The 136,776-nt window shown below is 30.4% G+C and overlaps 13 protein-coding genes and 1 long non-coding RNA gene across 15 annotated transcripts; 5 read left to right on the forward strand and 9 right to left on the reverse strand.

Annotated features, from left to right (window-relative positions):
* Nucleotides 1-413: 413 nt before the first annotated feature.
* LOC109802491 (serine carboxypeptidase 1) lies at nucleotides 414-5,312 on the reverse strand. Its single transcript, XM_020363884.3, has 14 exons — nucleotides 5,092-5,312; nucleotides 4,668-4,819; nucleotides 4,157-4,233; nucleotides 3,593-3,715; nucleotides 3,184-3,286; nucleotides 2,883-2,920; nucleotides 2,086-2,187; nucleotides 1,853-1,945; nucleotides 1,518-1,760; nucleotides 1,357-1,422; nucleotides 1,144-1,265; nucleotides 953-1,066; nucleotides 825-870; nucleotides 414-735 (listed from the first exon to the last, which is right to left on the reverse strand). The coding sequence occupies exons 1-14, from the start codon at nucleotides 5,226-5,228 to the stop codon at nucleotides 652-654; spliced, it is 1,500 nt and encodes a 499-aa protein (XP_020219473.1). The 5' UTR covers nucleotides 5,229-5,312; the 3' UTR covers nucleotides 414-651.
* A 6,228-nt stretch (nucleotides 5,313-11,540) lies between these two features.
* LOC145956955 (uncharacterized) lies at nucleotides 11,541-13,162 on the reverse strand. Its single transcript, XR_014433379.1, has 2 exons — nucleotides 12,932-13,162; nucleotides 11,541-11,841 (listed from the first exon to the last, which is right to left on the reverse strand). It is a non-coding gene; the product is annotated as an uncharacterized LOC145956955 (long non-coding RNA).
* Nucleotides 13,163-13,385: 223 nt separating this feature from the next.
* On the forward strand, nucleotides 13,386-17,201 carry LOC109801803 (transmembrane protein, putative (DUF2358)). The gene is made up of 5 exons (XM_020362926.3): nucleotides 13,386-13,595; nucleotides 14,601-14,833; nucleotides 15,328-15,408; nucleotides 15,895-16,245; nucleotides 16,938-17,201. Exons 1-5 carry the CDS (start codon nucleotides 13,448-13,450, stop codon nucleotides 17,037-17,039), a joined length of 915 nt encoding a protein of 304 aa, XP_020218515.2. The 5' UTR covers nucleotides 13,386-13,447; the 3' UTR covers nucleotides 17,040-17,201.
* A 3,323-nt stretch (nucleotides 17,202-20,524) lies between these two features.
* LOC109802261 (Eukaryotic aspartyl protease family protein) lies at nucleotides 20,525-26,486 on the reverse strand. Its single transcript, XM_020363550.3, has 10 exons — nucleotides 25,816-26,486; nucleotides 25,467-25,596; nucleotides 24,605-24,852; nucleotides 23,785-24,012; nucleotides 22,785-22,947; nucleotides 22,636-22,712; nucleotides 21,692-21,782; nucleotides 21,276-21,351; nucleotides 20,934-21,005; nucleotides 20,525-20,772 (listed from the first exon to the last, which is right to left on the reverse strand). Exons 1-10 carry the CDS (start codon nucleotides 26,034-26,036, stop codon nucleotides 20,630-20,632), a joined length of 1,449 nt encoding a protein of 482 aa, XP_020219139.1. The 5' UTR covers nucleotides 26,037-26,486; the 3' UTR covers nucleotides 20,525-20,629.
* A 9,160-nt stretch (nucleotides 26,487-35,646) lies between these two features.
* On the reverse strand, nucleotides 35,647-38,331 carry LOC109803069 (thioredoxin F-type, chloroplastic). The gene is made up of 3 exons (XM_020364535.3): nucleotides 37,956-38,331; nucleotides 36,017-36,116; nucleotides 35,647-35,903 (listed from the first exon to the last, which is right to left on the reverse strand). Exons 1-3 carry the CDS (start codon nucleotides 38,276-38,278, stop codon nucleotides 35,769-35,771), a joined length of 558 nt encoding a protein of 185 aa, XP_020220124.1. The 5' UTR covers nucleotides 38,279-38,331; the 3' UTR covers nucleotides 35,647-35,768.
* Nucleotides 38,332-46,079: 7,748 nt separating this feature from the next.
* Nucleotides 46,080-52,752, forward strand: GFAT (putative glucosamine-fructose-6-phosphate aminotransferase). The gene is made up of 11 exons (XM_020363779.3): nucleotides 46,080-46,545; nucleotides 46,629-46,801; nucleotides 46,899-47,010; nucleotides 47,930-48,072; nucleotides 48,518-48,682; nucleotides 49,010-49,370; nucleotides 49,712-49,962; nucleotides 50,459-50,573; nucleotides 51,559-51,814; nucleotides 51,891-52,059; nucleotides 52,418-52,752. The coding sequence occupies exons 1-11, from the start codon at nucleotides 46,314-46,316 to the stop codon at nucleotides 52,499-52,501; spliced, it is 2,061 nt and encodes a 686-aa protein (XP_020219368.1). The 5' UTR covers nucleotides 46,080-46,313; the 3' UTR covers nucleotides 52,502-52,752.
* A 1,253-nt stretch (nucleotides 52,753-54,005) lies between these two features.
* On the reverse strand, nucleotides 54,006-55,916 carry LOC109802350 (uncharacterized). Its single transcript, XM_020363686.3, has 2 exons — nucleotides 55,347-55,916; nucleotides 54,006-54,432 (listed from the first exon to the last, which is right to left on the reverse strand). The coding sequence occupies exons 1-2, from the start codon at nucleotides 55,782-55,784 to the stop codon at nucleotides 54,388-54,390; spliced, it is 483 nt and encodes a 160-aa protein (XP_020219275.1). The 5' UTR covers nucleotides 55,785-55,916; the 3' UTR covers nucleotides 54,006-54,387.
* Nucleotides 55,917-57,775: 1,859 nt separating this feature from the next.
* On the reverse strand, nucleotides 57,776-63,441 carry LOC109801759 (biotin carboxyl carrier protein of acetyl-CoA carboxylase, chloroplastic). Its single transcript, XM_083073001.1, has 7 exons — nucleotides 63,160-63,441; nucleotides 62,994-63,041; nucleotides 62,108-62,262; nucleotides 61,679-61,985; nucleotides 61,527-61,598; nucleotides 58,094-58,159; nucleotides 57,776-58,004 (listed from the first exon to the last, which is right to left on the reverse strand). The coding sequence occupies exons 1-7, from the start codon at nucleotides 63,424-63,426 to the stop codon at nucleotides 57,981-57,983; spliced, it is 939 nt and encodes a 312-aa protein (XP_082929127.1). The 5' UTR covers nucleotides 63,427-63,441; the 3' UTR covers nucleotides 57,776-57,980.
* A 4,003-nt stretch (nucleotides 63,442-67,444) lies between these two features.
* PTAC4 (plastid transcriptionally active 4) lies at nucleotides 67,445-74,003 on the forward strand. 2 transcript variants are annotated; one of them, XM_020363601.3, is made up of 11 exons: nucleotides 67,445-67,645; nucleotides 68,227-68,351; nucleotides 68,478-68,588; nucleotides 68,801-68,865; nucleotides 68,971-69,052; nucleotides 70,294-70,368; nucleotides 72,318-72,388; nucleotides 72,483-72,565; nucleotides 72,721-72,785; nucleotides 73,319-73,393; nucleotides 73,759-74,003. In XM_020363601.3, exons 1-11 carry the CDS (start codon nucleotides 67,558-67,560, stop codon nucleotides 73,870-73,872), a joined length of 954 nt encoding a protein of 317 aa, XP_020219190.2. In that variant the 5' UTR covers nucleotides 67,445-67,557; the 3' UTR covers nucleotides 73,873-74,003. The 2 variants fall into 2 exon arrangements, with proteins under 2 accessions (XP_020219190.2, XP_020219189.2); XM_020363600.3 differs by having other exon boundaries at nucleotides 67,448-67,645; nucleotides 73,756-74,003.
* A 5,898-nt stretch (nucleotides 74,004-79,901) lies between these two features.
* TIC20-II (chloroplast import component Tic20-II) lies at nucleotides 79,902-80,794 on the forward strand. Its single transcript, XM_020364234.3, has one exon. The coding sequence runs from the start codon at nucleotides 79,965-79,967 to the stop codon at nucleotides 80,577-80,579; it is 615 nt and encodes a 204-aa protein (XP_020219823.1). The 5' UTR covers nucleotides 79,902-79,964; the 3' UTR covers nucleotides 80,580-80,794.
* A 1,115-nt stretch (nucleotides 80,795-81,909) lies between these two features.
* On the reverse strand, nucleotides 81,910-89,419 carry LOC109802588 (U1 snRNP-associated protein usp106). The gene is made up of 13 exons (XM_020364007.3): nucleotides 89,096-89,419; nucleotides 88,960-89,012; nucleotides 88,638-88,806; nucleotides 88,481-88,544; nucleotides 87,384-87,463; nucleotides 87,082-87,235; nucleotides 85,274-85,335; nucleotides 85,027-85,089; nucleotides 84,535-84,593; nucleotides 84,148-84,229; nucleotides 83,004-83,050; nucleotides 82,669-82,908; nucleotides 81,910-82,184 (listed from the first exon to the last, which is right to left on the reverse strand). Exons 1-13 carry the CDS (start codon nucleotides 89,240-89,242, stop codon nucleotides 82,166-82,168), a joined length of 1,239 nt encoding a protein of 412 aa, XP_020219596.1. The 5' UTR covers nucleotides 89,243-89,419; the 3' UTR covers nucleotides 81,910-82,165.
* Nucleotides 89,420-92,494: 3,075 nt separating this feature from the next.
* On the forward strand, nucleotides 92,495-98,027 carry LOC109802524 (ER membrane protein complex subunit-like protein). Its single transcript, XM_020363921.3, has 9 exons — nucleotides 92,495-92,905; nucleotides 93,105-93,167; nucleotides 93,262-93,357; nucleotides 94,449-94,496; nucleotides 95,068-95,139; nucleotides 95,754-95,812; nucleotides 97,261-97,351; nucleotides 97,486-97,695; nucleotides 97,814-98,027. The coding sequence occupies exons 1-8, from the start codon at nucleotides 92,597-92,599 to the stop codon at nucleotides 97,648-97,650; spliced, it is 903 nt and encodes a 300-aa protein (XP_020219510.1). The 5' UTR covers nucleotides 92,495-92,596; the 3' UTR covers nucleotides 97,651-97,695; nucleotides 97,814-98,027.
* A 1,184-nt stretch (nucleotides 98,028-99,211) lies between these two features.
* Nucleotides 99,212-105,683, reverse strand: LOC109802523 (calreticulin-3). The gene is made up of 14 exons (XM_020363920.3): nucleotides 105,523-105,683; nucleotides 104,806-104,913; nucleotides 103,745-103,937; nucleotides 103,156-103,414; nucleotides 102,612-102,668; nucleotides 102,473-102,520; nucleotides 102,251-102,337; nucleotides 102,074-102,131; nucleotides 101,407-101,474; nucleotides 101,173-101,265; nucleotides 100,658-100,714; nucleotides 100,478-100,570; nucleotides 99,788-99,805; nucleotides 99,212-99,508 (listed from the first exon to the last, which is right to left on the reverse strand). Exons 1-14 carry the CDS (start codon nucleotides 105,629-105,631, stop codon nucleotides 99,497-99,499), a joined length of 1,260 nt encoding a protein of 419 aa, XP_020219509.1. The 5' UTR covers nucleotides 105,632-105,683; the 3' UTR covers nucleotides 99,212-99,496.
* Nucleotides 105,684-109,192: 3,509 nt separating this feature from the next.
* LOC109802690 (mitogen-activated protein kinase kinase kinase 20) lies at nucleotides 109,193-111,892 on the reverse strand. The gene is made up of 2 exons (XM_020364103.2): nucleotides 110,291-111,892; nucleotides 109,193-110,131 (listed from the first exon to the last, which is right to left on the reverse strand). Exons 1-2 carry the CDS (start codon nucleotides 111,134-111,136, stop codon nucleotides 109,967-109,969), a joined length of 1,011 nt encoding a protein of 336 aa, XP_020219692.2. The 5' UTR covers nucleotides 111,137-111,892; the 3' UTR covers nucleotides 109,193-109,966.
* Between the last annotated feature and the right edge of the window lie 24,884 nt (nucleotides 111,893-136,776).

Below are 136,776 nucleotides of genomic sequence, written 5' to 3' on the forward strand. Positions count from 1 at the left end.
AACATGTGTGTGAAATGTGAATCGGGTGCACAACAGTTAGCCCATAATTTGTGGGTATCAATTAACAGATTAAAAGTAACCTTAGCCCATCAATCTAAACAAGCACACAAAATATTAACTTTTCTTTCTTTTTATTTCCCCTCCAATTTAAGATTTATTTATTTTATTTTACCTCTTATTTTCATTCTAAACCCAAATTCAATTTTAATAAGAAATATTAAATACTTTTAACTAATATCTTAATAACATCAGTTTGCTAAAGAAACCGTATTTCTATTGTTAGTTCACTAACGTGTTATTGATACGAGTAAAACTGAATTTAAATTAAAAAAAATCGTGAATTCAAATCTTATAAATTTAGTAGATACTTTGCATGAATTGTATAAGATAACAAAAACGGAAGAAGAAAAAAATGGAGAAGCAAATGAGTTTATAAATGATTGTAAGGTGGTGGTGGAGGGTCCTGACAGTTGCAAGTTGCAAGTTGCAAAAAGAAAGGGCTTATCAGATTACAATTGCTTTTCCTTCAGACATCCTCTCTTCGAAAGGATTCGTATATCAAACAACTACATATGATTTTCCTAATGGTAAAGGATAATTAACAACGTAAAGACACAAAAAAAACACTACAATTCATGTATGTTTCTTTACTTATATCGCCTTTCCTTCCAACCAACGACTGTAAAAATCCAACGCTTCACGCGGCTTATATTCCGGTACCGTGTGCCCAGCTCCCTGCATCATATCATTTCTCTTATTAATATTAATTTCTTTTATTACACAAAAGCAATTAAAAACAATTATGTTTACTAACTCTAACTCACCTTGATTGTGAGGAAGGTGAGGTTGTTCTGGTACGCTTGTAAGTACCTACACCAAATGAAATTTCAATTTAACATGATTAATTAACTTCATATAGTATTGGTTTGAGAGAGTTTTACTTAATGCATACCCTGCAACTTGATTATCTGAGTTCCATGGCCTCCATTCATCCACAATTTTATATCCTAGAGATCGTGTCCAAGCCTCACTTCCCGTAAATGGCACGCACATATCATGATCTCCACTGCCACAAATATAATTAATTAAGTTCCAATTAATATTATTGAAATTAATTCAAGATGCAGAGTTGCTAATTAATACCTGAAAATAAGTGCCTTATAGCCCAACAAGGTTAGCTTCTTGTGGTAAGGAATCATGCTTCCAGCATTGTGACGATACTCTATTCTACTAGTACATAATTCCCACGGACCCGCCACTTTTTCCTGTACCCATCAAAATTAAATTATATTTTTAACCTCAACTCTTAATAATTAATATTAATATTAATATTAATACAATATACAAATTACCTACCGACTCAGCATGGATAGCTTTCCTGACTTCAACATTGTTTAGCCATGCACTTGCTACTTCATCACTCTGCTCTTAGCCAAATCAAAACATGTTAACACACATTTAACATAATAAGTGCAAGAGTACTGATGATGATAATGTAGAAGCATTTGGTAACTTACGACACATGCGACATGTCTTGTTTCAGCCAATTGTGGCCATAATGTAACAGGGCCAGCTTTGACTGGTGCTCGAAAAGGCCAAGCTCTTCCAAACATTCTTGTCCTCACTGGAAGAGGCCTCTCAGTAGCCCCTAATTGCTGAAAACTATGTGGTAATGAGCTTCCATTTACTGTGGCAGTGGCAGCATCAGGGAAATGGTAACATGGCTCTAGTATGTTGTACACGTTAAGCCCATCAATGGCCTGCACCAACAAACACACACTATTGTTATTTCTTATCATTCATAATAATAATAATAAGCATGCATGCTTCTCTATGAATATGTCTCACTCACCCTATCAACTTTTTCCATGTTTTTAAAACACAAATCATTTTCGTCCATTGAGTAAGCATTGTAGTAGCTTCCTTTACAAGAAGCTTGTAAATCCTGCAAATTATATAGAGTTTAATTAATTCCATAATGTTCAGCAAAACATATATGTTTTTTGATTTTCAAATTAATTTCAGTGTGGTGTGAATAAAATTAGAATTAGAAGGAGAAATTAAAAGTTAATTATTAATAAACACCTCGTAGATACTGTCGGATATGAGACCCATCCCGTGCACAAATGGGATAAGAGCGTTGCCGTCAATTATTTCGTCCGTCACACCATTTCCAACCATGTAACCCTACACAACAAACAAAAGTCAAACCTACCTTTCTAACTTTGTTACCTTTTTAATGTCTTTTATCGTTAAGGAAATTTCATATAAATCTTGTTTAAAACTTTAATCCCATTCCTTCTTTTAGAAAAAGTCAATCCTGCCCCAACAGTCCACTAGGACCACAATTAATTCCATTCTTTTTATGACTAGGACTCGCGTCAAATTTTTACATAATACTCCCTCCGTTTTTTTTCATAGTCGTTTTGTCAGAGTTTGTTGTTTTTTTTTTCATTGTCATATTACTAAATTCAATGAGTTATTAATTTTTTTCTTCCATTTTTACCCTTGATAATTAATACATGTTTCCTGAAAAATGTGTGTATTTATTTTTAATATCTACCTAATTTTTCTCTAACTACTCATATAAAGTTAATGTGTATTCAACAAAATACTATAAAAAAACAAAAAAAAAAGGGACAACTATTTAATGAAGTAGTTCAATAGTCTAAAAAATGCAAAAAAAGAAGGGTAAAATAGGAAAGTAAGTAATAAATATTTTTGAAAACTAAAATATCAATGATTTCCTTAATTCACGTGCAAAACCTTAAACGACTATGAAAAAAAAAAAAAGTAGTATCCATTAACATGTTAAAAAAAAAAAAAAAAACTTGCTTTCACCAATCACTATCATAAAATATTATAGGTAAATGAAATTATACCTTAAAATTGATCACGGGCTTTGAACCACTCCGGATTCCTGGCCAGGTATACACAAATAAGTTATGCTCGTAAACCAGCGATCATATAAATATATAGCAAGTTGGAATTAAAAACTTTGGCATCATTGTAAGCATCACATATCCTTTCTGAGTACTTAACTTTCTTTATAGGTTCGTAACATTTACATGGGAATCACAGACGGCAGTTAGAATATTTATATTAAAGTTTACAAACTTACGACAAAATTTACAAATTCATGAAAGGTACATGGATGGCAAAATTGGATTCTAATATTGATACCTTTAACAACTTCCAAAGCTAGAGTGGGCACATAAACTCCGGCATAAGACTCCCCAGCAATATAAAATGGATTAGCCAGAAATTCCGGAAATTGCTCAAACCACTGCCAAGAAAAAAAAAATGTATATCATTTTTTTGTCTTTATTATTTGGACCATGCTTCGTGTATATCATTGTGACATGCAAATTAACAATTAAGGAAGATTGACGTATAAATATTTCAAATCAATAGAATCATATATTAACAAGTTGTCAATTCAAGTAGTACTATACTATATCTAGTTCTCTTAAATAAAATTTTAGATTTGAGTTTTGTATTTGAAAAAAATTTGATTGATAAAAGAGATCTCACTAGAAGTAATTAACCAAGTTCATTCTTCAGCTGAAATTATTCATCAGCTAAGAAGTACCTTTGAGAGGAAAAGATGGGTATCAGTCGCAGTTTGTAGATCCCCAGTTGCGTATTTGCTTGTGTTCTTGGAGTAAGAGAGTCCAACACCCGCTGGAGAATCCAAGTATATCATGTTGGAAACCTGAAATTAAGATATATAGTAAATATTTATAAACTAACCGATAAATAATGTACTTCAAACTAGAAATTCATTTTTTTTAAATGGGAATGCAATACGAAATAATCCTTGGTTGTGAATTTTGACATACTGCATGATCTGTTTACCATGTCTATAAACTTGGAAAAAAAAAAAAAAAACTTAAAATACATCCTCTTGTTCTTTTCTATTTGTGATATTGGGGTTGATGGGTAAGTTGAGAAAAATCTCATGCTCAAGCATATATAATTAATAATTTTTATAAACTAAACACAGACTTCATGCAGTCTAAACATAAGATCTTGCTAATTAATAAGTAAACATCAACAGAATCATTAATTATGTTATTAACTTATATATAAATGATAGTGAAAAATGTTGATATGATTTATATAATTAGATGCATCCGGGAGTGACGTTCCTAACCTTGGACCAGCTGTAAGGATTGATATGCAAAGTGGGTAGATTCCCCTTTGATTTCGCAGCCTCAAAGTTGAATGGTCCTGCATGCACTCACATTTCACAATCACACATAATGAAAACAAAAATAATAATAATAATAATAATAATAATTATATTTATTCAAGGTGAGGAAAGGACGTCCGAGAGAACAATTTTGTTCTTACATATGTCAGTAGTGGCTTTTGAAAAATTGATGTCGGAAATTAATACAAAGCCGCGGAATTTAAAATTGGTCCCCCATTTGATAGATATAGAGACGGCAACTTCTAACCAAAACAAATTAAAGTGACCAAAGTTTTCAAAATTCAAATGTGTTACCTTGTTCCTCGATGGAACAAGGCGAATGACTAGGTTAATCAGGGGCAATAATTAATTAACATAGACCCCTGCCCAAGCCGAAACAGTTGAAGATTGAATTTGATTAAGTACCACAATTATTGTGTTTCCAATAAAAAAGGGTACATAATTAACATACCATGTTCATAAACGAAGCCATCGAAGCTGGAGCAGCCAGGTCCACCATTCAGCCATAAAACAACTGGGTCCTTTTCTGGACTTCTTTCTGAACTAACGAAGTAGTAGAACAGGTTCTTCCCACTCTCACCATTTCCATCAATACTTATGTATCTGCACTCAATAATTAATCCCAACAAATCAAAATCTCTTACAGTTTTTACAGAAATAACACCGTTTTTCATTTGTAGTGTCCACGTCACACGAGCTTATTCATCAAAATATTTATATGTAAAAGTGCTTGCACCATCAATTGAAATTGGCTTCCAGCTTACAGGAAATTCATCATTGTAAACATAAATTTATAACACACAAGATCTGTTTCTTCATCAGTTAGAGATTCCATGATGAAACAACATCTATAAGTGAGAAATGGAAAATGATACCCAGAGTAGTGTTTGGATGGAAAAGTGGAGGAAAAGCCAGGGAGTTGTGTGACGAGGGATTGTGCAGGGGCAGCTTGAACAGAGATCCAATGACTCAACAAAAGCATGCAATAAAGTAGCAAACGGTGATTTTCCATGACCACTCTCTTTTTCCTCACACAGTGACCCCTCCAAGACTTGATGACATGAAGTAAGGAGCAAGTGATGACTATATATAAATAAATATGAGGGGTGTGTCATGTGTGTGTGAATGATATATATTCAAATACAAAAGAAAAAAAAAATCATTAATTAAGCTGTATTAAGCTAGGCCAAGCATTATTAATTCGATTTAAATTAATTTATAGGATAAAGGTGACTTTGGAATTTATGCCACAAGCCATTAGAAGAAAATCCGCAGCATGGGCAAGTCCATCACTACATGCAACTTGCATTTCTTAGGGGAAACCACGTGTGATTAATTTTTAACTAATTTTTTCTGACTAATTCCAAGAATGATATTCATGTGTTAATAATTAATGATGCACTTCTTTTACGTTTCTCGTACCGTAATTCTTATCTTGTCATCATAATTGCCTTCATCTATCATTCTACTTTGCTTCATAAATTTTTTCTAAAAGCATAAAATTGTAAATATTAATAGATCTAATTAGAAGTAGCAAGTACGTCTGAGCAAAGAAATCACGGAGGAAAAAGCGGGGAGCTGAGAGAGAGACAGAGTGATGCTTCTGAGGAGACAAACAAAATATACAGCTATGCAATACAGCAAAGTAAAAGCTTTACCAATGCCTTAAAGTTAAAGTAGAAATACTTTATTGTATCCACATAAACAAATAATAATAATAATAATAAATAAAAAAACATTGAATGAAGAAGATCTATATTTTGTGGTTACTATTCGTGTCAATGGAGGATTGGAAAAATCGCGCCAATCAATGTATTATGTATAAGATTTTTTTAGTTGGCGATCGATAAGATTTAAACATTAAGGGCCCTTAGGTGGCCAAATATGTTAGAACATATGGCTGTTGATTTTTGAAAAATCCAACCCAACCAATTCATTTAATAAAATTTAATTAATTAATTAATTCATTTTTTATAAGGTAAATTAGTTCATTTTTTTAAAAAATATTAATTAAATTTTTTAAAATTGAATTAATTTGATGCAAAATATATATATATATATATATATATCCATTTTATATCTATATATGAATCTTACTTTAAAAAAATCAAATCAAAATTGAATTGATCAACTTTGTATAAATAGGTTAAACAACGAAATTAATTTTACAAAATAGACCGTTCATTTTTTTTTCTCAAAATAAATTGAATTTTTTTTAATATGATTGGATTAGTTCAGTTTTTTTTTTCACACTCCCATTAGAATAAGATATTCTGTACTTATATAATAGTTGTTTGGTACACTATCATTATATGATTTTCTTATTTAATGTCTAGTTTATTTTATTTGTACAATAAAATTTTATTTTGAGTAAGAAATTGAGTTATAAAACATAATATGATAGTTCCTTTCTCTCCTCTCCCACAATTATCTTGTCATTATTATTTTTACCACAATCACTTCTTGCAATTGTTACTTGCTGATGCCATTATTATCATTACTAGAGTTGAATATATAAACTACGTTTAAGCCCATAATTTAAATTAATGAACCATATTTTATAAGTTATATTTTTTAGATTCATGTTCACATCACATAGCCTTGGGGCTAATAGGTGTGTTAATTGTGGTATACAAGACCAAAAAGAAAAAAAGAAAAAAATTGTTGTCAATAGTTTAAATTTATGTTTTTGGTAGAACAATTTAGATCCATTTGTAATGAAATAATTAAATTGTGAAATAGTAACATTACTCCACTAATATTAATTGTTTCTAAATCATCACTCATACTTAGTCAAATCCTCTCAATGTCATCACCAAGACAATGTAATAACGTTATCACACACATACATAAATTAACATACAATACACTTAATTTTATTGTCACACATGTTGACATAAATAATTACAAAAATATTAATTTTCACTTAGTTAAGTTCTTTTTCTTTCAAAATATTTTATGTATGGTCCAAAAAGCTTGTAAGTAGGCGCATGTACTTGTTTAAAATTGTTTAAGCTATAAGCTAAATAGTTTGGTTGAAAACTTCAACCTAAATAGATTAGCATTCTTAATTAAGACCATATCTAGTACTAACTATAAATAAATTGGGTGGTTTGGGAATCTCAATCCATATATCTAATTTTAATCATTATCATTATTATCATCACCATATCAATTCACGTAACTATTGAAAGCAATAGTAATAACAGTAACAACTATGTCAATTTAGGAATATCAAAAACAATAATAGTAGTTATGATAATAATGGTGAAAGTGATAATCAATGGATTATATTTTTATAATTTTTAATATTTTGTAAAAAAAATAAATTAAAATTTATTTTTTAAAATATATATATAATTTTTTTTAATCGATACACACTAAACATCAAATAAAAAAAAAATAAAACTAAAATTTAGCTTACTCTTATTTAATGTTTCTCATCATACTCTATATTATGTCGTATTCTAACAATCAAACGGTCCTATGGAGTGAGATATTTATTTGTTAGAGGACAAAAATATTTTGATTGTCTTTAGCAATATATTGATTGGTTGAATGAAATTCCGGGAAGCTCTGAATCTAACATGGCTTTGTCTCGTCACTGTTCACCACTCCACCCATGTCATTGTCAGCATTGAACAAAGTAAGAACCCGTGAGATAATTAAGAGTGCAAACCAAAACAAAATTTGGGTCAAAAAGATAAAGCCATAGTTGGAAGATTTATCACGAAGACTAAGCCCAAGTTAACCAAGGACAAAGAATTTGGGTGGTCATATATATATATATATATATATAAATATATATCTTTGATTGATTATATGAATCATGGGGCATGAGACACGCTTGTGTGATTATACACTCAGCACCGGGACCAGACCAGAAGAATACATATACGTTGTTGTTTCCTCTCTGGAATAATGGAATAGAATTTTATCTGACACAACCTCTTTATAGTTTATATCAATCAATTATGCTGTTCAGGGTCTCAATCTTCGAGAGATACCCAAAAAAAGTTCCTACTTTTCTCTTTATGTTAGACTCACTTATCTTAACTTAATCTATATTAACAAAAATAAGATAGTTAATTTAATTGATGATTGTAAATTTATTTTATTTATGTAACATGTTTTGCAATTTTGTCTTCATTCTTGTTGAGCTTCCATCTTCAAAACAATGTGCTTGTTGCTTAAAGTTGCTATGCCCAAGACTTGTGAAACCAAAGAGCACTAATACAATGACTACAAAAATAGTGGCATGCACATAGGACGCAAATGCAGTTAGTGGGAGGAGATTAATAATGGCGTTGATTTCAACGACTTGTTGTATTTGTGCGTTGGTGGCCCCTCTATTTTCCATTAATTCTAAAAAAGACAAACGTGGGTTTCGTTTTCTCAATTATCTTTTTCCATGGGAGAGGATCGGTTGGGGTGGTTGATTTATAGTTGGTACTTGCTTATGGAAGTGCTCAACATGATGTGTGCCAAAATGCTTCACAGATAATTTTATCATTTTAAAATATATGTTCACATATGAAATTTTTTACCTTTTTCTTTTGAGAAATCCTGTTTTTTAAACCATTCATATTAATCTCTAACTTCACTCTAATTCACCCTTTAATATGTTGATAATAATTTTATTTTTGATTTTATATATAAAAATATTTATTGAAAGAATTCAAATGGTTAATTTTTAACTTTTAGCTAGAGAATACTCTAACTTAAAAAAAAAATTAAAAAAATTAAAAAAAAATCCTACACCACTCCACTTCTTGTACCACTTGTCCTTCAATATTTGTACCCACACCGCTAGTTGCTTGGTGTTTCACTATCACAAAACCTTGTCCACACATTACCATTTGTAACCAATTAGTTACAAATTTCATTTATGGGTTATGATTAGGGGTGTTCATGAATCGGTTTTTTCAAAAAACCGATCCAAACCGAACCGAACCGTTTTATAAAAGTGGATCGGTTAACCGATCCATTTTTTATAAAGTGGACCGGTTTAGTTTTCTTAAAATATAGATCGGTTTTTTTGAAATTGGATCAGTTCGGTGCGGTGCAGTTATCCACTTTTTTACTCATATATGGATTGGTTTTTTTAGAAAATCAAACTGAACCGAACCGATCCACTTTGTAAAAATGGATCGGATAACTGGACCGGTTTATAAAGTGGTTCGGTTCAGATTTTTTTTCAAAATGGATCGGATTTTTTAATATGGATCGGATCGGTTATGGATCGGTTCGGATCAATTTAGATTTTTTGCACACTGATTATGATTTTTAATTTTGTCTTCGGGTGTAAGATTAATGGACATTGGGTGTTCATGAAACGTTACTCATTGGAGTGTACCTAGTATGTTTGGAAAGTGTTACAAAAATAAGAAATTAGATTGGAAAATTTATATCCAAAATGTGAAACCTTTTATTATTAACTCTTTCCCCTTTTGGTATAAAACATAAGAAAAATTCGAAGCCTCCTCAGTGGCAGAAACTAAAGAAGTTAGGGAGGAACCTACTTTTCTAGAAGCATGGAAGGCAAAGATAAAGAGTAAGTTGGTTTCGTTGTGCTTTAATTTTGGGTCATCATTGACTGAATGGGAACTTTATTTGTGTTGAAATACACTTTATATGAGCAATTTAGATATAATTGAATTTTGAAGGGAAGATATGACGATAGACCAATAACGACTTACTGCCGAGTGGCCATGACCATTTTCCAACCCAATAAAATGTTTGATATTTTATGGTCATCATCAATGTATTCAAATCTGCACAATAAACAACTCTGATTAAGATATTGGATATTGCGTCATTACATCACTGATTCAATCAAATAAATTAATAAATAATTAAGTACACAATAAAATTATTTAAATTAATTGTATACTAGTAAAGAACGTTAACTTAATAGTTAATATTAGAATTTTGACGCACATACTAATTTTTTTAAGTAATAAAGTAAATAAACGTTTAAGTATTGGATTCACATGTATTTGTGTTATAATTAATTAATCAAATTTAATTCTAATTAAGAAATTTGTGAATTTTTTTAAATGCATAAAATAAAATAAAAAAACATATTTTTAATGTTTATAATATGACATTGAATTAAAATTACTTTTTGTAAATTTATAGTAAAAGATGTTAATAATTAATTTTATTGAACTTCATCATGATTCTCAATTATTCAATTTAAGTTAAGGTTACGAAAGTATTTTAATCATAATTTTTTATGTGAAAAATTTTAAGTTTTTTAATTAAGGTCTTAATTTTTTGATAAAACTAATTAAGCAACACACATTAAAATTAAAAATTTAAAGTGTTAACTAATAATTCTTACTCTATTCTTAACGATAAATGTTACTATTATTCATTGGATCGTAGTTTTAAAAGAATAATTAATTTTATGAAATTATGCAATATTTTAAAATTCGAATCAATGATTGACTCTGTAACATGGATGAATTAACAAGTTAGATGTTGAACTAGTAGATATTGTAAATATGCATTTGTGTGTATAAATTTCCTAAATAGTAGTTATAACCGCATAAATTGATATAAATAAAATATACTTTAATACAAGTAAGTATTTGTGTGTAATATTCTAAATATTTATTTTATATAATTAAAATTTATAATAAATTATATGTACAAATAAATATTTAAATATAAATTATATTTATAACTTGTATAAATAGACATTTTTAAATATATAAAATATATAAATTATATTTTAGATTTAAGATAAATAATTTATAGTGATATTTTAATATTCTTAATTATTGATAATTTATTTTAAAAATATTAAAATTTAATTAATAAAAAAATATGATAAATTAACAATTAAATTAAATTAAAAATTAAAAAAAAAAAATCTTTAAAACTCATTCGTCCAAGAATAACCTTGAAAAACACGCTTTGACACAAACATAGTGATTATATTTGTTGGATATATTATCGAAATCTCATGTGCCATAGTGGTTCAGTGAGTCTTATGAAAATGCTTGTTTCGTTGCTCGGTCATTTGAAAATACAATTTTATTATATTTTTGCAAGAGCCTACCAAATCAGCATCATGTGAAGAACGATGTAATGCATTTGTGAACAGACTTTAGAGTATGAGACAGCATGCATTGCAGAGTTGGAAACATGTACAAAAATTGAAGATGGACAAACCATCTATGGATTGAGCTAAAAAAATTGCATGAATTGGTAACTTGCTTAATTCCCAATAATATTTTTACCTATTGCTCCTTATGTTCTTAAACTTTGGTTCCTTTAACATTTTTTTTTTCAAAACTTTTAAAATTTCAAGATGTAATAATAATCATGATAAAGCTAGCATTAATCATCAAATATTTTCCATCATTATTCATCTTGATCTTCTTCTCTCCTGATCAAGATAAAATTTTGACTAAAGTTCCAGGCCCGGGAGGATAAAATTTTGGGTTCTTCTTCTCTCCTGATCTTCAAATGGATCCTATGCCAAAGGCCCAAAATGCTTTGAAGCCACTTTAATCTTTATGCCCTTGATCAAGTCATGACTCGTGAGGATATGCTGTCAGAGTAAGCCCATCCTCAAAGGTAAACTTGACAGATGGAAAAATCCCTTATCAACACTGCAAAATTACAATAGTCAACATGTTAAGAGCTCATCATATACATGAAAATAAAAGTGAACTCGTTGCCTTCTTGAACTGATGAAACTTAATTCACTTTGAGAATATATTTTATGTATCATAATATCATTTGAACAATTTGTTCCAGTCATTATATGCCTCCAGCTCTACTTTTGGATACTTCATATTCTTCTTATTGATCCTCCTCTATGATAGTAACGAGTTGTTTCAACAAAAATCAGATATTGTGTTAAACCAACCATGAAAATACATCATATAGGGTTCAAATATATTGAACCTAAAATGATTTTTATGACTAAATACATTAGATAGGATTCAAATAATTTAGAAGTCCATGTCTTTTGATTAACCTTATGATAAATAAATAAATAAATTTTTACATAATAAATTAAAGTTTTACCAAATACCAGTAATTAGGTCCTCTATCTTGATTTCATTCTTTGCCTACTTTTACATAATTGATTACGTCAATTTTACATAAAAAAAAATAAAAATAAAAGTAGTATCCCAATTAGAAGCATATCATTGCATTTCCAATCCAAGTTCCTTTAAATTAAAGGATAGTCTTAACACAAAAATATGGATGATTATCTACTTGCTAGTGTTAAAAGAAATGCTTATATCAATTTTATTAGTGTCATTAATATAACAGGCCATGGATCAGTTGAAATGTTTGAATTTTAAAAAGAATCTCACATTTATATATATTTATATATATATATATATATATATATATATATATATATATATATATATATATCATCATCATAAAAAGGCATGGTGTAAAGCACATTATACAAGAAAACATTACAAGATTCCTTTTACTACCACTCCCAGATGGAGAACAGAGAAATGGAGAAAAGTGAAAAACTCTGCTACAAGATTCCAGTTACAATTTTATTAACAGAAACTATATACAAAATCTTAATGTTGAGACTTGTTAAATAGTTAATCTAATCCTGATCTCATCAACTACAAGAGCCAAGAATTTATACGTCTATATCTAGGATTATAATATGATAGACTAAAAAATTTAACAAATAGATGAGAGGGGTGAAGAAGTACTTACCACTTCGAGTTCCAGGCTAATGAGAGTTTCTTAGTGTTCTTGTAGCAGAGAGAACAACTTCAGTGACTCTACTGCCTACTGACACAAAATGTAGTTTACCAAAACTATATTACTAATACATGTTAATTTGGTATGTAAAGCTAATACTAATTTCATTTATTTAAAAAAAAAATCCTACAAAAATTACTTTTATACTATAATATAATTTTAGTTTTAGAAGATTAGGAATCCAACATGGGATTTACGATTTATATCATGTATCAGTAGGTGGTAGTAGATCCAATCGAAAAAAATTTATTAAATTTCTAATGAATCAATTTATGAAATTGGACATTCTTGTTAATCAAATAGACATAAAAGCAGGAACTGCTATTGCATTGCATTTGATAAGGAAAGGGCCCACCTTATCCAGAAGTTAAGTTTGAGTGGGAAGAAAAATAGGAGATAATGAAAAGGAAGAGGCTCTTATTCTTTGTAATCTCAAACAACACACCTTCAGCCACGGAATGGGGAGACATGACTTTGACTGCAGCTCTTTCATGTTCTCTCGCCGCTGCTTCTCTTTCTTCCGCCGCCGGATTCCGCCCCAACAAATGCATCCCCTCCAAGATTTTCCATTCATTTTCCTTCCATCATCACCACTACCACTCTTTCTTATTGCGAGGTTCACTACTTCTCTTCACACTCCTATACACAAAATAGACATAAGGCTTTTACTTTTTCTTTTGTATTGGAACATATGATTTTATGTTGAATGTCCAAACATTCACTTAGTCACATGCATGCCAAGCCATGTTTTTCCTTCTAACTTGGGATGTGAAAGAAATTAAGCTTAAGTTGATCCTATTAAAAGAGTTTTGTTGATGATATTTTTTAGGTTATTAGAACATGTGTATAGTGAGAATTGCTGATACGAGAGTGAATAAAACTTAAATGTACTTCTATTTGTAATTTTCTTCATAATTAGAATTAGAGTTTTATCTCAAGGAACTTGTACTTTAAAACAGATTTCTATCACATGAATTATGTGGCTGAACTTCTAATTTTGATTAGATAACAATTTCAAAAGTGTTGTCATTTGTCAATGAAATAACATCTAAGTTTTGACTATCAAAGGTACATGGACAACAAATATTTGTTTCATTCAATTTTAACATTGACTATTCATACATAATTTTCTAATAAATGTTATTTGTTATTCCCCTGTTAATCCAATTTTATTTGAGAACATCCTCAAGAAACACCAATGAAATAACATCTAGATTTTGCCCCATAAGAATGGTTCTTATTTATTGATTATTCATGCATGATTCTATGATATATGTTATTTGATGTTCCCCTAGTAAGTGCATGAGAATATAGAATTAAGTTATGATGTTTATAACGTTTCTTTGGGCAAACTTTTCCATTAACACTTATAAGTTAATAAATAAGAAGAAAAATGAATAGATTTTTCTAAAAGTTAAAACTAATTTGTAAACATTATCTTCTATCAGTTCCTCCAAAAATATGTTTTTAAACATATGTATAAGCTAATTTTAATTAATGGAGAAACTAATATCATTTTTCCTTCTCTTTGAAATGTTTATGAAAAAAATTATCTAAACATAATCATATACAACTACTAGGCTCTAGTGCAATATGCTGATATGTATCAAGTGTTCTGCAGTTTCCAATGACGCTGATAGGAATGAAGTGTCATCTGATATCGCAACAAAGACACCATATTCAGAAGCTGATAAGATGGTTGATGGTATGGACTTTGGTGAGCTCTGCAATGAGTTTGAGTGCATCAGCAGTCCCTTGGTAGAATCCACTGCAAGACAACTTGCGCGCGATATACTTGAGCTAAGGGAGGGAAATCGAGCACTTGGAGTCTTTTCTGTTTCCGTCACATACAAGGTCTTGCCTTAATTCTCCATAAAACTACATGTTTTATGATCTGTTCGTGAAGAAAACAGCATGATTTTTTAATTATTTTTCTTATAACAGTGGTTTATCACCTTTATAATAGACCAATTAATATATAGCAGTTTGATTTTCTTCGAAAGGGGTAGCCGAAAGGTTTTGAAAACTGTGGTAATTAAAATGATGATAATGTTAACTAGTACTTTAGGCTCAGTAATTTTGCATAAATTTGTAACATTTAAATATATCAACATAAGAGTCTTTGGATAGAAACTTGGAAGAGTTTTTGAAAATTTTTCTATTGAGAATACAAAGTTTTTTTCGATAGAAATTCTAAAAAATTCTTTTAAGTTTGTACTCAGATTTCAGACAGAATCATAATATTATTATGAATTTTGATAATTTAATTATTAGTTTTTAATCAATACTCTTAGGACACTTCCTAGCAGGATTTTGTGTCATGTCTATGATTCTGTTATTGCGTTCAGGATCCTATCAGGAGTTTTACTGGTCGTGAGAAGTATAAAAGAAGACTATGGGCAACTGGTGCACTAGAGAACCCATCTGTGGTGAGTTCAATTTCTAGGATTATTCTTCTCCTAATGCAGCAATTACTCCATGAAAGGATATTCTGTTGTTCATTCTCATCTTATAGCTTCTATATTGTTACTAGTGTTACTTTAGAAAGTATAAATGCTTTCTTTTTAAGTTGGTAGGCTGAAAATACATAAGCTACATGTTACTAGTATTACTAGTGACTATCTTTTGCTGCTTCTCAATTTAAGAATTAGCTTGAATAGCTTTAGAAAGAAAATAACTATATTGGATTGAATTCTTTTGGGTTTAGTTTTCATTGTTCTTTTTAAGATAGACTCTTTTAAAGTGACAAAATGTGTAGAAGTAAGAGTTACATTCTCATGAAATTAGTTATTACTCTAATAGTCTTTTCTTTCATTTATTAGTACTAATGTTGTATTGATATAAGGAAATGAAATAAAATAGTTTTCATAATCTACAAATACAAGTGAGACTATGTAAAATCTATGTTGTGACAGACTGTGCAAGAAATGGTGATGCTGTCAACCAGTGTTTTAAGTATTAAGTGGACAGTGAGAGGGAGGCCAAAATCTGTTGTTGGTGGGGTAGGAGGAGAACTGATACTTAGAGTTACTTCCAAATTTACTCTTAACCAAATTAGTGGTCAAGTCATTGAGCATGAAGAGTTTTGGGACCTATCAGCTTCATCTGCAAGTGCTCAGGCATTTTTCTGGACATCACGGGCTTTGTTTGCTACTATTGAATCTGTCAAAGACTTGACTGACAGTGCTAAAAATTTTAGTGGTAAAATTTCAAACAAAAAAGAGAACTTGGAGATGTATCCAGATCCTTCAGGTGATCCAACCAAGGTGAGTTCTTTTGCTTTTTTCTTTTAAAGTAAATTACAATTACATCTCCTAAAATTTTGTGAAATTGCACACACGGATCCTATTTTTTCTATCCCTACTCTAGTTTTCCTAATTATTTGAAAAACATTACATTAACACCCTTTAAATATGACACTAACTCTTGGAAAATATTACACTATGTTCCCTTACATTGGAAAGTTATAGTAAATATTAAAAAAGCATGTGAGTTGTGTGTAATCTCATAAAACCTCAATAGTATCGGTGTAATTTACTTTTTTTTTTTTTTTCTTTAGATGAATCCTAAATGCCTTATGTGATAAGCACTTAAGTGAATATAAGTATTTTGATTTTATTTTAAAACTTGTTAATGAATAAGAGTTTGATTTTGATACCCCATTGGTGTAAAGATTTTTAAATTACTACAAATCAACAACTTTCAATTATTTAACAACGTGACTTTATGAAAAGCATTTTACATTGACAGTGTACTTTCATTAAATTATTAACCAAACACACCTTCATAATGAATCAATCAAGGTATTCAAACTTTTCAGTTTATTCCATTGCATTCCTAATCACAAGAACATGATGGTGTGAATACCTTGCAAGAAAGACTGCCATACACATGAAAATTAGTACATAGGTCATTTTCTTTCATTTGTTGTTGATCGTTTGTTTGTGCTTTTACTCAGTTCTTTCAAAGGGACGATGGTTTTCAACAGGATGCATACCAGATTGCATTACTCCTGGCAGTTCTCTATTTAGTGGTACAGTTTCTAAGGACAACTTTGTAAAGCTAGCCTACCTTGTTATGAACTGAACTTGTACCTTTGTTCTCCAAAATTTATCATTATAAAGTGTAATTACCAGCTTATAAGCATGATATTGTTTTGTCAAAGTTATAAGCAAATATTCTCACTGTGTGAGTGTGACTATAAACTCAGGTTTTTCCTTGAGATTTTTGGCAGGCCACAACCACAAAGGACCATTTGATTATTGTGCTATAAAACAAGCAAACAAATATTCAAGATGTGTGTGATATTTTGTTTAATAAAGATAAGTTTTGACATACAACTTCGGCTTTACAACAATATTTTTTGTCCAAGAAACGGCCCAAATCCAGATTAAACAACTGGTTCGCTTTGACTAAAGTTACAAGCCCAGGAGGATAAAATGTTGGGCTCTTCTTCTCTCCTGATCTTGAAATGGATCCTATGCCAAAGGCCCAAAATGCTTTGAGGCTACCCTATTGCCCTTGATCAAGTCATGTGTGCATTTGAAATTACTTTTAGCAAATTGAATAAATATATGTTTATCGTTTTTGTTTAAATTATGGAAACTTGCTAAGGTTTTTTTAGTCAATTGAATCTCTCTGTATTTAAAATTAATAAAATTTAGTTTTACTATTGATTTTCTTTGACTTGAAACTCAACTTATTATGATTTGCGATATAAAGTAATTTTAAAAGTTTAAACATCATAAATTTAAAAATTTTAATTAGAATATATTTATAATTAAAAAACATTTTACATCCTCACTCAATCATAATTTTTTAATATATAATGAGAGTTGATTTTATAGATTTTGAGAGTTATCTATTTTTTTTAAATAGATTCTCTGAAAGTGTCAGATATACAACTTAAATTGATTTATCAGATTTTGTCATTTAAACTAAGAAAGTCTAATATTATTGTCAGGGTAAGACAACTTGGATGTGAGCCTTCCACAGCCTTAACATACATATCTAAGCCTCGTATGAAATTAGTTTGTCGGCTACCCTCCAAATACTACGCATCTTTTTAACAATCAGTTAAGGATTTTACCTTGACTTTATACTTCACTTATTTGGTTACTTTATGCATGTATGACTTAACTTGACCTTCGTACGAATTCTACATAAAATCTAGAGAAGACAATTTAAAAACAACTACTCATTCAAAAGCCAACTTACTTACCAGAAAGTTCTCAACTAGGCTTTCAAAGTATTACAACTTATATTCATACAATGAGATATTTTAATTTTTAAAACAATTTTACTCTCCTCTAATTTTTATGTATCTCAATTAAGACATGCATCTTCACCATTTGTCTATCAACTCAACAACTTGATCAATTATAACACCATACAACTTTACAACTTTATCAACTATCAACATATAGCTTAAAACAATATACATCTTACAACTTAATCAACTTCATCAGCTCTCATTATAGATAACTTTAAACATCATCATATATCATCATTCATATAAATATTTCATCATACTTCAACTATTAAACAATCTAAAACATCATATTTCATCAATTAACCAACGCCTAACGCTATTCCCTGGCACCCGACACTATTAAGATAGAAAGTTTTCTGTCTTTTCCACACGCAACACCAATCCACCTGTAATGTGAATGAGACAAAGAGCTTCTTAGTCCCTCATGCCTGGTGTGACAAAACCTACGCCCCCTCTCACTCAAGCAAAGAGCATCTACCTTACTCACACCTGACATCACTAAAATGGCGCCAATATTGTCTAGGCAGAAAGTCTTTGTCTTGATCATGCATGACTCCTCTCAACTAGGGTTTAACTTTACCAAGTCAGAGACATTTATCTCTCCTCACACCTAGCGTGACCAAGTAGAGAGCCCCTAATTTGAGTCACGCCCAGCACCGTGAAGGCATGTCAGGCTTGATGAGAATTTTCGCACTCAACAAAATCTCATTTTAGCTTAATCCACCTGAAACTCAACAAATGACCAACATGCAAAACAAACATCCACACATATACCACATATATAACACCATTCCAACATAAAACAACACATGCATCCATCTTAATTCAAGATTCACCAATTTCACCAACAACCACTTCAACAACTACACTTCACCATTCATCATGATTTCAATCAATCTCAACATAAATGATTTTTAGGGAAAATAATAACTATAAACAAACAGTATTCAATCAACAAACTTCATTTACCTCAGAACACACCAAAATCAAGAAGAGAAGGAAAAGATGGAAGAAGAGATTGGAAACTCTGCACAACTCTCAACTCTAGATTCTTGGCTTTGAAGCTTTGAATCACCTCTCTACTGATTCAAATAAGCTATTGGAAGAATTTAGAAGAGATCAGGGGACTTGAGGGAAGGGAAGATTTCTCTTACTCCAAACACCTTCTCTCTAGCTTCTCCTTAGTTTTTCTTAAATAAGAAGTTAATGAAGTTAATGTCTTAAGAAAAACTTTATATACACTTACTCTAACTAAAACTATCTCAGAGACATCTTAACTCAAGATCTTTTGTCCCCAGAGCTATAAAATAATAGTCATAATCAATTAAAGCAACAATTAATCATATATAACATATAATTAATTAAATTAGCTAAACTCTCACAATGTTACAATAAATTTATTAAAAATAAACTTATTGAAAGGAAAAAGTTATTCTCTCTATTTATTTATTTATATATATATATATATATATATATATATATATATTATGTATAATAAGCGTGTTGATTTAATAAATTTTAAGAGTTATATATAAGATGATTTTTAATTAGATAACAGTTAAAATTTCTTTATACCACTAACATGAAAATTAAACTCTAAATTTAACGAAAATTTGAAAGATTTTACATAAAGTGAGATATTTGTAATAAAAAAAAAAAGAATGAATGTTATTTTTGATGAAATTTGATAATTTAATCAATGAATATCGAATAGAAATAATAAAAAAAAAGTTTAAAACAATTTAATCAACTTATACTACTTGATCTTTAATTTCTAAATGGTCCATAAACATTGTAATATTAATTTTCCAATGGAACCTACACAACACCCTACCACTCACTTCTTCAATGACAACTAATTACGACTACACTGTTTTAAAATGTGATTTCAAAACAGATACAAATTTCATGTTTTACTTTTGGAGGGTGATGGTGATTTACTGAGCAATAGTTAGTGGAACTTACATAATGAATATGACAATTTTATGATACAGTTTTTTTAACGATCTTCGCATGGAACAATATTCATCAGAAAACATGATATTGCATCATTAAAATATTATACCTTCCCGATTCCTCCTTTAAAAAATTATACAAGGAGGTAATTGAAAAGAACTTTGAAAACTCTCTCCTTTCTTACCTTTTTTTTCCCCCCTTGAATCGGAGTGTCTCTTTTCTTTTGTCAAAGTCTAATTTTTAAAGGTATTCTTCGAGGACTAATCTCACTTCAATTTTATTTATTTTTTAATGAAATCTCACTTATATTTTCTATCTACACGAGAAATGGTTGATTTATTGCATCAAAACTCAGCATTTATGGAATTATGTTACAACAGAATGAAATAAATGCCATCTCTCGATAAAATATTACAAGTTAATCAAGTGCTTAGCATGGCAAAAAGCAACACAAAGAACGTTAATATTCTTCCCATTAACACGGTTGAGGCTGAAGAAAGATCGTGTGCACCCACTGAATATACAGATCCAGTCTTATCATCCTTCACTTTAATGCTGGAAGAGCCTAAAGAATCAAGGAAAACAATGCTAAGGTCATTCTAGTACATGTCAGTATCAACAAATTTAACCATAAAAGAGAGTGCTGAAAGAAACAGTCCCAGCCCCAGGTGATATATGATTGGAACAACCTTTGTAAATTTAGCAAATAAATAAGAGGGCACTCACAATTGTATTCAGCCCATCCAATGGTCATGTTTTCAAGATCATATACAACTAATTTGTTTGACAGCACCAAATCTGCAATTGGAAAGAATTCAGAGTAAATAAATGATAGTCATTCAATGACACTAATTTCCAAGATGGTAGTCAACATGTTTAACCATAATGAGCAGTAAAGGTAAAAACATAACAATATGAAAGTTTTTAATTTAACAAAATTAGCTATTTAACAGAAACAGACTCTACAGCTAATTAAGAAGGACTAAATAAACAAATCAAGCCATTTACAACATTATATCAGTAAGTCAATAGACTAAATTATAAGTGAATCTTAATTACAAACTTTACCTCCAAGAAGAATTAGGTCCTTTCCATCCTTAGTTTGTGCCACACTTTTTTGCCAGCCAACACACCACATGTCAGTCTGGAGGACAATGACAGACAAAATAATATCAAGAAATAGTGCTATTGAACACCTGAAGAAAATTTATCAAATTTTCAAAGTAAAAAGTTGCATACATTTTCAAACACAAATAACATTGTAAAACTCTCACATGGCAACTTAAATTATAATTGTAATCAACAGTGAAAGGAAATACATAAACAAACTTTAATTTTCAATTCCACTACGTAAAAAACTTGATAGTATAGTTTTCATATGAAAATAAACTATTATATTGTTTGAGTGATTGAGCGTCAAGCAGCAACAAAGGTTGTCAAATCAGAAATTGTATACATATAGAATTAATCAAGTTCCCACTCACTTTAAAGAGGAACAGGTAATCGTGAGGATATGCTGTCAGAGTAAGCCCATCCTCAAAGGTAAACTTGACAGATGGAAATCCCTTATCAATACTGCAAAATTACAATAGTCAACATGTTAAGAGCTCATCATATACAAGAAAATAAAAGTGAACTCGCTGCCTTCTTGAATTGATGAAACTTAAATCACTTTGAGAATATATTTTATATATCATAATATCATTTGAACAATTTGTTCCCAATTACTATTTCTGTATTTATAAGACTATCATGTCTAGAACAAATAATTGTCTTCTGGTATAAAATTCTTTATACACGTGGAAGGAAATTTTTTCTATATACTTAATAGTTAAGTTGAACGAACAGATTATTTGTTTTCCTATCTATATACAAGATATTATTTGTTGATAATCATTCAACCAACTCAACAACTATTTTCCTAAACAATGCATTCTTGGCTGTATAAGAATAATCCATATAATACTACCAGATTCATTCACTTCATCAAGAATCTAACAAGTAATCTTAAAGTCAACAATTGATTATGTCAAAGCTATGTCACTGCTAAAGTTCAAAAAATAATACAAAGAAACAGTTGCTTTGTTTTGCCACAGTCATTTACCCCCTGCATAGTGCATACTCCAGAGTATTTGATAACTAATACTATCAAAACAGTGGTAGCTCGATATTTTTGAAGATAAATTTAAATGACAACCTGACATCACCATACCCTATGGATTAAACAACCAAGAAAAAAAATAAACCTTAGTATCTCCAATAAATTATAGAAATAAGGTGTATATGTCAATTAAACAGTGACAAATCAAACAAAAAAGAGCATCACATGTTAATATTGCAAAGTGATGCTTATTTCAAAAGAAAAGAGAAACACAAAATTTCCCATTTATATTGAAGTAAAATCAAGTAACAAAGATGAGTATCGTACTCTCTGTCGGCAAATTCGAAACATGTAAATTGCTCCTCAACAAGATATAATTTCAGATCCTTCTGCTGACCCAAAATCTATAACAAAGAATAAGGATGAGAATTCAAGTGGAAAAAACTGATTTACTTAACTATTAGAATTACTCTTACCTTATCCATTAGCTGTTCATGAATCGAGGCTGGAAGATAAGCCAAGGTTGTACCACTATCTATTATTGTTCCCCTCCCATTTGAAGAATCAAATATATCAGTTGGGAGCTGTATAGGGTCCCCACCAACCTCCATGTCCTTCAAAACCACATTGTAGTGTGCCCTAAAATAGCCAGTAGACTACAGTTATGACATAGTTCCATTACCAACACCTAAACTTTATATAAAAACATTAGAAGAATATGATATAACATCTGCAAGAGAATATGCCAAAGCTCTTATGTTGAAATTTTATTGCTTATATCACAGATTGCACAACGAATCTACCTAAAGATGAAGACCTTACAAGAATAAAAGAAAAAAAAAAAAACTTTATTCAGTTGTCTATGGGATTCATTAGCCCCTCAAGTGGACCACATAAAACAAACGGACCATATATATATATATATATATATATATATATATATATATGTATGTATGTATATAGTATACTGGCAACAGAAAGAGAGCTAAATTTTCACATGCAATTTTTTCTTACAGTAACCACAAAGAAATATTGTTTCAATTTTAAATCGTAAATAACTCCAACAAGATCTTAAACAGGGGTAAAAAGAAAAGCAAGAGCCTGAAAAGGTTGATTGCTTGATACATCTACAATAATGACATTGAGGAGAACCAACATATTATATGGCAATATACAATTAAAGACCCAATACAGATTATTTGTGTACTTATATCTCACATTTACATTATTTTCATCGTCTGATGAATTTTATACCATAATCAATAGGCCTTTGCTAAATTTGACTAGAGAATTAAGAATTCCTGAGTCAACAAGAGTCTTCAGAAAAATTAAATTTATGAAAACCTAATATATATGCTTCTCCGGAAGTTAAATAGAAGTGGTATTATCATTAAATAGATACCACACTGATCCATCAAATTCCTATTCTCAAACAACAAATCAAATCAAATACAATTACAAGAAATCTGCACATACATTTGCGGTACCAATGAAGTTGTCTTAACTTTTGGCTGCACCACTTCCCCTATGGAAAATATTCCTCCTCCATATATACTGTCAAGGCAGTGTGAAAATACCCTTTTCACCTTTCCAGCTGCAGCAAGCTGTGAAAGCACGGAAGAATTTGCTTGTCCAAAACCAATTATTCCATCAAGAGATTCATCATTAGTTGCACTCAATGTCCCAGATTGTTTAACACCACACCTATCAGCAAGTGAATACTCAGGAAAACATAAAACCCAAATACAATGGTGGCATTTTTCTTTATGTATTTACCAACCTAGCAAGCATAAACAAAAAAGATAAGCTGAAACTCCCAACTCCCAAAAATAAAAAGGGAATCCTGGTGCTATAAAACACCTGCTATGCACAGGATCCAGGGAAGAGTAACCGTGACCTTAAGGTCACATGGCGACAACTCCAACCATTACACTTGCATCCTCCAAGACTTTCCTTTAATGCAATAGATAAATAAAATTAAGACACTGCTCAAGATTCCCCAAGAAAAATCTTGTAGAAACAGTTAAATAGTTGTGGTTATTGACAGAGAAGAATTCTCCCATGAGAAGCAACAATAAGAACTTGTCAAATTCAGCAACATTGACATAAGATCCTATTGAGGCTTGCAATATTAGACTATAACTTGCCAATGAGCTTCTAGCTCGATTGCCATTGGCACCAGTTTTTAAGGTTGTGATGTGATGATGTCAAAGGTTCAATTATTCATCAAGTCATCTATCTACTTCCCCAACTCAACCATGTGTGTTTAACATGAAGAATTAAAAATTACACTCACCCAAAAATTACAGTGCCATTATCAGGTACAGTGCTGAGATCACCGTTGACTTTGTCAAATGTGAGATAATCTTCCACATAGGATCCAGTGGTTGTACTTCCATCTCCATAAGTTATGCTGTAAGGGCAGGACATGTCTTTAGTGCAGCCTGAAATTGGACCATCATATGTGGTAGTGCAAAAATCATCGTCACAAGAAACCAATTTTGAAGTTTTGGAGTCCTTGCGGTCATACAGGGTTAAGTCCATCTGCAACATAATAATAATAATAATACAGTGAAACCTACACTGGCAAGTGATCAAGCATTATAAATTTTACCATGTAAAGCATGCCTCAAATGTTATTATATATATATATACACACACACACACAAAGGGACTTCTCTAGTACTCTTCTTTCTACCCTAGGGATCTGGATTCTATGCACTATGCAGTCAAGGATTTTCCACATTCAGCCAAACAGAATCATTGGATGAAGATCACAAACTCGTATTTTATCTCAACAAATCCAACTTATGATATGTATCCAAAATGCGAATGGTTCAATGTTCATCCAATGGTTTCAGTCATTAATGCACAAATGTAGGAAATCCAATTCTCTCATCAATACCAATACCTAGGAAAAACAAAAACAAGCATGTACCATACTAGTTATACCATGGCAACTCTCTATATGCTTAGTGTGTTTGGACATACATCTAATAAGTGGATCCAATCATGAATTCACGTCCATGATGCAAAGCTACAACGGGTAGCTTCAATTTTGACATGGAAAATCACGTCCAGAATCAGGACCAAACACACTCTTATATCTCAACCAAATGACATGAATGTTTATGCAGTAAAATAAGTCTAGAACATACACCAAGACCACTTTTCTTGGGACATGATGTGCAGCCAGCACAATTCACCCAGAGAGTGTCACTTCCTGTATCAACTTGCACATAGAAATCCTTTGGAGGAGAGCCAAGCCCAACTTTGGTGTAATACAACCTGAACAAACACAACGAACAACACCAAGCCCACACATCAAAATTGGTGACCACCTTCAAATCATTCATGGGAGAAAACACACACATGCACAAAACAAACGGGTAAACAACACAGGAGGAATACATGTGATCTCGTACAACAAAAACAAAATGCAAACAAGAAATATGTGCATGTCAAAACACAAAAGGAAAAGAGAAAAAAGAGGAGAAACAAACAAACCCATTTGAATTGGCACGGCCATTACCGCCAAGAGGTATATCAACGGCGGAGAGAAATCTACCGCGGCGACCAGCATCATGAGCTTTGATTGCAGCAAGGTTCTTGATAGGGCCTTTGAATTTGCGTTCAACAGGGAACACCAAATTGGCATTGACAAGGCAACAAAGTTGGAGAAGACAGAAGCCCAGAAGAGAAAGAACGAACCTTTCTCTGAGATCCATTCCGGGTAGCTTCGAGAGAAAGCAACAATGAACAAGAAGAGGAAGAAGAAGAAGAAGAAACAAATAGACTAATTAAAAAGCATTGCCGACCCAGATAGAAACAAGGGCCGGTGAATGAAGGAACGAAGAGGGAAAGGGACGAAACAGACAAACACAAAAGCAATCGAAGCAAGCCGCTTTGTAAAACACGGAAGTATGAAAGAGAAATAGAGAGAAAAGAACGAGGGAATTTCGCGGTTTCAACGGCAAACGACACGTCTCGTACAATGTGGTGTTTTTTTAGAAAATGTTTTAAGAGGCTTCGCCATAAACAACGTTGCAATTCAAAATTCTAACTTTCTCTCTCTCTCTCTCTCTCTTATTTTTGGTCCTTTGCTTCCTTCAGTTTGTTTCGTTCCTTCCCTTTCATGTCATGACATTTTTGCTTTCTCAGTTTCCTTCTTTAGTGCTTCCCATTTTGCAATGTGCATAGCATCCTCTCATTATCCAATTTTTCATTTTTTTTTCTTCCATGTAACCAAACACGCCATTGACAACAAAAGATAAAGATGACACATGCATCTTCAACTCTGATTCCTTACCTCACCACCTTTCGCCTTACATCATTTTCATTATCATATTAATTATTAATTTTTTACCTATTTTATTATACCCATCAAAACGCGTTCATCAATTTATATTATCTTAAAAAAATTAAATATAATTTTCAGATTCATTGAAATTTATTATATAAAATGTGATAATTCTCATGTTCTATTTAATGAACCTTTTGTAATTTTATAATTTTTATTAATTTTAACAAATAAAAAAAATTTATTAAAAAATATTGCTAATATTTCTTACGGGTAAAATTAATCTAATTTAACAAATATTTTGAGTTAAATTTTGAATATATAACTAGTAAAAAAAGTTATAAAAAAAAAAACAGAAATCAAACATCATATCTAATTAATAAATTTCTCAAAAATTATAAATTTTAACTAATAAAAAAAGTGTTTCTTGGTATCACTTTTCTTAACATAAAATTAATCTAAGTTAATGTGATTTTGAGGAGAAATCTTGAATATATAATTACATAGACAACTTTCTTTTTTTGATTTATCAAAAGATAGACAACTTTCACAGGTCAACATATCATTAATTAGAAAATTTATAATTGACTTTTAATAATCTCACTTACCTATAAGGGGCAGGGTCTAAGTCAGTTCATTGAGCACATATGCAAATGTTATAAATTTTCATGGTAGTCACGTTTAATTTCTATAGATTAAAATAATAATAATCATCCCTTATCTATGAGTTCTGGTTGTGGACATGCTATTTAGGCAATATTTCATCATATTGATGTACATTAATTAACACTTTTACGTTGCTATTATACTTAAAACAGAAATTTACTAAAAACCTGGCTATTTTATAAAAATAAAAAAAAAAACAGAGGAAGTATATGATAAATATGTTTTGGGAAATTAAATTGAGAGGCAAATGCCAGTAACCTAGGGGATTAGTTGAAATTAAATATATATTCCTCAAATTTAATCGATATTTATCTATAAAGCATCTTTACATATAAAATATCAACGATTATCTTATATAAAAATATTTTTAAGGATTTTTTTAATGATAAGATTTTTAAAAAAAATTTAAGGAGTTTATGATATATAAAAAGTTTTTACTCTCTTAACAATTTGACAACAAGATTATTAGTTTTGTGTTTGATTTGTTATTTAAAAAATAACATTCTTATGAAACATTGTTCCTATGAATGGCTTCCTGGGAATCGTTTTAGCATAGGATTCTCATCTCACGGGAGAGATATGAAACTAACTTTTGAGATAAAAACAAATTTTAATATAGTTTATCATAAATCTAAAATCCATTAAGTATATTTAAAAATATATATTCAAACATACTATTTATTTATATACATAATTATTTTAAATTTTATTATTATATAATAAATATTTAACATGTGCAATATATGTGCTAAAATATTAGTTAAATTATTTAAATTATATGCCAATTTTCATTGGTCATTCGTTGAAAATTATTTAAATTAAAAGTTCTTAGTGTATAGATCAAATTTGTAAATTCTTTTAAAAAATAAGAATTATTTAATACTTCATTTTTTAATTCAAATTGACAAATAATTATAAAAATATTTTATACATTTTGTTTAAATTAATGAAACAAAGTATAAAATAATTTTAAAATTTTTTAAAATTTTGTAGACTTGACTTATATTTTAAAAACTTTTAATTTAACGGCTGAATCGTTAAATTTTGATGTAAAATATAAGTTATTAAATGAAATAACTTGCATATTGATTCTCTGAGAGGTAAGGGAAGCTTGTGTTTAATTTCTTGATGATGAATGTGAGTGTGTTGCTTTTAGTTATTTGACTTTGTGATGTTAGAGTTGAAATCATGTGATGATTGTGAGTATGGTGTGGGTTTTTTTTTTGGGGGGGGGGAGTTGTTCATAAGTTGAAAAGTATAATGATTCTTGGTTTGGATGCTTGCATGTTGGTTATGAGGGTGTAAATATGTTGTATATGATGTATAAATATTGTTTGTTGCAATGCATGTCACTAGGTTACTGATTTTCGGGTAATTTGGGCCAAAATCGTGTGTCTAAATGAGTGCAGAATTGATATCACATCGGATGTGCCTTTAGAGTGTCGAGTGTAACTCCAAAGAGAGATATTTGTCTTACTCACGCCAAGTGCAAGATTGATGGTTTTGGACATGAGGTGAGAGACTCGTCTCGTATTGGAATCACGGTGGATATGGATTGAATGACATTGAGTGTGAGATGAAAGATTGGTCTTTGTTTGGATGCATCAGGTGCTAGTGCATGGAGAAGTGTCAAGCACGAGTCAAGCAAAGAGCTTTTTACCTGATTGGTACCGAGCATGGGTGTTGTCACGTTAGGCATAAGAGTATAGGGCATTTTCTATCTCGATCACATCGGATGCTTGTGATGAGACAGGGAGTGGCGTCAAGCACAAGTTGCATAATATGAAATTGTTATTAAAGTTTTTATTTAGTTGTATGATGTAAAGTTGATTGTTTAAGTTGTTTAAATAGTTTGTTTGTGATGACATAGTTGTATGAATGATGATGTAAGATGATATGTGTGTTGATCTATAGTATGTAAAATACATTGTGAAGTTGTATGTTGTTTTAAGTTGCTTAAGCTAATTCTCGATGACGTTAAATGTTGTAAAGATGTATGTTGTTTAAGTTGTTTAAGTTAATATGTTTTGAACGTTGTATAAGTTGCATGTTGATAAAGTTGTTAAGATGTTAAGCTATAGATATGTGGATTAAATACATGTCTTAACTACAATACATAAAAATTAGAAGTGAGTAAAGTTATTTTTGAAAGTTGAATATCTCATTGTGTGGATATACGTTGCGGTGCTTCAACAGTCTGATTAACACCCTTTAGTAGGTAAGTTGGCCTTTGAATATGTAAGTTATTTTTTAATTGTCCCCTTTAGGTTTTATGTAGTATTTGTGTGTGAGTAAGGTCGAGAGACATATGTATAAACTGACCAACCAAGTACCAAGTTGGGGACTTAGTCTCTAACCTAGTATCGAAGGGTTATAATATTTGAAGGATAATCAATAGGTTAATCCCATAGGTGACTTAGTATTGTAGACTAATGTCATGATAGGCTCTTAGTCAAATTGTTTCACCTTAACATAATATCATACTTCTTAGTTTAAGTGGCAAAATCTGATAAATTAATCTAGCTTATATTAGTCGTTGTTTTCTAGCCTTATGGTAGTTGTTGTTTTTTGACCTTAGTATCAGTCGTTTTTCTAGTTTTATACCAAGGTTTAGTCGCTTAAACTGTTCACCCCATGTTGTAAGAGATATTCATAGTTGATGTGCGTGATGATGCATTAGATGCGTTATAAATGTTGATATATTAAAACATGTTGTAAGATGTTTAGTTGTTATGCTGATGATGTTACTCTTTTGTATGTTATATTTAGCTATGATAATGTTTATAAAGTTATGTTTGAATTAATTTTCACAAACTTACCATGTGTTTTCCTTGTAGTTGAATTTGTGATGATCATACTTGGTATGAGAACAAGACAAGATAAACGGGATGGTTTGTGCAGTAGGAGGACAATCATGCTAAAGGTGACTAGTTTTGTTGTTGGCTACTATGATGTATAGATGTCGTTTGACGCTTAGGTTTATTTTACTATTAGTATTATATTTTGTATATAACATGTATATATAGAATACTAGTTACTAACTTTATTATAAACTTTTATTCTGATGCATGATGTTCAGACTTTCGTTATGTATTAATCAATCAATAACAAGTATAGTAACTTGTTAGATCGTTACATATGTACACATGATTATTTTATATATGACAATTGACAACTAATATTTTCTAAAAGTATAAATTATAAAGAATTAAAATTCAGGTCATATTTTAAAAAATAGTCAACTTATGTCAAACTTTATTTTGAAAAAGTTTGAATATAATTTATTTTTATTTAAAAAAATTATATTATTATATAACATAAAATTAATTAGAATATATTGATAATGTAAATATTTTTATGTTATTATTTAATCATAAATTATTATTTACAGTTTAATTTGTTGACTTTTTTTCAAATACTATATTTAAAGTGATTTCTAATTAATCGTTGATATAAAAATCTCTACAAAATATCAATATATGAAAACTAAACTCTATTAATACTTTATTCTTTTTACAACCTCTTGTAATACTTTAAGATATTATTAAAAAGTGATAAACTTATTTCCATTTTAAAAACACATTATTTCTTTCTTTTGTTGCTGTGATTTTGTATTTTATCAAGTTGGAGTTACAATGCTAGAAAGAGATTTGAACATAGTATCTAATGTATATCATCCCAATTTCCATTACTATATTATCCTAATGGTTCAAACAAAATTACAAGACTAATCTTTAAAATAAAAATAATAATTAAATAAAGTATTCTCATAATAGTGTTTTTTTGGATTTGAATGTCTATACACAAGATTCATCACGACTAATTATTTGTAAAATAATTAAATTTATAAGTAGATATCATAGTAATTAATTTTTTTTAACACAGTTAAATAATTCATCACTACAATATGTACGTAAAAGTAATTAATTAATAATTAGTTTAGCTAACTCATAAATGAGAATCCTAAAATATGTTTAAAAAAATTCCTAAAATATAGTGACTACGATTCTGCCGAAGTTGACTACTTCCTTTCATGTCGCCATCAACTTATATTCTGTAGCCAGAATTTTTCGTTTGGATATAAGGTTCGTTTGTTTCGATATTTTATAGAATGTTTTTTCATCAATTTTAAGTGCAAACAGCTTCTAACAAGTACAAATGTACAATGCAAAGGATTAAAAAAAATAATATTGTAGTATAAGGTATATATCCAACCGAAAAATGATAGAACCTTCCGATGTAAGTTTCGAAAATCATTTTGAACATTAAAATATTAATTTAAATTAAAAAATAATAAATTAAATAATTATTTTTATAATAAATTTATTAAAAATATTAATAATTTAATCTTCGAAGGATGATTCAAACTCTTTTTTTTAAGGATGTAATATTGTTCATATCCAACCTGGTATCTTATACTTTATTTTTTTTAAAATACAAATGTGATTAATGTAAACGTCAAATCAAACATAGTATCTTAAAATTTTTAGCAAAAAAATGTAATTGAAGTTTTTTAACAAAATTTATCAATTATGAAAAAAAAAAAAAAGCTTTTTCAAAATGACAAAAATTGAATAATGTCTAACATAACATTAAAAAAGAAAAGAAAATATGCATTAATTAATTAAATTGTAAACTCTAAAAGAAAATTTTATCTATAACACTCAAATATCAAAAAATATATATATCAAAATGTAATATCTTTAATTTTTTAAGTAAAGAAATTATGAATATTAAAATATTTTCTAAATAATGATTCAAACGGCAAGTGGTAGTTATTTAAACTCTTAACAATCCTATTAATACATTTAATTATCTTAAAATGATAATTAATATTTAAAAATATTACATGTTAGATAATTTGATAGTCCATACATTAAACATATCAATATTAAATAAACTCATCAAAATTTATCAATATTTCACTCACTAAATTCTTATATATTAAACACAAATATCAAAAGTGTTTTTAGGATTTATTATTCGATAGAAAAGTTTTTAAATATTTTTTAACCTTTTATCTAATTAAATTTTATATTTATTTATGAATTAAATTTTAATTTTTAAAAAATATTTATTAATACATAAAAATAATTTTATATCATAATATAAATTATTTATCTTAAATCTAAAATATAATTTATATAATTAAATATAATATATATATAAATTTAAATCTAATATGTATATATATAATTTATTTATTATAGATTTTAGTTATATATAATAAATATTAACCACTAAAATATGCAAATAAAATACTAATTAATCTTAACGAGTAAATACTCATATTAGTTTCTAAAAGTGATAAGCGATGAGATTAATATTTGAAACTAAAAATATGTCAATTAAGTTTTAAAAATATCAAATAAATCTCAAAGTTTATTGTTTATCGTCATTTTAATTAACTCATTGATATTTATCATCATTATCATTTTAATCACATATTATTTTAGCTTTGAACTAATCCAATTATCAATTTACACTTTCATAAACTTACTTGATATCTTACTTTTTTAGATTAATATGACAAATATTATCCAAATTGAGGAACGAAGATAACCGGATTCGATCTTTAACGTGCACCACAAGAACTGATTCTCTATCAGTACCACATGACCTTTGATTTTGGCTCCCCACAAGCTTCCACATATCAGCAATCGATCTTTTTCCCATAGCCAACTACCCCTCTCAACATTCACCTTCTATCACTTGTTTATGTTTTTTTCCATGCAACCATTGTCTTTGATTCTTCCATGATTACGATGCATGATGAGTATGTTGCACGTTAGCCAAAAAAAAAAACAAAAAGGATAAATAAAATAATTAGGAAGGTATACAAGTAGGGTGAAATTCAAGACTCAACTAAATTAAATATAATTAAATTGTATCAGGTTGATATTTTTTTAAGCAGTCCAATCTAACCCAATCTTAATTGGTTGATTGATTAAATTATTAATACATTTTAAAATTTTAAAATAAAATAATTTTTTTATAAATGAAATACATTATTTTTTGAGTTATAATACATGTTCTAAAGTCTAAATAACACTGAAAAATTAAAAATGACATAATATTTTAAGAGATCCAAACAACACTAATAACAAAATTATAATAATGTCTCAAACAACCCTAATAATTATTTGAACTATTTGATAAAAATGAACAATCTAATAAATAAGAGGTTAAGTTATGGAAATTGCGTGTATAAGATAAGTTTATCTATAACATACATAAAGATGATAGTTTAATTTGGTGTACATATTTTTTAGATGATTTTATCTTTAAATTTTTAAATAATAAAAATTATATTAAAAATTAATCATTTTTACAGAGATAAGATTCAAACTCAAGATCTTAAGATTTAAAAATCAAATGCATTGTCAGTTGATCTAACAAATATTAGTAATTTTAAATATTTTATTAAATAAATATAGAATTATGAAGTGTTTCAATCTCATTGGTGAAAATAAAATTAACTAATGAGCATCATCTCTTTCTTTTATTTGTCATTATATTATTGGCATAAAATATTTATTAAATTTATTGATGATTAAGTTCTATTTAAAAATCTAATTAATCATTTTTAAGTTTTGCTTTCCAATCACATTTTTTATTCATAAAATTTGGATTTGAAATCTTAAGATATGATTCTAATTTCACTTTTGTTAATGTTCTTAATCCAATTTATAAAACCATAATTTAAATAAGAAAAAATGTAATTAAAATGTTCTTAAAATTTATGAGCTCTACAAAGAAAAATATTTAAAGTTGTCATATATTTAATGTTGAGTTAGGATTTGTTGACACTATATATACGTTTAAAAATTTACACTAAATCTTATACTACCTTCAGTTTTATTTATAGGACTCAAATTAAAATAATTATTTCATATATTAATTATTTTAGACTAAAACATCCTTAATTAAATTATTTTTTTTAGTTCGATCAAATGTATTAATTATAAAATTTTAAAATGTACTCTAATTGTTTAGAAGAAAAAGTGAATATTAATTAGGAGAGATAAATAATATAGGTATGCAATCTAATTGATTAGAAAATATATGAATATTACTTAGGAAAGAAAAATAGTATAAGGGTATCTTTAGGAAAAAAAAAAGTTAAATTATTTTTTTAGTCTCTATAATTTTACTTATTTTACATTTTAGTCCCTATAGTTTAAAATAAATCTTTTTAGTCTTGAAATTTATCTTTTTCGATTATTTTTAATTCCTATAATTTAAAATAGATTATTTTAGTCCTTATAAGGACTAAAAATATATATAAATAAGACACATTTATTATTATAAACTAAATTAACTACTTTTCTTAATTATGGTGAATTAAGTAATTGGGTCTTATATATAAAAATGGAGATAGTATATTCAATAAATTTTTGTATAATGTAAATTTAATTGATTAAACCATTAAATTAAATTATGTAATATTATATTGAAGATCATATATATTAAATTTTACATGATTACAAAATTATTTATTATTTCATCATATTGTTTTATTTTAACATATAATATGACATTTAAAATGTGTAATTGTCTATTTTAGATAACATACATAAAAAAGCTTAAATTATGAAAAATTCGATATACATGATCTTGAATATAATGTCACGTGATTCAATTGTTGATTCAGTTTAATTTGCATTATACAAAAAGATATTAAAAATGACACAAATTGTTAAACTTACATTTAGTATAAAAGGATCCTAATTCTTTAATATTTATTTTATTCCACACAATTTGTATTCATGTGAGAGGTTCTCTAAATTATTAGAGTCTATATGAAGATGAGAGGTTGGAATAGTAAACTATGCAAAGAGTTGTAAGTTAGAATTATATTATAGTCATCGTAATTTTGATAATTTTTTTGTGGATAAAGAAATGTGAGAGATTCTTCTTGAACTCTATTCATGATCCATATCCAAGCAAAACCTAACATAGAAACATGGTCGTAATCCACATCAACAAATATACGTCCTTATTATATGAACTTCTCAGATAAAATATACGAACTTCAGTCCTAAAGAGATACGAGGCTGTGACTAAGAACATTGAATTAGAGGAGGATAAAGGAAGCTATAGAGCTTTTGAAATAAAAATTAAGTTCACATCCCGATACTTTGTATTACTTTGATTGCTAGGAATATTAAGATAATAATAATAATTTGCATACCAAAATACCTCTCTGGATTAGATATACCTTGACAGCACTAATTCAATATCCATATTTATATCAACCTATTTTATTTTATTTTTTAAAATATTAGCCAGTTCAGTTTATAGACACCCCATGATCAAGTTGTCAACAAAAAGTCAAAAAATAATTAAGGACTCTTCCTTGAGCTTAGGAGTTAACCAATCACACGATGAAATATCTTCATCTTCCAAACATCATCAGATTACATTGCATAAAATACTTACAAAGGGTGTCAAGCATATTATTTTTACACAAAGCCAATAATTATATATATTCTTAGCTAGATCGAACATTGTCTATGGCAACCACCAAATCATCGTATTTAGCTCCAGTAACTTCTTTCACAACCTTGTTGTCCTTCAGAATTTTAAAAGTGGGAACCACTTTAATTCCCAACTCTTTTGCCAAGGGCTGCCAACAACCATTGACCAATCAATACCATGTTTTTCAAGGAAAGTATTGGTAATTAGCTGTAGGCTTAAGCAAAGGTGTTCATAAATAAATTAAAAACATTATATCCATACCTTGTTGTCTTGGTTGCAATCAAGCTTTAGAAACACAACATCCAAATACTTCTCAGACAATTCTTGAAACTTAGGAGCCATCACTTTGCAAGGGCCACACCTGAAAAAACCCATAAATTCATATACAAGGTTATCCAAATATCCTGTAGGATAACAATTTCATAAAGGATCAACCAATTGATCTTTATTTCAATAAATATTCCTGCAGTAACACACCAGAGAATGACAAAATCAAATTAACCTAAGATTTGAAATTAACCTTTAGTACTAGCTCAGTTTTTGTTCCTTTTCTAAACTGATTGAATAATACGCTGATTACTATTTGGGTCACATGAAATCTTCATAAAACTTGATGTCTCACATGCACATGATGGAGAAAAATAAACAAAGTATACTCTAATGCAAGCAAAATCAGGTAAAGCTAGTTGTCAACGAATGTATACAAGTGATCTGATTTGGGTCCATTTGCTTCATATACCAAAAAATAATACAGTTCATAACAGGAGTACAGCATGTATTGGCCTTTGATAAGCAAATAATTGCTAAAAAGATAGGCACATAATTATATGTCAAAAGCCAAAATGAGAAGCTTTCAACCAATGTCAGACTGGAAAGCATCGTCACCAAATATCTATTTTAACATTCAGCTTTGGCCTAAGTACTATCATCATGGCACTTTATTCTCAATTTCCCACTTTATCATTAATCAAATTCCTTGTTTGATGTTGTTGACCAGCAAAGTGCCTCCTCGTTTTTTCTTTTCCCAAATTTGGCTGATCTATAGTAAAATAAAGGGCCACTTTATTGTTCAAAAGCAAGAAGTTATAACTATTGATAGGAAGATCGACTATTAAGATTGTGATCAAATGCATACACATTTTATAATAATAAACTATAAGATTCTTTAAAACCATTCTATTGATTTTCTTGGTTACAACTTCTCACTTTTTCCTCTAAAATGAACTCCTCTGTTTAGAGGAATCAAATCCTTTTTCATTTAATGAACATTAGTATTTTTGTTCAAGGTGTGACCTTGGCAGAGTTTCATCATGAACCTTCCCCACTTAAGCATATACTACACTGTGATATTGTTCTGTGATATATTGCGAGGAAATGTAAGCCTGATCTACAATTGATTGGAAAAGGAATTGAAAACCAGTAGACAGAGGATTTATAAACCAATAATTTGCGAACAAGAATTTATAAGCCACAAAAAGCTTGTGCAAATGCAAACCATGATATTATGTAAAATTTTGTTTGCCGTATCTGTTTGTGTTACCAATTCCATGCTGCACAGGCCAACACTGATTACGAGTGAAACTAAGACCATGGTTTTAAATTACAGCCACGGTAACAATTTCATTGTGATCCTTGATATTATGGGAAATTGCAGATAAATGCAACCGATGTGGCTACAATGACCCCAATCACCTAGACATTGCGGCCATAATTGTGGGGTGGACTTTTTCAAAACCTTGACCATGACTAAGCTTAACAAGCTTGGATTTCTCACTCGGTAGAGTGGGAAAATCACTTTCAACACATTTTCATGCTAGAGGGTGACAATTATAAATGAATGGAATTCCAATCCAAATTAGGCCTCATTTTATTTGCACCAAGCATGTGTAGGCAACAAAGTGATCTTCATACCTCTTTTTCCCCTTTTCATCTAAAGCATTAGTTGATAATCGATATCAATGTTGATCTTGACTCTCGACAAAATCAGCACAAAGCTAATCATGTGTTCCAAGGAATCTCACAGCTAAGAGAGACAACATAGGTAGCTGTACTAAACAGTAAAGTGTGATTCTTTTTCTTCAATTCTGATCCAATCCATCATATAATATAACATTATAAAAAGGAAAAGACCATATATGATTATAATACACCAACATAGCATCATGTGATAATTATACATAGCATAGTAACATATATATACCATTGAGTGTACATGTCTAGGACAACGGTTTTTTCCCCGGCAGCCTTAACGATCGGCCAGAAGGTGTCCTTGTTTACCTCAGTGACCTGTCCCACTGTGACTGTGGGCCCCGCAGTCTCCAAGCTGGATCTTACACTAAAACTTCCACTCCTCCTAAAACTCAAACTTCTAGTAGTACTACTCAAACTCACACTAGCAATGTTTATGTTGCCACTCTTTGAGACAAAAGCAGACCCTCGTGATGGCATCAAAGAAGAAGCACTATCTAAGGAGGGAGAGGCAACCCATTTACACTGAGGGGATATACACAGATTCAGAGCCATTGGTCTTTGTTGAGGTTCCAATCTCCAATGCCAAAGGGAGAGAACTCAAGTGAGATATGGTGGTGTTGGTTGTGGAGGGGAGGAAGTGCAGCATGAAAAGACAGGATTGCCCTTGTGATTTGTGTATGGTATTGTTGCTATCTCAAAATCAAGGTGGTCTTGGTAAATTGCACCAAGTTGCCACGTTGAAGAGAGTGAGAATGATGTTGGAACAATTAAGGTCACCAAGTTTTTCTGTGGCATTACCAAATTGCCCTTCACTGATTTTTTTGTTGTCAAGAAAAACAAATATCCTTCCTTTGTTTGTATTTGTGACCTCTCCTTCACGATCTTTGATCCCCTGAAAAAATCTCTAATATATCTTGTCCTGTTCACAGAACATTCCAATAAAACATATGATTTTGGAGCAAATTTTTTACAAGAAAAACAAAATTGCCTTAGTGCTCTGCATTTGTGACCTCTCCTTCTTTACATTAAATTACTTATTAGATCTTTTATACCTGAAATAATATTTACTCTCTTATTTTGTTTGCAGATCATTCAAACAAAATTATTCTCACTCCCGTGAACGCAGATCATTCAAATAAACTTGTGTTCACTCCGGTGAACATAGAATTAGTCATTAATTATTACTTTAAGACATTATTTGAATTATATTCATGAAAAAAATTATTTTCACACATTGTGCAAATGTGATATTAAAATGAATTATTTGAGATTTTACATTGATGTGACTAAAATAAAATAAATTGTAGTGTTTATGACCTCTCCTCCACATAAATGCTAACAAGATCTTTGATCTTCTAAAAAAAACTTTAATATCTCTTATTTGGTTAGCAAAACATTTCAATAAAACTATTCTCAAATGTTATACTTGTTCGATTTTGGAGTAAATTGTTTGAAATTAATTAGAGAGCTGACTTATTTTTAGAAAACTACTTATGAAGAGAGGATTTTCTCAATTTTATATCTTATTTTGACTATGTTATTAGTTAATGTAAGATCTATGATATAAACTATTAATTTGATTCTTAAACTATATTTCTCTCTTTTAAATAATTCTTAAAGTAATTAAATTATATAAATGGTTCTTCAAGTATTAAAAATTCATCGATTTAGTTTCTACAACAATCTATTTTACTAATGTTGAGGAATTAATTTAAATTTTTTTCAGTATTTTAAGTAGAGTTGTCAAGTAAGTAAAGTATGAGAAATGGGTTAAGTCAATTTTTACATTAGTCATAATTTTTCTAACTCAACCCAGCTTATCTAACTAGAGAGATTAAGACACTTCTTTTTAAAATAATTTTACATATAACTTAAAGAAAAAATAGACAAAATTGTCCTAGTACCTCCTTTCATGCCTAATTTTTAAGGCAAATTATCACCTTCATAAGTGTACCACCTTTAACATTTTTTCCAAAATCACCCTTTAAAATTTTTTACGATGGTTCCTATGGATGACGGTTTTGTCAATGAAAGTGCGACCAATAGAGCTATCAAAGTAAGTTAAAATTCGTGAGTCAACTTAACTTATCATGAGTTTCTGCCAAATTGGGTTAAATTTTTTTGATTCATTCTAGTTATAAGAAAACTTTAGCCTAACTCACTTACAACTCATTACGAGCCAATTTCATGGTGAGTTGGGTTGACTCACCTAGTATATTTTTTATTTTTATATTTTATTTGTTAGGTTACCAAATGTTAGTTTATGCAATTATATATTTGTATCATTGAGTAAATTTTGTACATACTAGTTATGAATTATGATAATTAGTGTCAATTTGATATTATTTGTCAATATTTTATACAACAACTTTTATTTTATTAGTCAGTTAAGTTGGTTGTGGATGATGTATATTTTTTGAAACTTTATTTGTCCTATTTGTTAACATAGTTGTAATTCTAAAATATAAGATTATAATATGTATTTTTTTATAAAGTTCAATATATATATATATATATATATATATATATATATATATATATATATATTTTAATCTAAGTGAGTCAATCTGTTTAACTCATAAACCTGTGATGACTTTGATTAGGTTGATTTTTTTTAAGCTTAGTGAGTCAGGTTGGGTTGGGCTTACCCACCTATTGCCCAACCCATGGTGGGTCAAGCCAGACCGGGTTACCAACTTTGATAACTCTAGCAACCAACTAACACTTCAATGTTGTAGTCATTGTTGTTCAAAAGAAAGAAAAAAAAAAACAATGGAAGAAAAATAAAATAAGAGAAGGAGAAGGAGATGGAAACGAGTGGTGGTGACTTTTGTTTTCTCTCAAAAGCGTGCAAAAGTCGACTGCAAGAGAGAAGACAAAGAGAAGGAATATGGATATGTCTAAATGTATTCCAAAAATTTCTTTATTAAATATTGGGGTAATTGTGAAGAAAAAATGCTAAAAGAGGTACATTTATTAACTAGAGAGGCATATTTAATGTATCGCTCAACTTTATTAGGTTGAGTTGGCCTTCTCCTACTCACTCACACTAGGCCTTCAATCCATCATCACAAAGTGAAACTCTAAGGGATTAACTCCTAACAACTAACAGGATATCTTAGCACAAATATCTTGTAGAATATCGTAATCAAACACAAATATCTCCACTTATTAAAAACAATATCTCCACTAATTAATAATAATATCTCCATGCAATCATTGAAATATATCTCCAAAATATCATACGACATTATCTCTAAACCTAAAGATAATATCAATCATCTATATATTAAACATCAGGTATCATTCAACAAAAATTTCATTCTTAAACGTTGCAAATATTGGAGTAACAAGGACGTTATCCCGTCGTTGGAGCAATTGTAGGATTTTGGTAAAAATATTTAACATCCATCGTGAGACTAAAGTGAAACTATCCTCCAACCACACATGGTTTTCACTCAAAACCAAACAATGATCAACAACAACCTTCGCAACAGTCGACCATCTCTGGATTGATCATGATGCCCATGACGTCGCTTGTGGTGCTTATGGCACCATTTGCCACCACCATTGTGCCACTTGTCACACTATCTATTGTTGAACTCCTAAAACACATGGAGGCCATGCAGAAGCATAATAAGGGAGTCTTGGAAACCCTTTACAGTAGTGTGAGGCTGATTGTGAGTGATGTGCGTAAGAGCTCAAAGCTCTGTGACAAAAGAACATCGATATTTGCACAAGCGTGAGTAACTCTACAATGGAGGAATACACAACCTCCTAACCCACCAAAGAAACCCCTACTACATGGGGCTCAGCTTGGCCAAGAAAGCTAACCTCATCCATGAATCACACTAGCACAATTCAGGTATCATTCGACAAAAATTTCATTCTTAAATGTTGCAAATATTGGAGTAACAAGGATGTTATCCCGCCGTTGGAGCAATTATAGGATTTTGGTAAAAATATTTAACATCCATCATGAGACTAAAGTGAAACTATCCTCTGACTGCACATGGTTTTTACTCAAAACCAAACAATGAGCAACAACAACCTCCGCAACAGTCAACCATCTCTGGATTGATCTTGATGCTCTTGACGTCGCTTCTAGTGCTTATGGCACCATTTGCCGCCACCATTGTGCCACTTGTCACACTATCTATTTTTGAACTCCTAAAACACATGGAGGCCATGCAGAAGCGTAATAAAGAAGTCTTGGAAACCCTCTACAATAGTGTGAGGCTGATTGTGAGTGATATGTATAAGAGCTCAAAGCTTTGCGACAAAAGAACATCAATATTTGCACAAGAGTGAGTAACTCTACAAGGGAGGAATACATAACCTCCTAACCCACCAAAGACACCCCTATTACATGGGGCTCTCAGCTCGGCCAAGAAGGCTAACCTCATCGACGAATCACACTAGAATAATTCATCGGTGAATGTCATAATTACCCTTTTACCAACCACATAATCAATGTACCGTTGTCCTGAGAATGGAAACACATCACCATGAAGGCATATGATGGGTCAACATGTCCAGATGAGCACCTCATGCCTATGAAACCATAATACACTTGTACACAAAAAACGAGGCAATCATATACAAGATCTTCCCAACAACGCTCAAAGGCCCCATAATACTATGGTATACTTGCATCCCCCTTATTGAGCATAGTTATGCCATATTGAAGTAGCGGTTTAGAGCACACTTCACAACTAGTCGGCCTCATGAGACCTCAACTTTAGTGTTGCTTAACATGAGCCAAGATGACAATGAATCACTTCAAGCTTTTATGGAGAGCTTCTCATTCTTGCTAACAAAATATGAAACCTTTATCCCTAAATCATCTTAACAGTCATGCTAAATGCATTGAAAGGGGGTGCTCTCCAACGACCTATATTGTGACAAGCTTGCCAACACGAATGAGTAGAGAACATACGTCACTAGCTTCATCTAGATGGAAGAACACGAGGCTAGTCAATACAAGATTTGATCTTCCACCTTTAATTTATTGCTGAAGATGTATTATTTATACTTATATGTTTTTTCTTCTTCTTTAAATTGCTAAGCAAAAGTCATTTGCCAATATTTATAAAAATAGCATCGTTCTTGTGTTTCTAAAGAAAATTGTTGGAAACAACATAAATTGATGCCTACACAAAACAAGACCAAGCTTTCGAGCTCTTGTGCTGCGAACAAGCTCTCACACGTATGCAATTTTCAAGCAAAAGAACTTTCGTGTTCCTTTACAACATTCTTGCAATTTTCGAGCAAACAAGCTCTTTACACTCATGCAATTTTCAAGGAAACGAGCTATTGTGTTCTTTTACAATGTTCCTACACAATTTTTGAGTAAAAGAGTTTGCGTGCCTTGAAGATTACGAGCTTATTTTGAGCTTTTGCGTGATTTCTGAGCAAACAAGTTCTTGCTTGTTAAAGATTATGAGTTTTCAAGCTCTTGCACAATTTTTTAGTACATGAGCTCTCGTGCATACACAATTTTTTAGCAAATGAGCTCTCATGTTCTTTTATAACATTCTTGTGTGATTTTTGAGTGAACAAACTCTCACACACATGCAATTTTCAAGCAAACAAGCTTTTGCATTTCTAATACAAACAAAGTTTCTGCACAATTTTTAAACAAACAAGCTCTCGTGTGTAAGTGATTTTTGAGCAAATAAGCTCTCGTGTGTATGTGATTTTCAAGCAAATGAGCTCTCGTGTTCCTTTACAACGTTCCTACACAATTTTTTAGCAAACAAGTTCTCACACCTTGAAGATTATGAGCTTTTGAGCTCTTGCGTGATTTTCGAGTAAACAAACTCTCATACCTTGAAGATTACGAGTCTCTATGCTCTTGCACAATTTTTGAACAAACGAGTTCTTGCAACTTGAAAAGTATAAACTTTTGAACTTTTATTAGATCAAATTGACTCACTTTTTTCAAACCTAAAAATTAAAAGCTCAACATGATAAGTTAGCATACCATTCCCAAATCCGACCAATTTTGTTATTTCTAATTTTAGAAACTATATAACAATTTTTAATACTTTAAAAATTATTTTTGTTATAATTTCATTACTTCCGTACTATATTGATGGCTTATTACGTGGTTTTGTATATATGAAAATTTTATCACTTAATCATGAAGTTTTTTCTTTTAAATTTTTGCACTCACATTTTATTTATTTATTGTACACAATGATATGTTTTATCCTATTGTTCACCTACATTATTGTTGAATTTGTATGTTATCGGGATGGAAAATATCAATGAGGAAAAAAGACATTGCAATTTACAATTTGACCACGTGACATTATTTGTTACTCTATTTTTTTTAAAGAAAGTTTATCACATTAAGTAAATAATGAATAACTATAGTTATCTTAATAGTGAATTTTGAATAATATGCATAATATTTTAGATTTGTACCAATTTATCGTTAATATGATTTCAATGAATAAAAAAATATTGAATAAATAATGCATATATTGACAACACAACTAATTTTTTTATAATGTCAATTGATCACAAAACAAGAAGTTGTTAATTCAAGTGATTTAATATTTATTTATTTTTTAAAAAAAATGATTAAACATTTATGTTTTTATTAAAGATCGGAGTTGAATTTTTAACTTGAATTTAAAATTGAAACTGAAAGCATTAGTTTATTCTTATAGGGACCAATCCAATATAAAAAGTTATACTTCCTTAATAAACAAAAGACTTAATCACAAATTATTATATATGTGATAATTTTATTAATTTTTATAAAAATTATTTTAAAAATAGATTAATAATATTTGTTACTAATTGATAGTATAATATTTTTTACATTGATAATACATGAGCAAAATTCCCTACAGTATTTCTAAATTTACATTATTAATTTTAATTCAGTTTATTTTATTTTATTTTATATATTTTTCTTAATTTTTCCTAACCCAAAGTATAACTAGAGTAATGTATATTGTTAATTGACTAATTTTAAAATACGGATATGCTTGTGGATGTTTAGCACATTACTATTTATAAAATCTTCATCACGATCTTATTTGTACAAGTCTTGCATCATTTATACATTATGTACCTATCATGTTATTCCTATCATTTAACTAAAATAACTACTAACTAATGAATTAATCCAACAACTTATGCCGGCAATTGTGTTTAATTTATTTTGAAACATTATCGGAATAAGTCAATTTTTTATTGTATAATTAAATATAACAATCGTCTACAAATGAGTTCCAAATTAGATGTGTCACCGGATATTTTAGAAGACAATAAAAATAGACAAATTTCTAATTTCTTTTATTAAAATACACAATGGGAAGTTGAAATACTAACATAAACGTAATTTATTTTTAATCAAGCTTTTAATTATTTTATTTGGATAGTGCAATTTGAATTATTAAAAAAATTAAATCTAAATATAAAACTTTATAATTTTTTTTAGTTAAATAGATACAAGAGCGGAAGGAGAAAAGAGAAAGGAGAACAATGAAAGTGAGGGAAGAAATATAAAATAAATATTTTTTTTCTTTCAAATTTTATTTATTACCATAAATAATAGATAATTATACCATAAATTTGTTACCATTTTGAGCATGATTGCGATTGGATGAATAATTTTGCCTCCAACAACATATCGCGGTGTATGTGAAACATAAAAAAGAAAAAATATTAAGAATTATTTTTTTTCTATAAACATATTCACGTCCAAATAATATTCTGAAACTAACATCAAATGTTAATCTGTACTCGCAACTTCGAGAGACTTGATGATTTGAAGTATAAAAACCATCTAATTAAAAAATAAAAAAATATTTTTAAAATTTTATAATTTAATTTACGATACAAGTTTTGATGAGTTTTAGTAATAAAAAAAATAAAATATCTTTTTTAAGTTCGAAGATAAATTTATTTATGAATTTTCAAATTTAAAAGTAACTTTAATTTTGTACTTCGGAAACGATCAACTTTTAATTATTATTAAGAACTAAAATAATCCCAAATTAAGAACTAAAAGTGAAAATTTCAAATTTCATATTATTTTTTTAAAAATTTGAGTGACTAAAAATAAATTTAATTAAAATAAAAAAAAATATTTAAGTAAAATTTCAATTATTATAATAATTCCTGTGCAAGACAAAGAGGAAAATAAAGAAACAAGATAATTGAGAGAAAAGACTTGATGTAAGATGGAGAGTGGAGGATGGTTGGAAGCTGATTGCATCCAGCGAATGAGAAAAGGCCACGTCACGAAGGCTGATGCAGTGTGGAATGACAAGAGTACCCCCGGTTACAGTTGCGCTTAATATTAATAGTAACAGAAAATTGCAGTGATTTGAATAATGAATAGAAAGAAGGAACCATCCCTTCAGTTCACGGCATGCGGAAGCAGGGAAGGAAGAAAGAAAAATAACTCTGGCAACTAGTCAAATAGTTTGGGCGCCATTTAATTAATTAATTAATTGTTTATTATATTATTATTAAAAATGGAAAAACGAGTGTTATAAATCTGAGTCCGAGTCGCTTTGAATTTGGAGAACGAGCGAAAACCAGAGAAGAGAAGAGAAAGAAAATGTGTGGGATATTTGCGTATCTGAATTACAACGTCGACAGAGAGAGACGCTACATCTTGCAGGTTCTCTTCAATGGTCTCAGACGATTGGAGTATCGCGGTTACGATTCCGCCGGCATCGCCATCGACGATTCCTCTGCCAAATGCAATTCAAATTCAAATTCCACTCCTCCCCCACTCGTTTTCCGCCAAGAAGGAAACATCGAATCGCTCGTCAAATCCGTCTACAAAGGTCTAATTCCTTCCTCTCTTTTTTTCACCGTTGCATTCGCATCTGAAAATCTCGACGTAACTCGTTTCTGTTTGAATCTGCAGAAGTGGAAGAAACCGAAGTGAACTTGGAAGATCGCTTCGGCACGCACGCGGGGATCGCGCACACTCGCTGGGCGACTCACGGCGAGCCTGCGCCGCGGAACAGTCATCCTCAGACCTCTGGTCCTGGAAATGAGTTCCTGGTGGTTCACAATGGAGTCATCACTAATTACGAGGTGGCGCTGATACACTCTGAATAAAAACGCGCGCGCGAGCTTAATGGCGCGACGTTGTTTTGCTTTCTTCTTTTGTTGATGTTGTTTTTGTGTTCAGGTTTTGAAGGAGACGCTGCTGCGGCATGGCTACACCTTTGAATCTGAGACTGACACCGAGGTCATTCCCAAGCTCGCCAAGTTTGTTTACGACAAGGCGAACGAAGCGGCTGGTAAGTTCTATCTGTTTCTGAATCAGTGACGGCGTTTTCTGGTTTTGAATGATTGCATGAGGTCTATAGGGTTATGGTGTGAGTGTGTGGAGTTTGGTGGTTGAAATGCTTTTCGAAGTTGTTTCACATGGAGTAGAACTGAAGTGTGGTGTTATGTTGATGTACATTGTGAAATACTGTGTGATTGGGGAGAGGGAGGGGAAAGAGTGGAGGTAGACGAAGTTTCTACCGTTTTAATGCAAGGTTTTGAATTATGGTTGTGGTTTTGTCGCGATCTTTGATATTGTGGAAAATTATGAACAAATGTGGTTGATGCTGTCAGGATGTAGTCGCAGAGGCCTCAAAACCTTATTGTTGCCGCCACAGTTACAGTTATGGTTATAGACCGTTACTTGCTGTTTTTTTTTTTTAAACCTTGCCTGTAAGACTTAACTTTTGGGGGATAAAGAGTCCTTTTTCCACTAGGTGTGGGGTGAGTGACATGGATCAAACAATGCCGTAAAGTTTGGTTATGTATTAAGTACAAGGGAGGTTTTAAATTGTGGTCGTGGTTTTGTCGTGATCCTATACTGTGGGAGGTTGTGGACAAATGCAGCCTTAATTGCGGTTGCAATGTAGTCATAAAGACTCGAAAACCGTTGATGTTGCAGAAATCGTGATCATGAACTGTTTTTTAGAACCTTGAGTGCAACTAAGGATCCACGGTGTTGTCTTTTTGTTCCAAATGTAATAATATGCTTCTGTTGGAGCTTTAAATTGATCTGCATTTATTCCATTGAGGATTCCTTATTTATCTTTGCAGTGATTACAATTGTTTTCAGAGGTTTATTATATCTCTTCTGCTACTCTTAGATGGGTGTGAATAACATTATGGTTTTGGTTGATGTTAGCTTGAAGTAAATTTCCAATCATGTTGCAGGTGAGGTTGTTACCTTCAGTCAAGTTGTTCTGGAAGTTATGAGGCATCTTGAAGGAGCTTATGCCCTTATTTTCAAAAGTCTACATTATCCTAATGAATTGATTGCTTGCAAGCGTGGTAGCCCACTGCTGCTAGGTGTTAAAGTAAGTTGAATGAAATTTAGTGACAAGTTTCTTAAAGCAGTAACCTACATGTAAATTGATCTTCCAGTGTCCTTTTTGGCAATGGTTGTTCTATTTTTTCTCTTGACTTCGTTAATGACATGATGCTTCAAGCCAGAGAGCCAAAATATCTCTGGAGGAATATCGTTGTCATTTTTCTTGGCATTTAATCTCTTGACACATGAAAATGGGACACAGCTTACACAGTTCATTGGCCATTAAAATGTTTGCATTCTAGCTAGAATATGCTGTCAAACTTTTGCTTAAAAATGCATAGATTGAGCTTAAGCTTTGGTTTATGCTGCTTAGCAGTTAGCTGACACAACCAATGACTGTCTTAAAACAGAGGACAATGAATAATTGATATTTGATGAAGGAGAGATTTGCTTATTGACAATTATTAAAGTAATTACTGCTCTAATTTCAGGAATTGACAGAAAATAAAGACAGCAGTTCAGCATTTGAGGATAACAAATTCCTATCAAAAGATGGAAAGCCTAAAGAATTGTTTTTGTCCAGTGATGCCAATGCTGTGGTTGAGCATACAAAGAAAGTGCTAGTTATTGAGGATGGTGAAGTAGTTCATCTCAAGGTACAGACTGCACCCTCTTTTTTCATTGTTGCCCTTAAAAGCCAAAGTGTTTTCATGTCTAGTACTGAAATGTAGTCATATGACTCTGGCAAATATTTCCATGAGATTTTCTTTTTGTAAGGATTGCTTAAATGATTTTCTTAGCGGATCACTTCATCTATTACTTGCACTCTTCCTTTTCTATCATGATGAGATCATTCTCTGCACTGCTGCTATATGTTGCATATGGTGAATGAATTTATGTGCCATTTGTTTTGTTGGTACTTGGTTATAATCATGTCAATTTGAAAACAACATATTGTTCTTACATTGAAATGGTTCTGTTAGGATGGTGGGGTTTCTATTTTGAAGTTTGAGAATGACAAGGGAGAACATCGTGCCTCTCTTTCCAGAGCTTTTTCAGTGCGACGCGCATTATCTGTTCTTGAGATGGAAGTTGAGCAAATAAATAAAGGTCATTATGAGCATTATATGCAAAAAGAAATTCATGAGCAACCAGAGTCTCTAACAACCACAATGAGGGGGAGGCTTATACGTCGAGGATCTAACATATCCAAGTCTGTTCTGTTGGGTGGGCTGAAGGATCACCTCAAAACAATTAGGCGAAGTAGAAGGATAGTTTTCATTGGTTGTGGTACAAGTTATAATGCTGCTTTGGCTGCTAGACCCATTTTGGAAGAACTTTCTGGTCAGTGCTGTATACCGTATGACCTAAGTCCTTTTTTAAGTTTTGCAAATTAAAAGTATGCCCATTCTTACTGCTAAACAGAGAATATGCTGCTATTCTATTTCCTATTATATGGGCTGAACATTAGGAATAGAATCAGCTGTTTCTTACTTGCATTGTTAATTGTTTCCTATTAATTTCATTCTTAAATTAGGATTGCACAATTTACGAATTAGTATTTAATCGTTACTAGGCAATGTAAATGAGTTTGTAATATTTATAGAAGAGAATAGAACTAGAGAAGGCAACAAGCCAAAAGTTCTTGACACTTACAATGTTTTATTCTATACATTAATTTATAGGGGTTCCTGTTACTATGGAAATTGCTAGTGATCTATTGGATCGGGAGGGACCAATATACCGAGAAGATACAGCCATTTTTGTTAGTCAATCTGGTGAAACTGCAGACACTTTGCTTGCACTGCAGTATGCTTTAGACAATGGTGCATTGTGTGTTGGGATAACAAACACTGTTGGTAGTGCTATTGCAAGGAATACACATTGTGGTGTTCATATAAATGCTGGTGCTGAGATTGGTGTGGCAAGTACCAAGGTACATGTTGCATTTAAGGATGTAGTTTTTTCCATTTCATTTTATATAGTCTTATTATTTGTTGATTTAATTGCTCATTACTTGCATCATTTTTACGTTTTGGTCCCTATAACTAGAAACTACGCATTTTAGTCCCTATACATGCACTTAATTTTGTTCCAGTCCATTACGTTAAGTGTCTTAACTCTGTTGACTAGCACTGTCACAAAATAGAAAATAGAGGTGTAAAACTGCCAAAAAGAAAATCTCATGAGTTTGTTGCTAAAGAGAGAATTTCTGGTGGTTAACAGCCAAAAAACTTGTGGTAGTTTTACAAAATACTGGAGTTATGACAATTCACAGTAGGTACCAAAAAAAAAAGTGCATGTGTAGGGATTAAGACGTGTAGTTCCTAGGTATGGGGACAATAATGTAAAAATTGTATAAGTATAGTGACTAAATGTGTAATTAAACATTGCTTAACTGGTTTATTAATGTGCATTTATAACTACTATAGGCATACACAAGTCAAATAGTAGTGATGGTCATGTTAGCTCTTGCAATAGGAGGCGATACAATTTCATATCAAGCCAGAAGAGAAGCTATCATTGATGGTCTTTTTGACCTTCCAAGTGAGTTTCTATTGGCTAAGAATCTTAAGGATTTGGGCACAATTTGCTGTGTCTGGTTAATCTTGGCATATCCTGTCTTGTTAAGAGTATAATGTTTTAATGATTCTCAAGTTTTAAAATTTGATTCTAATGATAGGGTGAATATGATGGTTACTTTGTTTGTTAATAGGGGATTTAAATGAATGTTTTAAGGTTAATCATTCTTACAAATATACCAATGATGATAACGTAATCGTTAATGTCTAATATACTATCACAACAATGTCTAAAAAATATTTACACTAGTGGCATAAGGACAATGAAAACAAACAAAAAATAAAACATGAATAGATTTAAATTTAATACTTTTAGTCTTACTGTAAAGTGCTGAAGTTTTAATATTAAAATTCTTAAGTTCTTAATAATATGCTAACATATTGTGTGTTTAATACAGGGTTTGTAAATTATTTTAATGGAATAATTGTGTAAAAATAGTGATAATGTAAGCACTTACTTATAGTGAGGCATATCAAATTTTAACTTATAAACTAAATATTATAGCATAAATTAATGATGATATCAGGCGAGTCATGTACCGTACTTGTTAAGAGAATAATTATGAGGTGGAAATCTAGAAACCAATGGATGTTACGTCAACCGAGTAATCATCATTTCATGGAAAATCATTATTAGAAATGATAATCATCGTTAATGTGGGTTGGCTTGATTGGTAGCCTTAACTAAGCATTTTGCAAGTACAAAGCCCTTGCAGAGGTTTGTGGCATGCCATGAGCTTGATTGGAATCGAGTAACCACCCCACCCCGTAAACTTTTATTACCAAAAAATAAAGATATTAGATTCTTCAGAAATAACAGACAGCCTTCAATCAAGCTAAAACTAAAAACGATTTTTTTATGAGGAATCGTTCAAAATATTGTACCAAATACCCCATGAGGCTGCTCAGGGCACTTGTAAAAGTATTCTAATTAAAATGTTGGATTGTAGATAAGGTAAGAGAGGTGCTGAAGCTTGACCAGGAGATGAAGGATCTAGCAAAGCAGTTGATTGCTGAGCAGTCTCTTCTTGTCTTTGGGAGAGGATACAACTATGCAACTGCTCTTGAGGGAGCTTTGAAAGTAAAAGAAGTGGCACTTATGCATAGTGAAGGGATACTTGCTGGTGAAATGAAGCATGGTCCTTTGGCATTAGTGGATGAAAATCTTCCAATTGTTGTTGTAGCTACACGCGATGCTTGCTTCAGGTTGGTTGTGACATTTGAGTAGCTATATTATATGAAAATAGGAGTGTTTGATATGGACATCTTTTATCTTTTACAGCAAACAGCAGTCTGTTATTCAGCAACTTCATGCCCGCAAAGGTCGTCTGATAGTTATGTGTTCAAAAGGGGATGCTTCCTCTGTGCGCCCTAATGAAAATTGTAGGGTAATTGAAGTTCCACAAGTTGAGGACTGTCTTCAACCTGTAATTAATGTAGTTCCATTACAGGTATGTTTACAATCCTTTTTCAGCATTTTTACTGCTTTATTTTATCCTTGCAACATTGCTACATCTACCAAAGGGAAATATTTCAATAATAGTGTCATAGATTCTGTTTGTCTGTCTATCTTTATATAAACCAATTCTCAACTCCATGTTGATAGCGATTCTCCATGTTGCCTATTTTTAGGTATTTTCTCTTTTGTTTGAATATACATTTCAGTGTCTGGATTTCCCATATGCGTGTTTTGTAGTTGTATATACTTGTCACCTAGAATCTTTATAGGCTAATCTTTTTACGTATTTGTACGAAGGAGGATTTGCATATATCCTACATATTTCAACAAGTTATTTCTTTCCGATGCAGTTATTGGCATATCATCTGACTGTTCTGAGGGGATATAATGTGGACCAGCCGCGTAATCTTGCGAAGAGTGTCACAACGCAATAATGAAGTTTGTGGCATATTAGCGCATTGTAAATTAGTAGATGTACAAGCCACCTTCTCACCAGGCAGAATAGGCAACCACCATTTCCTAAGATATTTGATGTGCTTGTTAACATGATCATTACATATTTGATTTGCTGAAAATCTCTTATCTTGGTTGCTTGAGCTCAGTAGCAATTCAGGAATCACAATATGGAACGGGTATCGTTTACCATAAAAACCATTTATAGCATGACCTAACATTTTTCTATGCACTATCCTAGTTGTTACATATAACATAGAGTTCGGTAGACACTTACATTGCCCTGTTTGAAAGCACTGCACGTCTGTTAGTTTTAATAGAGAAGTTACAAAAAGTCTGCTAATTAACATAAAAGTTCGTGACATCTTCAGTGAAAAATCATTTCCTCGTCGTAGTGGAAGAATTTTATTTCTCCAGAAAACATTACTACAATCCAATTTCCACCAACTATTCGAGACCCATAATCATTTAAGTGGTATAAGATTCTCCTTGAAGCCCGAAAATTCTTCCTTTAAAAAGACACGAGTTAAATGAAGTTCACGTATTAAAAATGTACCATGAAACAGTTGCTGACTTCGGCAAAAAAGATATTTAGACTTTGATGAGTTAAGGAATGGGAAACAAAATAAAACTTCGACGCGAAGATGTCCCCCTAAGTTACATTTGTAGCAACATCACAATATATGGCCACCCTAGCCATGTCGAACTAGGCACTTCTGCTTGCTAATAGTATTTTTTTTTTCTAACCGAGCACATGACCACTAACTTGGGGTACATTCTCCATCTCACTAGAACGATAATTTACTTATATAAAATTCATACTACAGCTGAAATCCATTTTAAGAAGGTCCGCAAGTAGAAAATTTAGTTTTCTATTTAAATTATTTTTTAGACATTTAGACAAAAAAGGAAATCTCGTCGCATTGGATATGTTTAAACCAACACGAGATTGAGGTTTTTTTACACACTAGTGAGTAATCAAACGAAGCAGGTTTTTCTAACGTAGTAAACACTAAAGAAAGGTGACAAGAGATCAACTAAATGTATTTAACTCGCAATATGTCTTCAGCAACATTTCAAAGTTACAACACTATCATTTATTGATAGAGTAGAAGTATCAAAATGAAATCCTTTTGATCTTTTTCATTCTGTGTAGAACCTTGCCAAAACATGAATGAGATGGAATTAGAATTTTATACCGTCTGTTTCACAGATGAAAATCATTTTTTGCACTTTATAATAAAAACAAATTCCAATTCAAATCTGTGGTTAAAGATTACTATCACTAGTAATTTGGATACACATTTCAATCTTGTTCAATGATTAAAAATCAATTTTATCCAACTTCCTTGTGAAACAAGCAATGACAAAACCAAATCAAAGCATGAGTTGAATCTAGGCATACACACAAAAAGGACCAACATTCCCGAAACATTGCTACAGAAACAACAGTTCTCGCAATATGATTGTAGGAAAAAGTTAATATAATAGAAGAACAACCTAACATATTATGTTTTTTTATTTTATTTTAAAATACTTGAATCTAAGACAAGGCTGAAACAATTATATGCACAAATAAAAAGAGTAGAATACAGATAATAAAACCTTGGTACATTAGCAAAACCAACCTAACCACCCTACATCCCTGTCTGACGCAGATTTTGCCAAAACCATAGGCTTGCCGACCACCAAAATTGTCATCCTTTGTCCCTCAGTCAAGCTATTGATTCAATCAAAGCAGAAAAGAGACAGACCGTACTGTACAGCAGGAATGTGTGTATATATCAAACAAGACCAACCACAGACACAGAGGAGCCGATTCAGCTGTATAATAATAGTAATTTGAAATGCAGCAACACTCCTCCTATCACCAAGCAGCCCAAAGCTCACCTTTACCACCACCAACATTAACCTAAATAAATTGAACACCAAGTTAATCATAAATATCCAACACATAAAAATCTTATATTTCACAAACCCAACAAAAAAAATCATAAATTTCCAAGACCCAAATAACAAAATCATACAAGTAATTTCCATATACCCAACAAAATAAAGACCATAAATTTCAGGTACCCAGATAACAAAATTCATAAATACAAGGCACCCCACAAAAAAAGACCACAAATTCCACATGCCCAAATAAGAAAAAGACAACTTAAAATGTACTAATTTTTTAAGCACTTGTAGTGTTGTTCTTCTATCAGAATTGAAGTTTTACTTAAATAATCTATAATCTATATTGTTTTTAATACTAAAATTTGGTCATAGTATAGCACCAAAAATCATAAATGCAAGACACCCTACAAGAAAAGACCACAAATTCGACATGCCCAAATAAGAAAAGGACAAAACTTTAGGTGTACTAATTACTTGTGCCCTTTCGATGCTCTTCTCCTATCAGAATTGAACTAATCTATATTGTTTTCTAATACAAAACTCTGATCATAGCAGAGCACCGAAAACACCTAAAAAAAACTGCATCTAAGTTTTATCCAACAAGAAAACCTCATATTTCAGATACCCAAATGACAACTCATAAATGCAAGACACCCCCCAAGAAAAGGCCCCAAATTCCACATGCCCACATAAGAAAAAGACAAAACTTAAGGTGCACTAATTTCTTATGCCCTTTCAGTGCTCTTCTCATATCAGAATTGAACTAACCTACATTGTTTTTCAATACAAAACTTTGATCATAGCATACCACCAAAAACACCTAAAAACTGCATCTAAGTCTTGCCCACAAGAAAACCCCATAAATTTCAGATCCCAAAAGAGAAAAGAAAAAAAAAAGTTGAATGAACGATAAACAATTAAACAAACCTGGGGGCTGCAATCAGGAGGATCCTCAAAGAGCGACAAAGAGAATTGCTTGTCAGCAACACCAACATCGAAATGAATGAGACCAGAGGTGGGAACATCGACACGAATACCCTTAACAGGGAACCACAGGAAGAGCTCCTGCGCCGACACACCGGATAATTCCCCGATCCGACCGTATCCGAGGATACCCTTTATGTTGGAATCGTAGTGAACCTCGTTCTCGAACTTTGCGTTGCACGGTTCCTTCATCCAAACCTCGAACTCGCCACTGGAAGCGTTCAACGAGTACTTGACGATGCCCTTCGGGAGAAGCCCCACCGGAAGACCCTGCGCCTGCAGCTCCTCGTATATCGTCGTCGTGTTCTGCCCCATCGCCGCCGCCCACAAACACGACGCGGCGATCGACGCCAAAATCCAAACCACGCATGCTTTACCCATCGATGATTTGGATTTCTTTTTTCTTTTTTCTTCTTCTGACTCTCTTTCTTTTCCTTTCTCTGTGATTCCCTAATGAATAATATAAATGAATGAATTTAATTCTCGATTTTTGTTTTGCGTCCTTTTTAGTAGGGGAGTTGGAAACTGAAATCAAAATACTCGAATAACTTAGGTTAGGTTTTCAGTTATTTATTTATTTATTTATTTATTTATTGAAACTTGGGTACGAATTTTGTTTTATTGAAAGAGTGATATGTTTCTTAAATGAGTTTTAGAATTGTTTTGATTTTTTTTAAAATAAGAAAAAATGTTTTTTAGTTTTAGTAAGTTTTTATTACTTGTTTGTTCGCTTTTATTTGATGTTTTCTTCCACCCTTTTATGTTTCTTGTATAGTTTTTATTTTATTTTATTTTTACTTGTTGTTTAGTCTTGTTGGATTGAGGCAACGTATTCAACTTTAATCTGTTTGATGACAGGTAAGATTTAGACTTTTGAATTTTGAACATTAATCATACTAATGTCCTTTTAATCTGATTTCATCAGTTTATATGAATTTATCACATAAAAAAAATTGTACAAACTAAAATGTCAATGAGTCTAACCTCATTTTAAAATTTTAAATTAAATATAAATTTTTTGAGCTACTAGTTTGTAATTTGTTTTGAGTATATAATTATTTTTTTAATAACTATGACATTGATATAAAGTATTTATTGTAAAAAAAATAATGATTAATTTCATTGAGATTGCAACCAGCTTGAACTTATTATAAAATGTAAATCTTAAGCTTTGAACTTTATACAAGAATTAAATGAGTTTTTTTTAACTTAATTTGTTCGCGAAGTTTTAGCTCACAAAAAAAAAAAACCTATAAAAATTAAATATTTTCTTTTTATGTTCTATTCTCACTCCAATTTCTCCTTTTCACATTCTCATAAAGAGCCTCATATCTTTGCATTAAAAATTATAACAGTGGCAACAATTTTTGGAAAGAAAATTATTAGATTGACAACAATCTTAATTAGTTCTATGTTACACTAGTTAATGATTCCGCACACATTATTTATTTAACTGGCATTTATATAACTATTATCACCTTTTTAATTTTTGGCAACTGGACAGGGAATAAAGGGTCTAAAGAACGAGACAAAAACACAAGTCAGGTGAAGGGAATGAAAGCAGGAACATCATCACTTAAATATTGATTCCCAAACTCCATTGGAATTTAATATATTTTAGTCTCATCCCATTTTTTATATTCACACTTTACGTTTATCATCTCATGTACGTGATTGACGCTAATGTTCCCATAGCATTATTCCAAAATTGAGATGAAGGTTAGGTTCACCATTAGTAGTACTATTTCACATATCACTTGGTTCGGACCATTTCTTGCTTATTGGGAATAAGGAATCTTTTTACCACCCTTATAAGCTGCATAAAAGCTTAAAAGAAATCATATCCCCAACTAAAACCCTAAACAATAAGAAGCCACAAAAGGGAGAAATTCCTGAAAATAATTTGGATCAAATGCTCCCCCATGGTTCCAAGAAGAAAAAAACAGAAGACTTGGAATGAATATCATACACATTAAGAGCATGTTTGGGAAGGATTAATTTCCACCATTTCAATTTTTTTAGATACAACAGTTGTTTATAAAAATAAAAAAATAAAAACTATATATATTTGGAATAACAGCTGAAACTTTCTAATATATTTTTTCTCCAAAAATAAGTTGTTTTCATACATCTGAAAATTTGAAACTTGTAATTATTTATTAAGTCTTTTTTCTCCTAAAGTTGATTTTTTTACGAAGTAAAAACTGGTTTTTTGTTATATCCAAAAATAATTAAATATTTCAAAATCGTTTTTCAACAACATTATCAAAAAGTTTGATTCAAATTATAACAATAATCGATTATTAAAATAATCTAATTTTTATGACTTTTCTAGAGAGTCTAATTTGCTTGAAAGTTGAGAACAAAAAAAGTTCACTAGAACATAGGGCAATCATGTAGAAGCGAAAAATAAGGAATACAACCATTGTAAACAAGAATTTTTCTCAACTGTGTCATCCCAACTTAGAACAAAATCTTCCTAGACCTCCTCTACTTGAGGGGGGGGGGGGGGAGGGGGGTTGATGAGCCTCACACTTCAACTACCAAACTGCATATTTTACTTCAATACTCTGAGCTCTATGGTTCAATCACAAATAGGGGCTGCAAGGAAACAAAAGTAATCAAACCTATAATGCTGAGCAAGTTAATTTTATTGAGTTGTTAGTCTGGAGGGCCTAGAATATACTCACAGCGTCAACGCTAACAGACTTGCCATCTTCCGCAATGACTTCAACTATAGTTCCTGACAGATCAGCCTGTACAGTACACAAATTTATAGTTTGAGATAGAAGAGAAAATCCACAGGATCATGAAGACAATTTTAAAAAATGTTACAAACCATGCATTTCTCATTGTTTTATTTGTATTCGTAGTTACAAACCAAGATACAAATCAAATTTAAGCTTATTATATATATTTTATACAATTCTGCAAATAATGAAAAGTTTGTTGTATGAAAATGTCAAACACAATGCATCCCTAAAATAATTCAATAAGTTTTCGCACTTCACTGTTGTGTCTCCACGAAAAACAGTAAAGAGTAGGTATTTTGAATTAAAATAATGTTACATGTTCAATTGATTTCATTAGCTATTTTCTCCTTAAGTATTAATCAAGAATAAATAAAGTACTAGCAGGATTATCTGCTTGGGTAAACTTCATTATTACAAACTGTATATACATGCATGAAGAACCACTATCTTAACGAAAACTATACCTGTGTTGACAAACATGTGGAATTGCAGGAAACTTTAAAAATAGTCAGAATCCTACATGGCTAATTAAAGATTGACAAACTTATTTGCAAATGAGATATCATTATATCAACAATGATACAAGTCAGAATCATACACGGCTAATTAAAGGTTGACAAACTTGTTTGCAAATGAGATATCATTATTATATCAACAATGATACGACCATTGGTCCTAATGATACCGTAACAGAGCTTGTTTAGATAATGGGTTAAGTTGTAGGTTGGTAGCATGTATATATAGGGGTTAGTGTGATAAAGTGGAGGATGAATATGTACACTCTAGTGGTAATGAAATAATGATAACTATGGAGGATCAAAAAACTGGTTCAGATTAAGCACACAAAGAGCCTGTTTGTTTTGTCATTGAGTTATGTTGACCGAAACATTGGAATTCGGGATTTGCTTAAAACAAACACTAAAGGTGTGTTTGATTTGGCGTTTAAATCATGTAAACGTCCGTTCAACTCAAAGCAACAACTTTGTTGCTTCTCAATTCTTGCATTGGAAAGTGAAAAACTATGGTTACGTTTACAAAAACGCATACCCAAACACACTGCAAAAGAATGCACTTTAATTGATAAACAGAAAGAATGCACGAATTCCTATAATATTCAAGAGATCCACAACTCTCCCTAACCACAATACTAACTCACCAACTGACAAACTCCTCCCAACCCCTCTTCCTATTTATAAGCAACATGCCTTGTTTATTTCTTCAAACTATCTTACCTTAAAGGATGAACTAAGAAGGTCCTCGAGTAACACACAGACCTATCAATACTCACCCCCCAAAACATTCACCTTATCCTCAAGGTTGTTCGGCTTGTGACTGCTGAAATAAAGCCCCTTCTTTGTTCTAGTGGTTTGAACTTGAAGCAATCCAAGCTTTGATACCAATTTATGTAACTGGACCAGAATCTAAAAAAAAGAAAGAATTTTTACTGATAACCCAAAATCCCGTTTGTTGTGCCAATGTGTAGTAAACTTACGCTAGGGTTAGAAGATACAAAATGAATGATTTTCCTAGATATTTGAGAGACCAGGACTCTCCCCACTCTCTAAAGAGTCTAATCCTTTCTAAAATGATAATATTCCTTGTCTCTCAACATCCCCTCTTTATTTATAGGCAATATGCCTTATTTATTCTACTATCTCAGCCTGTCCAACTAACCTAACTAACTAACTCTCTCACTAACAGAAACCTAACCAATTATTAATGGGTATCTATAAGAGGATTTGATAACTGCAGCATTTGATCACAGGGATGCTATCTGGGAGAGACACCAATATTTTACAATGAGATTAGCAATCAAAGACAAGGATTGGGATTGGGCCAAATAAGCCGCAAAATGGAGAATAATCTAAAGTCGTTGTAGAGATTGAAGGGGAAGACACAACCACTGAGGTCAACAGTGAGGAAGAGATCATAAATGTGGGAAGTGATTTTGCGGAAAGAGTTTTATCAAATTGAAGAAATGGTAACCAATTGAATGTGGAGAAGAATGAATTGTGGCCAAAACTGATTACCCAAGTCAGTAAGAACAGATCAGAGGCCACTAAAGTAAAAGCAACAGAAATTCCATTGTCGGAGGGGCCACAAATGCTGAGAGGGGGTACTGGACGCGAGGGGGTGTATTGGGAAAAATCCAAGTCTCAGATCGACTAGAGATTAGACAATTGAATAGTATATAAGTGGAAAACAACCCTCACTTTATAAGCCAGTTTTGTAGGGTTGAGTTAGGCTTAAAAGGTGAGGGTTGTTTTCCACTTATATACTATTTAATTGCCTAATCTCTAGTCAATGTGGAACCTGGGTTTTTCCTAATACAAATAATTACCAAAAAAAAAGCCACTTTGTTTTCAACTATATGTATAAGAAGAACTCTCGAGGGTTTTCAAGATTTCATCCTAGTGCTCTTCAAATGGTTTCTTTCAGTTTTTTCCTTGTTAGAGGAATACAGGAATTGAAAAGCACCTTTGTATTATGAAAAATGCTAATAACATAGACTTTGATACTGATTTAAAAATTGTTTTATCATCCAGTGAAATCCCATGTGAGAACCATTAAGTAACCTAAGCCCATTTTCTATTCATAGGGCTTGCATTGCATGGGATTTCACCTAGTAATAGTGTTAAAAAGAGTGTCGAAGAGTGTGTTGCAGAATTTTTGCTTGTATTAATGCTTTCTCTGCCTTGCTTTAGTTTCTGTTGTTGTTCAATCCAAGGAGGACACCTTATCACCCTTCTTTGTGCCTCTATTTCCTTTCAACGATATTCTTCTAACCAAACATCTCCCACCGAGTTGACTATCTCTATTGCCCACCCATACATGTTACTAGTAGTCATTATACAGTTCTTGCCACATGACTTACCCAGTAAACTAACAAAACGATTTGAAACTTTTTATTCTCTGACAGACTTGAAGAGGGATATAGGAGAGGAAAATCCACAATCAAGACCAAATCACCAGAATGCTCCACATTTGAACATCTTTAATTTTTCATTTCCATTGGCTCAATTTACTAAATAAGGAGGTCAAAATGCATTGCATATGTGCTAATAATATCTATTATTGCTGGTCATTAATTGAGAATTTAATGAAGATTTATTTAGAGAAAGAAACTCATGTTAAGTAATATATGAGCATAGGAAAAAGAAAAATGCAAATAAATAAAACTAAATGCATTCTGTGGTACATATTCTAGACTCTAGAGCACAAAATTCAACATTTAGATAATACAAACAGAAATTATAAGAGGCAATAAATGCACAGCAAATAAGTGCACCTTATAAAGGCATATTGTGTAGAAACCACTATTTTAATCAACAGTTACCTAATAAAATGAATATAAAACCTTTGAACTTACTTCTATTTCATTCATCAATTTCATTGCCTCAATGATGCATACCACTTGCCCTTTCTTTACTTTGTCTCCAACCTAAAGAAAGAGTACTTTCAGACAAGGTTGCAAAAAGACAGGATACAAATACATAAAATTATAAAATACATTGAATCTACCTTCACAAATGGAGGTTCACCAGGTGCAGGACTTCGGTAGAATGTCCCTGCCATGGGGCTTTTAAGAGGCGGATGTGATGACTTAGTTGACTTGACAGCAGGGGGAGAAGCTGGTGTAGGGGAAGGGCGAGCTAGAGCAGATGTTGGAGGAGAAGCCGATTCAACAGGTGGAAGGGGCATCGCTGGTGGAGGGGTTGAATACACCACTGCAGGTTGCAGTTGAGGCATAGCCTCCTTTTTCCTGATTGTTATTTCTACATCATGCTGCTGCATCTTCAACTCCATAATGTCTCTTGAATCAACAAGCCTGCAGAAGAAAATTGGACAGGAAGGTTTCCATTGCTGATTGCTCTACTCCAATCATGCAGTGAAAAGCACATATGTTGGCTATTACTAATAGAAGGAAGCAAGACTGAAGCATTTGCTTACTTGACAAGACTTGCAACTTGATTAATAAACTGAGAGACAGACTCTTGTGTTGCCAGGACCGAAGAAGATGATTCAGCTGAAGGTTTCATGGGTGGTTCCTTGTCTGATTTTTCTTTGTTAGGAGGAGGCGCATTGGAGGAACCATCAAGGGAAACCTTGTTGAAGCCAAAAAGATGAGACCAACGAGTGTGTGTCCCAGAAGTAGATTTTAACAAGTTTACACATTTTGGTACATAATACAGTTAGATCATGTTTGGATGAACTTTTCTATGATCAGCTACAGGAGAAGAAAATAAGAAGGTTCTTAAGAAAGTTGAATTGGACTTAACTCAACCTTACCAAATTGGTTTGTAAGGTGAGAATTATTCCATACTTATATATACTATTATAATCATCTCCATGTGACTTGTGAGATATAAAACACACCCCTCACACCGAAAATTTGATATATCGTGAGTAAAATTTATAGGACCGGACATTTATGGTGATCTGATAGTAGTACGATTACATATGGATGATAGTAGTACAATTACAGATGGCTGATAGTATCTTTAATACACTATGATGACCATCTCACTAGCTGATGTAGAATCCCCAACAAAATAAAATGAATTATGCTTCTCTTCAAAACTAAAATCAAATCATACACAAGTATATAAAATTTTAGCTTATGGGTGAAGCTAAAATCATTTTAACTTCTTATTTTTCTTCATCTAATGATACTTAAAGATTTATAGAGAAGTTTATCTGGACAGACTCAAGGGTATTGCCCATTAATTTTCCAATCAATGATTATAAATCCACAATTTTCCCTCTTCACCAAATTGATATTTGAGATGAAACATAGATAGATATATAGTGTGGAAGTGAAGGGAAGAGTGCTCACCTCTTTTAATTGGGCCTTAACCCTTGGGCATAACAGCACATGACCAGGCTGCACACATAGAGAGAGATTAATGAAGAAAATTCAATGTGAGGTGTGTTGTAACATGGAAGACACAAAGTAAGTTGGAAAGTGAGAGAAAACAAGTGTTAAGGAAAGTAACAGTAACCTTGTTGGGGGTGTGAAAGCGTAGGTTGTTGGGTTTAGGAGAGAGACGGGAAGAGTGTGTGAGACAGAGATTAGTGGCGGCTTTGGTGGTACCAGGTGCGAAGGAGGAAGCCATGTGTTGTGTTGTCTCAAAGTGAAACAGAGGAATGAGTTGAGATGAGAATGAGAAAGTGAAGAAAGGAAAAGAAAAGGAACAGTAACACACGGCGCAATTCCAGTGGCGCTTCTTTAACCTCTCAACGTCACCTATATCCACTACTGCTAACATTTTTCTATAAGTTTAATTATACTTTTATTCTTTTTTATTTTATTTTTTAAAAATTATTTCACTCTTTTATTCTTTAAAATTTAATTTTAATATCTGTAAAATTAATTATTTTTTATTTTAATCTTTGTAAAAAAAATTATTTTTCATCTTTTAAAATTTATAAATATTAATTTTATTTTTTTAAAATTAATAAATTTTGAATTTAATTATTATAAAATATTTTTCTTTGATTTTCACTCTCTAAATTCTAAACTCAATATTTTTAGTCTTTAATAATTATTTTAAATTATATAATAACATGTATTTTAAGAATCTATAAAAAAATTTAGAGGTCTTAAATACTGATATTACATCAATAATTATTGTGAGTAATCTTATGATGTTCACTTAATTTTTTAATAAATTAAAATTAAAATTAAAATTAGTAGTTCCATTTTTATAGGATAAAAAACTAAAAAAAAATTACATAGACCAAAATTAAAACTTACTTATTTTGTAGAGACCAAAAATGATAGTTATAATTTTTCATTTTTTTTAGTTAAACTACACTTTTATTCTTTTATATTAATTTTACAATTTATTTGGTTATTTTAATTTTATTTCTTACAAATTTATTTTAGTCTTTTATTTTTTTAATCTTGGATCAATTTAGTTCTTCCAAAAAAGTGATGATTTTCAATTTAGTGGCATAATTTTAAATATTTTTTATTCATTCAATAAGTAAAACTTATCACATTAATTCATTTACATTAATATTAAACTCGAAATCAATTAGGATCAATGATTTTAATGTAAGTAAATATATCGAATAACGTATTAAATAAAAAAATTATTAAAACTTATGTTACAAAATTAAAAACAATCATGATGTAAAAAAACTAAATTGATTCAAAATTATAAGATAACAAACTAAAATAAAATTTTAAAGAAATAAAAAAAATAGATCTTAAAAAATAAGATACATGATCAAAATAATAATTTAGTCTATTTATTTTATTGATAATAATATTTTTATTTATTTTTCTAGTCTCTTTCCTTTCTAATAAAATACTAAGGATGATCATAAAGATCAATTGAAAATTTAATGAATTCAAATTAATTCTAATTTAAAGATTTGGATTAGATCAGATCATTGGTTTGATTTAATTGAAAAAATGAAAATTTAATAAATTTGAATTAAGATAACAAATTTTGATTGAAAATTCAATCCAATTTTATCACTCGATCAATTATTATTATTATTATTATTATTATTATTATTATATAATATATCTCAATCCACATTTTGTTTATTCTTAATATTATAATATCTCAATCCACATTTCATAATCTACACTCACTTCTTTAGAATTTCTCATTATAGATTATTTATGAGTTTGACTTGATAGATTTGGAATGTCTAGGAGGCAATTATACCTGACGGATTTTTTGGAGTGACAAATGTAACCTTAATTTCATAATGTTGAAGTATGTATTTTGTTTGTAATGTTCAACTGTGTAGTTTGTTTTTAATGTTAGCAATGAGCACTTGCCAGATTTTAAGTCATGTGTAATTTGATTAATTTCTAATGAGCGAAAATTTCAAAGTATTAATTTAAGAATATATTTGAATATAAGTTTATAAATATTTTTAAGAATTTATTTATGAAAAAATATTTATTATTTTTAGTAGAAAAATCCTCAATAATGCTTCTAGTTTGTATCTAAGTAGACTTTACACGTATTGTGTGTGATTTTTTTTTTGTTGGTGAGATGCTCAACTCATAATTTTATTGGTGAAAATTTTCAATTTTCTTGAGATTCATCTATCATTTAACTTATTTATCTAAGTCAATTTAAAGTACTTTAATTTTACTACTATTTGACATTCTAACCAATACTCTCTTTTAGTAACTTCGCATTATATTTTTTAAAATAATAATTATTAAATGATATAACTTATTTTGAATTCTTAATCCATTTTATGTGGGTTTATGAATGCCACATATGATTTAAAACTTTCTTTATTTTTCTCCAATAAAATAACCTAACTTGAATTCTCAATTCACTCAATGTTATTCAATAATTGACCTCACCTTTTATATTTAAAAATATTTTGTCAAATGAAAATAATAAAAAATATATATATTTTAATTATTTAAGAATTAATTATTGAAAGTTTTGAAGTCACCTCCAATAAAGTTTTTAATAGAATTTTTAAATATAAGAATGAGTTCTTGCAAGTTTTACTATTAGAATAGTGTGATGTAAATGTCACATTGTAAAAATGGTTCTTATATAAGAACACTCAAAAAATATTTTGTATCAATAAAAATATATTTACTATTATTATTATTATTTTACTTAAATTAAAAAAATGGGGCCTAGAAAGTGAATTTTGTTAGAGTAAAAATAGAAAAATAATTATAAATTTTTCAGTGACATTTAAGGATCCACATAAAATATATTAAGAACTCAGTACGAGTTTTATTATTGAAGATGTTTCTATATAGAAATAATTATTGCACGTGACATCTACATTATTTTACTTTACTAGTAAAATTTGTAGGGCCAATTCTTATATTTAAGAATCTCTTAATGGAGATGACTTAAATAAAACTAATATCATTATGTTTCTTTTTTAGTAACTGTTGTTATTTTTATTTTGTTAAATAAATATGTAGATGCATACAAAGTATCTATATTTTGATACTGATTTTATAAACTCATTTTGATCTCTATTTTTTTTATACTATTATATTTCTTACAACTATTTAACTTCCTATGTAACATTTATATTTTTTTTTTCTGTTTTTTAGATTTCTATTTATTGTTTTATTTTTATCTCTATCTATTATATATATCATCTATATCTATCTATCTATCTATATATATAACAATAGATAAAGAAAATCTCAAATTTTGATTCACTTTTCTTATGACATGTTTATCTTTTAAAGTGACAATTCTCATTTATTTGTCAATATTTTTATTTATCACTTTTACATTCTTTATTTTAATAACCACAACTCTCCTTAAAATGAAATTAGTATAAAACATACTTTTTTTTTTACATTTTACTTTTATTTAAATTAGATATATAGTAACTAGGGATGACAAATATACACGTACCCGCGGGTAATATCCAAACTCGTCCCGACTTTGACGGGAAATACCCAGTTTGACCAGGTACGGGTACGGGTACGGGTAAAACCCGATATTTTAAATCGGGTACGGGTACGAGTATTTACTTACTCGCCCCGTACTCGTACTCGTATCTGTCCCCAATTATAATATAATAAAAAATATAATTTTAAAATATCATATTTTCTTATAAAAAATATAAAAAAATTGACGAGTACGAGTACGGATACGAGTATACCCGATACCCGACGGAGACGGAGATGGGAATAAAAATCACATACTCGACAGGTACGAGTATGGAAACAGGGATGGGTTTGACTCGCGGGGACGGGGACGGGTATCATGAAACCCATACCTGCCCTGCCCCGTTACCATCCCTAATTTTGACTCAAACGATCCTACTAGTTTAAATAAGTTATCAGCAATTAAAAAAAAATCATACTTCACAATTAAAATTATTTATTATAGGTATAAAATATAAATTATATATTTAAAATATTTATTCACATAAATTTTAAATATAATTTATATATTCAAATATAATATTTATTTATCCTATAATGATCACATGTTTCTACTAACTAATACCTAATATCCAATCAAATTTTCCTTATATTTTATATCATTTCATACAAACTTATATTAAAATGAGATTTTATCCACACTTGTATTAAGATGAAATAGACGAATTGGTGACAGACTAACTATAACTTTCTATGAAGTTGTGTCATGTCTTAAACTTATACATTATATAAAAATATATAATATTTATTTATATATTTAGTTATAACAAAAAAAAGTTAAACAAAAGTGATGTTAAACTCAAAACTAAATAATTTGAGTAATACCTATTTTGAATCCTTAAGATAAATTATCTGGGTGATGTTTGTTGGCGTGAAAGAGGCTACACGTGGGGGTTGTTTTAATGTGGCATCATAGTTGAGTCGCCAGATTGCGGTGGGTGCACAACAGAACACACGATTGAGTTGAGTCGCCAGAAAAGTTAAAATGGCTATCAAGGCCACGCCTTCCGCCTTCGTATCAATCAAACCTTCCACTCTTCCACCCTTCAAATCATCATTTCTCAGTTACCGCTGTAAGTCCCTACCTTTCTTCTAACCATATATCATAACATCTTCATGCTGTTGTTTTCCCTCTCTTCTTACATATATTTTTATATACCATATGGGAAGACACGTTTTTATGATCCTTTGATCCCCCCAAACCAAAATATGGTCACGGTTGTTAAACTAGCAAAACAAATAGGTTGCCACGTTTTAGATCACTTTGATGGCAGAATTTTCATTTCTCCAAAACCATGAAAGGGTGCTCTGTGTCTATAAAAATATATCTTTTACCAAATGTTTATAGTACAAGCGAGTCAACACTTGTATTCTTTAATCAAGCGTCGAAGCCCATATCTGACTTGTGCATAGAATCGCAACCGGCATCGAAGTCCATGTCTTGCTTGGGCATAGTGTTGCAACCGGACTAGTTACCCTTTTAATGGATTAACCCCATTATAATATGATAGGAGAAAGTTATACCTCATAGTTGTAAAAAAAAATAAAAATAAAAATAAAAAGTTTTTATGGTCGTTTTAGCATGAAAGAAATGCTTCTTCCAATGAAAAAGTTGAAGGAATATGAAGATTGATCATGTGGGGTTCTATTGCAGCAGGAGCATTGGAAGTTCCTGGTATACGGGTATGCTACTCGGATAGACTGAAATGTAATTGTCATGGTGGTGGTGCCCTTGGGTCTCAGATGAATCTATTTAGCAGATTTGCTAGAGTTATCAAGGTAACGTCAGTATTTATGAAGAATTTTTTCCAAACGGAGCCTTAGTTAACATATGGAGTTGAATTTTTCCATCCCCCACTTTCACTACAATTTTTATTTTATGCTGATGGCTTTGAATTAATGCAGTCATATGCCAATGCCATTATAAGCTCCTTTGAAGACCCTGAGAAGATATTAGAACAGGCTGTGCTGGATATGAACAATGATTTGATAAAGGTTCGTCAAGCTACAGCACAGGTATGTAATGAGTGTGTCACCCTTTTTTTGTTAAGCATTTGTATTTTTGTATTCCCCCTATCCTGAGTGGTCAATGCTTATATTCCAGCCTGAGTTTTACTTTTATTTAATCTGTAAAAGAAGGGGATTGCTAATGCATAAGAATATGGCAGACATTGAGCTGAATGATGTTTTCATTTTTCAATAAACTTGTGAATTTTCATTTTCTCCAGGTTCTAGCATCTCAAAAGCAGTTAGAAGGAAAGTACAAATTTGTACAAAAAGCTTCTGATGATTGGTATACTTTTTCCATTACAGTTTTTGGTTTTGAAAACTTCTATTTTATCTACACTCAGCCATTCATTGTTTCTTACTTATTCCCCTTTCCTTACTTTGATAATAGGTATCGAAGGGCACAGCTTGCTCTTCAGAAGGAAGATGAGGAACTTGCCCGTGAGGCACTTAAGAGAAGAAAGTCTTATGCTGTACGCCACTTACCTATCTAAAAGCATTGTTGTACTTGTAGGAGACTGAGTTTTATGCATCATAAATGTGATTATGTGAATTAAATGTATTACATAAAGTTCTTGACATTAGATAACACTTTATCAGTACACACATTCTTTATCATCAATAGATGAAAAGGAAAGTGCATTTGTGTTAAATATTTCACATTTGAGTTGGTTGTAATCGGTTTCATTCCCATTTAAACATGGTTACTGTTGGTTCCTCCGACTTTTCTTTTTCTTTCTTTCCCCATTGTTTCCAATATTAGCTTTCTTCCTCAATTTTTTTTTATTAGCCATTGCACCAACCCACTATAGCAGCTCCAACTGTTACTTTATGGTTTTGAAATTTAATATAGCAGTAGGGAAATGCATACAGAGTCAGAGGCACTATAATGTCTTGTTTTTAAAAAAGGAATCTCTAAACCGATAGTTGTTAATGTTATTCAATTGCCAAAGATCTTATTGGATTTGCACTAGTTCATGTAACACACTACACTGATTGGGTATAATTTTTTTGTGAATTCAAGATTCTTGTATTTAGTATGATGGCTGTTAGTTTACAAAGATGGCTTGGAATAAGTGAGGATTGGCTGTGGTTGTTGATACAAATTCTAGATGTCTGTCACTATTTCTAAAATACCTCCCTACATTTATACTGAAAAGCCTGAAATAGCTAATAGTGTTATTTCTCATAATCAGCTTTTTTCTTGGTTTTAGAGTTTTACTCTTTTAAAACAGCTCTAATCTAATGCAAACATCCCCGCATTGTCATACATAGACACAGAAATTGGTAGCAAATCAATAGTTGGATAATCCCTAATTACAACTGCAGATATGCAGACTCATGTTTTTGTGTGTTGTTTAGTTCTTTTTAATTTTTATGAATTGAAAACAAGATGTTTAGCTAGAGAGAACTTTGATTTCTTCCTTTTTCATCATGTGTGTTCTTTTGTCTGAGTGTATGTCAGCGTGTGTGCAGACTCTTTTATTTTGTGTCTGTGTTGTTTTGTTTTGCTAGTCATAATGAATTGAAAACGACTTGTTTGGGTAAACTGAAGTTTGATTTCTGGCCTTTGCGTTGTGTTGTGTGCAGGTGCATGTGTAGACTCATTTATTTTGTCTGTGTTGTTTAGTTTTTGTAAGTCATTATGAATTGAAAACACTTTAGGTATATTGAAGTTGACTTCTGCTGTCTACATTGTATGTGATGTGTACAGGAAAATGCAACTGCTTTGAAGGTACAGCTTGAACAGCAAAAGAATGTTGCTGATGATCTTGTGTCCAAAACACGGGTTAGTTGCCATTTTTTATAATAAGTTTTCCACTGGTAGCTATTCCGTAACTTTATGTGGACATAACATACTATACCAGAACTTGATTATTAATCCATTTTATATCTTTTATTAGTTTAATTTATTTACAAATTGAATTAAAAGGAGGAAAATGTAGAGATGTGACGTAGTAAGAGTTGTCATTTGAGGAACTTCAATCAATTTATAATTATATTGTTTACATGAAAATTAAATTTTTAATTTTTGTACAGTGAAAGATATGTGGTTCATAGAGTAATAGACCATTTTTTAATGATGCAGCTCTATATTTTAGTATAGACATATGTGTATTTTTATCATGGTTCATGAAATTTTCTTGCTGGCAGCTTAAGCTACTGCTGTTTTGTGTGAATTGAGCAATGTGCTGGATCTAGCTGTACAGGAAATAGTGTGATTGACCTTGAGAAGAAGAGATAATCATTTCATTTTTTGTATGAAAAAGTTGTTTATAACTATACTCCATTTGCTTATATTTAAAGATGCTTGTCTCTCTTAAAATGTGAGCTTCAATTCTCTTTTGCATGTTTTATAACTAAATGATTCATGCTGAGTTATCCTGACTATTATTGTTGCATCATTGTTCAACAGTACATCATGCAATGGTCGTACGACCTTTTTCCAGTATATATCTGTTTCCAATCCATTTAGTTCCATTAGCTTTGCTTTCAAGAGAAAAGGGGTGTACTTTCCTTAGTCCTTTACTTTCCATCACTTTTTGCATTCATGGACTTATCAGAGCCAACTTTTTTGTCCTATCCTTCTGATATTATACAAGTTCTTGCATGACGCTTCACTTCATTTCCATGCGAAACATTTTGGAAGATAGGAAGAACAAAGTCAAGGATCATAGAATGAGTACTTGTACAATAAGTATATGATAGAAATGTGCTGATGTTAGCTACTGAAAATTAAATTAATAAGGTGAATGTACATAATGTCAAATAATTATATGAATACCCTTACCAGAAAAAAATTAACTACTATGATATAAGTATATATGTTCTTTCTTTACCAATATATGTATGTGTGTATATATATATATATATATATATGTATGTATATAGTCAGGATTCATTGACACCAGATGTTAGTCTAAAAACTTATGCAATAGCTTATACTTTAAACTTTTTGACTTTTGTATATTGTAAATTTAACTGATTTAACCGTGAATTATGTGATATTATACTCGAGATCACGTATATCAAATTTCACATGATTTGAACTTTTTTAGATGTTATTCGAAAATGAATATTCACATTTTAAATTATATGTTAAAATAAAGCAATGTAATAAACTACTAAATAATTCTATAATCATGTGAAATTTGATATACACGATCTTAAGTATAATATCACATAATTCAACGATTGGATTGGTTAAATTTGTATTATACAAAAAAGTTATTGAATGTGTAAGTTTGGTGTAAATTTTTAGACCTATACCTGGTATCAACGGATCTTGACTCGTGTGTGTGTGTGTATTTTGAAGGGACCTTTAATATTTTATACAAGCTGCGGTGAAAATTCGTAGAAATATCAACAGCAAACAAATGTCTTATATTGGGGGAAAACAAACCTATATATTCTTCAAAGTGCTATGATATTGTTAAGCAACAACTTTTAACTTTGATTTGTATCTGCGGAATAACTTTTCTCAGCCTTTTCTTTTGGATGGAGTGAAAGTGTAGCAGAAGTTTTTGAGTATTGTACAAGTCTTCCTGGTTAAAATCCCTCCTCTACGTCCTAAACCTGTAGGGAATTGAACAAAGAAAATAAGCAGATGTTTGTCAGGCTATCATTGCACACTTTTGCTAATGTTGAATTCCTTTACAATCAGTTATTAGCACTACATGGCAATCATGTTGGAGAAATGCATGTAACTATTTTGTATTATTTATTTTTCTTCAACAGCTTTTGGAGAGCAAGATACAAGAGGCAAAGTCAAAGAAAGATACCCTCAAAGCAAGAGCTCAGTCTGCAAAGTTTGTCATTAGCTCTTCTTTCTTTTTTTGAAGGTCATGGGTTTGTCTCTCCCCTTTGTTATTCTAAATAGCCAATTCTTTTTCTTCTCTTTAGGACTTCTACCATAGTTAGTGAGATGGTCACCAATATCAACACAAGCAGTGCCCTTGCAGCTTTTGATAAGATGGAGGAAAAGGGTTAGTTTTTTTTAACACTATATATACACCCTTTTGAATGCTCAATATTGAGTAAACAACTTCCATTCCTGTATCAATCATTGTCAATGCATATACAGTTATTATACAATTTATTTTAAGCAAGCCTTAGAAATATATTTAACTTCATTTTTCAGTATTAACCATGGAGGCTCAGGCAGATGCATTGAACCAGTTGACTACTGACAATCTTGAGGGAAAGGTAGTATAGCTTCTCGTATATGACCAAGCTGTATATCTCTTTTAAGATCTTTTTCTTCTTGAAACAAAATGAAGGGATTGTTTTAGTTTCAAGTTTTTGTTTGTATATATATATATATATATATATATATATATATGAGGCATACCAAATAGAAAAGCTATTTTATTGATAAGGAAAATGACAAGAAGAAATCACAAGCTTCTAAAAGTTCGCTGGTGCAATTATTTCCCTAATCAGAACGTTTCTTTATTAGTAATGCTGCATTTGTATCTTTGTGTGTGCTAAAGCGGATCTGAAATCCATCGAACTATTCCTATTGATTGTGTGCACTATAATTTGTGGTTGTGGTTGTTACTGGAAAACATATGCATGAATTAGATATTCATTGACATAATAATGGTACTAAGTTGCATTTTGCTACAGCAGTTCACTGTTTTGTGCTACATCTTCTAAGGAAAAATATCTGTGGTTGAATTCTTTCCTCCTTCACACAAAAAAAACAGAAGCCATTTCTTACCCTGTGTCATTTACAGTTTGCACTGCTGGAGAACTCTTCTGTCGATGATGATCTTGCAGAGTTAAAGAAAGAATTATCTGGAAGCTCCAAGGTATTCCTCTATTTATGACTGTTCACTCGCTCTCTATACATTAGTCATCAACACAAACTCTTTTATCACGGGTTCTTATATATAACAATTTTGGATTGATGTGAAATTTCTTTAACATGATTTATATATCATTAGAACTTTTAATCCAATGCTGAATTTTGTGAGAAAAACAGTAATAAAAAAATTGCTTTACACTGTGGGTACATCACCTTTAAACCCTAAAAAAATTATTCAACGGCTTAACTATGAATTTAATTTGAACTGATGTGGTGTCATTCATCCGCTCTATTGTTTATTGCTTCATGGGATGGAAGAAAATCAATCAGACCCTCAATATTGTGATCTTATTTTTGTATTGGCAGAAGGGAGAACTTCCACCAGGAAGAACTGTTTCCACCAACAAAGAACTCCCTCCCTTCCTTGACTTGGAGCTTGAGAAGGAGCTTAATGAGCTCAGAAGAAGAGCAAAGGGGTACTAGCCTCTAGGTTCCACCTTTTTTACACTCAATTGCTTGTTTAGTGTAACTTTTTCTAGAGAAACAGTTGCTGTATTTTTATCAGCTTTCTTAGAAAATTTTAAAAAAATTATGAGAAATAATTAGTTACCAAACATGGGTTGTGACGGATCCAGAAATTTTAGATAGTAGGGGGTGGGGGCAATATTTATTTATATATTTGTAGTATTAAAAATTTTACATATAACTTTTAAAAATATAAATATATATCATAATTATTTTTTACAAACTTTTATATCTACGATTACGAATAAACTAGGTCAAACTAGATTATATTATAATTTAGTAAGTTTAATTCTAACTTTCTTTAAAAATACCTATCCTAAGTATGACTTACTTATCTGTCATAAACATTTTTAAAATATTTTATTAGAACGACAATCCTAAAAATCTATTTTATAATAATTTAATACTAATAAAAATATAAAAATAAATATGTTAAATTTTATAAAAATCAAGTTTAATTATTTGTGATATAAACATGTTTTGAATATCTAATATAAATTTTTAGATGATAATTTATTTTAAAATATATTTTGTAATAAAAATTATAAATAAAACATAAATCTTCTAATACTTCCTATTTTGATTTTTTTTAATCAACATATACAATCTTATTATTTTGATCTTTTTAATCAACATATACAATAAATAAAAATTACAAAAGTAAACATGTATCCTGCAAATTTTATTTTATCAAAAATTGATTCTTTAATAATTACGTTATATATGTTAACATTAATATATATATATATATATATATATATATATATATATATATTATAATTAAACTTTTTTAAAAAAATTGATTCATTATTAAGAAATATTCTTTATCATATATAAAAAGATTATTTTCTTTCAAAAGTTTTACGGATATCAAATGGATATCAAATAGATGAGTATTTTTACTAAATTTATATTTTATAAATACAATAATATAATTATATATCTATCTTATTATAATATAACTTTTATTTTTTAAAATATATTATTTTTTGATAAAAAAATATATGTATCTATCAAATGGTGGTGGGGGCAAGTGCCCCCACTATATTACAAGTAGATCCGTCAGTCTCTTGATCACTCATTCAATCAGATCACCAACCATATAGATAAAGGTTTTCTTTGGCCACTATACGATGTCGACCTAATCTCCTTTTGTTTAGTCTTTTAATTTGAATTAGTACTGATTTGTAAATACTTCTTTAGTAGAACAATCAAATAAATAAATTGCTTTGGCTAGGGAACAAGGTAACGATTTTGTGATGAAATTTTGTCTTGACGATTATTCGTAGTAATATTAGTAAAATTAAATGATGTCAAGTAATTTTTTTATTTAGTGTCAATCAGTGTTTTTTCTTCTTTTAATTTAGTTTGGAAGTACAAAATTTGCAAATCACTAAACATATATTAATAGAACATTTATAACATGTATTAATATATGATAAAATTAAAACAATTATACACATACATACAGAGAGATGTATGTATATCTAGAAATTAAATTTAAAGTGTTTAATGTTGAATGAAATGTGTTAAATTTAAAGTAGGAAAGCATCCAAAATTTAAGAATACATATGAGAAATTTATATTTACTATCCCAGACAAATTTATGTTAGATTCCGTATATAAGAAAGAAAAATATCTACTGAAAAATGTCAATATCTTAAATAGATATTAGTTGTACGAGATATTACTATTAGTATCTGATCTTTAAACGAAGAATACTTAGATTAAAAAAATACATATGAAAGGTTCAACTATTTAACCCTTCGATTTATTAAATATGATATGATTTTTTTTGACTAAAGTAGGGTCCTTTTAAAACTTTATTATGCAAATAGGGTTGTTTTGTAAGTATTTACGCCTTTGGGACTGTTTATAACGGTGTCGTTATGGACCATAGCAACACCCGTGACACGTGTTATTTTTGTAACTCCAGCGAAGCCATGAAAGCCATATTCACAGTGTCGCTACAGTCTATAGCGACACAAAACAACTTCACTAAACTCGTTATAGTCTATAGTGCCACATATTTAATATAAAAAAACTGTTTAAAAAAAAATATAAGTAAATAATTAAAAAATGAATCTGTGAAAGTGGCGCTATGGCCTATAGCGTCGCTATAGGCCATAGCGCCACCCATTTAAAAATTATAAAAAAAAATAAATAGAAAAATAAATATATATAAAATAAAGAAAATTCAGAAAAGATGAATGATATTTATGATATTCATAAAATAAATTAAAAAGTGGGTAAAATTAATTTAGTTAATAATTAAAAAAATAAATAAAACGTGAAAAATAGTGGCGCTATGGCCTATAGCGACACAATGTCGCTCTAGGTCATAGCGCCACTCATTTAAAAATTATAAAAAAATAAATAGAAAAATAAATATATATAAAATAAAGAAAAATCAGAAAAGATGAATGATATTTATGATATTCATAAAATAAATTAAAATGTGGGTAAAATTAATTTAGTTAATAATTTAAAAAAAATAAAACGTGAAAAATAGTGGCGCTATGGCCTATAGCTATAAGCCATAGCGCCCCATTTAAAAATTAAAAAACATAAATAGAAAAATAAAAATATATAAAATAAAGAAAAACAGAAAAGATAATTATATAAATATATATTTTTATGATATTCATAAATAAATTAAAATGTGAAAAAAAAATTATTTAATAATTTAAAAAATAATAAATAAAAAAAACTACAAACATAGTGGCGCTATGGCTTATAACGGCACTCTGTCGCTATAAGCCATAGTGACACGGGTGGTGGTTGAGAAATTAATGACTGTAGCCGCGTGTCAAATTACCGCGGATTCAACGAATAGTAATTTGACACGTGCCTTCGAACAGTAAAAAAAAATTCTCCTATATATGGGTTTTTACCTTCAGATGGTCCCCCCCACTCACCCTTGCCTCCGAGAATCCTCCTATAGAATGTAAGTTTTTTTTTTTTTTCTGTGTTGAATTTAGTTATAAATTATTTAGTTATTTTTAAATTTTGTGTAACTTATATATATTTTAATTATTATTTCAGGTTAATTTTTATTTGGATTTATGCAGAGCCCCATAAGTATTTAGTCTTTGAGGTATTTTCTGTTTTATTAGTTTCTGTAATTTAATTAATTATATTCATTTTTATAGTTAGTGTAATTTAATTAGTTATATTTATATATTTTTTTCTGTAATTATTAGAAAGTCGCTAAGGACTATATCATTTTAAATAAATTATATAAAAACTGACTTTAATTAAATTTGATATTTTATAATTTAATTTTGTGTAATTATTAAATTATGAGTATATTTGTTTCTGTTTGTGAAGTCGCTATAGCCTATATCATTTTAAATAATAAAAAATTCAAAAAATTATTTTTAAATTTTAAATTTTTTAAATTTAATTCTGTGTAATTTATTTAGTTATATTTCTGTGTAATTTATATTTTTTTAAAAATAATGATATTTAAATTTTAAAATGATTTATTTTAATTCTTTTTAATTTATATTTATTTAGAAAATAATTAAATTTAAATTTTATCTTGATTTAATTTATTTCTGCGTAATTTAAATTTATTTCAGAATTTATTTTATTTAAATTATAAATTGATTTATTTTAATTCTGTGTAATTTATATTTTTTAAAAAAATAGGTTTATTTAAATTTTAATTTGATTTAATTTAATTATGTGTTATTTATATTTATTTAAAAAATATTTTTATTTATATTTTAAATTGCTTTAATTTATTTCTGTGTAATTTAAATTTTTTCGAAAATAATTATATTTAAATTATAAATTGATTTAATTTATTTCTGTGTAATTTATATTTATTAAAAAAATAATTATTTTTAAATTTAAAAATGATTTAATATATTTCTGTGTGATTTATATTTATTTAGAAAAGAAGTATATTTAAAATTTAAATTTATTTAATTTAATTCTGTGTTATTTTTGTTTATTTAAAAAATATTTTTATTTAAATTTTAAATTGCTTTAATTTATTTGTGTAATTTATATTTTTTTCAAAAATTTATATTTAAATTATAAATTGATTTAATTTATTTATGTGTAATTTATATTTATTAAAAAAATACTTTTATTTAAATTTTAAATTGATTTAATTTTATTCTATGTAATTTATATTTTATTAAAAAATGATTTAATTTAATTCTGTGTAATTTATTTACTTATATTTGAATTTTTTTCCTGTAATTTTTGTAAAGTTGTTATGGGGTATATGATTTTAATTTATTTAGTGTTATATTACAGTTTTTTATATTAGTTTATTTATATTTTATATAATGTATGAAATAATGTGTTGTGATTTTTTGTTATAGATGACATCATCTTCTAGAGCTATGCGTGTGACATGTGGACCAGTTGATGATGATTTATTAACATTGCAAAATATACATGTTTCACAACATGTTTGGAATAGAGAAGATGATAGGAGATTAATAGCACGACGTGCTGCTCCAACGCGCAATGGAATTGACGGAGTTCCATATCAAATAGTTCCGTTATTAGATCAGACAGGATTTGGATGGATTGCTCGTTTGAGCTATATCAAAGTTAGTTTTGGTTTGTTAACTGTTTTGGCATCACATTGTACATCACATAATTCCATTATTGGCATCACATTCTGGCTCTGAAATGTTTCCATCATGCATTGTACATCATCATCGTCACTCAATTCCAATGAAGAATATATGTTGTTATCACCTTGTGAAACTAAAAATCTGTAACTTACAGATAATATCACTTGATTTGAGTTAAGACCAAATTTGTTGTGAATCCTTCTCTTTAATATATCCAAAGTGATAATGTTATGTGAAATGAATAACAAAAATACAGAAAATTAAGAAATAAAAAATACATAAAAAGGAATAAAAAATGTATAAAATTAAGAAATTACAGAAAACATACATTTAAAAATATAATGTTATGTGAAATGAATAATAAAAAAATAAAATTTGTAAAAAAAATAAGTTAATAATTTAAATTAAAAAAAAACAAAATGCTGGTGGCGCTATGGCCTATAGCGACACAGTGTCGCTATAGGCCATAGCGCCACTTAAAAAATACATATAATTTAGTTTAAAATTAAATTTTTACAGACCTTGATTTTAATTTTATAAATATATAATAAATAAACTCAGTTTATTATTTTTATTTGACATTTCTATTATTTTCATTTTTTTTTCTTATAGAGTGTCGCTATGGGCTACATCATTTTTGTTAGTCCATCAACTGTGGTGGTCTAGCCTATAATGACACCAATGTGGCTCATTCCAGTCTAACCTACACAAAAAAAAAAATTGTCACGTGTCACGAGGTCGCTATGGCCCATAGCGACACCGTTATAAACTATCCCAAAGATGTAAATACTTGCAAAACATCCTTATTTATGTAATAAAGTTTTAAAAGGACTCCACTTTAGTCAAAAAAACCATATAATAAATATCCTATCCCACTCTACAGGAATCTAGAGGGAATCCATTGATTGTACTTTGTTATAATCAGTTTAACTCTTTCCCCCCTCTATTTACATGTAATCTAAACTGAGTTTATATATATATTTTATATAAATAATTTTACTTTGACAAAACATATAATTTTGTCATGTAACTATAGTTGATTCTTTATTTTATCCCTATACATAAAAAATTATTATTAGTTTTTATACCTATACGTTATTGATTTAGTTTTTGACACTGTTAATTCTATATACATTAGTAATTCAGTCCCTTATATATATAATATATTCTTAATTTATTTCTTACAATAGTATTTTCTTAATTTGATCTCCACATCTAGAGTTTAAATTAAGAATAGATTGATTGTGTAAGATTAAATTAAAAATATGTAAGAAAATTATCAGTTTTAGAGACTAAAACAAAAAAATTTAAAAAAAGAAAAGAAAAAAAAAGCAGCTTAGCAGTGTAAGGCAGCCCAGCCCATTTGAAGAGTATGAAGTAGGTGGAGAAAGAGAGCCCTAAATAGCAGAAAGCTGTGTACAGAGCAGACTGCAGAGTGGTGTTAGACAGATGGCGACCCTCCCTCTCCTCCGTCCATACTCCTTCCTCCGCACTCCCACCCTCACCCTCACCCTCACCCTCACCCTAAAAACCCCAACCACAAAGATCCCCTTTTTACCCCTCAAACCCCAAAACGGCGGCGTCGGGGCACGCATGTCGAACTCCTCCAGCTCTCCGGCGGCGACAGAACGGCTAATCTCGGTGGCGGCGTACGGGCTGCCCTTGCTGAACTCGGTGCAGCACGGGCGGTACCTGATGGCGCAGTTCCCGAAGCTGGGCGTCCTCTTGGAGCCCATCCTACCCTTCCTGGCCTTCTACAGATCCATCCCCTACTCCTCCTTCGTCGCCTTCTTCGCCCTCTATTTGGGCGTCGTAAGAAACCCTAGCTTCCCCCGCTACGTCAGGTTCAACGCCATGCAGGCCGTTACTCTCGACGTTCTCCTCGTCATTCCGCTTCTCTTCCACCGCATCTTCTCCACCGGCACTGGGCCCATCATGGTCTTCTCCAGCAACGCCATTTTCGTCTTCAGTGTTTTCTGTTTTCTATACGCCGTCGTTTCCTGCGTCTTGGGACGCACGCCTTACTTGCCCTTTGTTGCCGACGCTGCTTCCAGGCAAATTTGATTCCCTTCCTTTTCTTTGTTTCTATCTAAGCCAATCGTCTCAATTTTTTGTTTCTGTTCCCCATTTATTTATGGTTTCTTCCGTGTATTATATTTTTATTTTTTTTGTTTTTGCAAATTGTGGAATGGGTTCACTGACTCATTTTAAAGCTCTTCGTTTGTATTCGAACAGTGTCTGAAATGAAGTAATTGAAAGGAGAGAAAATAGATTGTGTTCCTGGAGACCAAAACAAACCACCATGAACGGGAGACTTTCTCAGCCTCACCTGTTCATTCAAAAAATACATATCATTAAATAAAAAGTAAAGACCCTTTTTCGAAAACAAGGTTGGAGTTGTTGCTAAACTCAAGGCAGAGGACAAAGTTTGTGGTTGGAATTTCCTTATTTTTAAGATGAGCATATAATAAAACCAAGATTAAAAAGAGTGCTATCCTGATTCATGACTCAGGAGTCATAATTTCCTGGCATAAGCCATTTGTATTGATATTAATCTTCATATGCATTGTGCTTATCATGTGACCATTTGATAAACTTGGAGTGTGGTGACTTACTTAACAAAGAATTCAGTAAGAAATGAAAAGTACATATTCACTGAAAATATTGTCCGGATATTTAATTATTTGAAAATAATTAATCAAGCAAAGTTAACCATTTAATTAGTTAAACACGATTTTAATGTGCAATTTTATGTTCAATCTGTAGTACCACCATTAAATACATGACTGTCTCGCTCCATTTTTTAAAGTTTGATTACTAAAATAGCGAAAAAAGGAGTGAAAATAGAATATTCAATTCCATTTTATGTCTCGGTCCACTAAATGTATTTTTATTTAATTTTCTTTTCAAATCTTACTTAGTAGGAGGGGAAGTAGTAAATTGAAAAGTGTTGAAAAAGAGTAAAAACAATGAGATTCGATTTTTAGAATAAAATGGCGAGAAAATAAATTTATAGGTAAATCACAGTTAAAATCTTCCATGCCTAGGTAAGGAGCAAAGAAATATAGCTAACGAAAAAACGATCGTTAACATTAGATCGATTGGGATTTAAGATACCATTATTATCAGTTAAGTTAATTTTTCAGACAAAATCGTTTGCTTTTTTATTTGATCAATTAAATTAAGTATTAAAAAAAAAAAACTAAAACTCATTTTTCAATTTTTTTATTTTATTTTCTTCTCTTATTTCTTTTGAATCAAAAACTCTTCTACTCTAGATATATTTTTATATATTTCCATTCACTTTGTCTCTTCTCTATTATCATTCCCTCTATATCTCGTTTCTTTCCGCTCTGCTGAGCAGTTACCAAACCCAGTTCACGTAGACTGAAAATGGTAGTTAAAATCAAACTACTCTCATGTTAAGCACAATTGCAAGAACTGCTTCGAAGTAGGCATATTACAAATTGGATTTAAAATCTGGAAAAGCAACAACAAACCATAATATAGCTACACCTAAGCTCAAATTACATCCATCATTCCAGAAATAGTTTAACACGGAAGGAATTGCAAAATTATTTGTCCAACATGAGGTTCAACACCCACCTAGTCTAGACATTGTCATATCCATAAGATTCACATGGCGATCGCTAGTATCGATCATAACGCCTGGCAAAAAATTACGAAGGGAGTTAGGTACAGACACCAAATTTTTTTAAAAAAATCACTGTTCTACGGGGATTTCAACTGATTGAATGAAAATTAAGAGCTGATGTCATATGCACATGCACAACCCATGCATGTGTTATAAAACCAATCTCTTCACATATTTTTTTTCATGATAGTTGAAAGCCCACAATTTAACTAAATTCGTAAAATAATGGAGATAATAAAGAATCAGACAAAGGAAGATAAAGCAAGAGTGCAAGACTCTTTCAACACAGAATTTTACTGTGCTCCTCCTGTACTTGGATACCACAAGGGATGCCTTAAGAGTGACAATCTAGTAAGCCATACTTGACTCTTAGATCATGTGCCCACTTGTGTCACTCGTACTGGATCCCATACAGTTTCCATTATTAACCACACAGTATGTTGTGGAAAAAGGACAAGAAAAAGGGAAGGAGCCAAGGATAGTCAAAGAAGCTTCTACCTGTGTCGATCATAATCTCTAGACCTCTCTCGGGATCTAGAACGTGACCTCCGACGACTTCTTGAGTCATAGGTACGGGAGCGATCCGAGTCTCGGTCTCGATCATATCCACGATCTCTATCATAATGCCTATCACGATCTCTGCTCCTACGGTCATAGTCCCGCCCTCGTTCACGACTATCACCTCGTTCACGGTCCTTACTCGACTCCCTGTCTCGATCCCTACTACGTTCTTTTGATCTATGAAAATAAATGCACACAATATTTAACTAAAAATGAAATTTTATTTCACTGTCCATCAAAATGTTTCAGCTGTATTAAGCAATGAAACTTACCTCCTGTCATCATGCCGATCAGTCTTTCTACTCTTGTTCCTTTCTTCCTGAATCAGAATATAACGTAGACTAAGATGCCCCCTCTTTCTAATTGAACTAAAAGTTCATAAATTGTTGAATATACAAAATCCACATATACACTATAGACATCCTCAAAAACAACCCTGACCAAACAAAGTCAACCCAACCAAACCATTTGTTTCATTATTCTTCCTTTTGCCCAAGAATGGTCGAACGCTTTGAAATAATATGAAGTAATGCTTAACAATTGCAGAAAAGAAGAATCTCTTTGGAAGCGACAAACTTTTTGGTATTTAATATTACTGGCTGCACTGATAAATTTGCTATGATAGGTAGGATCATCACTGAAGACACAAGTTCAATCATTGATTCAGTTGATTGGAACCTAGAGACATCGATCTGAAATATTCTCCTTTTCTTTATATTATAATAATAACTAGATCAGCATTAAAAACAAAAACAAAAATTCATCAAAGTAAAATGTAAATATCCCTATTTACTAATAAAGAAAAAGAAAATTGATACTGGGCAATGGGTATTGGCATGAAAAGTAAAAGTAATGGTTTGTGTGTAGGAAAAAAAACAGCAAGAGAAAATGGACAAGAAAAATGACACGACTGGTGGTAAAAAGATTATCAGCGCATATAAGCAAATTAAAAAAAAAAAAAGGCATTAAAATTAAATTTCAAAAATTAAAATGCACATGAAGCACGAAACCTATTGATGAGGAGATGCCATGCATCAGTAGGTTGGATAGAATACATACAGTGCAAGAACAACCATCAAATCAAAATGACAAGTACATGCAAATTCACAAGTTTCCATGCTATCAGACCAAAACTGAGACTAGTTATTACACAGTAGAAAAGGATAACACCAAGTCGTAAAAAAATCTTTTAGGTTAGAAAATTCTCTTGAATTAAGTCAAACAAAACCTATGTATTTAAATCAATGGAAGCAACAGCACGAGAGGTGACCAAAATAGAGGATATAGGAGTCATGTTGCAACCCAACTGGCAAATCCTAATACTCTCTCCATATCTAAAAGGAAATAAATATTCAACAACCAGTTTTAGAATAGAATAAAGAATACAAGATCATAAATGCATTAAAGATGTCTTACTTGAAGTTCTGCTAACTTTTCACGAATCTGCATATACCCTAAATGAAGTTTCCCTCCAAAATGATCAGCTAAACGACGATCACTGTAAATAACAACACATTAAGCAAAATATACAAAAGCATCAAAAAATATATTGATGGATGACATTATTTCCCCAAAAATTTCTAGCTTAAGAATAGCATGATCTACAAGCAAAAAACAGAAAAGACGCACATTCTTTAGCTGCAAAAGTTATCCTCGTAAAACTGGCACAAGAGCCTGCTGGTGACAAGGAGGTATTACTAACGGGTCAAAAGCTGAAGCACTTGAAACCCCAAATTCTAACTCCATAAATCACTAGCAAAATTTAAAGACCGGAAAAGTAGGGGGCACAAAATCAGTTATTACCTGTCATAAACACTCAAAAATGCTCCACAAATGTCGCACACACGAAGCTTCTGATCAGTCTGAATTGTTATATATGAGTAAAAGAGGCGTAAGAATCATGACAGTTATATGTCTTATATATATACATAAAAAAAAATATAAAAAAAATAAAGCATAAGTTCTCAGGCAAAAATAATTTTAAAAAAAAGACTGTCAAAATTTTGTATAGATGGAAATAATATGGGAAATTATTTTGCACATTTACTTTTCTTCAAAGTTAAAGAAAAAAGAGACAAATATGTGTATACCTTTTGAAAGTTGAATACAATAGGGAAATAGTTATATATAAAATTATTGGACAGACAAAAATTATGATACTTGAGAGGACTTGGAATTGGAGCTTTTTTCCTAGACAAAATTTATTATAGTGTCTCATTTGCAGTGTTGGTGGATATATAAATTTAATTATTATATCATATAAAAAGAGTTACAGATCATGTAAAATCTACTCACAATCCGCACATCTGCAGCTGTATACTTCGAAGAATCCAGCACTGGCTCCTGCCTGGAAGGAAGCTGGGATAGAAAAATCAGATTGTTAGAGTAATTACACAAGTAAAAGTTAGAAATTAGTAAGGAAAGCACGCAAACACACCAACCACACATGGATTCCACAATTTGAAATAGTATGCAAACAATAATAGAAAATTTTCAGTAACTTTGTAGAGAAATGCATAATAAAATAAAACATATGAAGGACCTTCTTAAGTGCTTCAGCCTCTTCCAATGCTTTTTGAGCCTCATCAACCATTCCTTGCTCACCTGTTCATTCAAAAAAAAAATACATATCTTAAAATAAAATTAAAGAGCCTTATCTTAAAAGAATGCATCTGTTCATATTTTGATGATGTTAAACAGAAAGCAGCAGACAAAGTTTGTTGTTGAAATTTGTATATTTTAAAGCTAAGTGCATACAACACCAAGATCAAAATAAAAAATGAAAACGCTATCATGAGTCATGATTACCAGGCAGGTGTCAATTATACTGATACTAAAACACAAGCAAACGAAGACCTTCTAGAGGCTGAAGTTACAATATCAATTTTACACCTCAAAATTCATGGTTCCATTATTTTCCAAAGCCAAAATCATCCTAAAGATATTGCAGCATTGCAATATCATCATTAGTTATAGACAAATCTGATACAGGACAAATGAGATTAATTATAATAGTTAATGATGACATTTTAACCTTCACACACATTACTTTTAGGGGTAGCAGAACAGCATGTCATTTGACCTTTTATGGATTGTCTGATGCAAACGTTGTTATTAAAAACCCTCATGAAAAGGCCTCTTAAAAACAATTGTAATTAGTTTTTGCTATCAAATTAATTCACAAGTCCTTCTGAATTGAAGCTCTATAGACTATAGGGGCTTTGCCCCAGAGTTTCATTGATCCACTTTAATTTTTACCATCCATTATCAACTGCTCCTTTATTAATACTCCTGCTGCATCAAATTGACTAAATAACTGTTTTTCTTTCAAGAAATAGGCATTGAAATGTATGGAATTGATAACTACTACTGCTATCTCTCAGCAGTTCATGTTTCACTAATATATTAAAAAAAAATTCTCACCTAAATGAGGTTTATGAAGGCCTTTGTTATAGATAATTCTGCCAGCAGCACTTCAAAATTAAACTTCTTTTATTTAAGAATAAACCCTCTAGTTAATCCTCCAAAAAATCTTCGGGGAACTAATATCGTGATAAAATCTTTGGCGGCAAAATCTTTAGAGAACTAACAGGGATATAATCTTTGGAGGACTAATATGGTGACATTTTAAAACTGATTGAGTAATCTTGGACATCTAGTGAGAAAAAAAATAGAGGACTAACACAGTTATACAATAACTTTGGAGGGCTAAACTGAGGACAAGCTCATATATTATGAGAAATGGAAGACAAAATAGACCGCAATCAGAAGGACTGCTTGAAACAATTGATTGCACCACATGAAAAAGGATAGAGACACACAAGGCAGTGATAGGCCTCCATTTAAAAAAAATTATGTTAAGAAAAAACACAATAAACCCAGAGTGGGAAAAACCACTCTGCAGGTATATGAAAGGTCAGTAAGACAGGGTAGAAGTTATAGAGAATTAGAGACACCAAAGGAATTCAAGAGGAAGTCAACGTGCATGAGGGGGATGTGCCCTCATAAATGAATGAGAGGAAGATGAAGAGAGTAATTAATCAAGACAAAAAATAGAGGGGTGTATGTTCCCTTTTTCTATCTGTTACTCCAGAAACCTATTAGATTTTGTTAACTCGTAATCACCTAATGTACTAATGATTAATGAATGCATCAACAGCAAAATTCAGAGGTACTTAAAACTCCAAGGGTTTTAAAGTCAATTTCAACAATGGTTTTTTGGTTTGGTTTCTTGTGTCAAACTGTTCATAAAAAGCTTATATTCAAAATTCAGCAGAGAAAGTTTTAGCTGAGAAGCCACTTGCCTAAAAATTGAGCAAAAAAAAAATACAGACTTGTTACAAGACTTACCGAGATCCTCAGCCTTCTTCAGCTTTTCATTTATCATCTCCTGTGTTCGAGGATCAGGAGCAACTACAGGAATGGGTGCCAGCGGTGGTGGATTTGGCAGAGGTGTAGGTAAAGATGCCCTATCTTTGTTAAAGGCATCTAAAAGAAGCATAGACTGTTCGGAAATTGATAGGAAGCCAAAGGAGTTGTTAATATATCAAAAATTGAAATCAAAATTATCTTGACAGTCTAACAACATGAATTGCAAGATATATATATATAGAATCACAAATCTATCTTCATGTTCAAGGGAGATAACTGACCTGCTTGTCTGCTCTCTTAGTTCTAAGTTCCTCAACAACCTCTAGAGCTCGAATCTTGAGATCTGTCTTGCCTTCAAGATCTGCAAATCCAATTATTTATAAGTTATAAACCTCGACAACCAAGCCTTTTCCCACTCATTAAAGTCAGCTACATGGATCAAATGACTATAATGTTCTATTTTACAAAAGTGGGAAAAAAAATTTTAAAACAAGCACCAGTTTTTCCCCATTTAACATGCCTCAATAATTTGAGTCCTTTTCACTTAATTTGCTAGACATGTTGTCAAATGGCAATCAACTAAATGCTGGAATGAAGAATGATAATAAAATCATACCTATGAAGTTTTGAAATGAAGTCTCATATCAACTTTTGAGTTAAGAATAAAAAATTTAACCAACTAGTGGTTTAATAGTGGTTTAACATATAATGAAATTCAAACCACAGTTTTCATACTCTTAGAATTCAATTAAATCATTTGACATGTAAGTAAAAGAGGGAAAAATACATATTGTCCAATAGGATCCATCCAATTCGTAAAACAAAACACACCTATCAAACAAATGAATAATTCCAAATGTAAAGTGCATACGTGCAACAAAGGACAAAAGTAGCCATTCACAATGTGCATATTCAACCTAAGCCAGAAGCTACAACTCAGACAAAAAATCATAACAGGTTTATGACCATAATAGTTTCAAGTCATGTATTATCCCCTCTACCACTATATTTGTCCCAGCCTCAAGACCTATGCAGTGTTAAGGTTACTACATCTGAAATATTATCCATTTTAACACTCATGGGCCTTCACGGTTTTGTTCTTAAAATGCATCTAGGTGAGTCAAAGGAAGAGTGTCTATAAACTACCTTTGGCCTCAATTTCTAAGCAATGTAGGAGTTTATTGGTGTACTATAATACTATTATTCGTGACAAGTCAGAGGAGGAGAGTGTCTGTAAACTACCTTAGGCCTCAATTTCTAAGCAATGTGGGAGTTTATTGGTGTACTATAATACTATTATTCATGACAATTAACATCACAGAAACGCGGGAAAATTTATAAAGGTAAAATAAAAAAAATTACACAGTAACAACAGTACCATATTGATCAGCTTCTTTCAACTTCTCCTTGATTTGCTTCGACAACTCCAGCACCTCAGGTGTCTGCACACACAAAACAAACCAATTATTACCACTCACAGCATCATCCCCATTCCCCACCACCGTCAAAACCAACATTACAAGACTCAAACTCACCTGAGTAACTTCAGAGACCGAAATCGCAATTGCAGCTTTCGCATCCTCATCCTCAAGACGCTTGAGAGCCCTGCCAATTTTCCTATCACACTCGCCAATAAGCTTGTCTATAACATCCTCCAACTCCCTATCATAGTTATCAGTCCCTTTCGCTTTCGCCTCCTCATATCTAGAAAAAAAGTTAAGCAATAACTGCAACAACGCCACTGCATCTAACGGTTCGTCATAAAAAATTCTCTGGTATCTCAAATTGTTCGATTTCAAAATGACACCTTGTTTAACCAAACCAAAACACAGAAACCCTAGAGATCAAAAAGGATACTCTTTACGGAGCTGCAAGGAGTGGACCTTAGGGCAAGGACCCATATCCATTTTCTGAAACGGAGGCAGTGAGAAACGGAATCAATAGAAAGCCGAGAAACTAACGAGGAGCGAGAAGAGGAAGGGGAAAACGTTACCGTTAACTGGAAAAGCTCGTGAGGGCAGAGACCAACGAGATAGAGGCGACAGACATCGCGATCGTAGTACTTGCGATTGACTTCGCGGACGTCGCCGTTACGGTTTGCTCCCATCAGCACATCGAGCTGCTTCCGTATCGCATCCATCCCTCGACACCACCAGTTCAGTGATGCTATTACTCTCCCTCGCTACACTCTTGTTTGTTTTATGTGATCTGGAATGAATATTTAGCCCTTCAAAACCAGTTTTAGGGTTACGAGAGCTATGGAGTGGTTGGCAACCTTTGCCTGCCTCTAGTTTTTCGTTAAAAAGTTCAATCTTGTGTTTTCACATTAAGTTTTAGGTAATTTTTTACTTTATATAATTGACATTTATTTATAAAAAAATTAAATATAAAAATCATATTTCAAATTAACAATAAATGTTTTTATTTTATAATAGGATTATTTTGAATTGTTGATTTTTATTTATTATAATTTAATTTTTAAAAAATAGTTATATGTATATAACTCTTAAAACACTTTGTTTTAAGAAAATTTATGAAAAAGGTCTTGTTAAATAAATAGTTATTTAATCACTACTTGTAAAAAAATTAATAACTATTTGATCACGAAAATATATCTTGTGAAATTCATGTATGGTGTGAGTTTGTTTCCCCAATTTGAATGTCGTGTTTTATAACGAAAACTATTTTTTGAATTTGACTATTGTTGTAAGAACATATACAAATGTTCTTTACACGTGTTGTTGTAGTTCAGCTTGATTATGTGTGAAGATTAACTCCTAAAAGTTAATTGTTCGCTTAAGGTGATTTCATAAATTGGTCTAATACAATTTAAATTAATCTTTCATCAATTATCAAATCTAAGAATGTGGTTAAAGATGAAGCGATTTATATTTTTTTACCCAACAGGGATAATGTTGGCTCAAATTAAGATTCTTGTGAAGTCATTTAACTTAGTGAATGCAAATGTATAGATTATGAACTCCACGATTGACATTGAGTATTGACTAAACAATGATGGATTTTTATCTCTCGTGTTTTATCCTTGTGCATCCATGGTAGCACATATTTCAATTTGCTTTATTGGAAAATTTACAAAATCGTGAATAGTCATGACAAAAAATATATTACAAGTATTATAAGATAATACAAACATAGTATTATTTGTCTCTATGAAACTCATTTCAAGTTTAGTTGTGCACAAGTGTTTTGGCACAAACTTATATATGAACCTTGTTTTCTTCAAGAGGCACATGGTCATACGGGTCACATTTAGGTATTGGACATAATTGACATGGATTTACAAGCTCCCATAGAAAAAACTTTTGTTGGAATTGCTCATTTAGTTGTCCTCAACATGTTCATTTGCAATGGGATCAACTTTGGTGCTATTTAAAATATCTCAATAGTAAAATTCTAGCAATTTTTTCCCTTAACGATAATTAGGAACTTTGATGGGATTTTTCTTTCATGTAAAGCAAGGGAAGGTAATTTCTATGCTTTTAGGGTAATTAATTATTTTGTCTTCAATTGAAGTTTGCTAAATAATTATGGTTGAGGTAAAAGGGAGTAGATATATGTGGTTTTGCAAAGAAAAAAAAGGGGTTGAGTATTGCAATAAGCTTGAAAAGGTTTTGTTTCATTTTCCTTGGTATAACACTTTCCACCAAACTTATGTTGTGAATCTTTATAGGGTCCAATATAATCATTTTCATATTGTTCTTACTCTTGGTGAGCACAACTTAACCAAGAGTAATCATCCATGGAGGTTCTTTGTTGTCAAGGTGCTTTGTCAAGATTACCACGAGGTAGTCCAAAATTTTGGTCTAATCAAACTTTTATGATCAATAAAAAATTGGAGGACATGAGAATTGAGTCTCAACTTTTTAATAAATTAGTTTTTGGTGGTATTTTTCACACAAAAAAAATAATGGTAGCTAGAGTTAAAAGCATCTAAATAGAGATAAATTATAGCCCTACCTATGGTATTATGTACTTAGAGGTTAATTTGGTAAGCATTGCACCTAATTTTTCATAATCAAACTATTGTTAGAGGAAGGAAAAACACCATTCATGGGCAAATGTTGGAAGATGACATGTGGAGTGTTGATGTTGAAAGTCTATAAAGTATTTTTGCAATATTTGTTTGTCTCAATTTCTCTAATAAATAACAAGACTTTGCAAATTAGGAGCTTTCCTTACTTAAGTAAGGATGTTACATTTGTATTGACAGCTACAATAACAAAGGATGAAGTCAAAACCACTCTTATGGTTATGAAATCTTTTAGAGTTTCTGGCCTAAACAAATTCCAACCTAATTCTTTTAAGAAGTATTAGGAGATTGTCTAAGATGATGTATGACTTATAGTTCAAGATGTTTTTACTTCTGCATGTTTATATGAAAGATTAGTTAAAACTTGCATTGTCCTTTTTCTTGAAAATTGGTTATCCTAATAAATTCAAGGACTTTAAGCCTATCAACATCTATAACGTCCCTACATAATTATTTCTAAAGTCATTGTCAATAGACTCCTTCCTTGTTTACAATGGATCATTAGTCTCATTCAAAAAAAATTTGTATCAGGTTGAGGTACCATTCACAATGCTATTTTTGTTCAAAAGTTTGTAACTTATTTGCATCAATCAAGAGTTAAGAATTTGTGTGTTTTCAGAATCGATTTAAAAAACACTTTGATCTGGTGAGATGAAAGACTTTTTAGAAGGTTTGTTGATGGATTTTGGCTTCCTTCAAACAATTGTTTCTATTGTCATGTGGATGTGGGTCCCACATTGTCTCTCTTATCTCAAATTTATTATTTTCAAAAAAAAAAAAAATTCCAACCCTCCTTTCACTATTTTTTTTACCAATCTTTAAAATCATTTCAAGTAAATACATTGTTAATAAGTATAAAATAGGGGTTCACTTATTCCAAGAGTAATTTTTAAAAATCTTGTTTTAGTTCCTTAAGTCACTAATAACATATTTAAAAGTGACTAATTAAGACAGTTGTGCAATATCAATCAAATTTAATGTGATATTTTCACTAATAAAAATACTAATAGGTAGATTTTATGCAATAATGTTTGATAAATTTCTTAACAAAATTTGAATATAAAGACTAAAATAAGATTTTTTAAAATTATAAGAATTAAAAACAACAATTTTAAATTTGAGGGACTAAAAACAGATTTATCCTAAATTTATGGGACTAAAAATATATTTAAGCCTATTTTTTTATAAATTTTAATTATACATAATAAATATTTATCATGTAAATTTAAGCTAAAATTAGACTATATATTTCTTTAGTATATTTTATTTCTTCTGTTTTTTGACCTGCCTTCTAAAAAAGCATCGTTCCCTCTTATTAATAAGTGTGGTATCTCTAAAAAAAAAAGGTACTAGAGTCTAGAGTGTCCACTAAATCAATCTTTAACACATAACAGCGGTCGTAGCGTAACACAAGCACAGACTGAGAAATCAGACGGCGAGAGAATGGGCGCGTTACCCTTCCGTTTCTTCTTCGCGGTGACTCTGCTGCTCACTTGCGCGTTAGGTTTCCAATCGGACGAGCTTCTCCTCGACGACGACGAGTTTGGCATCGAAGGTGGACGCTCCTTCGATTCCGATTCGCATCATCAACCTCCCGCCACCGCCACCACCTCTCGGAAGAGGTTTTCCGACTCCGCCTCCGCCTCCGATTCCAAGATCCAGTTCCCTCTCCAACACGCCTTCGGAGACTCCGATTTCTCCGACGCTGGCAACTTCTCTGCTCGCCTCAAGACTTGGAGCCACGGCGGCCAGGTCAATCCTACACCTCCCTCCCTCTCTGTTTATATTATAGCTTAAGAGTTGATATACGATTTATGAATTGATTTTGTGTCGATTCGAATTCGCAAATGTTTTTTTGCATTAGTTCTGTCTTATTGCACTGCGTTCTAGTGGATATAGTATCTGCGAGATTTGTGCTGTTGAACTGAAAAGCGTGTTTGATCTGTGATAGACTCTGACGAAGCTGAGGTTTAAGCGGGATCCTTTGACTGACGTTGAGCAGAAGAATTTTCAAGTAATTATTATGTGTTTTACATTGAGCTATTTTTCCTTGTGTATTTTGGCACGCTAGCATTGTATAAAGATGTGACGCTGTTCTCTTTTTACAGGAGCTGTTACGAGGAGATGATTTCTATAGGATTAGACTGCCGTCCAATGTTTTGAGCCCTCCCGGCCGGGAATATATTATTTCTTCGGTGAAAGCGGTAACTATGAATATGAATCAAGTTCTTGTCATTGTTGTATAGTATTAAATATTAAATATGAATAAAAAATTGAGTTTCCTTTTTCACGGCAACTATGGTTTAGTAGTCGGCTTTGTGCTTTGGGGATTAACAGCTTTTAGTTCCTGGGTTTGATTTTTCCGTTTCTAGCACTGTATTTGGTGATGTAAGTAATGGGGGGTACTGTGGTCTATGAAGCACCGACTCTGACACGAATATTGGACATGACTAATGTCCAAAATATAGGACAAAGAGCACGGCATGTGCATACATAAATATAATTAACAGACAAAAATGTAAATTGAGAAATGAGAATTAATATTTATATATATTTGGTATTCATCTTCAAAGTTGTTAATCTTTACAATCTTTATATGATAGTTACCATCAGAAAATGATTCATATCTCTTAAAAGTTAAAACAACTAGTCATTCTTATGAAAATGAGCCTCATAAAAAAAAAAGATGTTATGAGCCTTGCAATATTTAAAAATAAGTTGACTTTTTATTTTATGCTTTTATAATAGGAGTGATAGATGAGTGTTTATTTAAGAGTAGGTGTCGGCTCACTTTCTTGTTACAAGTTGTGTCAAAAAGGTATTCAAGTTGTGCCAAAGAGGTATCTAAGTTGTGTTGGAGAGGTGTATGAACCAACAAGAAAATAGTTTCTACTTATGACATTTTGGAGAGGTGTTAGACGCATGTCCAAAGCGTGTTTGACAAGTGTAATGTCCAAAACGTGTCAAACACACCAACATGACGTTATGTGGATGTGTTTGCATTTCACAGTTTGTGGTATTATAGTTTGCAATGTTGTTCTAATAATACTTGACATGATTTGTTTTACATTTATCATGCTATATTAAATGAAAGATGATCCGTTCCTTCTCTCTCTTTTTTGGTACTCCTTTTCACTTTAAGCATGTCTGCCTACTGTCAATAACTTGAATTCTTGTTTTGCTGGTATTTCATTGGTCACTGTTTTGGTGGTTGTGGCACTTTTATTTGGTGTTGCAGTTACTGTTTGAGCTTTAGACTCCAAGTAGAACTAACAATTCTGCCTTTCTGAACCAGCGATGTCTTCCAGGGGATGGATTGGAGGAGCATTTTGTAATACACATGGTAATATGTTTTATGATAATAAATATGCTTTTTATGCTGTGTTGGTGCTATTATAACTGCAAAGATAACTTCTCCACTTAATTCAAATTTTCATACATGAAGGGACTTGTCATATATGCTTGTGTCACATGAAAATGAAATCTGCTGTTTCCAAGATCGATTTCCATTAATGTTAAAATAATGCTAGGTCAGTAGAAGTCACATCTCATGAATACAGATTTGCCCTTGATTGTCAACTTTGGGACATTACGTGAGCTATGTTCATAAAAAAAATGAAAGTCATGTCTTATGAAAATGAGAAAAAAATAGTAAACTCTTATGATATAGATACAATGAATCAAGTTAGTGGAAGGAATATATAGAATATGATAGGGTTATCTCGTATTTTTTTATAAATGAAAAAAAATAAAAAAACTTGAGAGAATGGGTGGTGTCCTTATGCAATATTGTAGTAGAATACTTCAACTAGGAAGCAGAACTGAACATTGATTGTATAGCTTTTCTTACAGATCTATCTTCACGTTTTTTTTTAATTTCATTGAGTTTCACTCATTCAATTTTTATGTTTCAGGAAGGTGTTAATGTCTTGGCTGTCAATTATGGTGCTCCAGGGGCTTGCCCTTATCCCCGGCAACTGAAGCTTGTAAGTCGCTTTTACTTTTGACAACTGCTCTTATTGCTTCTTTTTTGTTGAGCTTAGCTCCACTTTTAAAAATTTCCAACACGTTTTGTTGTCTTCTATTTTCTCCTCCTCTTCTGTTTTGTTGTCTTCTAACTGTTTGTGTTTTACATGGAGTCAATAATACTATCTCTTTCCTTTACATACACAAAATGATATAAATACATTATTCATCACTTTTATTAGTTTTTATTGTATATATAATATTTTTTTAAGCATCTACAATGATAGTTGTATGTAATGCCAAAGCTGCTCGGTGGCTGTTTAGACAGAAACTTTTTACTTAGTTAATATATTATGGTCCTGATCCCTGCATGCATGAATTTTGGTAGAGTAAAATTTGCATATAAAGTGCCTTTAGAAACCACCTGAATATTCCATCATCCGTACTCATGTTCTGGTTGATTTTAACCTGTCATGCCACAACTTGTCCTTGTTCTTGATAGTTGCTAGGTGCGCAAAAAATCTAATGTGCATGTTTTCAAATCTATTTCATAGGCTTGTGCAAATTTAAAATTATGTCTATTGCCTGATCTTATATCGCAAATGCCAATCTCATACATCCTCTTTGTCTTTAGCCTGCAAAGTGGTCTTTCAAGTCATACACGGTTCTAAAGAACAGTGAACAAGCGCCAAGGTATATGTTCTATGATTGATGGTGTCACTCTTAATTGTTATTATTATTTTATTTAATATACAAATAATAACATAAAAGAAGCACACATAAGGTCTGTTTGGATAAACTTATCTAAAATCACTTTTAGGTGAAGGAAAAAAACAATATAAGTTTCTCAATAAGCTAAACTAGTTTATGCATAAGTAAAAAATAAGTTTTTGGAGAAGTTAATATGAGAGCTTCTACAAATTGACTTATGCAGAAGCTAATTTCATTTTTCCTTCTTATTTTCTCTAATAAGTGTTTTTGGAAAAGTTTACTTAACAAACTGGTAGTGTTCCTAGCATGGCTACTAAGGTATTGCATTCGGTTGTGGAAAACATTTTATCCAATAAAAAACATGGGAAATAAGTTTTATTCTCTGTCTGTCTGTCTCTCTTTTATCCTTTCTTGAAACTGAATTTCAATAATGTATAACACTGGTTTTCTCACTTTTATTATTACTGTTATAGTAGAAAGTCTACTTAAATGAAGTTGCCGTTGAACATAGAGCCTTGTCTGGCTTTAACTATTCTGCACCACTGTTTATTTATTTATTTTTTAAGTTACGCAGTCTGGATTGTCCCATGATTATTTCTGCGCAACAATTATTCTGACATTCCTATTTTCTTGTCTTTTTACTTGATGCACTCTATTATGATTGCATGTCTTTATCATAATATTCTTCCTTTAGTTTCACGTTCAATACTCCATTCACTTTTTTTTTTTTTTTTTTTTTCAAAATAGCACTTGGCAAGTATAAAGTAAAAGTGTACAATAATATTATTTAGTTACAAATTAGTCTATAATCATCATTAACATAACCTCGGGTCAACACTTAGGATGTCATCATTTGAGCCTTTAATTGTTGAATATCATATGGATCATGATAATGTCTATGATGACATTGAAGATTAATACAGCTATGAGGATGAAGATCTGGATGAACTTTACAATTTATGCATGTAATTAACAGCTTTAGTGTTAACCCTTCTTTCAAATAATTTTTAACAATGTTAAATGAAAAATGAATAGCAACTTTCTCTTATATTAGCGGAAGGCACCAATTCAAGAAAATAATTTAATGAAAAGTTTAATGAGATTGAAAATAATTGAATATGTTTCCTTGCTAAGAACTGTTTCCCTAAAGTATCTTAATTGAATAAAACAAAATTAGATAAAAAATGGAAAACCAGAAGGAGGAAATAGCTTTCTCAACCAAATGTTTCCTTGACGTTTTTGATTTTGATGATTACTTAATAAGATTAATATTGTCGTTATCTGGTGTGCTAGGGAGGAAGGAAGGGTAAACCTTTTGCTTTTGGCTTTTTAACAACAAACATGATATAGCTGTTGCATCCATCATCCGTGTCAAGCTTTTAGTAGTATGTCTGTATTTTTAATTCAACAAATATTTTTTGCTTCCACAGAACTCCAATATTTGCTGAAGATGTGCTTGGCGGAGAGGAGGGAGATGGTGAGGCTGTAAAGCCAATAGAAAAGTCCTTTTGGGCTAAATACGTGAGTATACAACATTCATTCGGTCTTGATCTTTGAGCCATAACTACCTCTTTATTTATTATCTATAAATAAAAAACTATAAATGCATGTATTTCTGAATTAACATTTTCTTCTGGAATCTTTCACGATACTAGTGGATGTACCTGATCCCTCTTGGACTCATTGTAATGAATGCCGTCACTCAAGCTATGAATATGCCCGATGAACAACCTGGCGGGCAACCTGGTGCTCAGACACAGCAGCAGCCAGGAGCTGCAGTACAGCGTGGACCAAGCTCTGGAGGTGTGCGTAGAAGATGATTAGTTAGCTTCCACTGCCTCGGAAAACATTATTTGAGGACATTGGTAAGGAATGAAATCTTAGGTTGACCTTTTACGTAACATTTTTTAATAATTTTAATTGCATATTAATAGCACTGCCCATATGAAAAAAAAACTGATTTGCTTGTAAACTTTGAAACAGGGATGTCTTGGACGTTTCAGTTAGACTTGACCAATTATTGTTATTGTTATATATTGAAATTTTGGCACGAATATCATTTTGGTTTCCTCTGATACTGTGATGTTTCTGGGGCGATTTGTATTACTCCCAAAAAAAGGTAAGTGGGATTAACCTAATTTGTTTATGGCCACGACAACTATGAATTTGAAATAATGAAATTTAGTTCTGAGTATCATCCTAACTCTTAAATAGTTTTTAAGCTAATAAAATTATATAAATAGTCCCTAAATATTAAATACTTATCAATTTAGTCTCTGGGTTGATATGTTTTGCTAAAGTTGAGGGATTAATTTAAATTATTTTTAACACTTAAGAATAGTTTTTAAACTAATAAAGTTATATAAACAGTCCCAAAATATTAAATATTTATCAATTTAGTCTCTGGATTGATATATTTTGTAAAGTTGAGGGGTTAATTTGAAATTATTTTCAATACTTAGGAATTATGTAGCGAGATTTCTAAAACTTTAGGGATTATGTACATAATTTCAGTAGTTTAAGAATTATTTAAGAGAGTAATATTTTAGGAATTAAATTGATGGTTTATATGGTGTATGTTTAGTTCCATATTTATGATTCAAGTTTAAGTAAAAATTGCATCAAATATTCATATCCACTCAGTTTGGATAAAAACTTAATTGAGACGAAGACACTGATAACTACCTAAACAGGAGGCCCTGTGCCTTAAAGGGGTATACTGTGAGATAGCAACCTTTAATAAAATATCAACGAATGTTATGAATTATGAATAAAATTTACATCAAGTTCTTTATATTGTTCTCAAGAGTAACCAGCTTTATGAAGGGCTTAATGTGCGCGTCTACATTTCACAAATTGTGCAAACTTAAAATGTATTGTCAATCATGCACCAATTTGGTTAATCATGCTATTCCTTTTTCGTCTTTAGCCTGCAAGAGGGTCTTTCAAGTCACACCAATTTGGCCAAGGGAGGGAGCATTGAACTTCAAAGTTCCCTGTAGGCATTTGTCCAATAGAAAACAGAAAATTCTTTTATTTAACCTTCTTTCTTCATTTCCTTTTTTTTCTTTGTAAAAAAGAAGTTCAAATGTATAAGGGTGTTGGAGTGTTTCTGTATTAATACATTTTTGCTAAATATCAGTTATACAAGGAAAATAGCGTTTGAATAGTTGTATTCTGGTAACAATTTCTCACATTTTCCCCCAGTTTTTCTTTATCACATCACCCATTTTATTTCATACTTCTCTCCTTATTTTAAAAACTACCGAGAAATTTATGCGAAAATAGCATTACTTATGGAGTATATACTATTTATTTTTGTGTCAATTTCATAATATTTGTAAATAATAATTTGGATGTTATACGAAGAACGTATGAACGTTGCTAAAAAAACTCTCGTGCACATTTCAATAGCCCTTGAACCAAGCTTCGTATCAATGACAAATTAGGTTTTGTTTTCCCAGTCTATCAAAGATGCATGACAATGAAAGGAGGAAAGAGTAAAATAATACATAGCTATGCGACAAATAGACTATTATTATTTGGAAAGTTTAATTTTAAAATTAACATGAGCTGGAATATGGCACCACTATCAACGTAACTTTAATTCATAACAATGTCGAAATTCTTGTCAACCAGATACGAGAAAAAGGACGTTTTATCCCATCAAAGCTCATCCTGCACATCAAAGAAAGTCAATTTTTGAGTACAACAGCCAGAAAGATGTCAAAGATTGCATATCAATCACACTTATTCCCCAACCACGTACTGCAACCAAAGACAGTTTTTTTTTTTCCCCTCTTTTATTTATTTTAATTGGTGTTATGACATGTAAAGGTATGGTCCAAAAATAAAAAAAAGGTGCAAATTTTGGAGATTGATCACCAAAATGCCATCTCGATTTCAATGAACCAACTTAGCATTAGAGAAATAACTTGGGAAGAAAATGAGACTTACATGATAATCATGGCGATGCTGCACATAGGAAAACAACCAAGTGTAAGTAAAATTTATCATTGTTTCAAAACAAGGCAACAGAAAAGTATTGGGAAATCACGGAGAATATTTCTAACTCTATCATAATTCCTTAAACAATATTTTATTTTATTTTATTTTATAAGGATTAAGTGTCAGAACAATCTGGTCACTTTGTTGCCAAAGTCATTGTGAGTAACAAATTAACCAATTCAATGTTCTTCTTCATTCTTTGTCAAATAAATTTACTGAGATCTAACTGAAAGTACAGTAGCTAATGTTTCGAAACAAAGTTCTTCCTTCCCTAAATCATTCTCTAACAAAGGTTCTTGCCAAACTTTTAGTTTCGAGGGCAATCATCCCATAGTATATAGCTCTAAAAAATGGCCAGTCACAAGTATATATAATTATTAAGAGAATGTGGTGACAATTTCCCAGAACTAAGACTCAAAGTAAAATGCTTCCCAAAACATTATTAGGAAAATTGATTTGCCTTCCACACACATTTTACTAGGGAGGATAGATCAAAGCCATAGTACTAGAATAAAGCTTTGGAACTGGAGTTCTATTCCAATCTAGTTTCTATTCCACTTGTCTTATCCTCAAAAACGAGTGAAGATTCATTAAAAGGGAAAAGAATGAATGTTGAATATATTCATGTATGATACTAACCCTGTATCTGTCTCTATATCTGTCCCGGTATCGCCGATCATGACCTCTCTCTCGTCTACGCCTTTCACCTTCTTCTCTTGCTCTTTGCGCCTCCTGCACGAATACGAGTTAGGATTTTGGAAAAAAGAAACTAGGGTGATTCAAGACGGATGATGGAACTCAAAAGTTATGCCCATGTACCTCCTCCTCTTTGGCTTTTCTGACTTTCTCTGCTTCCTCAAAACCTTCCTTTTCAATCTGAGATGCCAAAAAATAAGGGTCACCTAAACATGTACCCTAAGAGATGACACATATTAAGGAGAACCGAATACATTCGTTCTTTTTACCAAATGGACACTTTCTGGAGCAAATCAAATGCAGCTTCAAAAAGGCTTAATAAGTTTCAAGACCATACATTTTACAGTATTGTTCATATCCGGCCATGCTGTTTTAAATTTTCAATCCAGTCCCTTAATTTAACGTTTCAAGGTATCCCTATTATTTGTTGCCATCCAATTCCAAATAAGTCAGATAGGTTATTGTTTGGTTAATGTCTATTTTGTACATCACATCAACTAAAACATTTTCACCAGAATAAGCCGTAAGTGACTCTATTTACAGCCTTAGATGAAAGTTGATTATAGGACTACATTGAACACATATCGCTCACTACAGGTTGGATATGGAGCTAAATCAAATGCAAGAGATAAACTCACCTCCCTGTTGGCAAGCACTTCCTCAACAACTTGTTTTGCATAATCAGGATCATCACAAATCAAAACGTTGTCAAAAACTGAACCACCTTTAACCTGAAACACAATATTTGGTTTATATTAACAGCATCCACACATTTTTGCCCAATGACTTTGCACTTAATAAAGAGGCAGAGAGAAGTCTACATTATAATATAACATGCCAACACTAAATTTGGAAGGTTACATTTACCATACCTGCCAAACTTCAATGCCCACATACTTGATAGGCTTAAGCACATAAAGATCAGGGTCATCTTCAAACTCTGATAAGGATAAAAATGAAATTGAAGCATTCCTTAGTATGCAGGAAAATATGTAATATATATATATATATATATATATATATATATATATATATATATATATATATATATATATATATATATATATATATATATATATATATATAGAGGAGAATTCAAACGACGCTGGTGTAATTTTTACTAAGTGTTACACTGCTCAATAACTTTATATTAAACGTGAATTTTGAAAATTCAACCGTTAGATTGAAAGTTCATATTTCTTAAATCATATATATCAAATTTTATATTAATCTAAAATGATTTGATACTTCATTCTAATAAAACAAAATTGATGTAATATATACATTTCAAAATATACTAAAATATGAACACTTTGATTACCTTCAAGTTGTTGTTCAATTTTAATAAAATTTGGTTTATATGATCTAAGAAATATGAACTTTCAATCGGTTGAATTTTCAAAATTCACATTTAATATAAAGTTATTGAGCGGTGTAACACTTAGTAAAAGTTACACCGGTGTCGTTTGAACCCTTTTCATATATATATATATATATATTAAATTCCCACAAAGAACCTAGATATACATTTGAACGTACCTGGATTATCTATCCATGGAGTTTTCCATTTTCCTTTGTAGTTAGGGTTCTTGATTTTCTGTCAACATAGGGGTAACAAGTAAGAGAGAATGGATGATGAAAGAAAACTGAAAAGGAATAAGGAAAAATTAATGTTTATTCCATGGTGGTTAGCTTCCCCAAACTTGATCAACAAACCTTTCTTTTCCATGGTCCTTTGTATGCTGGATTTGGTATCTTTGGTGGTTTCCATTTCCCGTCTTCCTCTTCATCCCAGTTATCAGGCTAATTTAAAGGGAAAAATGTACATAATTAGGAAAAAAAAATCACTCATCTCTCCCTGTCGAGAAGTCATCATATCAGAAAACTGAGAAAACCAAATAATGCATCAAGCAAGATAAGCAAGGAACTATGACTAACCTCTTTAGCATTTGGGTCAGGAATTTCTCTTGGGATCGAATCATATCCCTGCAATAGCAATAAACAAATTAATGAGCTTTCCATCTCATGGACTAAAACTACCATCCCCTTGTTCTATTATCATCAGCTTTTGGATTACCTCAGGTTTGACATCATTAGGGTCTTCAATGTATTCTCTTTCCTCCCAGTCTGCAGGCTGCAATTTGAAAGATGTTTTAATTTCAAAAATCAAGTTATTGTTAGAAGAAAAAAGGCATCTCAACCATAGGATTTGATTGGGATAAGTTAAGTCTCTTTATGGTAAAACAGGAAATCTAAACCGAGTTATAATATTGTTACAAGATATGTAAATCACCAAAAGAATCATAACATACTAAAGGACAACATCAGAAGTTAACTATTAAGATTCTGTATGAATAAACTTTTTCCAAAAATACTTCTATGAGAAAAAAATAGAAAGGAAAAATGAAATAAACTTCCATAAGTTAAAACTAGCTCATGCATAAGTTAAAAATAAGTTTTTCTGAAAGCTAACATGAGAGAGTTTCTACAAATTAACTTATGCATAAATTACTTTCAACTTATGGAGAAATTTATTTTATTTTCCTCCCTATTTTTTTTAATAAATACTTCTGGAGAAGTTTATCCAAACAGACCTTAAGTAAAGTAGTTAAAAGTTAAACCTTTTTGGCCTTGACATCTTTGATTTTTCGTGGAGGAAGAATATCCCAATCTGTATACATGCTTCCGGAATCTCTCTCTCTATTGTCAACCAGCACACTGTATGAGGCATCTGGCCGAAGAATGAATGTGTAGAAATGAGTTAACTTGTCAGTTTCACATTGCAGGTCCTTCTTTATGGGGTAATTTTGACCGTGGTAGGAGAGTATCACATGGAGCTTCTTTGTATCAGTACCACACAAATCTGGTCCAAACATCAAACTATAGAGAATGTGTCAGCATGACATTCTTTCTTTCTTCTTTTATGGTAAAAATAGAAAACACAGGCAGAGAAGAAAAATAATGAAGTCACAACAGAAGTGGTACATAAAGTGTTCAATAAGAACAATACGAGGTGAGGCAAAATGAGATGTTATCATCAGAGCAAGCTAATGAAAACAGAAAAATACAATGCATATGGAATATAAATTTGGAGGTCAAGATATATAAACTTTCTCCCATGAAATTAGCTTATTTAGGTTGCAGATTTTCTTCACCTGATATAAATCAAGAAGTAAAAGCAAAATGAAGAAAATGGAATAAGCAACATACATATAAGGCGTATCCCCACCAAACTTCTTTTGATTAACAAATCCGGAGAGGAGCTTGATGTAACCTCCACCACACTCAATTTCTTGCTCAAATTTTACAGAATACTGGAGGACCAATGTTCTGTTCTTGTTGCTGAATTCTGGTATTTTTGCAGAGATGGCAGAATGTTTGGCATCGCTAGATGTTTGAATACCTACAATGTTCCACAAAATGGCAAAATGTTACAACACCAACCACATTCCTGTTACTACCATTTTGTACATATTAAGAAAGGAAACAATTACAAGTTCCTCAAAATGTAAAGTGTATTCACCAATTGAAATTTTGTGCGAGTAAATTACTCTCCCCTGATCTGTATTCTGCATTTACGACACAAACCTCCCCTCCATTATGAAAATTGCACAAAAGTTCCTTATGTTTATACATTTTTATTTTAAATACAAGCCAATTCCATAATGTTATCACACCTAACAAATTTACCAAAAGTTATTAGTATAAGTGGTTCGACATTTATGTTCCTTAACTAAGGGCCGAGGTTTAATCTATACCTTGCTTGTGGAGTTACTAGAGGTGCACTTTTGCTCTAAAAATGGGTCAACCTGGTGGGAGGCAGTTAATCAGTAATACCTAATAGATTTTCTGACAGATTTTACCCCCAAAATTTTGAGAAATTATTAGGTAGTCTTGGATCACATGGTCCCTAATTAATCTCTACATGACATGTTGTTAGGTGCAATTAATGTTTTCTCATAAGTTAAAAAACTTAAATACATGTCATATAGTTGTTGGTTGAAACCATAAATATTTGGTGTCTTTAAACTACCTAATAATTTCTCCAAAATTTTGGAATCAAAATCTTTCTTTTTCCTACACTAGTTCAGCCTTAAATGTTGAGAAAGAGAAAGAATCCACTCATTCAAACATTGATATCATTAATATAAATGCAAATGTCCACCCTCCCCTTTCTGTTGTTAAAACATACAAACAATAACTTAAAATAATCCATTTCAAATTTTATGTGAATGAATAGTATATTGAAGTTAAACTAAATCAAAAAGTACCTTTATCATCTGGATCACCAGCCCATTTTCCAGCTGTGTGCTTGAATGAACCTGCTTTGCCCTCACTGCTTTTCCAGTCTGATTTTACCCACCGACCTCGCCATCCATCTTTACAGAAACCAAAACACATTATCACACTCAAATCATATATTCATATCTAAGAAAAAAAAGAAAAAAAAAACCCCTATAAAACTAAAAGTAGAATTCCTTTGATGTGTTAGGCACTGGTTGGTTTGCTTTTTTTGTTTACATTTTGCTTTTGTGAATAAATAGTAAAAACAATAAAATTTTGCTTTAGCTCTCCTTTACAAAAAACAAAACGACACACAAAAAAAGTGTATCTCTTTACAAAAAGTGACATTCGTGGAGCAATTATTGGTGAAAAAGTATACGAGTTAAAACTGAAAACATAAAACAAATCAAACACCGTGTTCCTTGTGATTTCTCCATATACAAACAAGAAATGATTCTGTTGGAAAAAAACTGGCGGAGAAGAGTGATTGAAGAAACTAAAATAGAAATTTGCTAAATATGTTAAAAAAATATATTACGATTGCACATACGTGGCTTATTTAATTAATGAATAATCTATTTAATTACCAATTACCTAACCAATCACCAACTAGCCAAAGTATATTCACATGAGGTAACGGTTGATACATATATGTAACTAAAAAGTAAGCATAAAAAAATAAAAACAGAAGAAAATAACAATACCGTCAAAGCGCTCTTCGAAAATGATTTCAGAAACTGAAACTTGTATTAGCAGCAAACAAAACAACACAAACCCAAACTTGTTCACTTGAATTATGCCATTTTCTGCCATTTACAGAGAAAGCAATATTTGCTTTCTGCCACTGATCATTTCCAGTTGCAGAGTTGAGCTTACTTATAGAGGACCCATATGCTTCTTTGCCCTCCCCATGCCATCAAAATTACTCATATGCCACACACTAAAGTGACACTTTTGCACAATGTTAAATTTCACTAAACTAAGCATATAAGATAAGCTTTTTATTATTTTTCTTGCTTCATTAGCGTGATCTTTACTTTGAAATGAAATGATCGATGTTGATGGTTGAAGTCTAATTAGTGTTGCAATTGTCGAATAGAGGGCCAATTTGACGTGGCAATAGCCAATGGTGCCAATTCTTTATGGCATTTCTGTGTCATTTTTATTTTTTTGATTTTTTAAAATGAGAGAAAGAGGAAGTCAAAGTCTTCGTGACCTTACAAAAGTTCGAGGAAAGCCAGAAAAAAGAGACATATTTAATGGTCCACTGAATCTTCATCGCTCCTTCGAGGACGACTTGAATTTTCAGCGTTGACCCACAGTCAACCTGGCCGTGTAGAAGGTTGATGCAAATTATTTTTTCATCCACATTGGTTAAAAATAATTATGAAATGTATCATTTAGTTTTATTCATATATTCTTCTTGTGATTTTTAATAACAATATTTTATTTATTGATCTTTTAACTAATACTATTTTGATACTCGTTAATCATTATGAAAGTTTTTTTAGATGATCGGTGAGTTTAGAAGTATTAACTACATTTTTCTTTTTTACAATATGATGATAAAAAAAATGGTTCGTGTTACACACAATGGTTATGAGTCATATGATACATGAAGTATCCAAAGTTGTGCAGCTAAATGATTTTTTTTATTTATTTATTTTTTTTTTATGTATAACGCAAGTATATTTTAGACAATTTTATTTGGATGGAATAAAACTATTATGAACGATAAAATTTTCTCACAAATTATGTAACACATATGTATACTTAAGACTATTAATTAAATTAGATAAGTTGATTTACTTACTCTTTGAGACTATATAAAAGAACAAAGAATGAAGGATCAAACTTTTACTCTCACTACCAGCTCATCAATATTTCTGTGTAAACTTTCCAAACTTTTGGGCCCATGAGACAATTGTTGAGCCCATATTGGCTTCTGCCCTGTAACCCAGTTGAGCCTCTAACAACTTGTATAGAAATCATCTCACCAACCATTTTTGTTTCGGAAATCAGCATCTCATAAGTAATAATATAATTAACTGCAAAATTGATTGCCCTAGAGATGAAGTGATTTTAAGATAATATTCAAAACTTGACATAACTTATAAAATGGTAGCTGAAACTTGTTCTGCTATAGAAAACAGTAAATGACATGAAGTTAAGATGATTGAATTGTAGCTTAATTTAATTGTATGTTGAGTTGAATTGAAATCACTTATCTTTAGGAGGGGTCCGTCCCCTAAACAAAATTTGAGTTGATATACAGGTTAGTCAAAATGACAAACTAAATTTCAGAAGAATCGCGGTTAAGTGTTCCACTATATAATGAGATGTGAGATTTATAAATTGTGAATATTTTACCTATTTTACTATAAGATTGATGTTATAGTTCTTGAGTCATTTCAACCAGGTCTAGCTTTGAGTTTTCTCGGTACGTTAGATAAATCAAAAAAATGTTATCCCAATTAGTTAAATATTATGATTTCAATTCTCAAACCCAACATACAATTAGATATATATATATATATATATATATATATATATATATATATATATATTAAAAAAATATTAAATGAATCATACGTTTGTATTAGACTATGAATTTATAAAAAAAAATTGACATATTATAATAAAGTTTGTGATGGCTAAGAAATAAAGATTCGGAATTTAATTTTAAGATTTCAACAAATAAAAAAATAGTTATTTGATTAGATAAATTAGAAATTTAGTAATCTTAAGAGCTACTGAATGCACTGGATTTTTACACCTAAAGAAATATAAGAAAATAAATTAACTAGTATTTTAACATGTGTATTACACATGCTAAATGTTTGTGATAGTAAATTATATATACAAGTAAATATTATATTTAAATATAAATAAATTATATTTAAAAGTTATATATAAATAAATATTTTTAAACATATAAATTATATTTTATATTTATAATAAATAATCTACTTATTTATAATTTACTTTAAAATTATTAAAATATAATTTATAGATATAATAATTAAAATAAAATTAGATAAGAAGTTAAAAGAGTTATTAAAAAAATTGTAAAATTTATTTTAAAATATTAAAATTTAATTCACATATAAATATAACAAATAAAAATTGAATTGTAAAGAACTTTAAAAAAAATCTCTAGAAATACTTTCATTAAATAAAATTTTCTAAAACCATTTTCATATAAGATAAAATTTCATATTTAATATATGAGAGTTGATGATAAATTAAACTTTTCTATTTATATTTAGTACAACCAAATTATTTTTCTAAAATCATAGATTTTTCTAAATTTGTAGAAATTTTTTTATTAAAAAATGTAAATATAAATTATCAATTATTTAATTTATTTTTATAATATAGTTTTATTATGTAAACTTTACTTTAATATTATATAATGAATTTTGTATTTTTTGACCTATAACTTTATTTGACTCAATTAGAAAAAAAAAAGTTAATATTTCCAATTCGATAAATTTTAATCAAGTTGGATAATGGATTCATTGGAATCCAAGCCAACCCACTTATACTCGTATAAGATATTAGGTTAAATCAATTATTCACTTAATTGTGATTTTAGTTCATTTAAAAAAATAAATTTTAGTTTGTAATTGAAAACAATAAATCAAAAATTAAAATTAAAAATCTTCAAGGTTGTGATTTCATTGATCATTATTACCCCCAATTTGAATTGTATGAATTCTAACGTAAATGACAATTTTATTTCTCAAGTTTCTTATCCTTTATACATGAAAATTAACACCTTTTATCTTATAAAACTCCAAATTGACCGTAAAAAATTTCTACAAAAGGAAAAAATTCGTTCTGAGAAGTCGATTAAATAATTAATCTAATTAAAAGCTTAAAAAATCTGTTTGATCATGCAAATACTCCAAACCTGTTTGTTTTAGGGTTTCATTAATTAACATATAATTCGATCATGCACTATGAATCGACTAATATAAAATTAAATGCTAAAATAACCTAAAAATACAAAGAGAAATCATTAATTAACAAAAAAAAGTCCATAGAAAATAACTACATCACAACCTCATTAAAATCCGTGACCATTTAACAAATGCGAAGTAGTTAGAAAGACAAAAGATAATTTTGGTTATTTATAATATTACTTTATGAGATCGTTTTGGAATAATAAACAAGAAATTGGAGATATCTCTAAAACGAGGGACAAAAAAAAGTGGCTAAAATAACAATCACGTATTAATATTTTAAATAAATTATATTGACATCCCTAGATTTCATGAACTTCACAAACTTCACAAACACTTAGTAATTTTTCCAAAAATCACCCTTAATCATTTTAAAAAATATTATATTAATTTCTATATTATTTGAAAAATATTATACTGTGACCAATGGATTGCTTGTAAGAGAGATTTCTATAATAATTTATAAATATATAAAAAAATAGGAGTTTCAATGCAAAATTTATAAAACTTCAAAAAAAAAATATCGGTGTAATTTACTATAATATTTTTAAAATTAGTTTCACTATTAATTTGATAAAGGCACAAATTTGTGATTTAGAAAAATGCGACACTATAAGAAACTAAGCTATGCGGAAATTAGTGACATATGACAATTATAGGAAATTATTTAACAATTTGATTTTTTTTTCTCACTGCAATGTTACAAATAGTTTTAGCCATAACCACTTTACTTTGTTTGGGGTGATAGAATGTTCTGTAATTTCCTATAATAAAATTTATATATATTTGTAACTAAGCTATGAGGAAAATAAACGTTGAAGAATCTAAATATTAAGGAAAACCATTAAAAAAATACGCTTGGTTAATTTTCATTATATGCATATATACTTTAAAGATTTTGTAAGAAATAGTACGGTTCAAAACCCAAAATTAAAACATATAAATTTATTAAAGATCTAGTTCAATTGGTTTAAACAAGATATGCAAATTGTTATAAATTCTTCTAATACGAGTTGAATTATCACTAATAAAAAAAAATAGATAAATAAATTTATCAAAAAATCCAACATAATTAATTGAGGAGAATTTAAGAGTGTTATAAAATATAAATCAACTTGATGTTTAGGTCGATTTTTGGATATAAACAACATGCAAATAAATTTGTACAATTATTGTCTTTTCACTCTAATAGTGAAAGGAGGTCACTTGGTAACAAATTTGAGAGCGAATTTGAGAAACCGCACGAACTTGACACACCACGTGTAATTTCTGGAGAATTATTATCCAATTCGAGACCAACATGCCTTGTCTTGATGAATTTGGATTCAACAAAATTTTCATTTTCCTACAAAGAAAAGAATCTCAAAGTTAGTTACAGTTAAGGTCTAGACTTTATATATATATATATGTATGATTAGAATCACGAATTCCATGTTATTTGGATAATGGGTTTAGGAAGAAAAAAAGAAAAGATTAATTGATGAAAAAGAATGATGAGTCTTACCAAAAAAATTTTATCCGTAATAGAAAGAAAAGGATGATTAAGAAGCATGTTGGCAGTGGACCTCTGAGAAGGGTTCTTGAGAAAGCACTTATTCAAGAAATCTTGACAAAGAGGAGTGAAATCGGAAGGTATTGGTGGTGCTTCCTTAAGAACCGCAAGTTTAAACATTAAGTCACGTAAGGTGGGAACTTTGTGCCATGCAGGTAAACCAGTGAGCATTTCAATAACCATGCATCCAAGAGACCATATATCCAAGGCTGCTTCGATTTGCCCCCTCACTGATTCTGGTGACATGTAATATGGTGAACCTCTAAACTTAATCTTCCAAAAGTCACCATCAAACACCTCTTCTTTCCTCTTAGACATTCCAAAATCACCAATCTTTAGTTCATACTCCACACCATGTTCTTGGGAAGGAAATAAAAGAACGTTGTCCGGTTTAAGATCACAATGAATGACTCCAAATTCATGAATCACAGAAAGCCCTTTCAGAAGCATGCGTGTGTACACTTTTACTTCACTCTCCAATAGTGATTTTCTCCTTTTGATCAAGTTTCCAAGAGAGCCATAAGGAGCAAACTCCATCATCAGATTGTAGACATAACCACTATTCTCTATGGAGGGTACGCCCCCAATGCACTGAACAATTTCTTTGCGACCATGGAATAAATTCAATATGGCTTCTTCTTTCTCCAAAGATTCTTCCCTGTGAGGCTTTGAACTCTTAACAGCTATCAACACTTCTTGCACTTCTTTTGGAAAAATGGTCGTAGCAAGAGAGACAGTTCCAAAGGAACCTTCTCCCAGAACCCTTATCTTCTTCCATTCGGTAAACATCGTGATCATTTGATGTTTCTTCACACCATTCTTGAATGAGCTATGAGTATATATATTTAGAAAACTTCGTGAAATTCGTGGAGGGAAAAAAATTCATAATCATCCGTCCTTTTTCATGTAATCTCAACTAATTAGATTTGCTATCTAATTAATAAATTTTCATAGAATGTAGTTGATATCAGGTAATTTATGATTGATTTCCATCAAGTGTTATGATATAATTCTATTTCTGCAAAATATATATATATATATAGTTAGATTTTAAATTAACGGATAAATTAAAATTACAAAAATTCAAATGGTGAGATGAAATTCACAAAAATAATTGAGGGCGGGATTTGCCAAATTTAAAAGACAAATTCTAAAGCAAAATTAAGTCTAATATAAATATTATCATTCTATAAAATACTTCTTTCTTAATTGAAATCTATATAGGGATTTGCCAAATTTAAAAGTCAAATTCTAAAGTAAAATTAATTATAATATAAAAATTATCATTCTATAAAATACTTCTTTCTTAACTAAAATTCATATACAAATATCTTGTTATCGTGTCAATTTTAATTATGTTAATAAATTTAATTTATAATCTATCGTGAAATTCTTGGAGGGAAAAATTCATAATCATTTCACTTTTTTATTATTATTTAAATAATCAATTCTGATTTATTCTACAAGAAAAAAAAAATAGATCACATATATATTTAGTTAAAATCTTTGTGAACATTAAATTGAAGATTAAATTTCTTCTGCAACTAATTATTTTATCTTATCTTTGTTTCTATTTATCATTACATCATTTATTATCTTTTCTTATATTGTTGGAATAGATCACATATATATTAAGCTAAATCTTCATGAATTTTACATGTAATCTCAGCTAATTAGATTTAGTTGTATAATTAAATTTTGATAGTCTGTAGTTGATTTCCAATAATTTATGAATGATAATTAGATAAATTTCTGTCTACAAAAATTTAGAAACTAATCTTACATTTTTTTTTTTCAAACAAAGTAAACCATGAGCTATCTACCAGAAGAGGAAGAAGATGAAATTCACAAATATAATTGAGTGCAGGATTTGTCTAATTGAAAAAGAAAATTCTAAAGAAAAATTAAGTTTAACACAAAATTATCATTAATAATATTCGTTATATTATTTTCGATGAAATAAATAAATTATCTATTTCATTATACGGGAAGTGGATGCAATCCTGTTTATTTTATTCTATATATTTGACTGTAGAGTTATGTTTATATTTTATCTTAACATGATAAAAGTAAAAAACTAAAATATATATTAAATGATGAAAATAACATCATTAATTATATTAGTGTGAATTATAGCACCTTTGAAGATATGTGAGATTAGATATAACTTCCGTTTTTTTTTTTCCTGCAATAATTTCCTTAATTATTTGAAAAATATTATATTAACATTCTTTAAACATTACATTAACTCACTTAATTATTTAAAAAATATTAAATTATGATATCTAATAAAAAAAAGTTGATGGAAACATTAAAAATAAAAAAAAAATAAAAAAAATAAGAAAGTTGTGTCCAATATCACCGAATGTTAGAGGGTTTCATTGTAATTTACTCTAAATTATTAATACTAGATTAGTTAATTATTTTTTTGTTCCTCTTTTAATTTAATATTATTCAATGTGATCTTTCTATTTTTCAAAATTTCAATTTAGTCTTTTAATTTAAAATTAAAAAAACCACTATTCTTTTTATCTCCTATGTTCAATAACTTCGCTAGTGTCAACTTAAATGGAAAGATAACACTAAATAATTTTAAAAATAAATAATTAAATTAAACATTTTAAAAATAGAGAAATCAAATTAAATATTTTGAAAATAATGAACCAAATATAGTAATATTTTATATAATAAATTTATTAAATATTACTTAATAAATTTTTACCAAAAACTATAGTAATTAGTGTATTAACTTAAAAGAAATATGACTTATTTTAGAACTATTAAGAATGGGTCAAATTAATCTAAAACCAAAGAAAAGTATAACTTAAAAAAATCAAAAAAACTTTATATCTTAAAGAAAATTAATAAATAAAAAAAGGAAAACAACTCCTAGATTACTAAAGGAGTAAAAAGAAGAAAAATATTTTTTTCACAAACGATTGTTAAGAAAGAGAATATAATTTTTTTTTTATATAAAAGCACAAATTGAGAGAACTTTATATCTTAAATAATCCTATATACCATTTAAAGAGCTGGTAAAGAATAATTTTCCTTCCTTTTTGGAAAGAAAACATGAGCAGGCTTTTCAATTCTCACAAAATAGTTTCCAATACGAATGATCTAACTTTTCCAAATATTTATAAAACTTTTGAGTTTGAATATTTTACATGTGGAATAGGTGTGAAAGTTGTCTTATTGAATAGTAAACACCATATTGTTGTTTTAAAGACAACTCATTTTTATGTCACTCTCAACTACTTTGTCTATAACGAAGAGTTCAATGCTCTTTTTGAGTCTTCTAATCTTAGAAACAATACTTTATTTTTAAGAAGTTTCATAGTTCTGATGAACCTATATCATCTAAATCTTTAGGAAGGTAAAGGATTTTAATTGTAAATATATAGTTCAATTTTTAGGAGCGTAGGCAATCCCATAAAACATCAAGGCTAATCTTTTTTATAAATAAATAATAATTTTTATGCTTTAAAACAATCAGACACACTATGTGTACGCATGTGTGTTAAATATAATTTATTATTTTGGTTATAATATAATAAATGTCTAGCATATGCAATACATTGGTTTAAAAAATAAGTTTATCTAGAAATTTCCAAAATTAGATAAACAAAATAAAGAAATTAGCCCAATAAAATTGTCAAAAGTTTCATATATTGGATAAAAGAGTCCATGGCTTATATGTGTATTTGGATTGGTGATAAATAAGTTGAACTCACCATGATTCTTGCTTTTGTCGTTAACTTACCATGATTTCATCTATTTGTTAGATCCAAAAATCATGACGAGTTCAACTCGCTGCCAATCCAAACACACACTAAACACTGAAATCATAAACCTAACATCATCGAATGACCATCACTTTTATCCTTGAAGCATTACTCTCTCTCCTATATGATTTCTAAAGTAAAAATACTAAACAAATAATCTCCTAGGTAGTAGAAATCATAATAAGGGTCTGTGTGGATAAATTTTTCCAAAAACATTTCTTAGAGAAAAAAAATGGGAAGATAAAATGAAATAAGTTTTTCCTTTTAACTTATGTATTAGCTAATTTGTACTTTTTTGGGGAAGCTATATAAAAGAGCTTCAACAAATTAGCTCATACATAAACTAATTTTATCTTAACTCATTTTTCCTTCCTATTTCTTCCTCCTATAACTGCTTCTAGAGGTTTATCCAAACAAACCCTAAACAATCCTTCAAGCATTATAAAATCCTTCATATTTATCCAATCACAAAAAAATTATTTTGTATTTAATATATAAGAGTCAATGATAAATTAAAACTTTGTATTTATATTTAGTACTTTTCTAAAATCATGAGTAGATTTTTTTAAATTTGTGGAATTTTTTTCATTGAAAAATGTAAATATAAATTATCAATTATTTAATTTATTTTTATAATATAATTTTATTATGTAAACTTTACTTTAATATTAAACACAGTATTTTTTTTTTGTTTTTAGAATTTATTGACTGTCGCCCTTCCGGTCCGTACTTAGATCGCTTATGGCTTCTCATTTGAAGAGTAAATACAACATCTTTTCTTCTTTGTCATATTACAACTACAACTTCAAAACCACGAAACACTACCATTTAGTTTTCACTTCATTACCCTTAAATTTTTTTCTTTTTCTTTTTTCCCACTAGTATTCTCTATTCTCCTTCGGAGACAATTTTCTTTGAGGTATGCTAAATTCATTTATCTAAATGCATTTAATTAACTAAAAAATTGTGTTTGACATTTTTACTCAGGGAAAATACATTTCAATGATGCTCAAATTGAACCCCAAATACGTCAAGGTACCTCATTGAGAAGAAAACTCTCGAGCAAAAAATCTCGATTCGAGGTCGAGCAATAAAGCAAGTAGGACCAGACAACCCTGAGAGGGAAACCAAAGGAAGAAAAAAGCAAATTTCAAGACAATCGAAGGAATTCCAAGGGAAGCTCTGAAAATCGAAACATAAGCATCGTGAGGAAGTTTAAAATGGTTCAAGAACGGTTTCATGAAGTCAATGTTGAATAACTGTTTCGATACGCACTCAAAGAAGAACATCACAAGTTTAGAACGTGCAAAGAGCGGTTATCAGAAGTTACAGAGAACAGTTGAAGGAAGTTATAAACGACGAAGTAGGAGCGGTTGAGACACACCGCATCGAGCGTAGTAACCACCCATCATTAACTCCTATAAATAGGAGGTGTGACTTCGTTTAGAGGGGTCGAAAAATCATACTTGAGAACTCTCACAAGCACTCACTACTTGCGTATATGGCTCTCGTGTACGAGATTGCTAGGTATGACTTTTTGGCCACTCTTTAGTCTTTTCTTTTCATAGGACAATCTTAGTTTAGTATAGCGTAGTTATCATAGTTTATTTGCTTTCCAGAATCATTATAAGTTGTAACTCAACAATTATGTGAAACAAGCTATGAATTATGTTGTTAATTTCTATGTTGTTCACTCAATTCATTTAAACATTTGCATACATGAGACTTATTTTGTGGTAACTATCAATGAATATTTGGAAATCCATGCATGTTGAATTCATTGTATAGCCTCCATTTCCGTTCTTAACAAGAATCTAATAGTACATATCTAAATTGAAAAGTATTTTTGCTAGTTTGAATAAAAAGGGTCCATAAACGAAATTTCCCACGAACAAATTGGCACGCCCGATGGGACTCGTTTGCTAACAAACATAATTGAACTAGTTTTATGTATGTTTTATGAGACTTAAGAGTGGGAAAACTATGTCTACGTCTAGTAGGAGAGATATGAATAATGAAGAACAGGTAGATACAGAAAATAGGAATCCCAATAAAAAAATGTAACAATTTTAACAAGGGGGGCAACCTCGCCTCCTGTACCTCCTGAACATGTGTCTAGTACTCTAAGACTAACGAATACGTCACAAGAACTTGTGAATGCAACTCGAGAGTACCCATGGGGTATGCCTTTAAATTGGAGAACTACCCAGCCCGTGCATGTGGAGATGTCAATGCCTTATCCTGGGCCAAATCCATAAATGCATGTTCCTCCATAGGGGTATAATGCCGCCCCAAATGGATCATAGTAATCATGACATGGTATAAGTAATTAGGCTATGATAGCTCTTCGACAGCAGATGGATCATAGTAATCATGACATGGTGAATTTGTTGTCAACTCAGATGCATAATATACTTATCCCTTTATATGAGTTGATAAATAAAATAGGTGACAAATGTAGGGATAACCAGCTTTCGAGAGTCATGAGTGCAAACTTGAATAAAATGGATAATCATGTCGGAAACGAAATGCCTCTTAATCTAGGAAGACCTCATAGAAACCTTGAAGAAGATCTAGATCAAATAGTAGAGAGGGTGCTCAATAGGCATGGTGTCGAAGTAGGACGAAATGAGCATCCTTACTTTGTGTCCACCTTCCTGAAATATATAACCCAATCTGAATTACCCAAGGGGTTGAAAGTCCCCAAATTCTCAAAATTTGCAGGGGAATTGGGTGAATCCAGTGTAGAGCATATAGCGAGATACTTGGTCAAGTGTGGAGACTTGGTAAGTAATGAACATCTAAAAATGAAGTATTTCCCGAGTTCTCTAACTAAACATGCTTTTACTTGGTTTACAACTTTACAACCTAATTCAATTATTACATGGACACAACTGGAAAGGAGTTTTTATGAGCATTTCTTTCGAGGAGAAATGAAAGTGAGTATAGTTGATCTAATGAATGTAAAAAGACAACATAATGAGTCATTAGATGATTATCTGAATAGATTCAGGCAATTAAAATCTCGATGTTATACCAACATACTTGAACATGAATTGGTTAAAATAGTCGCTACAGGTTTGGATTTTTTGATTCGTAAAAATTTGTGAATGAACAACTTAGAGATATGGCTCAATTAGCAGAAAAAGTAAGACGAATCGAACAGATCAAGGCTGAAAAAGAAAAATTAAGAAAATTTGATAGGTTTGTTCGGAAAGAAAAAGTAGCCTACTTAGATAATGTTGAAATCAAAGATGATACCAGTTGTGATAGTGTAAGTGAGGATTTAGAGGTTAACATAGCTGAGTTGCAAGCCGACCCTACATATCATTGTCAAATGTTAAAACCAGGAGATAACATAAAAGTGGGTACAAACAGAAAATATAGTTTTGATGTAACCAAAGCTGATAACATATTCGATATTCTATTGAAAGACAAACAAATCACACTCCCATAAAACCACAAAATTCCTCCTCTCGAATAACGAAAAGGGAAAAAGTTATGCAAATATCATAATATGTATGGTCACTAGACTAAAAATTGTATACGTTTCAGGGATATGATCGAAAAGGCAATCACTAAGGGTCGTCTCACCTTCGAAGAGAAAGATATGAAGGTAGATACTGATCCGTTTGCGGCACATATTGGATATGTAGAACCCGTTTCAATGGGAATCAACATGGTAGAGGTCAACGTGGATGAAGATGAAAATGTTGAACCTATTTCGGATGAGAAGTTAGAGGAACTCTTAGATGATTTCGCAAAGGAAGAGGAACCTGTTTACCCTAAGGAAGGTGATAGCTTGGTCGAATTCCTTTCCAAGAAAAAAGACACTGATCGAGAAGTTATTATGTGTCCTCGATGCAACATTGTGTTCAATAGGGTTACTGCTAAAGCTTTCAAAGAATCTGAAATGTTGAAGAGTTACAAAGCTGAAAAGATTCGAGAAAGGGCAAAAGCAAATACTGGATTGACTATGAGGAAAATTCATATGCCCCAATACAACGCCCCTATGGGAAAAATGGAGATTCATAATTCATCCAAATTTGGTAACACCTTTTTGCCAAATGCAAATTCTCCAATTGGGAAGTGGAACACTGCACAAAGACACACCATATGAATGGGTCGAGGAAAACAAGTCATGAATTATTCGAGACCTACCTTCCAAGGGACGCTTGGAACCTTTCTAAATATGCCTAGAAATTATGGGCGCGATGTAAAGCACCTTACAATAACCCCACTAAGATTCAGTGGAGGAGGTAACAGAGGATGAGAAAAACTATATTTGAAGGTCTTAGAGGAAACCAATTTTTGATTCCAGTGCCTCAAAAAGGGGAGTCTTCCAAAAAATTCCTGGAAGACGAGGAAGACATGATAATAGACTGTTTCGGGAGTGCGTTCGAGGACTCTTTAGAAGACATTTGTGGAGTAGTTTCGATTCTACCTTCTGAGTACGCTGGAGCAATGGAGTCTGTGAATGAGCAAGAAGACATTCATAGAGAAGATTTTTTCGATGATCCTAATTATGAGTCAAAGATTGTATGGGTCAACCAGATCTCCTAAGTTTTTCCTAGATTCAATTCGGCTGTTTTTGATTCACCCACTCATGAGATGAAGGGTCATCTAAAGCCCTTATTGTTAACTCTGGTGATCGAAGAGCATGAGGTGAACAAGGTACTAGTGGATGGTGGTGCTGTTATAAACATACTCCTAAAAACCATGCTGAAAAGATTTGGGAAGACCTTGGCTGATTTGAAGCCCCATAACATTCTCATATCAGATTATGCAGGGAAATCGTCACAACTTGAAGGGATAATTTTACTTGATGTCTAGATAGGTAGCGTGAAAAAGACAACCATGTTTTTTGTAACCCCTTCTAAAGCCAATTTCAATGTGTTGCTGGGACGATAATGGATCCATGGAGTTGGGGCAATACCTTCAACCGTACACCAAAAGATTTTCTTTTAGAATGATGATGAGGGTTTATAAGTACTCGAAGCTGACTAGAAAGAGTACGAAATTGGCATGTACTTCGCAGATTAACAAATAACTGCATTTGCAAAAACCAAGTGATGGAACTACTTGAAGGAGATTGATGTTCTTCAAGTAAATCCATGCTAAGTCCCTTCTTCTCTTGAGGTTGACACGTCCAAAAGATGAAGAACACCTTTGAAGGAAGCTTCAATGGTGAAGAAGCTCTAAGGAGGTTCGGCCACTCCAAGAAGATGAAGAAGCTTGAGGAACCTAGCTCAAAGGTTGAAGTACCTTTGAGAGAAAACCTAGGGAGAAGGTTCTCCACGGTTTTGTGACTTTGAGAAGAGAGAAACTCTAAGAGAATTTTCATATTTCATTCATCAAAAGTGAGGTACAAGGTTAGAATTACAAATATATAGGGAGAGGTAGCTTAGGGAGAAAACTAACCTTAACCATGGTTCACTAGGAACCATGGTAAGGTTACTTGACCGTCCAAGTGGGTTTAGAAACTTGTGGAGCAAGCTTTTCACTTAGCTTGTTTGGGAAGTAAGTTAAAGAGAAGCTTGTAGCACAAGCTTCTCAAGCCTTGAGAAGTGAAGAAGAAACTCGGCCAAAGAATGTGAACCAAGCTAGGCGGCCATTTAGCTTATTTTGCTCCAAACCAGTTTTTGAAAAATGTTAATTTGGTTTAGTTAGGTTCATCTAATGTTGATGAAACCTAGCTAAATCAAATCCTTGAAAATTTAGGAGTAAAACAAATTTAATATGTAAAATTTTGCCTAGGCCCAATTCTGGCCCAATTACTAATCACACCCTCTAGCTTTGCTAATTGTCACCCCGACTCCTTCTACTGAAAAATAGAAAAAGAATGTATTTCAAGGTTAGGTTAAATGGAGTCAAAGTTCCCAAGTAACCTACCCTAGAAACAATATACAATAAGAAATAAAAGGGACTAAAGTGTCTCACAAATACAAAGGCAAAAATAAGCCTATACAAGAGAACTATGTACAAACTATACACAAGTAGAACTAGGCCTTCTCCTCATGATAAAGTAGTCGAAGTGAAGAGTACCTTGGGCTTAGAAAGCCCACTGGTCTTCAAGATGTCCAACTCTTCTTGTATGTTCCTAGCCATAGCTCTAGTGATTGGGCCCTTGGCCCGTGGTCTATCACCAAGCCCTTCGATGCTCACAGTACTAACATTTTGGAAGAGGAAGAGGGGTTTAAGAAGGTTTTCTGTTGGGATGTTCAAAGGGAATTTTCTATTCATCGAGCCGAAGTTGAATCGACTCAAGAGTAGGAATGATAAAGCAGGACCAAAATTCAAGCTTTTTAGCTCGAATTTCGGCTATATGGCCGAAGGAACGGCCAAAGGGGCTGAGGAAGAGTATGAAGGTGTCGAAATGGCCGATGGTTCTAAGCATGAGAAGAAAATTATGAATGATACGGCTGTAATAACCAGGGAAACAGAAAATAAAAAACATGATCAAGAAAACGAGAAAAATGAAAACCTGGAAACACCAAAAACAGGTAAATCTCGATACAAATTGTGAAAAGTTCGAGAAGGGTCAAAGTGAAGTGTCTGAGTTGGAGGAATCAAAACTTGATTGTATTTTCGATGATTCTCCCTTGGAATTTGAGAGGCTGACGAATGATGACTTTAAATTAAAATCTCAAGACCCATTGGAGGAACTCAATTTGGGCACAATCGAAAATAAAAAAATTACATATATTAGCAAGCTATTGGAAGGAAGTCTGGGAGAAAAAATCATACGGATTCTGCACGAATACAAAGATTGTTTTGCCTGAGATTATGATGAAATGCCTGGTCTAGATCGAAGTCTAATAGAACACGAAGATTTGCTCCTCAAGTGATCGAAAAAGTTAAAGAAGAGATTGAGAGATTACTAAGAGCAAAGTTCAATCGCACTTCGAGATATGTTGAATGGATATCCAATCACTACAAGAAAAATGTAAATTACCGATGGATAATTTATGACGGATACAAATTCATCGAAATTTATATTTCTGACGGAAAAAAAATCTGTCAGAAAATTTATATTTTCAACGGATATATCCGTCGGATAATTTTTTACGGATACAAATCCGTCGAAAATTTTATATTTCCAACGAATATATCCATCGGAAATTTTTTACGGATACAAATCCGTCAAAAAATTTATATTTATATTTCTAAAAGATTTATCCGTCGGTAATTTTTTATAGATATAAATTTATCAAAAAATTTATATTTCTTATGGAAAAAAAATTCGTAAGAAAAATTATATTACTAATGGAATATTTTTGACAAATTTATATTTGTCAAAAATGTAAGAATTTTTGACGAAAATTGACAATCATATATTAAAAAAGATCATCAATAAAATTTTATATATATACATAGAGAGAGAGGAAGAATCAAATGACTCACAAAGTAATTCTTAGTAAAATTATTCCGCTCAATAACTCATGTTGTATGTTGAATTTTATTGATCTAATTATTAAATTGAAAGTTATTAAATTTTACTAATAATTAATATAGAAAAAAATGATTAGCTTTGGAATAAATTATTTGCAAATAATATAGTTGAAAAATTAATTATTTTAAATTATTTAACTAGAATATTATTGACAATTTACTATATGATTTTAATAATTTTATATAACTAATATCTGATTTTAAATTTGATATGAAAATATTATGATATAATTAGATAAGATTTTAAATTAGTATTTTATTAATAGTTGATAATTAGAAAATAAAACAAGGATAAATACATTTTTTGAATTTTATATATCTTAGATTTAAGATGAATAAATATATTAAGTTAATTAATAACTTATTTAAAATGTTAAAATTTAATTTATAAAAATAATATTTTAAAAGATAAGGGTTATAATAACACCGGTATAACTTTTACTAAGTATTACACCAATTAATAATTTTATATTAAATGTGAATTTTATAAATTCAACCATTAGATTGAAAGTTTTTTACTCTTAGAGCATATATACAAAATTTATATTAATTCAAGATGATTTGATACTTCATTATTGTAAAATAAAATTGACGTAATATATACATTTCAAAATATACTAAAATATGAACATTTGATTACCTTCAAGTTATTGTTCAATTTTAACAAATTTTGATATAAGCATATAAAGTGATATGAACTTTTAATCTAACGGTTGGATTTACAAAATTCACATTTAATATAAAGTAATTGAGCGGTGTAATACTTAGTAAAAGTTACACTGGTGTTATTATAACCCGTCTCATTTTAAAATATATAAATTATTATTTAAACTTTTAAATTTATAATAAATAATTTAAATCGTATGATAAAATTAATTTTAAATAGAAATAAATAGATTGTTAATTATAAAAGTAAGTATATATATAAATAAAGATTAATTAAATATAATATAATTATTATTATTGGTAATATAATTATTATATATATTATTATATTTTCATAATGGTCCGGATACACCGAAATGAGAGGGATCCAAAGATAGTATAAGTATGAGATTTTATAGTTGAGGATGACTTAAATGAATTAATTTATACTGCCTATATTGACAACATGCATCTGCCTTTCTGTAGCTTATCTCATAAGAACTTCACAGTTAAGCGTGCTTGACTTGGAGTAATAAAAGGATGGGTGACCTTCTGAAGTGTCGTAAAACAGAATCCTTGAGAGGCCAAATATGAGAGTTGTTATATTAATAAATTTATTAAAATTAAACAAAAATTATTCCGACGGATTTATCCATCGGAATCATATAAAGATTGTCAAACAATTTCGGTAATTTCCGACAGATATATCCATCGACAATATTTTACGGATTAAACTTTTTTTCGACGAATTTTTTTTTTCGATGCTCATTTTTTCGATAGATTTGCATCCGTCAGAAATAGAGAAATTCTGATGAATTTTCCTTCTTTCTGACGAATTATGTCCGCAAAAATTTATGTTTTTCTTGTAGTGAATGTTGTGCCTGTCATAAAGAAGAATGGAAAAATGAGGGTGTGTATTGATTTTCGAAACCTTAATGAAGCCACACCCAAAGACGAATACCCTATGCCTATTACCGAAGCAATGATCGATGCAGCTGCAGGTAAACAAATGTTAAGTTTGCTAGATGGGTATTCTGGTTATAAATAGATTTATATCAGTACTAATGAGGTGTCGAAAACTGTTTTTAGATGTTCAGGGGCTTTAGGAACTTATGAATGGGTGGTGATGCCATTTGGTCTAAAGAATACAGGTGCAACATATCAAAGAGTAATGAATTTGATATTTCATGACTTGATTGGTAAATTCTTACAAGTCTATATTGATGATATAGTCATTGGATCGAAACAAAAAGGTGATCATTTACAACATCTAAAGTTATCTTTCAAAAGAATGAGGAAACATGGTTTAAAAATGAACCTATTAAAATGTGCTTTTGGTGTCTCGTAGGGGAATTTTTAGGATTCATCATACACCAAAAAGGGATCAAAGTGGACAAAAACAAAACCAAAGAATAGTAACCAGCCATCATTAAATCCTATAAATAGGAGGCGTGACTTCGTTTAGAGGGGTCAGAAAATCATACTTGAGAACTCTCACAAGCACTCATTGCTTGCGCATATGGCTCTTGTGTACGAGATTGCTGGGTATGACTTCTTGGCCACTCTTTAGTCTTCTTCTTTTTTTAATAGGACTATCTTAGTTTAGTATAGTGTAATTATCATGTTTATTTGCTTTCCAGAATCATTACAAGTTGTAACTCAACAATTATGTGAAACAAGCTATGAATTATGTCGTTAATGTCTATGTTGTTCACTCAATTCATTTAAACATTTGCATACATAAGACTTATTTTGAGGTAACTATCAATGAATATTTGGAAATCCATGCATGTTGAATTCATTGTATAACCTCCATTTCCGTTCTTAACAAAAATCTAAAAGTACATATCTAAATTGAAAAATATTTTTGCTAGTTCAAATAAAAAGAGTCCATAAACGAAATTCCCCACGAACAGACATGTTATAAAAAAAAGAGTAATAATTTATTTAGCTCATTTATAATTTAAATGTTTTTATTTTATGATTTTCTTAAATTATTTATTTTAGTTTTATCAATTTAATATTTAACAAATTTCACTAGACAATGATATTTCAATACTTAACAAATAATATGATTTATGTAATGAGTTTTGTGTTTTTTGACCTATGACTTAATCTGACTTAATCAAAAGAAGGAGTTAATGTTCTTGATTCGATAAATTTTGATCGAATTGGATAATAGATTCATTCAAATCCAATCCAACCCACTTACACTCATATAAGAGATTAGGTTAAATCAATTATCCACTTAATTGTGATTTTAGGTCATTTAAAGAAATAAATTTTAGTTTGTGATAGGAAACAATAAATCAAAAATTAAAATAGTGATTGAGGTTCAAGATTAAAAACTCTAAGATTGTGATTTCATTGATCTCTATTACTACCAATGTGAATTGTATGAATTCTAACCTGACTGTCAATTTTATTTTTCAAGTTACTTATCTGTCTATACATGAAAATTAACACTTTTTATCTTATAAAACTCCAAATTGACCTAAAAAAATTCTACAAAGGAAAAACATTCGTTCAGAGAAGTCGATTAAATAATTAATCTAATTAAAAGCTTAAAAAACATGTTTGATCAAGCAAATACTCCAAACCTGTTTGTTTTATGTAACGTAGTTAGTAGACTGGAACGGGGCGTTCCCAGATTGGAACGGGTCGTTCCAAACTACTAAAACAATGGTAATTTAGTAGCCTAGAACGGGTCATTTCCAAACTGGAACGGGCCGTTCCAAATTACTAAATAGGCCTATGAATCTTGGACTAGAACGGGCTGTTCCAGAGTGGTCATTGTGAGTTAAATTCAACTCCAGAATGAGCCGTTCCGGTTTTAGAACAGGTCGTTCTAGACGTGCCAGAACGGCCGGCCGTTCTGCATGTGAATTTTACACATGATGAAGGAGTCCAGAACAGGCCGTTCCGATTTTGAAACGGGCCGTTCTGGCCACTTCAGATTTCTATAAATAGGGGTTGTGTGGTTGAGGAGAAAGTGAAGTTTTTAGAGAGAAGTTTTAGAGAGAAGTTTTAGAGAGAAGGACTCTGGACTAGGAAGCTTACTTTGGGAGGATTGAAATTCTGGGTTGAGCTTCGGAAGGGAATTCTACTTCTTTTCAGTTATTGGCTATTTTGAGCCAATCTTCAGGTAAGGGAAGCTAGATTGTATGTTGTTTGGTTGTATGTGAGTTTAGGAACTCATATGGAGTTGTATAATTATATTGAGATGTATGATGAGTAGAAAGTAAAATGAAGAGATGCAAGTTGAGTATAGTGAAGTTATTTACAAGTTGTGTGTTGATCTATGATATTGTTGAAGCATGTTGAAATTAAGTTGATAAAGTTGCTATATGTTATGTGTGGACATGTTTATGTTGTGAAACATGATGAGATGATATAGTTGAAAGTTGTGAAGTGCATGATGATAATATTGTGAGTTGTAAGAAGCATGATGTGAAGTGTGTAGATGTGTGTGATTTATATAGATGTTATTAATAGACTATGTTGTTAAGTTGTTAGAGAAGAGTTGTATGTTGCTATAAAGTTGTATGTTGTGCCATGTGTTGAAAAGATATTATTTTATGATGATTGTGTTGTTTAAAGTTGAAATGAGACGTTGTGTTGTTAAACAATGTTGATGAGTTGTTGTGCTGATAAACTATGTTGTTCAAGTTGAATGTTGATTGAGATGATGAGTTGAAAAGTTGTATGTTGTTTAAGTTGTTAAGTTGATTAAGTTGTGATGATGAGTTGTTGATCACTAGGACTAGGGGAGATGTTTTCAAAGTTGTTCATCCCATTGTGTGGATTGAGATATTTGTGGTGCTCTAAGAGCCCAATTTGTTAAAAAACCCTCCTTAGGAAGTTATCCCTTGGAGTGGACGTTGTGTTGTTCTCCTCTAGGACTTAGTTGATCCCGTGTGTGGGCAAGGTCGAGGCACACGTGTACAAAGCGACCACGGTATAGGGGCCAGGCCGAGCTATACCAATTACAAGCGGCCAGATGTTTATTGTTGTAAAGTTGTTATGATGCCTATAGTTGTAAAGATGTAAAGTTGAAAAGTTGGGGACATATGGTGAAGATATATGTTCTATGTTGAGATACATAGTACTAAGGTGATAAGTTGAAAGTTATTTTAAAGATGGATCCCTTAGTACTGTGTGGGCGGCATGGAAGTAGTCGATCCATGTCATGATTGAATGACCAATTTGAGTAAGGTATCTAGTTACAGATATAATCTTTGACTAGATACTGGAGGGTGCGTGGTACTTGGAGGACAGTGGGTGGGCTAATTCCATATGTGGATTGGTGATGCTAGTCAAGGCCGTGGTAGGCTCATACCCAAACCCTTCTGTCCTGACAGTAGTACTAGACCTCTGAGTCTAAGTGGCACACCTAACCAATCGCCTATTATTTTCTATACCTGGTTCTCTTCAGAGTTCCTAACGTTGTTCTATACCTGACCTGGTTGAGATAGGTCAAACGCTGGATTCAGTAGGGTTTATGCCACCTAGACTGCTCAACCTCAGTTGTTGGAGATCTCTGAGTTGAAATGCGTGATGACGCATAAGTTGTTGATAAGTTGATTTGTTGTTGATAAAAGTTGTATCTATGTTGTTATGTTGTTAAGCTGTGATTGTGTTGTATGTTGATCCTGTTGAGGATGATGATAGTGTTGTTATGTTGTAAGTTGCTTAATTGTATACCAGTTGATGATGATGCTAGTGTCGCTAGATTACCTGTGTTGTAAGTTGTTTTAAACATGTGTTGTTGAGAGGTGTGTAACACATGTGTTGGTTGTTGTTATGATGAATATGATAACTATTCCAATGGTTATACAGTAGTTGCGTTGAGGTGTTGATACAACGTTGATATGTGGAATCAAGTTGAAATGATGTTAAGATATATAATATATGTGTTGTTTATCTTTTGTGTCAGATGTGAAGATGATTATATAGTTGTGTTTCATATTTGATATTTATGAGTTGTTTATTGTCTCTAGCTTACCCTTGCATGTTTCCTTGTTGTTTGGACTGCGATGATCATACGTTGTATGAGAGTAGGGCAGGGATAGGCTTGGAGATAGCTGCTAGAGGCCACGGCATAGGTGCCTGGAGATGGTTTTTTTGCTACCTTATAGTAGCATATTTTGTTGTATATAATTAGTTGTTGTTGGTTGTTTGATTAGCAACTTGTGTTGTAAATATTTTTATACTATTTTAGTATATATATTTTAGTAGTGTGTAGTGTTATTTCGTAGTGTGACGGCTACAGCGGGTCGTTACATTTTAGGGTTTCATTAATTAACATAATTCGATCATACACTATTAATCGACTAATATAAAATTAAATGTTAAAATAACCTAAAAATACAAAGAGAAATCATTCGATTAACAAAAAAGTCCATAGAAAATAACTACATCACAACCTCCTTAAAATTCGTGACCATTTAACAATTGCGGAGTAGTTAGAAAGACAGAAGATAATTTTGGTTGTTTATAATACTACTTTATGAGATCGTTTTGAAATAATAAACAAGAAATTGGAGATATCTCTAATTAAAACGAGGAGAAAAAAAAGTAACTAAAATAACAATTACGTATTAATATTTCAAATAAATTATATTGACATCCCTAGATTTCATCAACTTCACAAACACTTAGTAATTTTTCCAATAATCACCCTTAATCATTTTAAAAAACATTGTATTAATTTCTATATTATTTGAAAAATATTATACTATGACCAATGGATTGTTTGTATGAGAGATTTCTATAATAATTTATAAATATAAAAAAAGGTTTAAATATGTTTTTAGTCCCTCAAATTTAGGGTAATTCAGTTTTTGGTCCCTCAAATTTAAAATTATTATTTTTAGTTCCTGTAATGTCAAAAAATCTTATTTTAGTCCTTATATTCAAATTTTGTTAAGAAATTTATCAAATATTATTGCATAAAATCTACCTATTAGTATTTCTATCAGTGAAAATATTACATTAAATCTGGTTGATGTTGCATAACTGTATTAATTAGTCACTTTAAAATATATTATTGGTGTCCTAAGGGACTAAAATAAGATTTTTAAAATTTACAGGGACTAAAAACAATAATTTTAAATTTGAAGGACTAAAAACATATTTAAGCCTAAAAAAAAATAGGAGTTTCAATGCAAAATTTATAAAACTTCAAAAAAAAATATCGGTGTAATTTACTATAATATTTTTTCACTATTAATTTGATAAAGGCACAAATTTATGATCGATTTAGAAAAATGCGACACTATAAGAAACTAAGCTATGCGGAAATTAGTGACATATGACAATTATAGGAAATTATTTAACAACTTGATTTTTTTTTCTCACTGCAATGTTACAAATAGTTTTAGCCATGACCACTTTACTTTGTTTGGGGTGATAGAATGTTCTGTAATTTCCTATAATAAAATTTATATATATTTGTAACTAAGCTATGAGGAAAATAAACGTTGAAGAATCTAAATATTCAGGAAAACCATTAAAAAAAAATACGCTTGGTTAATTTTCATTATATGCATATATACTTTAAAGATTTTGTAAGAAGTAGTACGGTTCAAAATCCAAAATTAAAAACATATAAACTTATTAAAGATCTAGTTCAATTAGTTTTTAAACAAGATATGCAAGTGTTATAAATTCTTCTAGTACTAGTTCAATTGTGACTAATAAAAAAACAGATAAATAAATTTATGAAAAAATCCAACACAATTAATTGAGGAGAATTCAAGAGTGTTAAAAAATATAAATCAACTTGATGCCTAGATCGATTTCTGGATATAAACAACATGCAAATAAATTTGCACAATTACTGTATTTTCACTCTAATAGTGAAAGGAGGTCACTTGGTAACAAACTTGACATTGAATTTGAGAAACTGCACGAACTTGACATACCACGTGTAATTTCTGCAGAATTGTTATCCAATTCCAGACCAACATGCCCTGTCTTGATGAGTTTGGATTCAATAAAATTTTCATTTTCCTATAAAGAAAAGAATCCCAGAGTTAGTTAATTACAGTTAGGGTCTAGGCTTTATATGTATGTATGATTAGAATCATGAATTTCATGTTATTTGGATAATGGGTTTAGGAAGAATAAAAGAAAAGATGAATTGATGAAAAAGAATGATGAGTCTTACCCATAATTTTTTATCTGTAATGGAAAGAAAATGATGGTTGAGAAGCATGTTGGTAGTGGACCTCTGAGAAGGGTTCTTGAATAATGCTTCTCTTTGTCAAGATTTCTTGAATAAATGCTTTATTGAATAACTGTAATGGAAAGAAAATGATGGTTGAGAAGCATGTTGGCAGTGGACCTCTGAGAAGGATTCTTGAATAATGCTTCTCTTTGTCAAGATTTCTTGAATAAGTGCTTTCTTGAATATTCAAGAAAGATTTCAAGAAAGCACTTATTCAAGAAATCTTGACAAAGAGAAGCATTATTCAAGAACCCTTCTCAGAGGTCCACTGCCAACATGCTTCTCAACCATCCTTTTCTTTCCATTACAGTTATTCAAGAAAGCACTTATTCAAGAAATCTTGACAATGAGAAGCATTATTCAAAAACCCTTCTCAGAGGTCCACTGCCAACATGCTTCTCAACCATATATCCTTTTCTTTCCATTACAGATAAAAAATTATGAGTAAGACTCATCATTCTTTTTCATCAATTCATCTTTTCTTTTATTCTTCCTAAACCCATTATCCAAATAACATGAAATTCATGATTCTAATCATACATACATATAAAGCCTAGACCCTAACTGTAATTAACTAACTCTGGGATTCTTTTCTTTGTAGGAAAATGAAAATTTTATTGAATCCAAACTCATCAAGACAGGGCATGTTGGTCTAGAATTGGATAACAATTCTGCAGAAATTACACGTGGTATGTCAAGTTCGTGCAGTTTCTCAAATTCACTCTCAAGTTTGTTACCAAGTGACCTCCTTTCACTATTAGAGTGAAAATACAATAATTGTGCAAATTTATTTGCATGTTTATATCCAGAAATCGACCTAGGCATCAAGTTTATTTATATTTTATAACACTCTTGAATTCTCCTCAATTAATTGTGTTGGATTTCTTCATAAATTTATTTCTATTTTTTTATTAGTCATAATTGAACTAGTATTATAAGAATTTATAACACTTGCATATCTTGTTTAAAAACCAATTGAACTAGATTTTAAATTAACGGATAAATTAAAATTATAAAATTCAAATGGTGAAGATGAAATCCACAAAAATAATTGAGGGCGGGATTTGCCAAATTTAAAAGGCAAATTCTAAAGCAAAATTAAGTCTAATATAAATATTATCATTCTATAAAATATTTCTTTCTTAATTGAAATTCATATAGGGATTTGTCAAATTTAAAAGTCAAATTTTAAAGCAAAATTAAGTATAATATAAAAATTATCATTCTGTAAAATACTTCTTTCTTAACTGAAATTCATATAAAAATGCCTTGTTATCGTGCCAATTTTAATTATATCAATAAATTTAATTCATAAACCATCGTGAAATTCTTGGAGGGAAAAATTCATAATCATTTCACTTTTTATTATTATTTAAATAATCAATTCTGATTTATTCTACAAGAAAAAAAATAATGGATCACATATATATTTAGTTAAAATCTTCGTGAACATTAAATTGAAGATTAAATTTCTTCTGCAACTAATATTTTATCTTATCTTTGTTTCTATTTATCATTACATCATTTATTATCTTTTCTTATATAGCTGGAATAGATCACATATATATTAAGCTAAATCTTCATGAAGAGTTATTTTTACATGTAATCTCAGCTAATTAGATTTAGTTGTATAATTAAATTTTGATAGTATGTAGTTGATTTCCAATAATTTATGAATGATTTCCTTGATATTTGGATAATAAAATATAAATAGATTTCTTGTTAGAAAAAGATAATTAGATAAATTTCTGTCTACAAAAATTTAGAAACTAATCTTACATTTTTTTTTTCAAACGAAAGTAAACCATGAGCTCCAAGAAATTAAATCTCCAAGAATGCCTGCGACTATCTCACCAGAAGAGGAAGAAGATGAAATTCACAAATACAATTGAGCGCGGGATTTGTCTAATTGAAAAAGAAAATTCTAAAGAAAAATTAAGTTTGACATAAAATTATCATTAATAATATTCGTTATATTGTTTTCGATAAAATAAATAAATTATCTATTTCATTATTCGGGAAGTGGACAATCATATATACCATTTAAAGAGCTGGTAAAGAATAATTTTCCTTCCTTTTTGGAAGGAAAACTTGAGCAGGCTTTTTCAATCTTCACAAAATATAAATACTCCAATGTGTATGATCTGATTTTTTCAAACATTTATAAAACTTTTGAGTTAGAATATTTTGCATGCGGAATATGTGTGGAAGTTGTCTTATTGAATAATAAACATCTTATTGTTTCTTTAAAGACAACTCATTTGTATGTCAAACTCAACTACTTTATTTATAACGAAGAGTTCAATGCTCTTTTTCGAGTCCTCTAATCTTAAGAACAATACTTTGTTTTTAAGAAGTTTCTTAGTCCTGATGACCTTAGATCATCTTAATCTTTATGAAGGTAAAGAATTTTCATTATAAATAGTTCAATTTTTAGGAGTGTAAACGATCTCATAAGACATTAAGGTCAATCTTTTTTAATAATAAATAATATTTTTTATTCTTTAAAACAATCACTTATATATAAATATAAATATATATATATATATATATGTTAAATATAATTTATTATTTTGGTTATAATATAATAAATGTCTAGCATATGCAATACACAAACTAAAATATTAGGGGGGTGTATTGGTTTAGGATTTCGTAGGATTTTAAAAGACTTTTTTTGAGTAAAAAAGTCCATTGGTATTCAATCAGGATTTTATGTCACTTAAAAACAATCCAGTGGTATTCAATCTGGATTTTTAGGATTTTTTAAAGAGTCCATTAAAATCCACTGGTATTCATTTGAGATTTTTTACAACTTAAAAACAATCTATTGGTATTCAAAAATTTAAGGATTTTAAAGGATTGTTGTGTGAGAGGGATTTTGAAAGACTTTCTAGTGTTATCTATAAATACCAGATTCATAAAACAATCCCATCCAAACCCATCGGATTTTGAAGGATTGTTTGAAATGATTTTTCAAGTGTTTTAAGAATTTTCAAGTGAGTTTTTCATCTTTTTTTTCTATGCTCCCGTCTTCTCCATTTTTTCTCTACTAATAATACTACACTATTGTTCATTGCTCATATATAATACTATTCTCATACCATTCTCCTATTTTGTGAAACTCTAATATGTAAATGATAGTGTCATTGACTTGTTTTATTTTTCTGTTCGTTCTCTTTAATTGACTTACTTTATTTTATTCTATGTAGTTGAATTTGTTCCTTTATATAACACAAAAAAATACTTGAAATTTTAACTTTTAAGTGGTAATTTTTTTTATGACACACGTTAAGAAAAGAAAAAGGTGAAAGATGAAATTGATATCATAATCTCAACAATATATATATATATATATATATATATATATATATATATAAAAGATGAATTTGTTAGGGTTTTTGTGAGTAGAATGAGATAAAAATGGATCTTAGTAGGGGGAATAACCCTCTTAGCATAAAAATTGTGAATTCTCTCTTTCCCTTGAATTTGTTACTCTTATCCCTCCTCCTTTTATGACTCAACAATTATTTTATTTTTTTTACTATGAATTTTTCTTTTTTATTTTTATATTATGAAATTAAGATTTTTTATATTTTAAAAAAAGAAAATTAACATAAGACATTGCAATATCTAATTTTTTAGGGTTTAGGATTTATGCCTTCATTAACTTATTTTTTAAAAAAGAAAATATTGTTAAAATATTTGTTAGAATAATTTATATTTATAAATATCGTTAAAAATTATCATATATATATATATATATATATATATATATATTCTCTATATCTAAATACTTCTGTTTATATAAAAAAAAATTATATATCTAAATATTTTTTCAGTATCGAATATACTAATTTTTTTATATAAAAAATTATCTTATGTTTCTATATTTTCGTTTTTACATTTTTTTTTATAATAACTGAGGTATTTGATCAATTTGGATAGCAAAAATATATTCGATCTTGTATGATGGTGTGCTTCTAAAAATAATAATATAATTTTATTGATTTTGTCTATTATCCGTAATTATTTATATAACTATTTTTTAACATATATTGTTTTAGTAATTCAAATGGGAGATTCACAAGGAAATAATAAAGAAAAATGAAAAGAGAAAGAAAACTATGAAGCTTGGATTAAGGATGATTCCGATGAATTGTTACAATTGATAGTGGATGCTATAAAAAGAGGATAGAATATTATAGAGAATTATTATTATTATTTATCTAGACATTATTATTTTTATTTATTATTTTTATCTTTGACTCTTTTTAAATTTGAATGTATAATTTTTTTTAAATCTTATCAAATGTCAAAACTCCACAAAATCCCACAGAATCCATTAAAATCCTAATTTAAAAGTCTTGCAGAATCCATTAAAATCCTGATTTTAAGTCTTGTAGAATCTTGCAAAATCTTAAAAGTCATGAAAATCCTGCAAAGTCTTTTAAAATCCGCAGGATTTTTTTTAACTAAAAAAGTCCTTTAAAATCTTAATCCAATACACCCCCTTAGTTTAAAAAGTAAGTTGTCTAATATAACTACACCTTGCGCTAGGGGGAGGGTGGGTATTATTTTAATTTAGGGGGGTGTATTGGATTAGGATTTTAAAGGACTTTTTTAGTTAAAAAAAATCCTGCAGATTTTAGAAGACTTTGCAGGATTTTCAAGACTTTTAAAATTTTGCAAGATTCTACAAGACTTAAAATTAAGATTTTAATAGATTCTGCAGGACTTTTAAATCAGGATTTTAATGGATTTTATGGGATTTTGTAGAGTTTTGACATTTGATAAGATTTTTAAAAAAAATCATAAATTCAAATTTAAAAAGAGTTAAAGAAAAAAATAATAAAAAAAATAATGTCTAGATAAATAATAATAATAATTCTCCATAATATCCTATCCCCTTTTTATAGCATCCACTATCAATTGTAACAATTCATCGGAATCCTCCTTGGTCAAAGCTTCATAATTTTTTCTCTCTTTTCCTTTTTCTTTATTATTTCCTTGTGAATCTCCCATTTGAATTACTAAAACAATATATGTTGAAAACTAGTTATATAAATAATTATGGATAAGAGACAAAATCAATAAAATTATATTATTATTTTTAGAAGCACACCAATTATATAAGATCGAATATATCTTGGCTATCCAAATGGATCAAATACCTCAGTCATTATAAAAAAAATGTAAAAACAAAAATATAGAAATATAAGATAATTTTTTATATATAAAAAAATCAATATATTCAATACTGAGAAAATATTTAGATATATAATTTTTTTTATATAAACGGAAGTATTTAGATATAGAAAAAAAAAATATATATATATATATATACTATTTTTAGTTATATAGTATATGATAATTTTTAACGATATTTATAAATGTAAATTATTCTAACAAATATTTTAACAATATTTTCTTTTTTAAAAAATAAGCTAATGAAGGCATAAATCCTAAATCCTAAAAAATTAGATATTGCAATGTCTTATGTTAATTTTCTTTTTTTAAAATATAAAAAATCTTAATTTCACAATATAAAACTAAAAAGAAAAATTCATAGTAAAAAAAAAATAAAATAATTGTTGAGTCATAAAAGGAGGATAGATAAGAGTAACAAATTCAAGGAAAGGAGAGAGTTCGCAATTTTTATGCTGAGAGGGTTTTTCCCCCAACTAAGATCCATTTTCATCTCATTCTACTCACAGAAACCCTAACAAATTCATCTTATATATATATATATATATATTGTAGAGATTATGATATCAATTTCATCTTTCATCTTTTTCTTTTCTTGACATGTGTTATAAAAAAAATTATCACTTAAAAGTTTAAATTTCGAGCATTTTTTTGTGTTATATAAAGGAACAAATTTAACTACATAGAATAAAATAAAGAAAGTCAATTAAAGAGAACGAACATAAAAATAGAGCAAGTCAATGACACTATCATTTACATATCAGAGTTTTACAAAATAGAGGAATGGGATGAGAACAGTACTACAATATTATATATGAGCAATGAACAATAGTGTAGTATTATTAGTAGAGAAAAAATGGAGAAGACAGGAGCATAAAAAAAAAGATAAAAAACTCACTTGAAAATTCTTGAAACACTTGAAAAATCACTTGAAACAATCCTTCAAAATCCGATGGGTTTGGATGGGATTGTTTTATGAATCTGGTATTTATAGATAACACTAAAAAGTCTTTCAAAATCCCTCTCACACAACAATCCTTTAAAATTCTTATATTTTTGAATACCAATGGATTGTTTTTAAGTTGTAAAAAATCTCAAATGAATACCAGTGGATTTTAATGAACTCTTTAAAAAATCTTGAAAATCCAGATTGAATACCACTGGATTATTTTTAAGTGACATAAAATCCTGATTGAATACCAATGGACTTTTTTAATCAAAAAAAGTTTTTTAAAATCCTACGAAATCCTAAACCAATACACCCCCCTTACTCTAAGTTATTAATATTAGTAAGATTAAATTATTTTTTCCCTTTTTTTGCATTATTTAATTTGATCTTTCTGTTTTTATAACATTCAATTTAACTCTCTAATGTAAAAAAAATATTAAAAAAATTCAATGTTCCGCTTTCATATATTTATTAATTTCGTTAGTGTTATTTTGAATTAAAAGATAACATTAAATATTCTTTTTAAAAAAAAACTAGAGAAATAAATTAAACATTTAAAAATAGAAAGACTAAATTAAATATTTTAAAAAATAAATGATCCAAATTAAATAATATTTTATCTAATAAATTTATTATTTTTTATCCAAATAAACTTGAATATTCTTTTATCTACTTAATATTTTATTTTACTGTATAACTCTTTCTTTATGTTAATTTTTTATTTTATTTCAAGTGTTTAATTTGTTATCCATCGTGTTTTTATTAAAATAATCAAGTTTATTATCATACTTCTTTTTCAATTTTAATAATTATTTTAAAAGCTGAATTGAACCATTCAATTCAATTTGTCTGAACAAAAATCGATATCGTAATCGTAATTGACTAAAAAAAGGTGACTCGTATAATTAGTGTGAATTGGTCAAATCAATTGAAACCTGATAAAAAAAAAGTTATATATTAAGAAAAAACGCTTTTTTCTTTCATTATTTTAATTTAATCTAAAATAATATTATAACAAATAAATAATAAATTTTTATATATATTACACATACGTATTTAAAACACTGCCAAGGGGGAGGGGGAAGGTGATTTTTTTTAATAATAGATTAAATTGAATATTTTAAAAATAGAAATTAAATTGAATGATAATTAGTAAAATAATTTTACGTAT

This window comes from Cajanus cajan, chromosome 4 (genome assembly GCF_000230855.2).
Source record: "Cajanus cajan strain Asha chromosome 4, NIPB_CcT2T_4, whole genome shotgun sequence".
In the NCBI taxonomy this organism is placed as follows: domain Eukaryota; kingdom Viridiplantae; phylum Streptophyta; class Magnoliopsida; order Fabales; family Fabaceae; genus Cajanus; species Cajanus cajan.

Bases quoted from the DNA above. Each gene is read 5' to 3' on its own strand.
- LOC109802491 (XM_020363884.3), bottom strand. From the start codon at position 5,228: ATGGAAAATCACCGTTTGCTACTTTATTGCATGCTTTTGTTGAGTCAT. The intron at 3,716-4,156 runs GTTAGGAACGTC...TCTTAATTTCAG, and splicing joins ATCCTTACAGCTGGTCCAAG to GTTTCCAACATGATATACTT. The intron at 3,287-3,592 runs GTACTTCTTAGC...TTTTCTTGGCAG, and splicing joins CCCATCTTTTCCTCTCAAAG to TGGTTTGAGCAATTTCCGGA.
- LOC109801803 (XM_020362926.3), top strand. From the start codon at position 13,448: ATGACTTTGACTGCAGCTCTTTCATGTTCTCTCGCCGCTGCTTCTCTT. The intron at 13,596-14,600 runs GTTCACTACTTC...AGTGTTCTGCAG, and splicing joins CCACTCTTTCTTATTGCGAG to TTTCCAATGACGCTGATAGG. The intron at 16,246-16,937 runs GTGAGTTCTTTT...GCTTTTACTCAG, and splicing joins CTTCAGGTGATCCAACCAAG to TTCTTTCAAAGGGACGATGG.
- LOC109802261 (XM_020363550.3), bottom strand. From the start codon at position 26,036: ATGGATCTCAGAGAAAGGTTCGTTCTTTCTCTTCTGGGCTTCTGTCTT. The intron at 25,597-25,815 runs GTTTGTTTGTTT...GTGTTTGTTCAG, and splicing joins GGCCGTGCCAATTCAAATGG to GTTGTATTACACCAAAGTTG. The intron at 24,853-25,466 runs GTATGTTCTAGA...ATTATGTTGCAG, and splicing joins CCAAGAAAAGTGGTCTTGGT to ATGGACTTAACCCTGTATGA.
- LOC109803069 (XM_020364535.3), bottom strand. From the start codon at position 38,278: ATGGCTCTGAATCTGTGTATATCCCCTCAGTGTAAATGGGTTGCCTCT. The intron at 36,117-37,955 runs GTATATATATGT...GGGTTTTTTCAG, and splicing joins CTAGACATGTACACTCAATG to GTGTGGCCCTTGCAAAGTGA. The intron at 35,904-36,016 runs GTATGGATATAA...GGTTGTTGGCAG, and splicing joins ATTGCAACCAAGACAACAAG to CCCTTGGCAAAAGAGTTGGG.
- GFAT (XM_020363779.3), top strand. From the start codon at position 46,314: ATGTGTGGGATATTTGCGTATCTGAATTACAACGTCGACAGAGAGAGA. The intron at 47,011-47,929 runs GTAAGTTCTATC...ATCATGTTGCAG, and splicing joins CAAGGCGAACGAAGCGGCTG to GTGAGGTTGTTACCTTCAGT. The intron at 48,683-49,009 runs GTACAGACTGCA...TGGTTCTGTTAG, and splicing joins GTGAAGTAGTTCATCTCAAG to GATGGTGGGGTTTCTATTTT.
- LOC109802350 (XM_020363686.3), bottom strand. From the start codon at position 55,784: ATGGGTAAAGCATGCGTGGTTTGGATTTTGGCGTCGATCGCCGCGTCG. The intron at 54,433-55,346 runs GTTTGTTTAATT...CAATTTATTTAG, and splicing joins CTCCTGATTGCAGCCCCCAG to GTTAATGTTGGTGGTGGTAA.
- LOC109801759 (XM_083073001.1), bottom strand. From the start codon at position 63,426: ATGTTAGCAGTAGTGGATATAGGTGACGTTGAGAGGTTAAAGAAGCGC. The intron at 63,042-63,159 runs GTTACTGTTACT...CTATGTGTGCAG, and splicing joins GCTTTCACACCCCCAACAAG to CCTGGTCATGTGCTGTTATG. The intron at 62,263-62,993 runs GTGAGCACTCTT...GGCTTCAACAAG, and splicing joins TTAAGGCCCAATTAAAAGAG to GTTTCCCTTGATGGTTCCTC.
- PTAC4 (XM_020363600.3), top strand. From the start codon at position 67,558: ATGGCTATCAAGGCCACGCCTTCCGCCTTCGTATCAATCAAACCTTCC. The intron at 68,589-68,800 runs GTATGTAATGAG...CATTTTCTCCAG, and splicing joins TTCGTCAAGCTACAGCACAG to GTTCTAGCATCTCAAAAGCA. The intron at 73,394-73,755 runs GTATTCCTCTAT...TTGTATTGGCAG, and splicing joins AATTATCTGGAAGCTCCAAG to AAGGGAGAACTTCCACCAGG.
- TIC20-II (XM_020364234.3), top strand. From the start codon at position 79,965: ATGGCGACCCTCCCTCTCCTCCGTCCATACTCCTTCCTCCGCACTCCC.
- LOC109802588 (XM_020364007.3), bottom strand. From the start codon at position 89,242: ATGGATGCGATACGGAAGCAGCTCGATGTGCTGATGGGAGCAAACCGT. The intron at 88,807-88,959 runs GTATCCTTTTTG...CTTTTTTTCTAG, and splicing joins TCCTTGCAGCTCCGTAAAGA to ATATGAGGAGGCGAAAGCGA. The intron at 85,336-87,081 runs GTAAGTCTTGTA...TTGAATGAACAG, and splicing joins GAAGAAGGCTGAGGATCTCG to GTGAGCAAGGAATGGTTGAT.
- LOC109802524 (XM_020363921.3), top strand. From the start codon at position 92,597: ATGGGCGCGTTACCCTTCCGTTTCTTCTTCGCGGTGACTCTGCTGCTC. The intron at 92,906-93,104 runs GTCAATCCTACA...GATCTGTGATAG, and splicing joins CTTGGAGCCACGGCGGCCAG to ACTCTGACGAAGCTGAGGTT. The intron at 95,813-97,260 runs GTATATGTTCTA...TTGCTTCCACAG, and splicing joins AACAGTGAACAAGCGCCAAG to AACTCCAATATTTGCTGAAG.
- LOC109802523 (XM_020363920.3), bottom strand. From the start codon at position 105,631: ATGGCAGAAAATGGCATAATTCAAGTGAACAAGTTTGGGTTTGTGTTG. The intron at 103,415-103,744 runs GTATGTTGCTTA...CATTCTCTATAG, and splicing joins GGTGGGGATACGCCTTATAT to TTTGATGTTTGGACCAGATT. The intron at 100,715-101,172 runs GTGAGTTTATCT...TTGGCATCTCAG, and splicing joins AAGTGCTTGCCAACAGGGAG to ATTGAAAAGGAAGGTTTTGA.
- LOC109802690 (XM_020364103.2), bottom strand. From the start codon at position 111,136: ATGATCACGATGTTTACCGAATGGAAGAAGATAAGGGTTCTGGGAGAA. The intron at 110,132-110,290 runs GTAAGACTCATC...TTTTCTTTGTAG, and splicing joins TTACGGATAAAATTTTTTTG to GAAAATGAAAATTTTGTTGA.